Raw genomic sequence first — 144,179 nt, 5'->3', positions numbered from 1 at the left:
TGACTGTATCTTTGCTCTGTATATTAGAGCTTTAAATAAATACTTGATACTATAATTCTGTAGGCAATTCACACCAGATTACATTCGAAAAGGGCGAAGTTAAGCTGACCTACACATTGGAAAGGCGCAATATGTCTTAAGACCTTTGAATACTATACCTTATGAAAATTTACGCGAGGGGAGAATTTACGCTAAATACACGAAGGCCGCGAAAATCTGACATGCGTATTATTCTGAATGAAATGTTTATGGAACAGATGCAAAGGAAACATTTGCGGAAATAAACCCCATGCGTATCATTTACCGATCGAAATCGCGAAAATAAGACCCCGCGGAAATAGTCACAATTACAGAGCTAAAAAACAATATTGCTAACAACCCTCGAATTTTTTTATATAGAATATTTTATATATCCTTTCTCCAAGGGGATTTTATAGAAGAAACAAAGGATAACAAAATAAACTGGGAGTTAAAGTGACGCCAAACTGAATAAAACGGCACGCTGCATGTCTTTCTAGAACTGTCAGTCAAAACTAGGTTTCATTTCTCAATGCACATGTATTTGTATTTACACGTAACATTTGGATGATTTGCAAACACATATAAACTGATGCCATATATTAAAAAGTATAGAAATTAGCAATAATTATGTTACTGTATGTGTGTGTATTAATAGGAGAAATAATTACAAAGCTATGCGGAAAATGATAATCATATTTCCACATCAGAATGCAAATATAACTTGAGAAAAGTGATAAAAACTATAAGAACACAGTCTAGTAATGGTTATCCTAGCAATTTATTATTTTGATAAGTGATTGCCATTTGGTGCAGTGATTCATTTTTTCTTATGCCTACATTATAGCAGTGCGATATTTTAACACTGATATTTATTGGTGAACTTGTACTGGGTCTGAGTATATATATTTACCATGCTAACATGATGACAGGAAAGACATACTTAAACAATAATTAGTCAATTACTGACGTGGGGATGAGAAACGAGAGACATACTGGCTCTCTCAACACCAACTCTGTTCACGATTTCACTAGTATATTTATTTTCTAACCTTTATAGAGAGACGATAGTAGACTGTTGTATTTGAAACATCTGCAATAATTGAATTACAAGTTCATATAACGACCTAAATGTCGTGCTATGATTGTTAAGTATACGTCATACAAGCCCAACTGTATTCATGTCGTCAAATGGTCGGTCCAAAACAGTTTAAATGGTCAAGGGCTGGAGCACGTAACAATTTATTTCAATGTCGGTTTCATGACTGGAGAGTTCAGAGTCGTAGCTGATAATTGGATTGTTATTCTTCGAAAATGATCTAGCCGATATCAGTTGTCAGCGCGTGAAGAGAATGTCGATGAATACATACGTAAAATTCAGGATATTTTGCCTGTCCATACAATAGTGCCCTTTCCTAATACCCAATAAAGACCGTTCCATACATTGTAACACGTGTCTGTGATTCGATTTGACAGCATTTTTCCATTTTAAATCCAATGCTTCATAATTATATCTTAACAAAACACTCTTCTGGATGACGCACACGTAATATTTTAAACTAAACTTAACCCAATAGTGCCAAGATTAACAATTAATAACAGTTAAAGAAACAACAGCACAATTATTCAGTTTTTTTTTCGCCCTAAATGTTAATGTTGACGACATATATATAATTGTAGTAAAGTACAATCGAGATAAAGTATTGATAGTCTTTTGGGAAATGTTTATGAAATAGAACACCACACTTTTTATCGTAAATGATAAGAATGCTCTGTAAAGAACATTGTATGAAAATGAACTTGAATCGTTCTGCTCGAACTGTTATTAATTCATTATGGATCTTTGCTTTTTGATAAATATTACCGTTTTGGCTCTAAATTAAGCCTGCCCGTTCGCTGACTTCACCTTACATGGATGTAATACATATACACTGCATTCATTTATGAAGATAATTAAAGCGGTATATGTAAAATAGAATTATACATTGCGAATGCCATTAATGAGTATATCACCGATATTTGATCACTGACCCCACATTATCGGACTCCCGATAACGTACAATTTTGAGTGCGCGCAAGATGTTATTACACCTGGTCAGGTGAAGTTATCTTACAACACTTTACCTATTGACCTTTTCCTCACCTGGCTAGTGCCTTCATTTCATGACGCATTTGTCCATGTTATTGGATAACCAGACTCATTTGAAGTTTGATATGTATTTGCCCACACAGTTGCTGCAACTACTTGTCAGTAGGGAAATAAATACCAGCTTCTGTACTCATCGAATTATTTAAGATTTATTGACATAAGAACATGATTGATAATCTACTTTAACGAAACCTTGGAGACTTCAACTCCGTAGATGATATATATATCCACAGAAAAGACTATGCCTGCGTATATATTAACATTAGGATAAACGAAACACTATTCGAGATGGAAATTCATCTGTATTTATTGGAGACCATTTAAAGTATAATATTAACATTCCCACAGCACGGTACCCATATGTTACAACTAACCCTAATGTAGGATATATCCTAGTGTTGACAGCAATTAGGCTGCCGCGTAGAAATACATTGATCAGGGTTCAAGAGGTCACAGCAAGCATTTTGGAAAGATATTATCAAATATTAAACTTTAGATAAATCAGATAAATATTGGAATTAAAGTATTTGAAGTTAGTAACAATGTTGAACTTATCTTTGTATATGAAGTTAATCAGTGGGACTATTTTGTTGTCTCTCAATGTTAAGTCGGTTGCTATGACAATAGCTTGATTTCCGCGAAATCAAAAGGTGTTCGATCAAAGGAGATATATTTCAATACATGCTAACGTACACTACTGGATATGCTAGAATGTCCAATGTATGTTATACCCAGATGCATGTCATAAATACGACAAACAATGCTTCAACATTTAGTAAGCTATGGAAGCTTAGGTGTAGGCCTGTCAAAGAGATAATGATTAAATAATTGAGTTAGAAAAGAAATTGTACAAAAGGCGTACAAAACCTTTTTTATACAGGTTAATAGTTAAAAACAGCTTAGCATTAAACTGCCCACCAATTTATACTCGACAATACATAATATCAAGGTTCAAGGTCTCGAATTATTAGCGGACTATCGAGATAGTTTAACATTTAACATTTTTGGACAAACCGTACAGATAAAAAAAATCCGTCATACAAGCTGCTAGGTCGCTCATCTCATGCTAGCGTCCATGGTAAAGACAATACAGACCATGACTGTCACAGGCGGCAGATACGACTTGATATTGAACCGGAAATAAAATACTGGATAGTTAATGTTATTTTTCAATGACAATAATGACAGTATCGAACTGTTTACTCTGTCGGAACACTTTGTCTTATTCTCCTTGTACTTTTCCAGGGGTGTGCGTGCATGCTGTTCATTTATTATGTTATTTTACCCTCGATTTTGAGTTCGAATTACGATTTCTTTTCTGTTGATTTTGTTTGAACAGACAGAATATTAATACCTCAAAAAAAAGTCGAATGAATCGGATCAACCGCTGAAACAGCCATAATATAATATCACAATTGTTTGTTTTAGAAATTTGTCCTTTAGCAACTATTTGGTACTAAATTCGGAGCGGTAAGATCTATTTTCGAACTGACTAGGCAATGGCATACGGCTAAGTTCGGTAATTAATCCAATTTTGCACAAGGCTATACAGAATGTATCCATTTGAAAAAACCACGTCACACAAAGCGTGCGCTGAAATACAATACTACCATTTAAAGGCTGATCAGTGCTTGGAATGCTTTAGGTGACTATCAAATTACTCGCCATTTGAAACAATACTACAGACTAGCAAATGTGTGGGTTGTTAGGGGGATCAACTACCTCCTATGGCCTTTTTGTGCCAAGTTGCATTAGCTTAATTCCTTAATTAAAACGCCTCAATCATTTATTTCGTGAAATCTGGCTCTAATATAACAAGCATAATACTTTGTTAGGATTAATCTCTGAGGCTTAATCTATATTTAACTTTCCGAATATTTTGTAGGACAATTAGCTACGCCATTAGTTAAATAATATAAAATGTATAAAATCAGCCCCTAACATACAGATTATATGGAATAAAAGTTTTCATTGCTAAAGTACAAAAAAAATCGTGTTATTGTATATTTTAGAGAGTTGGTTGATACTTATACCAAGTTTGTACCATACCATGTGTGATAAGTATATTGTTTGACATTTCTTAATCGTACAAGTCAAAAGATAAACAATGAAAAATGTAAACCTTTCCATATGGCCATTTTATGAACTAATGACCGCTTTTTAATAAAAAATTAACAAACAGACCAGTCTTTGTTTTGAAAAGTGTTATAAACAACTATCAATGCAATAAGACAGTAGCAGTTTGACATAATCATAATTCGAACTTTTAACTTGAGGTGACATATTGAAGAAAAAACAAAACAAACAAAAACAGATATTTCGGCAGGATAAGAGTTTTGTACCTCATCAATGACAAAGGTCGTTTTCACTAGTTTCTGGATTTTTACAAAATTGCCATGAATCTAATAAGTTAAATGGCTTTATAAGGGGATAGAAATTGACATCACTTAGAAAGACAGATTGAGGTCATTGGTAATATGCATTCTGGCATCGTAGTAAATATATGCATTCTGGCAACGAAGTAAATGTCGATTGAAATACTTAACGTAATAATTTCAGGAATAAAACAATTTCGGCTGTTTTTATGGACTTTTTTTTTTGTTTAAACAGACGGTTAAGAAGAAAAAATGAATAAGTTACTGTACGTTTGTAATTGCTTTGGATATGATGAATCGAGATTTAGTCAACGAATACTTGACAAAAATCATTTTAGTTTTTTAAATTTCTACATAGTATTAGTCGGTTACAATGTAAGAGACATCATCTATCTGCACAGTTTGAACTGTTCAAATTAACGTGTTAAGAGTTCCATTAAATTTGAATTCATGAGTTTGATACAGAGGTGTTCAAACATGTCTATCTATCGTTACGTCATTGTTTACCATTGTTTCACTTTATTAGGCGTATCTCTTCACTGCCGTACTACAAAAGCATACCTGGACAGTTATACTCGTTGATGTAGATTTTAGCCAGATCTTGTGCTTTGGAGATAACGCATAGCGATCAATAGACTGGTAAACGCGGAATAACAATGGCGAGACTGCCATTACTTGTGGGAATACCCCGCTATGCTTCTCTTTGATGTCTGGGCTTGTTAAGGGGAAAAACATGATGTATCCTTCATTCAGAAATATGTACTGCTAATTTCTTTTGTATGTCAAACTATTGACATTTTAACTCAAAGTGAATCAAAAAAAACTGTTCGGTCTTTTTGTGGTTTATAATTGAAAGAGGAAAATTCCTTTAATGGTATATATTCGAAAACATATAACAATTAATTAATAAAGAATTATTTCGAAATCAAATACTTTTGCACCAATCAACCACCAATTCTGTCTGATGATAATGGAATTGTTTAATGTCGTTGCAGATTAGATAAACAGCCGTCGGTGGCGCCACTGATTGGTCGGTGACCTGAGACTTAGGAACCTGACGCATGCGTAGATCTATCCTGGTTTGCGTCGGAGATAATATTAGTACTTAATTTGAAGTAAATAGATAAGATAATTTCATTTTACTGGAATCCCTAAAATAAATTTCCTGATTTGCGTCGTCGATAGTGTCAGCTCTTTATTGGGTGTTAATAAAACAATGAATTACATTTTACCTAAATCGCTTAAATAAATGTTCCTTACACTTCAAGATACAGCCAAAGATACATATAAACATATTACAGTGGATCTATATTGATGAAATTTATATGAGATTTTATGAAACGAGTCTGAGAAGTTTAATTTGTTGCGAGCTTTGGCGAGGCAAACCTAAAACCTCGAGACGAATTTCTAAAAAATCTCATATGAAATGAAAGTTAATCTAAGATACTTCTTATAACATGACTCTAAAAACTTTGACAGGGTTTTAAACCAAAATATAGAGGACCTTATTATACAGAGACTTTCATTAAGTTGAGCCATTTACAATTCATGGCGCCACGTCATTGCCTATATAATGACGTCACAATCGTTTTCCTACTGGCACAGATAATAAAAAATGCTCAAAAATTATATTACACTATTGACATATGCAAAAATATTACATCGGCGAATTCCCTGAAAAACTGACAAAATTGTCTGGCTTTCTGAATTTCTGAATTTTGTGGCGTACTATTTCCACGAGAATATATGTAAATACATCTTTTTTATGAAAAGCATCATATGCAGATTTTGCAGAATATCATTTTAATATGCCCTGTAGTTCTGTGGTTTATTTGTTTTTATCATGCATGTTTTAAGTAATAACAAGAGTTGTCAGCTCTCCGAGTGGGTACAAATTAGGGAATTAATTCTTTCAAAAAATGTCAAAAAGTCACGGTCAAGGTCCGCAGGTCCGGAAATGTGGTACCAATGAACACACAGGTCAAATATGGAATCCATATCTCATAGGGTTAACATTCTGTTGGCAGGGTTAAACATTGTTAAGCCGATCAAAAGTCACGGTCAAGGTCAAAAGACCCGAAAATATGGCAGTACCAACGGATAGGTCTTGTCACATGAAACGCACGTCAAATACCAAAGCGGTATTGACACAATTCTGTTTTATAAAAAACTTAACATAACTGTCTACGGGCGACGCCGACGCCGATGCCGGGGATTTAGGAACAGCTCCAATAGACCTCGAGCTTAGAACGACACTTAGGTGGAATAATGATGTGAACTAAGGATAATACGTTATCAAACATTTAAACGGTAACTATATTCGGAACAATATTTTGTCAGTTCCTCTATAACACACATACAAGGATAGACAGAAAAAGCTCTAATCAAATAGGGGTTATGATAACTTTAATTATGTAAAGCTTAAAATGAATTGTCACAGTTCAAAGATGTAATAATTTGTGTTATTTGAAAAAGTACTGTCAATTGGGATATTCTGGTGTTAGGAGTAGGGACATTTTGATTTTTGACCGTCAAAATGCTGTGTTAATTTTTATGCGTTCATGCCTCACGCCAAATAAACCAAAATCTAGCCATAGCCAAGATATCGCAATATCATCATCACCTGCAAGACGTTAAGACGGTGTGCATATATATATGCATGTACAAGTATAATATGAGCCGTTTAAAGAGGTCTTGTATTTACTATCAAGCTTTCACACTTTTGTGATATCAATATCATGAACAACATGTGGTATATCTATATTTATTTAGTAAATGTTTCACATATTCACATAGTGTGAAATCACAAGCTGAATCGCTTTGTTATATAACAACATGACTTCTTTTATATTTAACATTAAAGACTAAAACACAGGTTAAATGTATTGAATGCAGTTTTTACAGTGCATTGTCATTTGTTTATGAAATTATTACCATATCTAGTCATTTGTGAATAGAAATTATCTTATTTGAATAAACCATTCCCACAATGTACCACACAAGAGCATATTCGGCGATTTTGTTTAAAATATTCTATTTACTTTTAAAATTCTTGGAACTCATTCAATATGGATCAAGCTTAAAAATCTTAGATTTTCTTGCATACGTAATACTGAAATATCCCGTCCCATTCCGGGTCACCGCCGACACATTGCACTATCTCGAAATGTCCCGACATTTTAAAGTCGGCAGCACAAACTAAAACTGGCGTATGTCCGAGAGTAACCATGTATCCCCCAGTTTTTAGGGGTTTTAACAATGGTTCGATCATAATCCGAGCGTCTCTGGTTTTCAATACCTCTGAGTTTATGAACCTCACAAATTCAACATCGGCTGAACCGTCTGGCACCTGAGGGTGTAGTGCATTTGCACACCTGACTTCGTCCACACGGTTTTTGGCGTAATTTACCATGCATGGGCTGAGGTCTTGTCCAAATGTGAAACTGTTAGGAAGCCCAGCTTTCATCGTTGCTAGAAACTGGCCGGTAGAACACGCAGGGTCAAAAAGAAATAAATCATCACGTTGAAGAGATTTCAAAAACTTGACTGAGAATTGTCTAAGAAAGACCTCACCTTCCCCAAGTTGTAATGCAAGTTTTTCGTCAATTTCCCAACCTTCGTCTGGGCAGTGGATCTCCGTCTTCATAGGAGTCTGAAGAGGTGGATATGGAAACACGATCTCTATATCACAGAGACGATTGCTGACAACATCGTGCATATAATATCTTTTCTCTTCTGCCGTCAGAGGATAGTGATATACCAGCACCCCATCCTCCTGAACGCGAAGATCTATGAGAATTCCTAGCAGCATTCCGGCTCTAACATGACTGCAATGGAGCTCTCTGATTTTGTTTGCTATCCATTGATGCGACAGCAGACGACGTCCTACCAAGACGTTCTCTGTTTTGCGCCAGTTCTTCACCGTAAAAATACTCTGAGGCAATTCATCAAATTTTTCGAAGTACACTTCCGGTTTACGCTCACAAACGTCTTGCCAGTTAATACCAGAAGCTACCGGACTTGTCACATCGATGTTGAATTTCTGATACCGATCTATTTCCCGAAGCACCAACTCCAGGTTTCGCCGATCGTGTCCTTCTTGAAGACTTCCAATAGTTTCCTTCAAAATAGTCTCGGCCTTTGTCCACTCTCCGTCTTTGACGCATTCCTGTGCGGAGTACAATTTCACGCGTGTGTTTTTATTGTTTACGTCACGAAATACACCGTCGAAATTGAATGTGTCGTCACCGTCAGTAGCGGTCTGTAAACTCCCTCTCCGTTCCTCATTCATTTTGAGTTTCAAAATAAAACAGTTCGGATTTTTACGTAAATATTATTATGTTGATAACACTCAGTTTTCCATGGAAAGTTTTTTAGAATTGTAAAACCTGCATATAGAATAGAGACACTTGCACGTGGTGAACTTGCACATTGGGAAAGTAGAATGGACTGCTAAGTCACTGAGAATCATTCAGTCGTTATCGGACATTGTGTCATTGGATTGTATTATCTCTTGCATGACTTTGGAGATTGTAACTAGTCTTATATAACTAACAGTGATAGTGTCGATAACGTAAAGTAGGCTATCTAGAACCTATATATTGAAAGGTACAAATGACAACACCAGGTTAAGGGTTACATGACTCGAGACAAACGAAAAGTTGGAAATAGTAACGACACAGTTTTTCAATGTACTTGTTTTCTTTATTTCTTGCGTCCTTTTTGAAAAATAAAAGTCAATACATTTTACGTGATTTGAGAAGGAAAACATAAATTGAAGATATAACGGATATTACTTGCTTATACTATTTATTTGCGTTAATTATCCTAATTGTTCATGAAAGATCAAGTTTGTGTTATGAAAACATTTTGATCAGCGACATGCATATGAAGAAGAAACCATTTTATTGTGTTTTCTAACTTATTATGAAGCACATTAGTCGATTAAAGCAATACATGAATGAAATATCAATCAGCATGGAAACATTGACATATGTCACGATAGCCGTGGCGATGAGAACTTCGGCCCTGGATATCAAACTAAATGGGGCGAACAGGTAATAGCCGTCGGTAGGAGAAGGGATGTTACTGTCCAGAAATGGAAAAATTCCCCGTCTTTTTTTTTTTTTTTGGGGTTTTTTTTTAAATTTTTGTATCGACCATATTTCAGTTTATTTCGATGCATCCTACTGTAGGTATCAGCAAGTTATGTCCTTGGCACCATTGACGAGTCCCATAAGGACGAAACAGCTTTTTATTCCCCATTTCCATTTCTCCATTTGTATCGAAAGTTCAGACTGTCAGTACCTTATGAACACAGTACGAAGACCTTGACCTATTTAGCGCACAGAGTTCATATTGCCATATCGAGATAATGTCAGGGATAAGATTTCGGCTTCTATATCAGTGACTTTAAGCTCCGCTGTAGTAATAGCGACCTCGTCCCAGCTTCATGGAGAGCTGAGTGTGGGTCAATACACTGCTCCCTAGAAACCTTTTTGAGTGCAAATCAATAGAACCAGTCTTTCATGGGAATTCATGATGGTACAGAAAAGTACTGTGATTAAACATTATAAAACTGGAAATCTCTGAAGCGGGTGACAAGTTTATGTTCCACGGTTGAATTAGAAGTAAAATGATATATGTATTGGAGTAGCATGCATAACTAATTGAATAATTATCCGCTGTGGCCGATATAAAAAGAGTGTACTGATGTATGTTATCTCCGTTCACATAACACGTCATTAACTCCTTTTCTCTAGTGTTTATGTATTTTCGTCTGTCTCTGACATTATCACTGAAATATCACTTTCACTGCTAAATCGTTCTAGCACAAAAATACAGACATATACTTCTTTTTTGGAAAAAGTACTTTTCTATCTCCGGCCTGAAGAATTATGATTTATTGGATATTTCGTAAGCGATCCAGGATAAAATATATTTCCATATGCATGGCCATAAACACCTCATTTGCATCGATACAAGCAATCCTAGGTCATAGATATGCCTGTATTTTGTCCTGTGTACTCTAGTACAGTTATCATTGTTATCGGCTCAGAAGGAAAGTGAGCAGGAAACCGTAAATTGGAGTGCACAGAGGAAACCTACATACTGCAGTTAGGCAATTAATACCTTTTCATATTCGATCATGAATCGAACCCCTGCCGACTATTTTGAAAATCCATTGCGCTATCCACTACGCCACGTCATAGCAAATCTTAAATTTTGTCGATTAGTATATATTTTATGAAGTAGAAAAGGAGCGATGTTATATAGCATACATTGACAATATTTGAAATAACTGATAATATGTATGGCGATTTTTATTTAAACATTGTTTTCGGGTTGAAAGGAGAATATATTCCGATAAGTTTTCGTATATCATGATCAATTATGAATCAGTGTTGGCGTTTGGGTGACTAAACTGTTTATCCCCATTGAATTAATAGCCAGTGAAGCGTAAGTGCAGTGAAATGTGATATTGCAGGAAATTGAAATTGTAATGAATGTCTTTTCGATATTATAAGTATGTGTACACTTATCCACGTAAGACATTTCGACTATGCTTTGACAAAGCAATATAGATCTACATATAATTGAAGTGGAAAATGTAAAATTTCAAGAAATGAACTCGGGCTGCCTTACTATGCCATCGAGCCACCATTCCAAATTAATAGACATGCATCGAAATTTGATATCTAAAGGAACTTTGGATGCTTCATAAGTTTTAAGCTCATATTGTACAAAATTACAACAAATATTGATGAAGAAAGTCTCCCTGACTAGGAACAAAATTGTACCAATCCTACCTTTATTCCAGAGATGTTGCATTAGCGATGAAAAGAATTGGATGCCCCAGACAAATATCTGGTATGCAGGGTTATGCTTGGGGATGCATCGGTTACCAAATTCAGCTGATGACTGTGAACAGTCATATGAATTGATTGTCTCGTTTCATATGTAATTGTACGGCCAACTTCATCTCTCTGTCGCCTTTCTTCCTTTACGACTGTCTGATATCTTCTCTTCGCTCGTTTATATGCTTTCATTTGCTATATACAACAGACAAATACATCCAATTGGCAGGTGTAATATTAGCTAGCATAATATTGCTTTCTCTGGGAAACTTTGGTATGACCCCAAACAGTTGTATTTATCCTTGTGTTACGGAGTACTCAAATATTCATACATTGGTTTAAAGCGCATTATCTGCCGAACTGATAGCCCAAGGGGAAAAGTACTTCTCGGAGATAGACAAATTGCTGCCGAACTGTGTACATATCAACAACGTGAATACAATGTGGCTGTTGTTGATGACACATACGTCGCGGAGATTCACCTATGACTTCCTCTAAGGTACATTAACGTATACAATGAGATGACTTCATGGTTTTGCTTCATATGCGTGGCTTTTTAAAATGCCCTTGATAGCCTTTTTTCCAATGTCCCTGGAACAGTTTTAGTTGAACTCAATTAAAGATAAATAGAAACTGCTGGTACAGATGGGAAGTACTTTTTTAGGCCTCCTGAGACCGATATGTTTGTTGTTTTCATACGAGGATGATTATATTGAAGAGCTTTTCAGAACGGGTAACAGAGACCTTACAAATTCCTTAAATTTCACCAGCAGTTATATTGACTATGAGTCATCTTTAACTAACAAAAACAAATTCTAATGGATATACCCTGTGTAGATATTGTATACTTGAACATCAGTTGCTTACTTCGATCTTTACTTACATCGTAACAAGCAGGGGTAGTTTACAACTACGCTGCATGGAAGGAATTTAAATTCTTAATCTTCCCTTTCTAGATAGTAACATACCTGCTTCCCTTACCAACGGTGTGGACATACCCCAGTTAGTTCGATATTCAAGGAATAATCCCTTATCACAATCTCCTTGATATATGTCGACTACTGACGGAGAAATTAGGAACACAATGTTTTGGGAGATGAAGGTTGTTGAAGGTCATGGGAAAGTATTCTGGTCGACATCAATTTATGCAGCCTTTTTGAGACAGCCTAGATCAGAATTATATTACGTCTCAAAATTTAACCAAATTAGTAAAAATAAAAGTGAACTAACTTTTCCTTTACACAAAAATAAACAGAATTATTAGTCAATGAAATTATTGAATTTAGCCATAAATCCCTATTGAACATAAAATAAATACATGTACATCATCTCCTACTTAATAGACCCATCAAATAAGCACATAAGGACATGTATCTAATAAAAAAAAAGGACTTCTCTCTTTCTTTGTGGAGGGAACCTGATAAAAACGTGTACTACGCCTGCACAAACTAATGACGTCATATCGAACACGTCCAATCAAAATCAATTTGTGATACATTGTAGTTCTATGCTTTATTTCATGTCGGGAGATCACAATTTCAAAAACTAAATATGTTAACAGTTTTAAGTAAAATATATGACGTCATCAAATAGACAAATAGACATTATTATGAAATGGAGATCTTTTTTCTTCTTTTTTTTCTCAAATGGGCACTGTATCATATTTGAGTTAAAATCGATATAAACCTTCATGTCAGAAGAACCGTAGTGTTAATGTTACAGGTTATACGGCTGACAACCGGGGTTCTGAATCGTATGACCCCGCTTGTAATTCACTTTGTTAAATATCACCGCCATTAGTGCTAGTGGAAGGGTGATGTGTAAACATTTACACGCTGTGGGCATTGCCGCCTGCGCTGTGGTTAATTAGATGACGTCAGTAACATATATCTATTGTCTTTATTATATGTAATCACCTACAGAATCTAACGGATCAATATTGTATAAAAAGGATGGACAAATTATTATCCCACCGGTTTTTACAAAAGGTATAATGTCTTCTACGTGCTTTCATCAAATGTTTTTGCTATTGAAAATAAATATTGAACTGTAAAAAATGTTCGCTGTTCTCAGATTAATGCCCCAACATACGTATAATTTCCGAGAAAAAAATCCAGTTGATGATTATATAAAGTCAACATATTTAAGTTGATAAGTATCTATTAAGATATACATGTACTTGGAGTGAACATCGATAGAAATTAAATTAAACCGATATCTACATGAAGCTCCGAAGGCCGTCCCGAAAATAAAACACGTGACTAATCTGCATACCCAGCGTAAACAAAAAAAAACATAACTAACTGTTGAAGAAATCAAAAGAAGAATGGAACCGTAAACAATTCTCGGACAGCCCAAAATAAGAAACAGGGTTGATGGACAGAGATGAATGGTATTTTATGTGTAAATGATATTGAAATCGGACGCGAAAATGAATTTTGTTCTAAAGGGAGTCTGCTATGTGAGAGAAATTGTGTTAGACTCAGCATGCAAGTTCAGCATACATGCCTCGTCTCTTTAACAGAAGCTTGTGACTTACAGCATATACACTGTACAATACTACGATACAATACTCGTTAGTCAGCTGTACAAACCCGACCTCACGGAAACATTTAAAGGATTTTCTTCTTTCGGTTTGGAGGAATGCTTCATACCAATACTAACGCACAGTATCGTCTTGAATATACCCAAGATAAATTAATGTTTACTGTATCTATATAAATTGATTTTTTTTTTCTCTCCACAATTCCTTTAGAGAAAACTGCGTATATTGGAGTTTCGATAGTTTGTGTATCAATGGCAATATATCTAGCGTCATGCAGGTTTGAGATATACATGTAGTCGCAGGATGAAACAAATGATTGTACCAAACACATACAAAAGTTTAACACATTCGAATACAAATTGAAAGTTAGATACAGTAGAGCCCAATTTAAATTAAATTTATTATACAGCAGTTTCGTCACTCTAGAACTCGTCAGTGATGCTAAGGACCTAAGTGAAGAAAACAGGTTGAAAGAAATGTTAGAATCGAGATGTGGCGATCAATAGCCCCAGATTCCAACAAGTTTCATTATTTTCAATTTTAGATTTCAAAGGAAAGTCAAGTAGATGTGTATGACTCTGAACCATGTAACTATTCAAATGAATAAAAACGTAATATGCAGGTCACGACAAACCATGTCGACTAAAATCCGCCGACGGTGTCAGAGGTGACAAAATGAAAAGCCAGACAAACATCGCTATGGATCTTTATTATATATGTTTTATACATATCATTTATAAGTGTTTCGTTCACAATTTGTCTTCTTTTCTGTGAGTATTTGTTGGTATTACGGTTTGGTTCGTATATTAGTATTCACTTGTAGTCAAAACAACAGAGAATAACGACATGCAAACAAAACCACAATAATAATTCAAATTTAAAAAGGGGGAAATACAAACAAAATATATAAATTTGCTTGAGGATAATTGAAAAAGTACAAAGGTAACAGGACCATGTGTTTTGAAAAGTAAGCGTCTTTTCCAGCGAGGACACCACCTAGGTCAAATCCATAGTAAGTCAGGTCCTCAAAATGAGAAGTAGGGCAGTGACAGTGACAGCGGAACCACTAAGCGTTATCAACAAGGATTGAACACATATGACTTCATATTGCACAAGGTAATAGAATACCTGGTATTTTCCGATGATAGAGTGATGTTGACCATACAGCTTTCCTATTGTCTTCATCATTATACATCTCCCGAAACCCTGTAGAGTTAATTCTTTCCTATCAGCATTTGACATCTGTCGCGGAATTCGTGATAATGGATAATGAGTCACCTGGGACAGGTACACACGTAGGTACTACATTGTTGTAATTTGATTAGGTCACAATAGGTAATGTTACTGTTACAAATCCCAGGACTCCGTTTCATAGTAGCACGACTCTTTGAACTTTCAATTTACATTCATACTGAACGTCAGTAATTTTTCTTTTCTTTTCCTTTTTTTCTTCTCTTTTATTTTTATTTTTATTCTAATGCAAGGCATGCATGCTAAAGTAAGTATACTTATGTACACGTAGAATTGGCAAAGTTGAATTTTGAATTTTTGCGAGTATAACATTTCGCGGACTTCGATACATGTGTATACAAAATATTGCCTGGTTATTAATTTTCGAGCTAGATATAAATAAAATGACTATAGCGACATTAAATCAACTAGGCATTAAATACTCCTTAACGCAATTCATGTCATTTAGTTACTTATATAAAACTCTTTCTGCCTTTACCACATATGCATTACACGAGCGAATTTCTAAGATTACGACATGCAATTATCACGTGAAAACATCAGACATAACGCCAGTTAATAGTTCTGAGAGTGTTTTCTGAGCAGCCATGTACTTTAAGTGTATTTTATTGTACATAAGTACACCCTAGCATTTAAGCGTCGTGTTGAGAAGGATTTGATGGAGAAGGAGCGGTTAAAGAGAAATTTAAATTAGATAAATCGCTGGTCACAAGTTCACGTAAACAGTACTAGTCCTCAGCTCCAACACAGTGTCATGATTTGTTATCTTAGAGTATGCGGTAGTGCAGTGTTGTCCAAACCTCCAAATCTCAATCATCCATACATCTTATTCTCTCTTTTTTTTAACTGATACACCAATATCTGTATTCTCGGTCATTGTCTTACCATTGATCATGCTAGTAGTTAAATTAGAGATAAAACTAAGTTGTTGTTTTTTTTGTTCTGTATTTCTACTAATTAAAATTACAAATACTTATACATTATGTATTATTTAGTTTTCATTTTCCTTTCACTTGTATTTGATACAGTAATGTTGGTTTGGGTGTTTTTTTTGGTTTTTTCAATGTACATATATTTTCCAGATAGTAGTTTTATGTATCATTATGTATTAGGGGCCACGGTGGCCGAGTGGTTAAGGTGTACCGACACTTTATCACTAGCCCTCCAACACTGGGTTGCGAGTTCGAAACCTACTTGGGGCAGTTGCCAGGCACTGACCGTAGGCCGGTGGTTTTTTTCTCCGGGTACTCCGGCTTTCCTCCACTTCCAAAACCTGGCACGTCCTTAAATGACCCTGGCTGTTAATAGGACGTTAAACAAAAAACAAACAAAGTATCATTATGTACATCTATAGGTAAATGGTTCCCTCAACTTTGCCTTTTTAAAAGTTTGATATACATGTAGACATAGTTGCACATGCACCATAGTTCTCTAAACGCAAGGATATCATATAGTTGTATGTATGACCTGGCCTGATTGGTCCGCAGTTGCCCTTTTACAAATTAAACGTTTCCTATCATTAACACATAAAAATGTAATTGTATCAGGGAGGTAATGTGATCACATAACCTATGATTAGCTTTTCGCAGTATAATAAAGCCTACCTGAATATTCCCATTGAAAGAATCCATTATAACTGTTTAAAAAGAGATGACAAGGATTGAATTGTTTACTGCGATCTGATTGGTCAATTATTTTTTTTCTGTGTGCAGAATCATTAAAAAGTCACGATAAAGATATAACAACATCGCGTGCGACCAGTCGTTCAAGTCACGGCCCCAGTGTCTATCTAGGATCAGTACCAGGAACAGACGGGTACACTAATAAGGTTAATTAAGTAATGATAGAAATAACGGATTTCACTGACGTGGAAAATATCAATGACGTCATCCGTAAGATTTGAAGATTTTTTTTTTCGATTGAAGACAGTGAGATGTAGCTCTCTTAAATGCTAATATAACTGTTGATTTCGTTTCTTCTGGTCAAAATGGTTCGAACTTACTTTTTCTTCATTCATTTTCATTCTCAGGATATCATTAGGAAATATCTTCTTGGCCTGTATTTACCACTACCATATCATTACCGTGAAAGTATTGCATTGACAAATTGTTCATTTTGAAATGAGCAAGTAATGTTTATAAAACGAACGTTTGTACTCGCCTCTTTCACCATTTTGATTTAGTGGGGAACCCCTTTCTAACGATAGGCTGTGATAATCCTCTAGACTTATCTGTTTACTACTCTCTATCGATTTTCTTAAGTAATTTATAGATGAATGAAATTGATAGATAATGAAGTTCAATCAGGGCTGTAAAAAGGGCGGTTAATACCAATTCCATTTGCGTCGAAGTTTCTCAACAGGGAGGACTAAACATGTCTAAAAACATGTATGTTTTTGTTTCAGAACAAAAGAAAAAACACCTGTACGTGGGCCTAATCCATCTCAATATTACCATTCTATAAAAACGCCATACCTATGTCCGACTGCCGTCTGTGGGAGTGACATTGATACTTCTTATTGCTGTCGCCGTCTGCCCCATTCGTTTCACTTCAAAAGAATACATACCCAATCCCCTGGTCAATTCAATAGGCCGGAAACACCATGTCGGACTTGTTCTGCTAAAACCTTCCACACGTCATTTCCGGTTAGGGTCAGTCCCTAATTATCCTCCATAGAGTCCGTTAACCGCGTGCAACCTAATCATGTTACATCTAAAAGAAAATCAATCACCCTAGCTAATCCGGAAAATCGGCGTCAGTCACAAAAATCACGCATGAATTCAGTATCGCTTTAATTAAGTGATGAGAGTCCCCTTTTTTCTTTTGTCTCATTTAAACCGGATGTACGCAACAGCGGCTTAGAATATGTTTCTACATCAAAATTTCCGCCAATATAATGGCGCCGCAGTGTTTTTCTTATATTCGCAAGACTTTATAAGAAGTTTATGCTGGCTTCCAGTGGCAACCCTCCGCATCATCTGATATACAGTAAAAAGGATGAAGTCCGCCAGTACACCTAATCAGTTAAATGAACTAGATGCATATCGATTGTCTGGGTATAGCTGTCTGCATTACAAGAATTTTTATTTTTGGTGTTTATCAATGAAGACATAGGCCATGGATATCATATAGCTACCAGACAGTGTTAGAATGAAGAAGGTCGAACCTGCACACCATAAGATGCACATAGATGCACACGAATATATGTTTGTAAAAAATAAACGCTACTCCTAACACGCGTTTTATGTCATTTAACTCTCATATCTTGGACGTTCATGTCGATTTTAACCCGAATCGGAAAGCAATTTAAGGTTTAAATGAACTACTTTGCAATTCATTAGAACAGCAGTCAGGTATATTGTCATTTGCCTTGACCTTGGTCAGTATCCGAGTACAACTCCTGCTTCTATTTTACCAGCTAGTCTTCCATATGTGTGAGAGATCACGTCTTTCGTGTCCAATAAGCATTATAGTCATTTTGGTTAAAACTGACTGGACATTACACAAACCGGACACTGCCATTAGAAGGCATTAACTACAGCCGTAACCGAAACCTCAAGGAGGCGTAGCCAACATTGATTCGGCAATCCGCTGACGACAGGTTTTATACAACTGAAACTTTAAATGTTTCTTAAGTTTAGAGATTAAAATCAACAGAAAATACCGACAGTAAAACGATACTGTAATTGCCTAACACAAAACCGACAACAACGAGGGCAAAATACGAGATAGATGATTTGCGCAAGGGGATCCTTGAAAAATAAAGAACGTAATAATACCAGGTGTTCCGGAAGAGAAAGCGTCTTCTGCTTCATCGACGACATCCGCCATACAAATCTAGGTCACGACGACGATACCCGACATACACATTTAGGTCACGACGACGAAACCCGACATACAAATCTAGGTCACGACGACACCCGCCATATAAATCTAGGTCACGACGACGATACCGACGTACAAATTTAGGTCACGACGACGATACCCGACATACAAATGTAGGTCACGGCGACACCCGCCATACAAATGTAGATCACGGGGACACCCGCCATACAAATCTAGATCACGGCGACACACGCCATACAAATCTAGGTCACGACGACACCCGCCATACAAATCTAGGTCACTACGTCACCCGCCATACAAATCTAGGCCACGACGACACCCGCCATACAAATATAGGTCAAATCCGGGTTAAGTCGCATTACCTAAATAAGAACTAGGTTAACGACAACAGATCCACTAGACATATCGATAAACTAATTGTTATATTAACTTTAGATGAAGATAATTCGTCAATGATTTTTTTTTAAACGAAATGAATCGTTCGACGTCGTTTATCCTATCATAAATATGTTTCCGTTGTCAATGTCGTTACAAGACGTTATCAAGTTATAGATATAAAACCATGTCACGTTATGCAACAGCTTTAATTAATCCACGACAAGTAATGTTTGTCAATAAATAAAGATAGATCATGTACACTAGCAGGATATCATATTACCCGAAATAATCAGATATTTACAGTATAGGAGGACTCGAGAATATAATGGACATACATGTTTGTTTTTGTTTAACGTCCTATTAACAGCCAGGGTCATTTAAGGACGTGCCAGGTTTTGGAGGTGGAGGAAAGCCGGAGTACCCGGAGAAAAACCACCGGCCTACGGTCAGTACCTGGCAACTGCCCCACGTAGGTTTCGAACTCGCAACCCAGAGGTGGAGGGCTAGTGATAAAGTGTCGGGACACCTTAACCACTCGGCCACCGCGGCCCCTATGGACATACAAACCGAAATAATCAGATATTTACAGTATAGGAGGACTCGAGAATATAATGGACATATTAACCGAACTAATCAGATAACTATGCGGTAAAAACACAAAATATATTTAAAGGTTAAATATGGATATCTTATTTTGAATTTCACATTCACATTTATTCATGTTAAAACATTTCATTTTATTTCATTTTTTCCATTTTTTTTCAGTTTTTTTAAAACTATTTTTCAGCAGACTTGAACTTTACCACATGTGTATGTGACGGTTACATTGTATACGGAGCTTCCGTCTGCTTAAGTGTTTACCGGAAGTAGTTTGCAAACGGTTAACGGCGGAAGTCCATTGAACATTAAGAGGAGACGTGAAGCCGGAACTGTTTCAGCCTAATTACACATTGTAATGAAACATTCGCCTCCAAACATTCAGATTATTTCTTACAATCGACTGACTCCTAAATTACTTCACTCCTTTCGAGTGTTTGTGAGATTTAGCATTGTGCCAGTAATATTTGATTAAAATATGCGTTAAAAGAGTGTTTGCTATAATAAAACAAATATATTTTAGGTCTTTTCTTTCACAGTAGTTTAAACAATTGCAAAAGAAAATCGTCAAAAATATAATCGGAATCGAATTTTTTTTTCAATTGGTTTAATAAAAATTGGCAGTGATATTTTCTTTATATGTTAATTCATTCATATGGAAAATTAAACGACTAGCTTGAAATGCAAAATGACATCCTATCAAAGTTGATAAAGTAATTTCCTTCGATTCGCTTGTTTCGTGTCATATTCAGTGGGGCTTAATCTAAAGATGACAGGACAATCTGATATTTATTTCTAAAAAAAATGTCAAAACAGAACAAAGGAATACAAAATGTGAACATTAACTTAAATACACATTACAAAGATAGGTGCGGGGAAATATTTATACGGCATTGATAGGGTCGGGAAAGACCTTGTCAATCTGTCATAATGCTTTACAATTGTAGACATATTTGTACTGAAGTGGAATTGTCGATTAGTGAAATGACATCATTCATTACCACATATATATCCTGCATATTGACGTAACGAGAGAACCCGGAAGCCAACGGCGGTGATAAAACCGGAAACGAGGACATCAATGACTGCAAAGCATGCGTAAATTACGCCATTTGCATGAAATGTGACAACTTTTAACTTCCGGTAATTGCGCGTAATTACACGCACTGTTTGCTAAACCAATTTATGTGTTATATCGCGTTCCATGTGACTAGTATAACTATTTATACATTCAGCTCTGAAGACTCAGATCATATCTAAACACATGTCCTGTCTACTTTCTTTAAATGGAATCACTGATGTAAGTTGATATCGATTGCCCCCACAATTGGCCCTGTTATAAAGGTATGGAAAAAGTTGGCACTAAACAGTTGTGTCACTCTTTGGTTAAATAATCTTTCAATTGCATATCAGTTAAGAGTTTGACGAGAAATTGATATGATGATTTGGTTTGCAAAATGAAATAATTTGGTATTTCTATCTAGATGGGAGAGACGGATGAAAAGAGGTTTTGACACTTTTTGTTAGTTTTCTTCCCATTCACAAGGAATGTCTTGCAATGCAAGGAAATATCCACATGATTCTGTGACATGGTAATCACATTGAATATTGTAATGAGGCCTTTGTATTGGGTGTTTGTTTAATCAACCCAGTGACGTATGGTAATTACGTAAGAGAATAATGTCAACAACGTAAAACAATTAGTTCCCATGAAACTCCAGATGTGATTTGTGTGACATGGGGATTGCTAGCTTGATAAATGACAGACCATCCCACAGGAAGTTGTTCTTAATGAAGAGGAGATAGGAAACTTCAGAACTTCCTTAGAAAAGATAGGAAGGAATGCGGCCGTGTGATTACCAGTAGCGTCTTCCCTCACTAAATTATGAAATGTTGTGCTGAAAATATGTAATGCTTTCGCTATATTCGCGATTATTAAACATCGCGATGTGAAAATAAATACCCGCGAATATCAACAAATGTACAGAAGTGTTAACTATGGAATGTTTACAAGGCCTGACTGATCCCACAAAAATGAATACCCGACGAATATAAACAAATATTTACATTCCGTGTTGTATTTGCCTATATGTCGTTAGTAAACCAAATTGTATTCATGAGACTGTATACTACAATTTACAGTGATTCGGTCAGAGTAGGATACAACCCCAGGTGTTGCTGGTCAAAACAATGGCCGCCAGTTACTTTCGGCCAGGAGAGATTTCAAATGCCAGCATTTATTATCCACTGATGAACACAAAAAATAAAACTTCACAAGTTATGAGAGTAATATTTTATAATTAAAACAAAATGTAGTCAACACAAAATAACTATAAGCGCCATTCTTGATCTAAGAATTATCAAATTGTCAATGTCGTCACACTCACAGGGACTCGTTTCCGAATTTTCAGAAATGTAAGACACGACAACATTAAAAGTCCAGTATTTATTAAAAAATTTTTTTTTTAAATTAACAATCTTGTGAAAAATCAGGAGCATCGACATGGTTTCCGGTTGTGTATGTATATTGGATCTTAGTTTTGTGGTTATTCACTGATGTTAAATGCCTACTGTACTTACAAAATCGAGCCCCTGCGAAGTTGAAAATCGTCTGCTAAGATGCGACTGGTTAGACTTGAATCTGTTTCGAACGAAATATCTTTGGAATCGTTTTCACCTGCTGTCAAGACGACTTCATTTAGAATTAAGAACTGATATTCTTCTGAAAATAAGGTAAATCCAGTCGATAGAAACTGAAGTATTTCCGAGGAATCGAGTCTGTCTTGTACAATACCCGTTCAAAGACGCATCACTTCTAAATGTTAACCGTAAAGCATTGCGCCGAAAAACGGCTTGGATTTTAAACAATCAGAAATTATGCAAATGTGGATAATTTGACGATATCTACAAACGCATATGAAATAGAAAATAAAGCCAAATTTGTGTAAAACCATTATATGTGTTTGCTATTAATAACGACATGGGGGACTATATCATTCCGTCTGGAAGTTTCGGCTGTTCCGGTATTTGAACCTGATGAAGTCAGTGATAGGGGGAGCGGCAAATTTGAACGCGTCTTATGCTACAGTAAATAAAAAAAAATTATGAATGTAAATATAAGCATTGAACTGTTACCAAATGGTAGTATACAGTCGATATGAATACAATTTGGGTGGCAGATAAATATTTCATGATTCTATTTATCTGTCACCCAAATTGTATTCATATCGACTGTATACTAACTACCATTTGGTAACAGTTCAATGCTTAAATGTACAGAAGTGTTAACTATGGAATGTTTACAAGGCCTGATCCCACAAAAAGTAATACCCGCGATCAAAGTCCGAATAGGACATCCGCGAAATATTAGTCCGCCAAATTTAGCAATTATGTAGTAAGTTAATTTAAAATGAACTACCTAAATGAAATCTTGTCTTACTTCACCTACAGCCATTTTCTTTTATATTGTGTTTAATGACAGTATCCCGATGTAAAAATGTCAGAAAGACATTCACTTAATGTGCTGTAGTTACATGTAAGTATTTCGGATAATTACACTGGTGAAACAAGAATTACGCGCAGCTATATGTCTCGTCCTTCCCGATATGATGGTATTGTAAGTTTCAAACTCCATACTTCAATAAACAGTTTGCATTTTCCCCAAAAACATCCAAACAACACGTTAAAATAGTGATAGTATGGAAGCACCTTGTATATGTTATAGACATAAGGATGTAAATAGTGATGTATCGCAAAGCAAATTCATTTCTCAAAAGTATTCATTCTTAAAATTCATCTGAAAGGGAGAAAATAATCTGATCAAAGGCTTGTTCCAATTCGACTATAAATTAATTTATATGTCGTTATGAAAATTATTGAAGATGCCCTCAATTTTTTTTGAATCCAAACAAACATACACACACAAATATAAATATGGTTCACGTAATCTTTAGTCTGTGTGTGTGTGTGTGTGGGGGGGGGGGGGGGGGGGGGGGGGGGGGGGGTATATAGTACAATGCAACTATACTCGGTTGGGATAAAACTGATACCTTTTGATAAACTGAGCTGAGCACTCCATTTTAAAGTCCAGATGCCCTACATTCTTAATTTCCAAAGTTATTCTACAATAAATTCTTCTGGTCAATATCCCAGATATGAAGGCTGTGTTGCGATGTCCACTATGTGTTCTAACTAGATCACCTCTATACACCAAGTTTGATTAAAGTTGGTCTTATTCTTTTGAAACTCTTGGTCTAATCAAACCTCAACGTGAAACGGTGACATCACACGAGACTATATTTTCGAAGTTATTAACGTAGCTTTATTAAATGTAGATAAGATGATATCAAGTTGATGTCTACTTAGGAATAATGCACAAGATGTGCATCTTGAACGGACGAAAAATATGGCAGCAAAATCTGATTATTACACATAGATTGTGTGCTGTCTGTTACTGTGACAATTAACTGCTAGACAACTAGACCCGCTCCATTCCCTGTGTTTATAAATGATGACCAAGCAAATTTCTTCCCTTATTAGTTAAAAGTATAAAATATTCCCTGTTTATATTGCGAGCCCATTGTTAACTTTAAACAAAATATTATGTAACAACCTTTAAATAATTCAACTACTACACACACATATATATAGCAGGGTTATTGAGGATATGACTTTAAAGCGGTCTGATACATCATGTTTCTTGAATTTCAGCTTTCCTCTCTATTTTGCAATGTGCGTGAAATGTGTCTGTATCAGATATGGGTATGTATCCATTAATTACACCCCATCCGGACAGAACAAATATATCTATCTTATATTTTTTTTTTTTAAACATGACAATAAAAAGGATGTCTAGCTATTAAGACATTGTGTTCACCAATGATACAGGATTGGTGTAGGACGGTGCGATCGCTAGCCGAACTCGTCACCAGCTCTCTTCTAATCTTATATACCCTATCCTTGGTCGACGGGACCTGAGCATTGGGAGTCTGGATAGCAGGTCAAGCCTGGGACATAATGGATAGTCATACGGAAACTCAAGGAAGTGTGTTCGCCAAGGACTAGACGTCTACAATAATCAGCCCCGCGTAAAAGCATTACTTACTATTATGAATTGTTTTGGTGATATGTTGTAAGATTTTGACCTTTAAGACAGCAAATGATATTGTTCGACATATGGCTTTTAAAACATCCCAAAATTGGTTACAAATGAATAGAGTCGATACTGAGCTCTAGGAATCTCAGACACGGAGACAGACAGAGATAAATATTGTGTTTATTATATAACGACAAAGGCATTTCTTTTGGAACAGGCACCATATTTATCACGCATCGCCTAAACATTGAAAGGCGCGTCAGGACAGCTCAATGACACTGTCACGCATGCAAGGGCATGCTTGTGTTTTGTAGCAAGGCACTAGATCTCTAAACGCAGGGAAGGGCATGGCCGTGTGGTACAGTAAGGTACTAAAGTTCTGTATTCGCAATAGAACATGGCCATATGGTACAGTAACGCTCTAGAGCTCTGTACTCACAATAGAACATGGCCGTGTGGTACAGTAAGGTATTAGAACTATGTACACACAGAAGATCATGGCCGTGTGGTACAGTAAGGTATTAGAACTATGTACACACAGAAGATCATGGCCGTGTGGTACAGTAAGGTATTAGAGTTCTGTACTTACAATAGAACAGGGCCGTGTGGTACAATAAGGTATTAGAACTCTGTACTCACATAAGAACATGGCCGTGTGGTACAGTAAGGTACTAGAACTCTATACTCGCAATAGAACATGGCCATGTGGTACAGTAACGCTCTAGAGCTCTGTACTCACAATAGAACATGGCCGTGTGGTACAGTAATGTATTAGATCTCTGTACTCACCGAAGATCATGGTCTTGTGGTACAGTAAGGTACTTAAGTTCTGTACTCACAATAGAACATGGCCGTGTGGTACAGTAAGGTACTAAAGTTCAGGGGCCGGTTGTTCGAACGTTCATTAAAAGATAATGATGGATTAAACCTTCATTAAACCTTCATTAAATGTCATGACTTCATTGGCAAAATTATGACGTTGTACAAACGCTCATTAACGCTAATCAATCATTAGCGACTCATTAAAGCTCACTTAAATCACCGATATTTAAAGATGGTTGGGAGCATCATTAAACCATTATTACTGAAAATGGCGATGGATATTATGTTTGATGTACATAGAAGACAGCAGAGTCAGCTATCCCATCGAGATTTTTCCATGTCGGATGATTATACCGAAAACCAAGTCCGAGCGAGATACCGGTTTTGTCCAGAAAAGATCGTTTTTAACCGTAGATTTAGTAAGAGATAAACTGGAAAGAGCTATGAATAGGAGAAAAATATAGGTAACAACACAATAGTGGTAACTGTGTTTTACTTATGTAGTACTCACAGAAGATAATGGCCGTGTGGTACAGTAAGGTACTAAAGTTCTGTACTCGCAATATAACATGGCCGTGTGGTATAGTAAGGTATTAGATCTCTGTACTCACAATAGAACATGGCCGTGTGGTACAGTAACACCGGGTGATACCGGAAGTTACGAATCCGACGGGGAGTATATACAAATCCGACGGGGAGTATCTACCCGAAGGGTGTAAGGACATGGCTGGGGCATGTTTTATAGTGATACGTGGCATTTTGACATACTATCGGAAATATGATGATACCCACGGAATTCTACGCTATTTCCTTTATACATATCAGTAATTCGTTAATCTCATAAACTTGCCGTGTTTGATTGATGCTCAATATTATCCGACTGCCCTACTGTCAAACGACGAATTTGATATGATTTTTGTCAAAAATACCCTATAATCGCGATCAAAACACGATGGACAGAGTTTTGGCATTAAACATTGACTACAATAAACTATTATTAATCAACAATTCGTTGTGATTACAGCTATAAAGTACCTTAATTGGCAAATTATTATGGCACACAAAACTCCGACGGGGAAAATCTCTTTCCAATATCTGAATCCGACGGGGAATATCAGTACACAAAGTCGCGACTGTGTGATACTTAAGCATTGAGCTTCTTTCATTTCGAAGTTAAGGGCTGATGAATGCCAACAGGACAAAGGCAAATTTAATGAAGCGCGCTAGCGCTTCATGTTGAATTTGCCTTTGTTCAGTTGGCATTCAACATTCATCAACCCATAACTTCCAAATGAAAGCAGTTCAATGCATATACTTACATTTGACAACGATTTTTTAAGACTATATCCAGGAATTTTGCTCCTACGATGAATGAACAAATTATTATTGTCAAAGACGGAACCACCTTTTCAACAGCCATCTTTCGTTATCGCTGACGTGGCAATTATGACGTCACTATAGTAATGACGTTATGGACTCGTAACCTTCAAATGAGTTTGGTAAAGTTATATAGTGGGGCGGCAGTGTAAATGTAAATATAGACATGTACAAGTATGTCAAGCATCGTACAGTGTGTGTATTGCGCTACACGCGTGTTCAGGGCTCAGTTATCAAAATGTAATAAGTCTAACTGAAAACTGTATGGGTCCAGTTGCTTTCGATCTTATGAAGCTAAATTCCACTTATGATATTGTTCAGAATTAGCGAAACTGCCAACAAACTAAAAAAAACAACTGTCTACAACAATTTGATGAATAAAGCTCCATGGAGCATGCGCATCTAACAGGAAATGTTTCTAACCTCCTCAGAAAGCCAAGTAAAATCATTTAAATCTGCAATTGTGCCCATCAATTACTCCATACGTTAGATACACCTCTGAGAAGCCAGAATTTTCCTGTATTAAACTTGTTTTCTCGTATCTATTTTTGGAAATTGGGTGTCATGCCATAGCAAAAAATGGTGAGAAATCATATGTCGATGAGCTATTGTTGATCAAATATAGAATATCAATTTATGTAACCCCTTACCAATGAAGTTTGAAGTAGAGACTTTAATAACGTCAACACTTATTTCCTTTAATTTTCAGGATAATGCCAACACGTAAAAAGAGTTCGTTGTGGCTTCACGCGCCAAAAAAGGGTTAAATCTAATTTCGTTAACTCCAAAACTTAAACGTTTTATTACGCCTACAAAAATACGCATAAACGTCAACGGGTAAGAAGTCCCTGGATCAAATGTAAAACACCAGAATCTTCCGATAACTGGGTAAATCTAGAATTATCTGGAAATAAATGAAATCATGTGTCATATTGATTACAAATATTTGATATCTGAATAAAAATCAAATGAAAGCCTGTGCACTGATATTCCCCGTCGGATTCAGATATCGAAGAGAGATTTTCCCCGTCGGAATTTTTTCCTGTCATTATAATTAGCCAATTAAGGTACTTTATAGCTGTAATCCAAACAAATTTTTGATTAGTAATAGTTTATTGTAGTCCATGTTTAATGCCAAAACTCTGTCCATCGTGTTTTGATCGCGATTATTGGGTATTTTTTACAAAAATCATATCAAATTCGTCGTTTGACAGTAGGACAGCCGGATAATATTGAGCATCAATCAAACACGACAAGTTGATGAGATCAACGAATTACTGATATGTATAAAGGAAATAGCGTAGAATTCCGTGGGTATCATCATATTTCCGATAGTATGTTAAAATGCCACGTATCACTATAAAACATGCCCCAGCCATGTCCTTACGCCCTTCGGGTAGATACTCCCCGTCGAATGTGTATATACTCCCCGTCGGATTCGTAACTTCCGGTATCACCCGGTGAGTAAGGTATTAGAACTCTGTACTCACAATAGAGCATGGCCGTGTGGTACAGTAAGGTACTACAGTTATGAACTCGCAATATAACATGGCCGTGTGGTATAGTAAGGTATTAGATCTCTGTACTCACAATAGAACATGGCCGTGTGGTACAGTAAGGTACTAAAGTTCTGTACTCACAATAGAATATGCCCGTGTGGTACAGTAAGGTACTAAAGTTCTATACTCACAGAAGATAATGGCCGTGTGGTACAGTAAGGTACTAAAGTTCTATACTCACAATAGAACATGGCCGTGTGGTACAGTAAGGTACTAAAGTTCTGTACTCGCAATATAACATGGCCGTGTGGTACAATAAGGTATTAGATCTCTGTACTCACAATAGAACATGGCCGTGTGGTACAGTAAGGTATTAGAACTCTGTACTCACAATAGAACATGGACGTGTGGTACAGTAAGGTACTAAAGTTCTGTACTCACATAAGAACATGGCCGTGTGGTACAGTAAGGTACTAAAGCTCTATACTCACAGAAGAACATGGCCGTGTGGTACAGTAAGGTATTAGAACTCTGTACTCACAATAGAACATGGCCGTGTGGTACAGTAAGGTATTAGAACTCTGTACTCACAATAGAACATGGCCGTGTGGTACAGTAAGGTACTAGAACTCTGTACACACGGAAGGAGGGCTGTGTGATACAGGAAGACATTTGAGCTCTATCAGAATAGTACCTGCTGTCCGCAGCAGCAACTTTATTCCTTGTAATGTCTCCCCTGACACTGCCTCACTTTTTTACTTAAAGTTGAGCGTTCGCCCTCTAAGGAAGGGTTTCAGTTTTGTGCCTTGACCGAGACGTACCAGAGTATATAAAAGAGTAGCTGTTGCTCCTGCTCAAGGGTCAGCAATTTAGGGAGTTGGATGACGGGTTTGCTCGTTGTCACTATAAAGTGTGACCGGATGAGTTGTCCTGTTGGATGTCCTTGACAGTATGCCGCCAAAAAAATCGACATGAGTTTCGCGCTATCACAAGGAGACAAACACCAACATGCCACAACCTCCCAAAACACATATACACAGCACGCACGCATATCGCCCACAAGGGATGTCGTCCTTATATTTTTTTTATAATATCCGCCATATTGTGTTTTTACGGATATCAGCCTCTCTGTCTCTCCGTCGCCTTGGCTGTAGGAGTCAGTGACGCTATATTGTATAAAATCATTTGGTCGAAGAATTACACAAATAATGTTGCCTCTTATCACTATTACAAAGCCAAGTTAATAAATGCAATTAACCGTGACGAATCGTCGGCAAGCCTCGTGCAGACCAGCCAAACTCTTACACACGTGTTGATATATCCCTCTCCATGGGACAGCCCGATGTAGTATCATATCAATCCAACATGGGATAAAGACATCTGTCACGCTCTATGACGGAACAATAACGTTTTGATGACGTGACGTCACTGTATTGTTTCCATGACGTTACACAATTGTAAAATAGGAATAATTGCAACTAAACATGTGAGTTTTTGGTTTTGGAGACGATTTAGACCGATGTTTATTCCGACTGGAACTTGTACATTTGTAGCTTTCTGAAAGAAATAATCAAACATGTTTAAGTTTCGTTGATATTATAACCCACTCCTCGCGTAAGAGTTTGCCTGGCCAATACAAGGATTGTTCCCACCGTAAATTTCATTTTGAGGATATAACTTCACCAGGATTCGACCTAGATTTTTATGATGAATGTCGTCGGTGATGCAAAGACGCCATGCATCTCCCTCGAAACACATGGTCGTTTTCTCCTTGTACTTTTTCAAAACAATTAAAGTATTGTTTTTTCTTTATTTTCAGTACTTGCATACAAGTGTATTTACATTGGTATAACTATACATATCTTACATGGTGCGGGTCAATCCTTACATATACACTTGGTAGCCTCGGAATTTCTTAAACCGTTCAAAACCAATTACCTAATACACATAATTTCCACAGCTGTTAATTTAATATAGCAGCCTCAAGACACAAGACGTCGCTGCTGTAGGTGTTAATGACGAAAGCAGTAAGCAAAAATAGTTCGAGGAGAAATTAGTTACAAAAAAAAAGATTTTATTCATTTTTGCTCATATATAAAATGTAAGTTGTGTTTTTCATTATTACTATTATTTATTTATTTTCTACTATTTTTTTTTTTTCATATTTATTTTATTAGATTTTTTTATTTCTTTATCTATCTATCGATTCATTTACATTGTTTATTTATTTATTTCAATTTTGTATACTGTCTGCATAGAAGTTTATCATAATTGCATATTCGAGGGTGCATCAGCACCGCACAGCTACTCTCTGACGTAACGAGTAAAAGTAATGAGGGGACCGGACGTTGGAGTCTCGGGAGGTCACATATCGTCCGACTCTAATAACGCCCTTTCAATCAGTGAAACCCTCAATATTTCCAATACAAGGTTCCGGTTCAGCCCAGCTGACGTAGAAAATTCCGAAAGAATCGGAAGCAGCTGCATTCATGACGTCAATAAAGATTGCAGACGACAACATTCTTATTACAGGTCTGCTACGAACAAGGTCGTTTTTGTTTTTACTTTTATTTCATTTTCATTTTTGACAGAATGATGTATTACCATTTTCTTAATTTGGATACTCTTTTACATGTTTAAGTGATGCATCTTGTAATTTATTTTTTAAAGTGCTGGAAATGTTTAGACAAGTAAATCTGTCATTGGTATTCTTGCGCAAGTCTAATCACCACGCGTTAACATCCATAATTGCATACATTGGGTGAGGTTTAGCTTCATCAAGAGACAGTGGAACACCAGTGTAAATATGTAGTTAAAAGTTCCTAATTAACATGTCAGTCTATCTGTAAGAACCGTCAAATTATACAATATACAGTAAATATTAAAGTTCATGTCAAGAGCGAGGTCACACGGGCCTTAGTAATTATTGTCTCACAAGTTTATAAACCGTGTATAGTAAATGCAAACATGTGTACCCCCATATATAAGGGATATAAGGTATGTATGTAAGGGATAATGCCAGTCCCTTTTCCCCCATATACATGTTCAATGGAGAAAAGTGCACGTGTTAAAAATAATTTCTTAATTTACTTCAATACTTCAGGTATTTCCGGAATTAAGTAACTTTATTTGAAACTACAGATTCCAACGAAAATTACTGGTATGTGATGATTAATGTTATTTTCATATCATTATTGTATAAAGGACTTTAAAATTACCAGGCTTGTATACTTGTTAAACCTTAAGGTCAGTATTCTCTGTTGATTCCTCGTTGATTTGGAGATACCCCTGCCAACGGCAGACCGTGTAGGATTCAATCGCTCCCCATCACATAGTAAAGTATGGTTCATTCCAGTACGGATTCCTCCAGCTCATTCACAATGAACACAAAATCGACCACAACGATGCCTCCCTACAACAATTATTTACCCTGTTGACACTCCTATCTTACTCAGGATCGTAGGGATCAGAATGTTAAAATTCGCGCGTGACCAAACATATACGTGTAACATTTATAGGATTAACGGCCAGGTTAAGACAGTACAGTCGGATCTGTCCGGATGAGTTGTAGGGACACATTAGGAACATGGTGGAATCGCCACAGTTAGTGCTAGAGCACCTCACAATTCTAAATTTACAGCCAATACCAGTGTAAAAATTGTCGTGGGTGGTGTCAAGTGCTTTATCGAATTTTTAATATAACAGCTACATTATCTTTTATTAATGCCCGCTGTTTTATTTTCATTTTTGTTTTTATTGTTATTTTTTTCCTCTCACTATTATCTTGTTATTGATTTTTTTCCTTTTATTGTTCTGTCTGTTTCATTTTCATTTATGTTTTTATTGTTATTTTTTTCCCTCTCATTGTCATTAATTTTTTTATTGATTTCTTTTCTATTATTGTTCTGTCCGTGTCATATGGCGTAAAATTCTTCACAATGATCGCTACAGATACTGTATTACGTTCTAAGTAGTTTTTTTCTTATTGTGCAATCAGCCTAACTTACTGCAGTAATAGTATATATAACACTATGATGTCTTCGTAAATGTCGAATAAACCAAAAATACTGTTTTGCCTTATACATCATAATACAACACAACTGAATGTGTAAAATGAGTGTCTCATTCGAGAATACCCTAAACATACAAAACAATATTTGGTGCGATGGTAAATTCGACAGATGTGAGAAAAGGGAACAGAACAATGTATGTAGGCTATAAAATAGATAGCATGAACATACAACATCTTGGATGCTTAGTGGTTCCGTTGTCAGCATCCTATTTTTCATTTTGAGAATGTGATTTAACCTAGATTTGACCTGTTTGTGTATGGCGAATGTCGATGACGCAGACTTGGTCTTGTACTTGTTCAAGGTTCTACAAGCAAATCTATATTTTTTGGCATAGCCGTATGATAGTCTTTTGTCCCCGGAAATGACACGACAGGTGGCGTTACTGGTCAATTATGTACATATTATGTACATCATATGCTGTTGATGAAAATGCTTTAAAAATAAAAAAAATACAAAAAAAAAATATCTAAATAGCACACAAAACTTAGTTTTGATATCCAACGGTTTACACAAAATATGGGGAAAATGAAAATAAATCCAAATAATTTCAAAATTAGTTGTCAAATAAAAAAGATACCAGATATATATACTAATATAGACTTAAAAACTTGATATAGACTTAAAAGTGTTTCGATAAGTTTAAAATGAGATTTGATACAAAAACGTTAAGTCCTAAACATAGGAAATTTAAATTAAAAGAAAAAAATAGAATCAGTCAATAATATTTTTTGTAACTTTGCTCTACTAAATGATTATTAACTTGATTCCGGTTTGGCGTCCTCCACCTCTCTTGTCTTGATCAATCAGTCTATTTGGTACTGTACCTTCAAAATAGAGCAAATTATTTTCTAAATTCTCCTAATTTTCTTCTGTTTATCTCTACTACCATTCCCTTTTACAATACATATTTATTTTATACAATTCAGATTATCTTTTTTATACTAAACAGATTATATTTTTAAATATGTCTCAAGTACACGTATTTGCTTTTTTGCAGTTAGACGTACATGTAAAACCATTTTAGGTAAAAGTAGATTTCAATTGATTCCACGAGGAAAAGGGGTTCTGAAAGCTCTTTTACACATGTCAGACAATCTAACAGCTATATTCAGATACGTGCTGAATGTAAACTATATAGCATTGTTAGATCTCCTATCCCTTAAAATAAGATAAAGAGGCTTACCCGCAGACGGACCGGTAAACGGCACATCTCCGATCACTAAATAAACTTCAGTACACGTTTCTATGTGACAAAATTAGAGGCTTTCCGACTTTATTTCTTGAAAACAATTACAGAATATGTATTTAAAAGACGTTTTAAAACTCAACCTGAGAGGGAAATGTATGGAATATAACGGCAAATCTTCTTTGTAAATCGCCGCTGCCTTTGAAGTTATCACTGTGCGGCACTGTGCACGTGCTTGTTTCTTTGATGTGTCAATCAAATTAGACTTATTGCGGGTTGCGATTAAATAAATAATATTTAAAAATGAGGTTTTAATATCACTTTACAGCGTTTTATAAGGAAAATAAAATGAAAAACTCAACAATTCCAACAATCTGTCATGTGTAAAAAATCCTTTTTCTATTAGCCAATTTTTCTGATCTCTCTGCGGGCCAGCCTCTTTAAGATATGTTATCACGATAATATGCCGAAACACAATACAACATAGAATTGTAATTTAACTCATTCTATTATAACAATTATACACAACGAGAAAAACTTTTTTTTCAAATATGTGTGTGTGTATTTCGGCACAAATTGCATGAAACTTGCAGAAACAATAATCTGATACTTTCTCGATTAAGGAAAGTAATATAAGCACCTATATCATCTATTGTTAAACGTACATGTAGTGAATGAGCGAATAGTGAAAATTGGAGATAATATCTCATTTACATATTTAAATTGCTCATTTAAATATGATTTAAAATTTGGGCATAGTAACATTTAAATTTTTTCTGGGGTCTGATCTAGCCCACCATCTTCTCTTTGGTGCGTTTCCTATAAAGGACTACTTACAACCGGAAACCAGGGTGAAGTCTGATTTACATATTTGTTACTGTTAATTCTAAAATGAATTATAAAACATTAACCAAAAGAACAGGTCCGGAGTTATATATGCGCATAGAGTACAAAATTCACAATTGGAATTTTCCTCACTACAAGACAGTTGGTAAGATGCAGAAATGAATCAATACTTTTAAGGAAATCGTTTGCTTTCAAACGTTAGGTGAACGTTACTATACGTATGCTTAGGAATGTTATTGAATATAATGAAACACAGATTTCTGAACGCAGATGGACACAGAAATTTAATTTTCAAATGTACAGATTTTGATATTATATATGTACCCTTTGTCTGATCTTCAATGGAATTAGTAAATTAATGTATTATTAAATCTTAAGGTTTGCACACCAACGCTGTCACGAATGTTTTGCCTTATATATCAAGGCTGCTGTGGGGTTAACGTCTCCAAGCAGCGGGTTGTCACTTACCTGATTCTTCTTCTGTGACGAATTCCAAGGGCATATTAGATGCTTTTCGCGATTTTTATTTAAAACTCTTTACAGAGGAAGACATAGATTTAGATTTAGCAGATACTTTTTGTGAAGGCCTTCCTAAGTTATCACAACTCGATAATTTGATGTGTGAGGGTCCTATAAGGAAAGACGAAATTCTTTTCGCTATTAAGCATGTGTCCAATAATAAGTCACCAGGTTGCGATGGTCTTACTAAGGAGTTTTATTTTACATTTTTTTATTTAATTAGTGATCATGTAGTTTCTTCGTATAGTTCTATTTTTGAGAAGGGTGAACTCTCTGACTCTCAGAAGTTATCCTATATCTCTTTATTGTGTAAGGATAAAAATAATTCCTCTAATATGAAAAACTGGCGGCCAATTTCTCTACATTATTGGTATTAAACTTCCGGGTTCCGCTGAGTCTGCAAAAATTTCCCTTTATGCTGACGATAGTACTGGCATTTGCTGCACCCATTCATCTATTCAAAAACTATTCTTCTGGTGTGATTTGTACGGCAAGGCGTCAGGGGCTAAATTGAATAGGCTAAAATCGAAGGGAATTTGGTTGGGGAAGTGGAAATCTCGTTCCGACCATCCTTTTGGCATAAGCTGGATAGAGAAGCATAAAATTTGTGGGGTTTTGGTAGGTAATAATATTACCCCTGACGAGATTTGGCAGCCGGTTTTTAAGAAATTTTCAAGGACCTTAGATTAATGGAAAAAATCAATTACTATAAAGGTCCTGGCGTGCAGTAAAATTTGGTATGTTGGTACTATTGTCACAATGCCTAGGCATTATTTGGCACTTTATCAGAGAACGCTGTTTAGATTTCTGTGGAATTCCAAGGCGGAGCCACTTGCGCGCTCCGTAGCTTATGGTTATCCTGCTAGTGGTGGACTCTCTATTGTTAATATTAATGTAAAACTACAAGCTATTCGGCTGAGGCACTGTCAAAAATTTGTCTGTGGACAGTCTGAAGCCAAGTGGAGATTTTTTACTATGTATTGGCTCTCTATTCAGTTTCGTGATTTTTATTCTTTTGATAATAATTTCCCTCATAGTGAGTGGTGTCCCCCTTTTAATACTTGTATGTATGAACTGTTCAAAAAGTATAAAACGGATTTTCCGGATAGTAATTTTGAGTTATCGTCGACTAAAGATTTTTATTTACAAATATTGTCTGGCATTGTTAAGGCACCACGTGTTATTAGACTTTTTCCATTAGTTGACTTCAAGTCTGTTTTTCTGAATGTATGCAACAAGTTGTTGGATACCCGCTCTAGGGATGTAGTTTTTAAAATTGTTCATGAAATATTACCTGTTAATTTTCGCATGTACAAATAAGGTGTCGATGCGTCGAAAATTGTACATTTTGTGATGGTTTTGAAACCATTTCGCACTTATTTTATGAATGCTCCTTTATTCAACCTTAAGTTGCATTAGTTAATTCTTGGGTACACCAGATTTCAGATGGAAAGGTCCCTACTGATTCAGAGCTTTGGCGTTTTCATGCCCCTGTGGGTCTCACTCTAAAAGTAAAGTCTCTTGTTCTGTATTTAATGGCAGAAACCCTATCATCGATTTGGTTTATCCGTTGTTCCAAGAAATTGTACCAACTTCTAATTCTCTTGTCTGCCATTTTCTTAACAACATCTGTATGCGTATGCAATCAGATTTTCCCGTTTTCTGGTGTACTACAAATATATTTTGCTCCATCCAAGAGGGTAAACTGGTATCCGATCTGTTTCTTTTATAATTACATCGATGGTTTTGTGCTTTATTTATTTATTTAAAATGGGTTTTTTTTAAAGGAGTTATGTATTGATAATAATTACAATGTTGATTCCATATTACTTTTCAATTATTGAATGGCGTTTTTATCTGTAAATATTGAATAAAATTTTATGAAACTTAAAAGCCTGGGTTGTCACATGAACACAGTTCCCTGGTAGTTAAGCTTCTGAACTCTGACCCCTATATGAGGGAGTGTCCTAGGCGGCTCGCCTATAACCGGAACAAGGACATTAATCCTCGTCAATCAACCCCTATCTGAGTATAATGATAATCGTTATAATTCCAACTTTTAACTTAACTCTAGAACACATGTCGTCCTATGTTATGGCCACCGGTACAGTTGAAAGATTCATTAATATTAAATTCAATTCGACTTTACTGGAACTTTTATAAATACAACTGTATTTTTATATATAAATGTATTTTACCTACGCATACCGTCATGAAAACATCACCCATTATCGCAATGATCATCCCAAAACGTCGTGTTACGGTAACGCGACTTAAATACAAGGTTGATCTCAGGTTTTTGGTCTTGATTTCTTTCTTTTACAGCTCTTCCCACAGGAAAGGTATTGCTTTGCCCAATTGACTATGGTTATGTATGTATGACTATTTAACACATATTTGGACATTATATAAACGTGTTCCAACCGTGCAAAATAAGGTAAAGTCAACACAAATCATCATTCTAAATGCTGTACAAGGCTCGTCGCTTCAAGAAAACAGGACAACGTAACTATTCGGACATCGTTAAATGACGGACTTAAATTGTCCAAACACTTAACTGTATATCATAATACGGTACTCGTTCACCCGTCATTTCATTTCTCTGCATACACATACAGAACATACGCGCATTGTATTATCACCAAAATGATTCAAACTGATATCATGTTGTTATCTGTGCTGAAACACATTAGTTCGTTCATTTATTTCACCAGCAGATTTATATTATAAACACCAGCATTTAAACTATACCGTTTATCTTTTTTAAAGATATTTCTTGTTTGTAAATATTTTGCCCGTGTGGTATCGATGTTGATTTAGAATTTCGTTTTTCGTTAATATGTCGGTATGTTTTGTTGTTGTTCTGTAATAAATTAGAGGCGTCTGATAAAAGCCAAGAAACAAATAAAGGTCAATCAAATATGGTTCATGTATATTTGTTTGTTTTATATAATTTCTCTTGTCTATTCAATGTATGTTCACTTTTTCGGCTTAAGCGTAATGAAAGGGGATGTAGCAGCATCAATATTACAAATTACGGTATCAGAGTCGCCGGGAAATAGAGGATGGGAGTCTTTGGATGAAGAAAAATGAACTAAGATTTGTCTCTGTGTTAGCTCTTTAATCCACATATCAAATCAGATGTATGCAAGTGTATCACAGGATCAGCTTCAATCATATACACACAAAAACAAATTATAAGCAATAATTAATAATTATGATAATTTGATGTTCTATCACAGCTAGCCGTCTCCAGTAGGTTCATCTTTCCAGCATGGCCTTAGCACATACTTTACAGCCAAGTCGACTGGCACACAACAGGCTAAGTATCTTATTCCAGCATACCACACAGTGCACGTGCCAGGATTCGAACTAGCGACCCTTCCAGTCACGTGGTCCTGCATCACATTACTAGACCACAATGTCTCAGACATCTTCTACACACTAGAAATAAAATCTATACCATACCGTCAACTTTTAGGCCCGGAATTCACATCACATTTATGTATATATGATACATATAAACTTATATATAAAAGAAACACCACATATTAAGTAAGATTAAGTACATACATACACCACAACGCCAAGGTTTAAACTCAAATATATACCAAATTGTAAATATCTATAGTCTTAGACATATACCACGGCGTCAATAAATATTACCTCAAAATATACATCACAGCGGTAATACATTTTAACTCAAAATATACACAACGGCCTCAATACATATAAACTCAATAGCTCAAAATATTTACCACAGCTTCAGTACATATCAATTGTAATTATATGCCACGACGTCAAAATATATATCACAACTTTAATACATATTGACTCTAAATAAGAGGGCTTATTGATAAGTTGTGAGCCTCGTATTGAAGAGGGTACTCAAGAATGTCCTATTATTCTCTGACTACTAAGTATATAGGGCCATGTACCCAAGGACTGGTCTCATTTCGTTAGTTTATATCGACGAGGCAGCAATCCAAAGTAAGCAAGACAATTAAGCGGCTTTTGCAAAATGGACAAAATCGGTTAGGGTAAGGGTTAGGGTAAAAGAGTCTGTCATTGCCATGGCTGCCATTCACAATTGTGACTTTAAATTGATTGAGCATCTGCCTTATTCACCTGATCTCGCTCGATCAGACTTTCATCTATCCGAAAACTGAAAACAGCGTTTTCAGGTACCTAAACCCTGACCCCTAACATGCAGTGGATGACTTTCTGAACAACCAAGGAAAGGAGTTCTATAAATGTGGCATCGAGGCCCTTAATCACCGCTGGCAAACGTGTTTAGATACTGAAGGGGATTCAGTTGAAAAGTAATATAATTTATCCGGCAAAACTCAAATCCTTCAATACGAGACTCACAACTTATCAATCAGCCCTCATACATACCACAGGGTCAATATATATTACCTCAAAATATATACCACATCTTCAGTACATCTTAACTCAAATCCTATACCTATTAATACACTGTATATACTTCCTGTGTTGCAAGAGTTGTTTTCTTTGTCCTTTGCTGCTCTAGGTTTAACGATATAGCTTATTATTATGTAAATCCTGAAAATGCAATTTATCATATATGTTTACCGACGTTACATTTGCACGCAAGTACCATGGATACATTTCAAGGATATAAGGATAAAAGTTCTGTTTAAATTAACTTGATATGCTCAAAGTCAATTTAATTATTAAGCACACGTGGTGTCAGATATTGCACATGCAGTCTATAGATTGAGAACACAAACGTACGTACCCTGATTTACATAGCTCAGGGAACATGTACTTTAGTCCGTTTAATTGTAGGGACTTAAAGTTGTAACTATTGTCGTAAGGCCCATTATGACTGATAACTCATATCTTATTTATATATTATAACAAGAAATATTAGGATCTATCACTTATATTAATATTCCATTATAAAAACAAATAATATACTTAATACTATACGATATCAATATCAATACATCAATTACACCTTGACAGCCAAATTTTGATCACCTAGAAATAAAGCCGTTATACATCTTAAGACTAGTAATTGGAGCATGGCATGAGGTACATGAATTAGGAGGAAACAGTGGAGAAGTGCAATCGTAACAATGGCAAATGATTCATGCTTCTAGTGTCGCGCTTTCCTGATTTTAGTTCTATATTACAGTTTATCATATTTCATTTGATGGAGATAATGAAGCCAACAAGCGATATATCCAGCAGGAGTAGACACAGACAGAAGTTTTGTTTTTCTTTTCTTTTCTTTTTTTTTTTTTTTTTTTTTGCATTTATTTTGTCTCTGTTTGTTTGTTGTTGTTGTTTTCTTTCATTGTTTTTTTATGTTGATCACCAGTCTGAAAGGTATTTTCTAATATATCTAAGTAAGTAATCATATCACCTCCCTATTCAGTTTAGACTTTCCTTTATATCTTATTGAAGTTTTTTACCCATCGCTTCCTAGAAATCAATAATTTAGGCACTTTCTCTATGGACGATACAGTTGTGTGATGCAGGTTTTAACAAACAATACATTTTACTTATATCCTGTGTGTCTTTTATAAAATCCTTTGTGATTGCAGGTGGTAGACTTTATAGTCTCCGAGGTTCACCAAAACCTGCATGTCATGTTTAAATTCATTCGAAGAGTGACACGGTTCAGAATGTACATGTACACGTGTACTTTACATTCTTTTGAATCATACGTTTAAAATTCATTGAATTCCTGGCTTTGAGGCTATTATTAGGTTTCATTAATTCGTATCTAGGTATCAATGGTTTATTCCCTTGCCACTAACTAGTCCTTGAAGGACAAAAATATGTATGATGCAGTTGATTTTTTAGTACTCTATCTGACTCTTAATTCGTGATGATAGTACCTGGCCTTTGGAACATATACAAAGGGAAATAATCGCAATTAATTTACCAGACAAGAAATCTAACGACTTAATCTCCTTTCAGAAACCAAATCAAACGATTACTGCTTAGATAATACAACATATCTATCAATAATGCGTTAGAACTCTCATGATACAGTGTATCAAATACAAAGATAATAACAAATATGAAATTAATGACACCATACCGATGTCATTACTTGATGATAGGTTTAGCTGAATCGCATGATTTGGGACTAGAGCACATACTATAGATAAGATAGTATCTCAAAAAGGCAATGTTGCCTTGTTTCACGCTTCTGACCAAAAATTATGTTTTCAAATTGATATTAGCTAGTAGATATTTCCCTATATGAAAGCATTGTAAGGTTTATACAAATATAGAATATATACATTTGTCATTTGTGATGCCAACATTTTCTACTTAGTTCTGTATGTTATTGATAGTATTTTCACTATTAAGATACACTGCCAGACTCTAACTTTCACAAAGGCCCCATATGGATAGGCACATTACATGAGGCTTGATTTCATAAAATAATTTATCAGTATTGGTGATGAAATACAATATCATTATTAGTATTGTGATGAGATACATTATCAGTATTGGTGATGAAAAACATTATCAGTATTGGTGATGAAATACATTTTTAGTATTGGTGATGAAATATACATGTACATTATTAGTATTGGTGATGAAATACATTATAAGTATTGGTGATGAAATGCATTATTAGTATTGGTGATGAAATACATTATTAGTGTTGGTGATGAAATACATTATTAGTATTGGTGATGAAATACATTATTAGTATTGGTGATGAATTACATTATTAGTAATCAGTATTGGTGATGAAATGCATTGTTAGTATTGGTGATGAAATACATTATCAGTATTATTAATGAGATACATTATCAGTATTGGTGACGAAATACATTAGTATTGGTGATGAAATATATTATCAGTATTGGTGACGAAATACTTTAGTATTGGTGATGAAATACATTATCAGTATTGGTGATGAAATACATTCTTAGTATTGGTGATGAAATTCATTATAAGTATTGTTGATGAAATACAATATCATTATCAGTATTGGTGATGAAATACATTATCAGTATTGGTGATGAAATACATTATTAGTATTGGTGATGAAATACATTATCAGTATTGGTGATGAAATACATTATTAGTATTGGTGATGAAATACATTATCAGTATTGGTGATGAAATACATTATCAGTATTGGTGATGAAATACATTGTTAGTATTGGTGATGAAATACATTATTAGTATTGGTGACGAAATACATTATAAGTATTGGTGATGAAATACATTATTAGTATTGGTGATGAAATGCATTGTTAGTATTGGTGATGAAATACATTATCAGTATTGGTGATGAAATACATTATTAGTATTGGTGATGAAATGCATTGTTAGTATTGGTGATGAAATACATTCTTAGTATTGGTGATGAAATACATTATTAGTATTGGTGATGAAATACATTATTAGTATTGGTGACGAAATACATTATAAGTATTGGTGATGAAATACATTATCAGTATTGGTGATGAAATACATTATTAGTATTGGTGATGAAATACATTATTAGTAATTAGTATTGGTGATGAAATACATTATTAGTATTGGTGATGAAATACATTATCAGTATTGGTGATGAAATACATTGTTAGTATTGGTGATGAAATACATTATTAGTGTTGGTGATGAAATACATTATTAGTATTGGTGATGAAATACATTATTAGTGTTGGTGATGAAATACATTGTTAGTATTGGTGATGAAATACATTATTAGTATTGGTGATGAAATACATTATTAGTGTTGGTGATGAAATACATTGTTAGTATTGGTGATGAAATACATTATTAGTGTTGGTGATGAAATACATTATTAGTATTGGTGATGAAATACATTATTAGTGTTGGTGATGAAATACATTATCAGTATTGGTGATGAAATACATTATTAGTATTGGTGATGAAATACATTATTAGTATTGGTGATGAAATACATTATTAGTATTGGTGATGAAATACATTATTAGTATTAGTGATGAAATACATTGTTAGTGTTGGTGATGAAATACATTATCAGTATTGGTGATGAAATACATTCTTAGTATTGGTGATGAAATACATTATTAGTAATCAGTATTGGTGATGAAATACATTATTAGTATTGGTGATGAAATACATTGTTAGTAATGATATGGATGGGTGGATCAGCCTTCACAACTGTGTCCTTCCCTTTACGTCCAGATATTGTCTTAACAATTCAAAAGTATTTATGTCAAGATATCAGCAAAATTATGTTCTTAGTTGACCTTATGTTGTGTATGCAAATGTTTTAAAAAGAGTACAAAGCAAACCTGAATTTAACGTTTTATGTAAGTCTTTGTGTTAGTTGGAGTTGTATGGGTTTTCAACCCACATCTAAATGTTTTGACGTTTAGCCAGAGACTTGTATATCAGGGATATATACGTCTCTGGTTTAGCCATAGATTACTTTCAAACTTTAAACTTTATTTTATTTCTCTTCACAAAATTAGATGTACAAAGAAAAACATATTTACAACAATGTACAAACAAAGCAAAGTTGATGTGGAGGACAGATCATGAGACTTTCTGAAACATACTTTTTTTAAATCTGCATAAATTTCTTGACTTTTTTACATTTTTTGTGAGCATTATTTCTGGAAATTTAATAACATTTGGTAATTCGTATACATACTTATCTAGATATCGTTTTCTTTCTGTATTCAAATAAGGACATTTCAATAAATAGTGGAATTCATCTCCGATTTCATGTGTATTGCAATAATGGCAAATTCGAATTTTATATTCAATATTTTGCCATCTCTTTATTATCAAAAGTTCAGAATTTACACAATAGCCTTCGCTCATTGTCATTTGATAATTCTAAATATTTTTCAAAATCACAATTATTTTTATATATTCTATAACAAACAGATTTAGAGGAATTAACAACTTCACTGCTAAATTCTTGTAAAAACTGGTCATGTAATATTTGTTTTACAGCTAGTTTTACCCGATTTAGAAATACTACGTGTAGTGTTTACAAAGAAAGCAGACGTCAAAAGCTTCTTCGATTATATTCACCAACAATTTACTTTCCGATGAATGAGTTAGGTCAAAATGTGACGTATGGTACGGTTACGGTTAAAACAAGTGATGTATTCAGCTAGTACAGTTATTCGAAGAAGCAGAATCCATTCATGAAAGGACACCGTACATTGTTTTCATTCACAGGTAGAAATGCTTGATGGTACATGACAAATGAAAAGTATTATGATGAACGTTATTCAAATCTCCTTCACCTGTAAATACAAACTGTGATTGCATTGTGTTTAAGATTATCTATAGTAGACCCATTCAGCAGACGATAGACCGTCGTTTTCCTTGGTGAACGTATGTTTAACCAACCATGTCGGTAAGTGTAACGTTTGATAGAATTCTCCGTTTGGGGTACGGCCCATGGACTGAATAAAAACTGTATAGACATTTTACTTTGGAACTTTAAGAAACTACATAGCAGGTATCTGTCTGATATCGATAATTACGTTACAATGGTTAGTTTAAACACCATGGTATATGAATCTATGCTGATTATGACTTCTGTTCTGCAAAGATATTAACATCAACAAGTCTATATAGATGTATATGAAGCTCAAATTCGAATACAATAGAATGATCATAATATTTTGTTATTCTTGTATTGGAAATATTATTCACACGCTCACAGTTCAAGATTAATACACACATTATTATATTATTTTTATCACATCCAATTTTCAGCAAATGTCACAATCGGTATTGCAATCCTCAGGGATGGAAGGGAGGTAAGTGTGAATGACTTATTGTAGAAACTGGGAAGATTTCGGAGTTGTCTTTCTTATAAGTTCATGTTCCCAAAATACCATTGTTCAGTTCAAGATGTCATTATCAATTATGATAGTTAAGTTTGAAGCAATTAGAATACAATGTTACTTTATTCTGCTGAAGCAAGGTACAAGACGTTAAGATCCTTACATCAAAATGATACTTTGTCAAGAAAATAAAAATATACACATTGTATAATTGTATAGATACAATAAATTAATACAATAATACAATGTTTACATGTTCGAGTGTATAAGGCCTTCAAACTAGATGTGAGATATAAGGTTGTTTAAGTTGTTTTGTTGTTTTTTTACAGTGTATGGAATTTTGCATTTTGTTATCAGAGTCTTGGTTTCATTTTAGTATCATTCTATAAAACAAAAACAAAATGTGTTGTTATTTATTTGCTTGAATGATAATGGAGCAATGAATTACTGTGTGAGAGATTGGACAAAAGACACACAATATGTTGGTGCCTTTAGATATAAATTGGGAGTTATCAAGAGTAAATCAATTTAAGAAAATCAATGTATTTCATTCAGTCCACATCCAATGTTTTCTTTGGCATATATTTACGATTCGGAATATACATATTGGAACTTTAGAAATCCAATATAGAACATGAGTGACATATATTTAATGATGCTGCTGTTTTACAGTAACCTCCCTCCTCCAGATTCTGTCATGCATGTCTTTTGTTGTCATCTACAGTGTAGGTATCAGCACTTTGGGTCCTTATTATAACCACTTATTATAACTAACAAGTCTAGGAAGGACGAACAGCTGTATAATGCAATTTGTTTTTAGCTCTATTGATTAATAGGTGTCAGTATCTTTTAGTCTTTGGAAAATATTTCATTTTACAATACAAGATTACTTAAGGCTGAGCGAATGGCAAAGCAAGGTGTCCAATAAACTCCCATAACACATCTACAGATAACTTATATCAATGTAACACAACAATGTGTATAAGGGGAGAAATGAATACTTAATATATGTATGTATATATATATATTACCTATAGCTTCAGTTCATATACATTTATATATATCAATTGTATTCGATTACATTGTCCGTATCGTGACATGTACATCCTTGATTTCCCTATGTCACAGTGACAAAATGAAACTAAAACTGTGTATTTGTAAGTGCCTCATTCAGCTATGAAATGATAACACTTAACATTATACGTCTAATATTTTCCAGTAAACGCGCAGCATGAGTCAGCGATTTAGACGGAAAACATCTTATTTTTATTGTCGTTTATATAATGTACAAAGAAACACAATGCTTAGATATACTAGTATACAGTATATCATGGTGTAGAAATATTACATACGAAAGCCTTATGTATGGTGATAATTCCTTAGATATAAAATCTAACGAGGCTATTTGTAAACATGTAAACAACTTTATTGTTGATAGCGAAATATTTATTTTAAGTGTATAATTCAGTTAACATGTTAAATACTAATAATGTTACCTGTCTGCCCGTTATATTTTACAGTGTATTCTTATTTCACCTACAAGTATCCTTTTTTTCTCTTTCTCTTTCTCTTCCTCTATCTTTCCATTTCCTTTTCCTTTTCTTCTCTGTTTAAGATACTGTAATAAAATTATTTTATGCTGTTTAGCATTAGGCCATTGCTTAGTTTTGCATACATTTGTATGTATAAATGTATTACGGAGAGGACATTGATAAGTTGTGATAATTCGCGTCCAATCCTTTTGTGTATTGTTTGCAATAAAACTGATTAAAATTCAAGTTAGATTCACGATGTTTCTTACAACTGAAGAAAGTACTTAATATGACATTTTTTTTATTTTTCAAAATGCATACTCCCAGATTCCATAAAAAAAACACTCTATCGATGTGATCATTGTATTTTTCATTAATCATTCTGATTGGTCAATTCTGTACAGTGTAATTAAAACAATCTTGATAGCGTGAAACAGAACTTTTTTCTGACTTTGTAATCGGGTTTATTGCGCTAGTAAATAGTGTTCAACAATAGATAATTACGATAAAAAACTAACACTGTTAGATATTACAGATGTACTGAATTTAGAATACATTTTAAAGTATGTCGAAATAGAGTTATTAGAGAACAAGATACAGTTAAATAAAGTACAAATAATCATGTCATCAAATATAGAAAAAGGGATATCGCTTTCCACATCTGAAGGTGAGTTTCCGAACAAATAATACACACACGGAAAATATACACCGTATTTCCGAAAGAATACACAAAATGAAGCCTTACGGAAGTCAAAAAATGATAAAAGTATGTCCGTACTGGCCGCGGAACCTGTTACCAGTTAATCAGGAAATATGTATTTTATTTAAAATATCATTGAGGAAATATGTCATTTTAAATGATCCTTGTTTTGTAAAAAGGAAACGAAAATGTCATTCAACCATGAAATACAATAGGCTTAAAATATTTTTTTTAAATTCATAAATTCACATACAAAAAGAAAATATTTTCCTCAAATCGTTAATAACACTTTTATGTGTACTCGATTTCAATTGATAACGATATTAAGATTGTCCATATGGGTATAAGTGTACCTCTGATTCTGTAAATATAATCGGCTTCAATATGTCAGTGACATTCAAATAAAAAATTTAGTTTATACCTGCATTTCATTTATAGGTACTAGTCTGCGATCCTAAAATGGTAATTTATGATTTGTCTCAGAATTGTGTATATTCATAAAAAAAAGGTCTAATGTTAGTGAGAACGTCTTTTTTTAACCACATTTGTTTTATTTTTATTTGAATAACACCCTTGCTCCAGTTACTATATGTTTATAGGGTCGTTTTCAATGTTCAGATATCTTTTAAACCTGACCAACATCATGATCAGTTATGATTGATCATTTAGAAATATCTTTGTTTTATAATCAAACCACTTTAATGTTTACCTGTATGGTGTAACCTTCTTTGTGGTGAATTCTTTTACCTTTAATTATGATCACCTTATTACAACCCTACGCGACCCATACATATCTCATGCTGCAATCGTCTACGTGAGGTGACACCCAATATTTTTTGTCTTACTCACAACTTGAAAAAATCAAATTAAAATGTTATCAAATGTTTGCCATACCAAAGTATGCTTTAAGCGTTCGTGGTTACATTACTTTGTAAATACACTTGAATCAACGGCAATGATTGGATTTTTTTGTGGTGCATGCTTTAATCAGTTGGGTCTACGTGCGAAAGGACAGGTTCAACATAAAATATCTTCAGTACAAAAGTCCAGGTCACAATTTAATAGGATTTCACAGTTTTTCGCGATACCTCCACCACATAATACTTCTCTTGGCCTATAAATAGATAGTAAAATATAATTCATATACTTTTTAAAAACACGATCGCATTACTTTCATTTTTACTTAGTTGGAAATAAATTGACATAAACATTTCAGGAAAACACATTATTTAATTCTGTGTATCAGCGTAGAACATGTGGTTTTCCTTTCTACTAAGATCCTGTATCTGATGAAATTAGACTAGACGCTGGAAAATAGCGCTAAAGCTCTGAAAAATATCCGGAAATCCTGAAGCTATCCTCGGAACTGTGTGATTAAAAAGTAAACGATATAAGTGTGTGTCCTTTATATATAATCCCTCCGTCAAAGGTGTGACAGTTTGAAATGCGCATAATGCGCCCTAGAAAACAAATGATTCGGAGTTATGACAAAAACAGATAACATTTCTTTTCGACGTTGATACTGAAAACGATGTATCTAAACAACAAGACAAATACAGTGACCCCTATGAAGTCCATATGGGTTGAAACGACAAGATTTCTATACTATGAGTACATAAGTACTTATAACACATGACATAGTTCTTGTGTAGCTGTAGACATTTATATTTATCCTGAAGGGTAGATATCTAAACAAAGATATTGTGAACAAATCCCTAAGATCATGTGTTTTCATGAGAGGTTAGATTTAGACAAATACCTTTCGATTCACTTATAAATGGCTCTGATAACTCCGACATACTATATTGTTTGAAATCTTAACTGCAGGATTAAACAGTTATTGGAACATTGTCTTTGAAGTGAATTTGGTACATGCATTTCCTTAGGCACAAAATTCGATAATCTAAAGGTGAATAGTTTTTATGAGGAAACACTAAGCGATACAGTGTAGCTATTAATAATATCAATATCTTTATAAAATCACTCCCAACTACACTAAGTAGTAGTCGGGTTATATATAACGTATGTATCAGGGCATTGGTGATTTATACTCAATCACATGTAACGTCACATAAGTTCCCACTAAAATTAAATATGAAAAAGTACCTCTCATAGGAAAAAGAACATGTAGCAACTCTTATGAGAGGGCCTCAGAATATCCCGTCCTTTTATATCATATTTGAATTATCCTATCACCAATATCAGCAAATTTTAAAATCAAATTCATGAGCGTTGTGCATCTTTCTACTTCGTTTATATATTTTTTAACATTTGTTCCAGCCGATTTTCATTTTTTTGCATTTTCCACTGGGTTTCCACAATTTTAGTCCGTGTCAACCCTGGGAACAATAAGAATAAGTACAGTTTTAAAGATAAATGGTTATCCTGAACCTCTTTTTCATCCACCTCTCTGTAAAGACTCGATGAATTTGATGTACATTTATATGACGGAATATAGAAATTCCTATCAGGCAAGATAACCAAGTCGGTATATACATGTGCAAACAAGCTATGTGTGTAAAATGTAGGATATGAATTTAATCAGTTATATTGCTTGAAGTAGGCCTCCATCTTATCTAAAAATAAGGTACTTTACAAATATCTGAATATATATATATATGAAGGTCTGTTGACTTAAGCTATATTTGTCAAATAGAGACAACATCGGCCGGTCGTAGAGAAAGACCATGTAATAGTTGCGAAATATTGCTATTCCTGCCTTTTAGGTTAAAGATATCTTACGGTCGAGACCTATTCAACATGACACATTTTTGTACAGTGATGTCAGGAAGGTTATGTGAAGACTAGGATACAAATCTAGCTATATCAATTGTTTTTTCCTGTTTTGGCGTATAATGTAAGGTCAAGGACGTACATTTGCATTACTATTTTGCTTTTAAAATCGATATCCTATTATTAGAGTGAATTTAAAATGCCAAAGTACTTCATAACCATGACAATATGCACAGCGGATATTACAGTATGCTATACGTTCAATTTATCAAAATGCCAGATTTTTCAATATACATAAGGTAAGCATATGTGATAATGCATTAATATTATATTCAATAATAAGTTCAAGTTCTTTATTGACTTTGAGTCTTCCGACTCATCAGTATAATGATGTCATAATTCGGCACAAGTTTGTATTTAATTGCATAACATCCGGGAAAGAGAAACATCTTTATCTTAATTTAATTGGCTTGCTGTCAGAAATCATGGGCCTATCATCATAATACCTACAGAAAGAGTATATTTCAATGATGTAGCGCTCTTTCACAATCCTATTTCTTTCTTTTTTTCAAATTAATCCCCATAACAGATGAATAATGTGTAATGTCTCTCTGCCAAAACTTGAAATTTTGCCGACGTAACGCATTTCGTAATGTCAACAAATACCAGCCGGATACACAAACTGTTATCGTCCTGTGTAATTGACCTATGTGGACTGTACAAGGACTCCAATCCGAGATAATTCTGGTATAATATCACCAATGTTTGTCTTTTAGTAAATGTTATCGCAGATAGGAGTGTCATTGTTTGGTTTGTTGTCGTCTATGTTGTAACTAAGCCACACTGACGACTTAATCAGCACTGCTTATATCTATCTTAACGGCTAATCTAGGTAGCAAAATGTAACTAAAAACTCAATTGACAAGACGCCCACTTTTGTTTTATTTTTCACCATACGTCTTCCATTGTTTTACTTTCCCAAGACGTCCACTATTGTTTTACTTTAACCAAACGTCACTTAATGTTTTACTTAAACCAGACGTCCATTATTGTTTTACTTTAACCAGACGTCCACTATTGTTTTACTTTAACCAGACGTCCACTATTGTTTTACTTTCACCAGACGTCCACTATTGTTTTACTTTAACCAGATGTCCACTATTGTTTTACTTTCACCAGACGTCCACTATTGTTTTACTTTAACTAGACGTCTACTATTGTTTTACCTTAACCAGACGCCCACTATTGTTTTACTTTCACCAGACGTCCACTATTGTTTTACTTCAACCAGACGTCCACTATTGTTTTATATTAACCAGACGCCCACTATTGTTTTACTTTCACCAGACGTCCACTACTGTTTTACTTTCACCAGACCTCCACTATTGTTTTACTTTCACCAGACGTCCACTATTGTTTTACTTTCACCAGACGGCCACTATTGTTTTATTTTCACCAGACGTCCACTATTGTTTTATTTTAACCAGACGCCCACTATTGTTTTACTTTCACCAGACGTCCACTATTGTTTTACTTTCACCAGACGCCCACTATTGTTTACTTTCACCAGACGTCCACTATTGTTTTATATTAACCAGACGCCCACTATTGTTTTACTTTCACCAGACGTCCACTATTGTTTTACTTTAACCAGACGTCCACTATTGTTTTACTTTAACCAGACGTCCACTACTGTTTTATTTTAACCAGACGCCCACTATTGTTTTACTTTCACCAGACGTCCACTATTGTTTTACTTTAACCAGACGCCCACTATTGTTTTACTTTCACCAGACGTCCACTATTGTTTTGCTTTCACCAGACGTCCACTATTGTTTTACTTTCACCAGACGTCCACTACTGTTTTATTTTAACCAGACGCCCACTATTGTTTTACTTTCACCAGACGTCCACTATTGTTTTACTTTCACCAGACGCCCACTATTGTTTTACTTTCACCAGACGTCCACTATTGTTTCATTTTAACCAGACGCCCACTATTGTTTTACTTTCACCAGACGTCCACTATTGTTTTACTTTCACCAGACCTCCACTATTGTTTTACTTTCACCAGACGTCCATTATTGTTTTATTTTAACCAGACGCCCACTATTGTTTTACTTTCACCAGACGTCCACTATTGTTTTACTTTCACCAGACGTCCACTATTGTTTTACTTTAACTAGACGTCTACTATTGTTTTACCTTAACCAGACGCCCACTATTGTTTTACTTTCACCAGACGTCCACTATTGTTTTACTTTCACCAGACGTCCACTATTGTTTTACTTAAACCAAACGCACATTGATTTTCTCTTGTAAATTCATCATATCTGTTTTACTACATTATGTACTTTACTTAATCAAACGAATACCTCTGAAATTTCGGCTTAAATCCCGTTTTGTTTTACCTGAAGAAGACGTCCGCCATTAGAGATAGAGTTGGCATGTACTTTGTGCTATATGTAGGTATACGACATTCACAGTTAGATTAGAAAGTCACGATAACTATAATAATGGTGTGGTACACAGTCGAGAGGGCGGTTTTAATGGTGTGGTACACAGTCGAGATGGCGGTTTTCCTATGAAATAAGTTATATGTTGCCACGTCCTAAGAACCCGTAACAAACATCGCCCGACCAGTTTACAATGTATTTATTTTGTTTTATAAGTTTTTTTATTGAGGATTTGTTTTGGTTTATTTTGTTCAACGCATGTAATTGAGGAAAAACCTACATTTGTACAAATAAACCATGTCTGTGTGCTTTTGAACGTGTATCTATTGTCTTCGGGACAGGGGATACAAACGTGAACGTTCACATTGTCTCAATGTATGTGTTTCACTACTCTGTACAGAATATTATACATTGCATTATGCTGTTGTAATTTTTGTTGGCATCTTGTCGCACATAATAGTGTGCCTGAGTGCTAATAAAGATCTCTCTCTCACACACATACACATACTTTCATGAGAAGGTACCAGTCATGTTGAACTGGTTATTTTGTGAAAAGAAAACGTCATTATATAATGATCATATGAGCAAAAAGTGACAATCATATCAGCGAAAAAAGACCATCCTAATTTGAATAATTGAAATATTTATCTTATTTAGATTGATTCTGGGTTAAGCATGATAATATGTTCCTCTCTATTTTGATGAGTTAGACTGTACGTTAACACCGGTGCATGTATTAAATGTGTATTGCATGTTTTAGAGATAATTAATAAAGTCTTGAGTATATATATTTTGTATATGTTTGTTTTCGTATCCCAGTCATATCACCGGCCATATATATGCATGTACCTACATGTGATATATATTACCCTTGACAAATATTTAAATAATTCTGCTGTAACTGTAAATGAAACAAGATTTTTTGGGGGCTAGTGTGTATAGTCGACAAACTGTAAAAATAATTCTGAGATCTGAGGAAAGTGATACAAATGCTAATGGAATTCTTGTTTAATTCGGTAATCGAAAGTAACATCAATCCGCGAATATTTTACTTCACGGGTCGGTGATTTGGAAAAAATACTAACAAATGACATCAGTAGGAAAACCTTTCCGGCTACACATAACAAAAACAACAATCAGAGGTATATTAACAAACACCTGTAGTAGGACGTGTTCAAATGTCTCATTCATAAACCATCAGAGGAATTTTGACACGTCATCCCCTAAGTAAATAGCTGTGGAATATAAAACGGCAGAAAATTTAACCTTGCTCTCAATAATTATATAATTATATATTTACATCTTAAGAAGATACGCTTCGCAATATATATATATATATAATACGTTTTCTAAATACATATAACTATATTTTGTTAATTAAAACTGGCTCGTGCATGCCTAAGTTCGTTTCTAGCGATCTTATTTTATTTCTTCATGCATTGCATAACTTCAGGATAGTAAACTGGTGTAGTCATTTCACACCTGATTGGGAATTGTACAATAGAGAAGGCGAAGTTTAATAGTCCGCTAGCTCGATGTGATTTGATATTAATGTTAAAGTCAGAATGATTGGATTTTGGGCTAAATTGACAAAAAATAATCAAAATAAGTTGAGCAACAAACTCTTAACGATTATGTCATATTATAACTCGTCTTGGTTGAGACATGTGAAAAATATATTTGTAGAATGTAGATTATTAGATATATTTAACAGCCAAGAGTTTTCAAGTATAAATTGGCTGAAGAGTACAATATTTTATAAACTTAAGGCAATTTTTTTAGCAAACTGGAGAAATGAAATTTTTACTTCCACGAAAGGTATCAATTATAGAATTTACAAGACCGAACTTTGTTTAGAGAATTATTTATTAGAACTCCCTCCCAAATTAGCCAAAGCGTACTGTAAATTTAGAGTAGGTAATACAAAAATTCCAATTGAAAGTGGTATATGGACTAATATACCACGGGAACATAGAATATGTACTTTATGTAATTTAAGAGAAATAGGCGACCAATTCCATTATTTATTTAACTGTGATCAGCAATTTATAATCAATAGCAGACGGAAATATATGTCTAGATATTATTACGAAAGACCAAATACATTTAAATTTCATACATTATTCAATTACGTAACTAAAAATGAACTTATTTCATTGGCTAAATTTATTATTGATATAATTATAATTAATTCACAATCCTGATGTCCATCCTGTTTTACCATGTTTTATTATTATCCATTTGTCTGTATTATTATTCTCTACACTGTACTGTTTACGAGAATAAACAAATTGTCAAAAAATTGTCATTGTGTAGTAGGCCTAAAACTAGGACGTTTGTTTAATTAAAGGGCACAACCTAAATCCAGCACAGAGCCGAAGACAATTCAATTCAATTCAATTTATTTCTCTTTAACCATACATAACAGTACAGAGAAAACATATTTACACAATACAAAAGTTATATACAGTTGTTCAGCCAGTGTATAAAGTATGCACACGCAGACTGTATCAATTAGTTTATCAAAACATCTGATATTTAACCATATCGTTACGCATGATACCATTTTATATAATTTCAAAAAAAAAAAAAAAAAAAAAAAAAAAAAAAAATCAAGTCAAGATGAACATGATGTGTAACATCATGCTATGGAGGACACATTGCTAAAGATAATACTAATGAATTTACAGAGTTTTTTCAATGTATTTACGTGGTTTGAGTTCATAAGATCTCTAAATTTTAATATGTTCGGCCTTGTATAATAATATTTATTTAGATATAATTTTCTATGCGCAGCTAATGACTGGCATTCTAGCAGATAATGGAATTCATCTCCTATTTGTTGACTATTACAAAAAGTACATATTCTTTCGTGGCGTTCAATATTATTCCACCTTCCAGTTTCAATAATCAGTCTATGATTTGTAGTTCTGAACTTACAAAAAGTATTTCTTTCTTTATCTGTAAGAACGTCTAGATAGCATTCAAAACCAAATTTGTTTTTAAAAATTCTGTAACAACCAGACTTAGAAGAATTAAATACATCATTATCCCACTGCTGTATAAACTGATCATGGAGTGTTTGTTTTACATATGACTTTATCCAAGAAGTATCTAATTCCTGGATATACTGGATATTCCACACATAGCTAATACCACATTCATCTAATAATTGTTGTATATAACGTATATAGGGAACATTATTGTTACGGTATTGGTTTAGACATAACAGTTTATAAGTTATTACATTTAGTTTGTTTTCTTTTGAATTAATCAATTGAGACCAATAGGTCAACATTCTCGTCTTAACTGAGATATTCAAAGGATAAGCTCCAAGTTCACCATAAACCATAGACGTTGGTGTACTTCGTTTGACCCCTAATAATAACTTACAAAACTTTAAGTGCGCTCTCTCAATGACTTGTAGATTTGTAAAACCCCAAATCTCACATCCGTATAACAATATAGGTTTTACAATTTTATCATACAGATCATATATACACTGAACAGATAGGTTATATAACCTTCCTTTCTTTAAAACATCATACATAGCAATTGTTGCTTTTTTAACATTGTAATTTTTAGCTTCATTAAAAGAACCTGTGCGTGAAAAAACAGTGCCCAGGTATGAAAAACTTTGGACAATTTCTATGTCTTCAGTATCAAATTTGAATTGTAATCTGTTATTTAGACGACCTTTACTGAATATCATACATTTTGTTTTCTCACTGTTAACTTTCAGTCTCCATATTTTACAATATTCACTAAAAACATTTAGCTGCATTTGCAGGTCTTCTGGGGTGTCAGAAAATAAGATTGTATCGTCAGCATACAACAAAATAAATAGTTTAATATACATATGTAAATCAACTTCAAGTTGGTTTGTCAGGCACTGTAAACCGGTAACATTATTTCTAGTCATAAACTCCTCAAGGTCATTCAAATATAAACTAAATAAAAAAGGAGACAAGTTTTCCCCTTGCCTCAATCCATTATTGCATGCGAAGAATGCAGAATTCTGACCATTAAATGATATGTTAGATTTAATACCTTGATACATATTGTAAATAATTGTATACATTTTGCCATTTATATGATTTAACAACATTTTGTTCCACAGACCATTTCTCCAAACTTTGTCAAAGGCCTTTTCAAAATCAATGAAAATACAGTACAGCTTCTTTTTCATCATATTAGTAAGACTAATTAGGGAATACAGCACAAAAATATTATCTATAGTTGAATACTTCTTGCGAAATCCAGCTTGGTTTTCACATATTAGATTAACTTCGTCGGAATACTTTAATAGTCTTGCATTTAAAATACTTGTGAATAGTTTGCCGATGCAACTTACAATAGTAATCGGCCTATAATTTTTAGGGTCTGAGGGAGAACCCTTATTTTTATAAATAGGTACAATAGAGCCTCGAAGCCAGCTTTCAGGGATTTTCCCTGTGCTAAAAATAACATCAAATAATATAACATAGAGATCAATCATTTTAGAGGACGAATATTTAATATATTCATTAATGATGAGATCATCCGAGCAAGCCTTATTGTTTTTCAGTAGCTTAATAGCATGTTCCACCTCCTCTCTGGTTATATTACTATTTAATACATTATTTACAGGACCCATATCAATATCATTATTATCAAACATGTTATCATCTACTCCAACATTTAAGGTTTTAAAGAAATTAAAAAGCGTGTCAATCGATATGTTACCTTTTTTGTTTTTATGTGTACTATTAGAACTTTTAAGTAGTTTCCAGTAATCCCGTGCATTACTACTTTTCATATCTTTCAACTTACGACGGAGGTCTCTTCTGAATTTATTAATACTTTTATCCATTGTATGTTTGTAAGATTTTTCTGATTCTTTATATTTATTGAAGAAATAATCATTTTTGTGACGTCTGTACATACCTTTATGGCGTCGGAATAACTTCCTGGCCGCCTTACATTCACCGTCAAACCAGGGTTTAGAATTTGATTTTGGCTTTTTACATATATTAGTATGGTTATATTTGTATATACCAAAAGTTGACTTAGCAGCACTTACAAGCACATCACTACAGTCTGCCATAAGTGTATTGACATCTAGGTCGTTCGTATTACTGCATTGGTTAATTGTATCAATAATATTCTGAATTTTGTCATCGTTTATATTCTCAATAAAATGTTGGATTTTCTCAGTCTCCCAGTTTTTAATACGTTCAGTATAATCTGTTGTATCATGTGTATTAATGTTATCATTGGTAACTGTATTGGCCATACCACCTATAGTAAGAGTTAGGGGACAATGTGCATCTGACATAAGAGGGCTAAAATCTAAAACATCAAAGTCACGTATGCGTTTTAGGAGCTCAGAGGAACATATGACATAATCGACAACGCTAGAACTTTTACAGGTGCACTTACCTATATCTCTATCACGACCAACTCTACCATTACAGATAAAAATGTCATTATATTTACAAAAATCCAATAGTCGATTCCCAAAATTATTTTTGTGTAAGTCCTGACTTTTTCTGTTCTTAGCAAAACCGGAATTTTCAAATACATTCATGTATGTAGCTTCATTTAGGATTTCAGTTGTTAATTGATCTCTATCGTCTATTTCATTGTAATCAATAAAATCTACAGAGCTCGCAGTTCTTGCATTAAAATCTCCTAACAAACACACATTTTTGTAATTAGCTGATAACCTCAAGTATTCAGTTTCAATTTCCAAATATGGATCACCAATACAGTATGTAGAATTCTCGGGTGGGACATAAACCATTCCAAATAAAAAATCATCATCACTTTGTAACTTCGCGCCATCTAACCTAAACCAGCTTACGTATTGACTATCACTTTGTACTTCATAGACATAATCTTCCAAGTCATATTTATATGCTATAACTATACCACCCGACTTCACTTTTTTAAACTTTGCCCTATTTTTCATTACAGTTTTAAAACATGGCAAATCAATGACATCTAAATCATCAGTTTTGGATTCACAGAGACATAAAATATCAAAACTATTTACAAATTCACGAAACTCAGGATATTGAGCTTTTCTCACTAAGCCACAAACATTTAACGACAGTATTTGTATTGTACATGCATTATAGTTACTTTTTCCACCACCACCATATGTATTAATCGGCTCGTTTGAAACCAAACTAGTGTCTATATTTTGCCCTCCGGCGCGTCCCTATTCATGCTGATTTGAAATCACCCGTCTACGTTTCGAGCGCGGTTGTTGAGTGGGCGTATGCTGACTGGCCATGGGCTGAACATCCGGGCCCTTATATAGTACACCATCTATGTACAGCTGATCTCTGTTCAACACAGTTTTTTTCCCGTTTTTCCTAGCTTCTTTCGCTACCGGATATAAAATTTTCCTTTTGTCTTCAATTTTCTTTGGAAACTGTTCGTTTATACCAAAATGTGACCCTTTTAGTTCTTTAGCACTCCGCTTGACTCTCAGTAAATCCTTGTAGTAAATAAACTTTGCTATGATTGATCTTGGCCGTGTACCGGTACGCCTGTCGCGTTGGCCGATTCTATGGACGTTGGCCATAGCAATGTCATGGGCGTTTACAATTTTGAGTTTACTTTCAATGAAATTTTTCAATGTTATTTCATCATCATCTAGACTCTGATTTTGGTCCCAAATTTTCTCTGGAATACCTGAAAATATCAGATTATACTTCATGCTCCTGCACTGTGCATCAGTAGCCCTATCTTTCATTTCCTCTATCATTTCGTGCAATTCATCAACTTCATCTAGGACTTCATTTTCATTTTTTTCCAATTTGTCAATGCTTTTCTTCATGTTTGTAACGTTTCTGCCGACTGTATCATTTGCAGCCTTTACCCGATCCATGATATCACTGTTACCCTGTATGTCACTTTCCATGTCCCTTATCTTATTTTTCATACAACTGATATCTGTTTCTGATCTTTCTACCCTCACAGTTAGGTTGCTGAGTTTTGTGTTAATCTCCTCGAGAGTGCTGGTATTTTCCTCAATTTTAGACAGTCTTGATTTCACTTCAGTAAACATTTCAAAAATAGAATTGAAGACAAGAACAAGGACGCGTGAATTAAAACTGTCACTGACGGGCCGGGGCACGCCGACCTACAGTCGTACATAATACGGCTTAACGGGTCGACTCCTTAAATTATACAACGAAAATTATATAACTTTTTTTCTGACTTAAGTCCATTCTATTACTATTATGAAGAACTCTGTATTCATCATTAAGATTTTCAAAGTTCCCATCTTCCTAAAGAATATCCAAGACGGAAGTTTTATCTGAAGGTATTTAGCGAACAAATCATCAATGATAAACGGATCTAGGTATAAAAGTAACTATTAGCATTTTACGTAAGCGTTTTGGGGCCCGACGTACGTACAACATGTACATTGCTAGGCCAATTATGTATGCACCTTCGGCAATTAATGATCAGTTACTATCATAAAAAAGGCAGAAACATAATTAAGACTAATCTAGATCAATCGCAGCTATCCTGGCGTATTTCACTGAACAATCAAAAACCAATCATTTTTTCAGTGTTAAATGTTAAATACCTTGATCAACTAACCAAGATCTAGCTTAATTGAATACATGTTAAATTAATCAACAGTCAATCAGAACTGTTTACGGAGCATTAACAATAATTAAACTGTTGTGTTTAACCTGTGTATACTACATGCCATTGTTAAAACAAATTACGATGTTCTACTAATATCTCAATCATCACGTTCATCGATATCCTAGGAGTATGATATAGACTAGTATATGTGTATTATATTGATGAAACTAAAATTCGACAAAATAATTATTTCTACTCAGCTGTATACATATGTTTGTTGAACACTTCATAAAGTTCATTTTGAGATCAATATTGTACAAACAATTCTAAAGTTTATTTAACCCGTTTAAATACTATTTGCATAGAACCCATACGTAGTATGTGTATAATTGGTAGATTTGTGTGGTATGAGGCATATTCGATCTTACCTGAAAATTTCGCAGGTATTTAGTTTTATATTACATATATTTACCTTTATATTGGAATCGTTTAATTATTAACATAATAAAGTTGGATTTAATTCTTAAATGATTATATGTGTAGTCTTCAAAACGACAAAATATCTTCATAACATAAAATGTAATGGCTAAAATATATAGGTCGCAGAATCTCTTGTCTATTAAAATACGTGACCAGGCGGTACGAGACAGGCTCAGACAAACACTATTAATGGACATCTTCCATAACGAAAAGATCGAGTCAGTTTCTTTGAATACACAAACATATGTAAACAAACACTAGCCCTGCCAACCCATACAAAAGAGATTAACGCCACTGACATTTAACCGTTCTATTATTAACGGTGAATGCGACCGGTTACTCAGGCAGAGGAAAATGTGAACCTGTATTGATTGAATAGCGGTATTTCCAACAGTCAATGGCGGGCTCCTTTCGAGTGCACAGCGTATGACATGTATTAACAACAAGTTATAGACCAGTTACGGCAAGCTCTAGGAAGTGGATTAGTCGGGACCCTATGCCATTCTACGCCGATACACATACCCACTCAAACAGTGTATATTTATAGTCGCCAGAGTGAAATTGGATTTCAATATATTGTAAGTACACCGGCACGTGAGAGACAGCGTGGTGTATTTTGAACCGGTGTGGAGGTGTACGTTATGAGGCAGTAGTTTAAAGTTTAATTATTTATTACAGTCAATTAATCGATACTATTTCGTTTAGATACAGATACATACGTGCTTCCATATTAGTTTATGTAATCATACATCACAATGCATTTAAAAACTGTTTTGTCCGGAGTGCTGCTGTCCGTGTTGGTGATAGCCGTATCGGCTAGTGTAACGGAAAAGCTGCTGCGAGTGCCGCTGTTCGAAGTTGGAGAACTCTGGTACCGGTCAGTTAGTACCTTAACGGGACGAATTATATCCTTATTAACCACTTGGCCGGATTTTTACGCAGTGACCACCTATGTGATTGTAGCACTGCTAAGTATTGGCCTTTACTACCTCTATATATTAATGTTTGTTCCGTTAAACCGGATTCGGATTCTTGGAGATCTTGGATACCGTGTGGAGGGTAAATTCACGATGAAGGATATAGCTAATTCTGTACGGAAAAGGAGAAATGTTGGAAATGTACCAGCGGTTTACCCTAATGGGTGGTTCGGTATTATGGAATCCCATACACTTCAGAAAGGCAACTCGGCATACGTATCAATTTTGGGTAAGTACTACTGAACAAATTCAATAATTACTAATTTACTATTAAAAATTACTATTTAAATTAACAATTATGAATTATAAAGATATAACAGTAAAACAAATGACGAAGGGAGACAATTTTATGAGTCGTGTCCTGAGTGGGCCTCGAACTCATGATCCACGGCATCTCATTGCCTAGCTCATCTGGTCCACACCCTTATTGTTATCCTCACCCCCCGCACCCCTGAACGCCCTTAGGTTTCCCTTTTTGGTTTCACACCTTCCACCTTCCTCATCCTTCCCCCAGTTTTACAGCTATTTTGTTCGTGGGCGATTGACTTCCCCAGTTAATGAATCTGATGTATCATCGCACTCATCTGACTGGATAAGATTGTGTACTCGCGTGACCCTATCGGCATAATCCCCTCTATGATAAAGTTACATTATATATATATAATTATATATGCTTTAGAGTATTAACGTAGCTAGAATCTAGTCTGCTTGTTCACAGCCGAATTAAACTCCAAGGCGAATCACCAAATGCAAATACATGTATATATGTGTAAAGGGTTCTTTGTTTTAATATGTATACATGCTGTCGTTGTTACCAAATTCTTTCTCATCGTGATGAAGCACGAAACATTGGGCTGGTAATGTTTCTGCGGAAGTGCCCAGGCGGAACCATGTCTACCTACCTACCCGGGCCGACAGGGGTTGAATTGTTCATACATATATTTCTCATCGATCCGGGGGGAACGGCAGCATCTGAAGCCAGAAACCTTCCTTTTACATACCAAATCAATACGTATAAACAAAGCTAACTCCTGCTACACTTTCTAGTCATATCGACAGGACTTTTCACTATCGAACGGACGCACCGATTGATAGATTCATACTTATTAAATTAATATTTGATTGAAATACTACATGTATGTTCATGTATGAAATAAGCATTCAATAGGGGGAAAATCAATTATTGTAGTAATAAAACGATTTCTCGTGTAACCCAGTGTGCCTGTGGAGTCTGAGAGAGCGTTTTATCCTCTGACGAAGTCCCATATACATGTAATACATATATATATTACATGATTGACAGCACGTTATGGCGTTCATCGTCCCGTAAATACATAAATCCGTGTAGGTTGCCGTGTTGAATTTGCCAAAGATTCTATAAAACAGCCATCCTTGACTCGAGAAGGCACACGTTTAATTAATCAATTTATATCCGAGACGAGTTAGTAGCCTATTGGAGACCCATAGATTCCAGAATAAAGATCATTCATAGGACTGTAAATGCCATACATAGAGTGCCCGGTATATGACGTTCTTACTATGGTGACGTCGACAGTTCGCAATCAAGGTGGCTGTCCAATCTTTTGGAGTCAAAATCAAAACAAATATCGTCACCCGTTGAGATTCAGTACATAATGACACAATATGTATCATTGAGTTGACAATATGACTTGTCTATTTAAGTTGTCTTGTAGCCATAAACAAAGATACATACATGTTTTAATCACATAACTGCATTATATATAATATACATAAAATGTTATTGTTATTTGTTTTGTCGTCGTAGCCTTGCGACACGGGTCAAGGTAAACGTTCAGTAAGGTACACAGATTGACAAATCCAGACCCTCTCGGGGTACAAGGAACCCTGGTGGAGATTATGATACTCGGTGACTACAAGGAATCGTTTTATTGAACAGATTTAGTTTTTGATGCCAAAAGCCATATTTTTGTCATGACCTGATTCTCATTAAATAGGACTTCAACTTGATTTATTGAACTCTCTTTTCAAAAATATGATGAACAGAGAAAATGAGGAAGGCTTTACTTAGAAAAAAAAGACAGAAACAAAAACTGTTTTAATCATTTTACAATTGTTATGTACAGAAAATATTACTGAATTGTGTGAACCCTTGAGGGAATTGTGTGTAAAGCCTTCGTTATTAGATCACATCCAAAGTCATTTAATTTATGTCTTAGACTATGCAATCACGTGACCTTGTCCTGACTTGACTATATGTTATAATTATATCTAAAGAAATCTGAAGCTTTCTCCTGTCGAAATTTCTAGATCTGCATACAGAGTCGAGTCCCAATGTCGCCAGATACTACACAATATCACAAAAACCTGGCCATAATTACAACATACAGGACCTTTAGCGTAAGCTGGTGTTACGTACACATGTATTCAATCCCAAATTTCACAATTCAAATATTTACTTTACAGCAATTTCGAAATAAGTGATATTATATTACTGATGTCGGCCCGGTAAGTAGCGCACAAGGGGCTCGGGAGATTCCAACGTGGTCAGACAGATGAACCCCATACCTGTTCACGTGCGACCGCGCGGAAAATGAAGCCCCGGTCCTCTAGCTAAGAAAAGACGAGTTTTATACCACAATCATCATTGTTTATTTAATACGTAACACCATTTATAAAAGTAATGTAATATCATTGAAATGTGATGTGTATGTGCGGTATGCAACGTTGTACACCATGTATGTTTTTTGTTTGTACATCTTTTGTATATTGTAATGTTTAGCGATAAGTTGTATAAATAACTTAAGCTAATAAGGAAACTGAAACTGCGCCGACCGACCACCCACTAAAAACTGTGACGATAAAACTTTCATCTAACATTATGGTTACCAAGGAACTTAAAAATCTTTATTTGGATAGATACTCTTAAACAAAGCAATTTACACTGTAAATATTCCCTACCGTCACCTCGACCTAATCTTGCTGACCAATTTTCTATGGTCGACTGTACCTGTGGGTTTATGACGAAGATATTTAATCCATTTACCCTCTTAAATCGACAACGAAAGGTCAATACCCCACCAACCTCGGGTAATATGACATTCAATAATTACAGGTGTATTATGTATATTTTAATACAAATGTACTGAAGTGACCTATCGTTATTGATAAGACATTTTAATGTATCAGCAAATTTATTTTATAATTTTCTTCACATATTGTGATTAAATTACCCACAAATTATTAGAAATCTTATTCTAAGACAACACTTTACAATAAATATACCATCATAAAATGAGATTGTAAGCGTTTCAATGCAGCAGAAGGTGCTTCTTTTAAAAGTTATCGAGCCTTTAAGTTAACTATATGTTACTGTTAAAATGTTAGTCATTTCCGCGCATTCCTGTTCACCTGATTACACGCTCTGCTTCACAACAAACAAAATACCAGGTAAGCATTGTACGTGTATGTGTATCGTAAACAAGTATTCTGTACTTTTACAGGTATGACGTAGATACAGATACGTGCATGTACAGGTGTGCAGCAGAAAATTTTAGGCATAAAAGTAAATGTTCAGCTGTACTCCCGCAAGGCATGTCATCTCACCAAAACACATCCGCTATATGTCATAGGATAGACTTTCCCTCTCCCTCCCCCTCTCCTCCCCCAGGTGTTGCGTCATACAAAGTATACATTGCCGCACGATTGACCTTTTCAGATACCGTCGTCCGATTAAGGACATACCATTTGGTTATTGTGCAATGTTTTAGTATTCTGATGTAATGGACGACTATTAAATCAGTATTAACCTGTAGAGCGTAACTACGATACACAGGCACCTGTCACAATTTATTACGTTGTATAATTACGTGAGATGGCTGTTATAAGCATTAATTAGCTATCTATGATAGGTATCTTATTGTAATTTGTGACAGACACCTGTGCATAAGTTCATGAAAAGCCACTTCGCACGATTGGAACTCTCAATATGTTGGGAGGGAGTGTTTATAATTGAGACTTTTCCACGAAATCGGAATTAAGATACATGTATAATGTGCCATTATTCGAATCAAATTTGACCAGATGGGTTTTTAAATCTTACCGATTATGGTGTTAAACTGACGCGTTTTGGCACGTCCTGAATAATCAGGTCAGTGAAGAATAGGTCAATTAATTTTGAAAACCATCTACCTCAGTACATGACCTCACAGTCAGTTATCTGATATACAAACAAACAGAATTACACATTGTATAGACAGACCCCATGACAAGTATGAACTGATATAGGGAGTAATTTATCTTTTGGAGTCGAACCATTGAATTGTGAAATCGCTTTGCTTGTGTAACTCGCCTAAGGCTCTCGTTAAAAACAACACTCGGTTTGTGATATATATGGTATACACATGTACATGATAAATACCAATATCAACAGTTTGTGTATTGTCACAATTGTGTTTATCTATCAGCGAACAATATCCGTTACCTTAGAGCTATTTTAAGACTGGCCCCCTCCAAAGTAACTTGTGTCTGGTAATTAACACCCAGAGTTAAACGTATCCTTAATATGTACTGTACTATACTATAACACCTCAACTCTGGATGTTAATTACTAGACAAAGGTGGCTTTGTCTCCTTAAGTAGTAGCTGGTGGTGACCTCAAAGATCAACATACGAGAACAAGCTCAATAGGAGGAAAAGTATTGATCTCGCCAATAAAAACGACGTCACACACTACGGTCACGATCTGAGCTACCCGAGTAATGCCAATAGCCCCTATTAGGGATCGAACCACACGCCACTGATCTCAGTCACGGAAGGTCTGCTGGTCCCGTTTTCTATCGGCAGAGTTACCGTGGTCTTTTAAATCAACTGGATAATTCATATGCCGATGAATGAGATTAATCTGTAATTTCTTGGCTTAATACGATGAACATTTTTTTATCGATGATAAATGATTAAAAGTGCTGTAGGCTGGTATTTAATGGGGCGCGTGCCTAATCTCGATTCCGGAGGACTGTTTATATATTAATGAACGGAAAGGTCGAATGATCAATCGTATTCGGTTATTGATTCCGAGAACTTATTAATTTGTTTTGAGAGAAAGTTCCGGTTTTCATTCGAAAACACGAAAACAGGAAGATCAGTGAGACATAACGTGCTTGAACATCAACAGCTTTTTATGTGCATGTTTTCGTTTTGTAGGATTGACTTGTGCATGGCTGTGAATTGATTTTTAAATTTTAGAATTCTAATTACAAGAATATTTCACAGAAGACATCCGACGAGTTCTGGTTTGATAAGACTTAAATATAATATCAACATAATTCATTCTGAAGTATTTTTCTACAGAATTTAATACTGCTCTTTACACATCTATACAAGTATAAACAGCGTAGATTTTTGCACCGCGAACTGTAGTTAAACTGTGGTGTCCGGATATTTCATAATACATTAACCAGGTAATTATTACAATAATTATTAAAAACAAGAAATATCCTTAAAAAAGATAAATGGCATAGTTTTAATGCTGGTGGTTTTATAATGTAAAACTGCTGGTAAAAAAAAATAACGAACTAATTAATAAATGCGTTTTAGCCCGGATAACAAAATTATGTCAGTTTGAACTATTTTTGGTGATAGTAAGACTGCATTTGAATCAGGAATATAATTTCATTAATATGTCATTTAAATAGATACATCCACTTATTCAGTTTGCATTCAATCTTAACTTTGTTTCGTCTTTAACTGCATATCTACATTTTGCATTTACCTCTACGTTGACCAATCACATACTTCATATTGACCAGTAACGCCACCTTCCGCGTCATATCCGGGGCCAAAAGAAAATTATACGGCTATGCCGAAAAACATCATGATTAAAACAGTGTTCGTGCATTTCAGTTTTCCGAAACACCATATGCCGAACTATATGGTACAATAAAGCTACACATCTATAATCCACCATTATAGTATATCAGACTGTGACTCGGCAACAAAATCACTGGAAATACTAAAAATAAAATCATGATTTGAAGTTTTTTATGGTTGTGGCGACACATGATCGTTGATAATGAAGTATGCCGATAGGTTTACTAGAGACACACAAACGCCTATTTGAGGAGCCATTCAAAATCACTCTTTTGGTAATTTGAACAAATATGGACAGCGTCAGCCAAGGTCATTATACTTTCTTTATACAGGGACAACTCATAAAAGTAATGAATCACTCCTTACTGTCATAACACTGACACTGTCTTTTTGTTTGCTTTGGTTGGGATCTTTTTTTTTTGGGGGGGGGGGGGGGGGGGGGGGGGGGGGGGTCTTTATTTTCGACAAACCGAAGGTTAGAGATTGTCAAAATACTGATCAGGTCAATTTGCGGACTGCTCTTCTCAATTGCTCCAATGATATTATGTTCAATACTTTGCTGAACATAACAACGAAACGTTTGAATTGATGGGCAAAGAACCGAAGATTGCCGGCCGCTAAGGACGGTCTTTGGTCAAAATTTAGATTAATGAATCATTAATCCGAAGGTTTCTGGAGTTTACTTGATCTTTAAAAACTCCTGCCGTTGTGAAAAGGGGTTAAAAATCCGACCTAGGGGGGTATAGGAACTTCGTCGTATACTTAAACTTATACATGCTCACATTTCGATCAAAGCTAGTATGTATATTTATATTACGATATTTCGTCAATTAAGAGCAACGCTGAAACCTGATTTAGCACCATTCCCTACGCCAAGGTAGAACGGCTTTCGATTTGTGGAAATACGTATTGTGTTCTGGCAAACTCCTATGTGTCTTTACTATTGATATACGGACAACCTGTTGCTATATATTGCATTTGTATTGGCAGACGTATTTTTACGTGAGGTACTTACGTGATGTTTGTCAGACACTGAAAGGTTCCAGCAATATTGTCCTCGTCTGTCTCGCGTTCAACGTCTCTAGATCTGTCGGCGAATTACGACGGATATACGGGCCGTGTCCCGAGTGTACCATCCACTCCTATTTTAGAGTAACATGTCTTATTCATTTAGACGTTTGTCGATATAGCTGTCGATACTTTGGGATGAAAATTGGGATGAAAATGGGGGGGGGGGGGGGGGGGGGGGGGGGGGGGGGGGGGTGCATGGTGATAAGCTAATTTTTGAAATCGAATACATATCATTTTTTGACATATACCTTTTTATTTGCTTTCTGTGTTTTCCTTAAACATCCTAAATGAATTATCTAATTTATGTGGATTATGAAATCTAGTTTTAATAGTCTCTACAGAGCCCCAGTGCACCGTAAGGCGTTTATAAATACATCGAGACTGTAAAGACGGATTAGATTCATACCAAGGTCTCCATACAGCCTTGCATTACTCCAGAACTCATTCATTTTTTTATTTTTCACACGCACATCAGACTCTGATACGGAAAGACTGACGAGCCCCTGTCAGATTGGCTCGTGGTAGGAAGTGTAATATTTTCGAATGATATATAAGGTTTAATAATTGAATTGGAGCAAGGAACCAATAACAACGAAACAACATAGTTTTGTTTTTATTTTTAAACTCTTAATTGCTGCCAGTGGACATTCTCTGTAACTCGAAGCCAACTTGTCATTTATAACAAAAACGATCTGATGTACTCTAATCAAATGCAACCGACATGTATTTTATTTGTAAACTTCGTATGATAATCAAAACACAAGTAACAATTCGGCTAATTCCGTATTATTAATAAATTCCGGAATTAGTCGAAGTTAGTCGACACACAGCAATCGGAAAATTACTCGGGCCTTTCCGTTAAATAAGGCACGAGTGTTTTTCAGTTGTTACAGTAAAATGCTTTCTCGTGATAGTGCACCTATGCACAGCTTCTGACAAAGTCTGTAAGCGACTTGGTGTTGTATTACTGTCATACCACTGATGGCGGACCTCTCTACGTTATGTTGGCATTCTCTTAAACGTTGTTAAATATCACTACCCCTGTCAGACAATTTTTTCCCCTACACATGGTAAACATTTCCGTGAAAACAGTTTGCATAGTTATGAAAAAATAAAGATCTGATATACTGTAATTAAAATGCAATCGACATGTAATTTATTTGTAAATTATATATAATAAACACTACTAGCAAGTATCACCCAGAACAGATTCTTGGATAGCGAGATCAATAGAGTTCCGTGAAAACAGTTTGCATAGTCTACGCTGCAATATTAAAGCGAATTTATTTTTGTTAGCTTGTTGTTTGACAGAATTATATTACAAAATCATTTTCTCGTGTTCGACATTATGTAATCGTCACTATGACAACAGACGAGCACCTTTATGTACAGAATCAAGAGCCGGGTCGAGAAATGTTTGCGCAATGAAAACAGGAAAGAGCACAGGTAGCGTTTGCGTCAGTTCTCAGGATCACGTGTGCGCTTGTCATCTTTGCCGTTAGTATAATTTACTCTATGTTTGATTATGTCACGTGATTATATCGGAAATTGAAACAATGTCAATATTGGCTGTTGCGTCGACTGATGTTTCAACACTTGAAATGGTGTAACTAGATCAGGGAGGCTCGAGAGTTTATCCAAATGATGTTCATTTTATTCTGATGACGTATTCAGAACACATGTCAGTATCGATCTTCGCTGAGAGCACTGCGGCAGGTCACTCAATAAATGAAACAGACTACTAGTTACACCTATTAAATCATAATATGGAGATAAGCACACAATACATGTCAATAATCATAAAACTAAATAAACTGCTTTAACAAATGAAATATCACATATCATATAAACGTGTTTTTTTGTTTGTTTTTTTTTTAACTTTTTTTAAAACTTTTTTTATTATTATTAAATAACCTACATGCAGTATATCCGGCAATATTTTCAGTGTTACGTTCTTCCGTAAATTTCCATTTCGTTGCTGGTTTTGTGTGCTGTACTTCCGGTGGGGGGAAAAGGGATTTCAAAATTTTCCGTTGGAGTCCTGTAATGTATGGTGTATTAGCAACTTCTGCGTCTATCTTACTAATTCAAACCACAGTAGATGGTATTTTCTCTAGGTCTACGTATAAAACCACATACAGTTCGTGTCCGGATTTAAAATAAAGTCAAGAGTAGAAAACAAGTGCCCAACATACTCCATTTATAGCCAAGAGGTTCCAGGACCCAAAAGACATAATACTGATGAGATCGTAACGGACATATTGGTCCGCCCTGCGGTACTCCATTGTTATTGATAAACAATGGTGTCTTTGATTAATATTTATTATTTGTATGAAAACAAGAGAATTAATTAATAAAGTATTTAAAGGGAATACATGAAAGTGAAAGCAATACAAGATGAAAACAAGACTTGTTGCGAGGTTACGTTCTGTTAGAGAAATGAACACCCGGACTCTTACAGTCCTGGTAATTCTACAGTAATGGTAGAGATAATTCAACCACAAAGATGATGAAATATTAAACAATGCACTCTTATTGAGTATCTTTCCTACAGTCATTGTTGTAAATTTGTATAGAATTGCTATACGATTTTGATTTGCCGGCAGTAACAAGGCAAGTGTACAAAATGTACTGTTGTATGAGGTTAATGCTCTCTTGAGTTTAATAGCTGGGTAAGTAGCACACCCTTGCGTGTTATCGCGTGATGTCTTATCAGCAGCTTTTGATGTGACAAAACGCGGATCAAGGTAAAATACAACACCACGACTGGGAATGTTTTCTTGATTTAAACTGGGGTACTTTAAGGTTTGGGTGCGTCAAGGTTTTGTGATGAATCTTATCTTTTTATTTATATTTTCTCGCATATTCCAAATTAATAATCATGTTAACAGAAATTTCAAAATATAGACATGAATGCCACCCGGAAGTATATCTGTACGGTGATATACGCTGGGAGACAAATGATACCCATTACAACTCCTCTTTATGGTTTATCATTTGAACGAGTTAGATAAGTTGGGCCTGAACGTCACCTTTCGGTGACGGAGAGTAAACAAGGAGGGGCACAGTAGGCGTAACATGTAGTTATATTATTAGCCAAAAGGTTATCAAATGTAGTACGATGCACTACCGGTCCAGCTACCCGATATCTATTTAAAACAGTTTCCTATTCCTCGGCCTTGTGATTATATCGGGAAGCTGTGCTGTCGTGGTTGTGTCCTTGGGCCAAACACTTTACCGTAATTGTTGTGGATGGCATTCGACGGGCCTCCCGCATGTTGTTCAGTGAAGTAGTCACCAACTACTACAAGGAGAACCGCCTCAAAATGAGTCTGTCTGTTCATGGGGCGATACACCCAGCAACAAATAAACAAAGCAACGAATTGATATTGTATGATATCAAATCATACTTGTATGTAGAGAGCGATGTCAAGTCTTATTTAGAATTAAACAGTTTAGAGGAACTTAAGTTGGCCATCGCACACATTTTATTAATAATAGGGGAAAACATCTGTGTGATTTATATTATTGCCATTGAATCTCGCTGCTATAAAAAAGGCAGAAAAGTGCAATGCATGCTTAAAACTAAATCAGCCCACATTTTGTAATTTATATAGATATTATATGCTCCACCCTCCATGCCAGTTTCGTTTCATTGCCTTTGGGTTAAAGGTAGTCCCAAAGGTATTGGCGGGATTTTGATAATTAGGTTTATAATGGAGGTAAAATTATAAGAAAATAAAAATGATAGCAAAGTCAATGTTGATATCACTAGATAGGAATGTCATTGTTGATGTCACTAGATAGCAATGTCAATGTTGATATCACTAGATAGGAATGTCATTGTTGATGTCACTAGATAACAATGTCAATGTTGATATCACTTGATAGGAATGTCAATGTTGATATCACTAGATGTCAATGTCAATGTTGATATCACTAGATAGGAATGTCAGTGTTGATATCACTAGATAGCAATGTCAATGTTGATATCACTAGATAGCAATGTCATTGTTGATATCACTAGATAGCAATGTCAATGTTGATATCACTAGATAGGAATGTCAATGTTGATATCACTAGATAGCAATGTCAATGTTGATATCACTAGATAGGAATGTCATTGTTGATATCACTAGATAGCAATGTCAATGTTGATATCACTAGATAGCAATGTCATTGTTGATATCACCTAGTATGAATGTCAATGTTGATATCACTAGATAGCAATGTCAATGTTGATGTCACTAGATCGCAATGTCAATGTTGATATCACTTGATAGGAATGTCAATGTTGATATCACTTGATAGGAATGACATTGTTCATATTACCAAACTATATACTATTACTTGTACAATGTAATTGTAATTTATGACACTTCTCAGTAGATAAAAGGTCAAAGTTGATGTGAGTTACAGATAAAAGGGTCAAAGTTGATGGCACTAGGTCATAGTCAATGTTTATGTCCGTACATGTAGGTGAAAGGTCAAAGTTGATGCCAATACAAATCTGATTGAAAACATTACATGTAAGCTTTATTCTTCAAAACTGTTTTAACACAACAGCAAAATAAATGAACGCTCATGACTTCCAAGTCTGGTGCATATGTACGCATGTGAAGGCGCTTTATTGTTGACGTTGGAAATTAATATACCTCAAAGTCATTTTCGCTGCTCATATTATACCGAGGGCGATATACAGGACGGAAATATAAAGAGTATCAGTTTGAGAACAACACAATAGGCGTGCACCAATATACAGACTATAGGTAGAATATATGTAACTATAGACAAAAGTGAGGTGTCAGTAAACAGTCGTGTAATTCGTAGTATGTAATCAATATCGAACGCGACTCAAAGCGTTGACACGTTAAGTATGGGATTTTATCAAAGCCTAGCGAGTTATTTAATATACTGGTTTTGGTGTTACATGTTAGTAAGATTGCAAAACTGTCGATATATATATTTTTGAATTGGTTTATAACTTAAGACAACTATTTCAAACACTACTACATTGTATATATATACATTTTCAGCTTTGAATTTAGTTTTTGGTATTGTACTTTTGTACAATATACATCAACACTGTAACTCGTACAAATGTTACAACTGAGTTTCCGCTATGTCATGATGAGACCGATAATTAAAGACAAACGGGGTCTGGTTTACAGTTAACGATTTCAAAATCTATTTATGGATACATAGCCCCAATTGTAGCATTCTGATTGAGCTTTTCTTGAAAACCATTTATCTATCGACTATCAAACTTGTACATGTATGATTTCATTTTGTATATATTCGCAAACATTCTGTTGGGTTTAGAAAGATAACTATTTTTGTAACATGTTGCTAAAAATCCAAACTGAATAAAACTTTCGGAAAACGCGGACCTTAAAAAAATTGAGAAGTGGTAAAAACAAGCGGATAACAGATTATTTATCATTATAAAGAAAAGTGAGAAAAAAAAAAAAATAAATGTGTTAGGTTAGTTTCTAAATGAACCAGTCTTGTACATCCACGAGTTTCATTCAAATCAAAACATCGCTTCTTTAAAGTTTTTGTTGTTGATTTTGTGCACTGATAGCATAAGATTATATTCAACAAAGCTTATACAACAGCAGAAACTAATTGATATAGAGCTATACGATATATAGATCTAGAGCTACTGAATGGCTGTACTTTAGACGCTTATGTGTAATGTAATTCAAAAAGAAGTAACTTAAACATTTATCGCGAAACGATCAACATGATCAAACGGCTTTAAACAAGATAAATCCGGTGAACATGTTTACGATTACGATCGGCTACAGCCAAGGAGAGGCAGTGAAGCTTCTTGAGCAGTGGATGTAGTCGAGACGTTCGATAATAATCGTTCTCATCACAAAGCATGCAGACATTGTAGCCCTTTGCTCTCTCTGTTCCGCATATTTATTGAATTAAGCACGCGTACTTTTTTATACATGTATATGTATTTGCCACCTGATCCGGATGCAAAGGTTGGCATCCGACCCAGCTGTTGGTGTAACCTTAATATATATCAGACACGAGCTGATTGATTAGAATATCGACAATTCGCATTTTCAGGTCAATAAAGAGATTTAATTGGTTTTGAAATCTCGACTGTTCATGACAGGTTTTCTGTTGTTATGCAGTAACAAGTGATGACATCTTTACAGATGTATTCGATTTTCGATCTCGTGTTTGAGTAGTTAACAAGTCAATTGACGGGTATAGCCCGGAGGCTGATGCTATAGGAAGCCATGGTAAACAGGCCAGCGCTGGTCAATATATGTGTTATTGTTTTACATCCAGTCGATAAAACGATATCGATCGAGGTCCACACCGGGTCGTAAGTTTCTACAGTAATGTATCTACTGTCTGGAGGAGACCATACCCAACCGCTGTACTTTACGTGATACATGTGCTCTTTGAAAACTATGTACTGTAGTATATTTTTCTCATTTGGACGCCCTCACCAGCCCGTATGAAAATATCTGATTTGTTTTTGTAAGATACCAATTACATTGTGGTCCAAAACAGAAATATGTTCTAGTTGAAGAGATAAATGACTTTGTGTTTTTTTTTAAGTTACATAATAGTAGTGTAGAGACAATGAAGCATGCAATGTTCACTTATCTAGATATCGCTCCGCGTTACCACATTATCAGCTAGCCCGAGTTTCCTCTGGCCCTGACACCATGTCTGGTGTAGGTGTCAGGGTCAGAGGAAACTCGGGCTAATTATTAGCTAGGGTCTTGCATGTAAACTTATAAGAAAGCAAAATGGAAATAAATAAACGACATTGTGAATCAGATCAACAAATTAAGTACCGAGGTACGTAATCATAAATATAGGAAATGTATCTGTATTTATTTTTTTCACAATGAAAGCATGATAAACAGTAGCTTTGTGCACGGGTGGATTCATACCCGGCCGCAATGTTTGTTTTCATTTTACCATGGCAGCCACGAAAATGTCAGTGACATGTAACAGACAAGCATGCAAGCTGATTGTTATCAGGTAATCAGCAGCCAGGTTCGGAATAGCTAACACGGATATCAAAACAACCTGTGTCAACCACACCATGTGTTATAAACACTGAAGGTAGCACATTTTAATGTATATCGGTTACATGGATGGGTTACGATAAAATGTCTTACATTTCTATCCTGCCAGCAGTAGGCTTATCGGAATATAAACGGATGCAATAATTATATCGTACGCTGTGTTGCAATATGATCCCTTTTGTTATTTTGTTGTTTGCATAATTTCATATTTTTTGCATATTTTCATATTCTTTGGCAGAAAACATTAGTAAACCGACTATTTACTATCGCCTTCTTGTCGAAACACATTAAATGGTACATCAAAGTTATTAAACTTCGAAGTTCCCTTCAGTATCTAATGTGTTTTAAAGTATAATCTTACCCTTTTTTCGCCCAAAGCCAGTGATGGAAAAACTGAATACATGCTGTGAGTTATGAAATTATATCATGTTCAGGTGTATAAGATTTTGATCGGACGAATAAATAATTATTTGAGTGATGGATCCCTAAGATTCTTCGAATTGCTTAATATTACCTGCTCAGTATAATTCAAAATGTTTTATAGTAATTGCTAAACCCAGTATCGTTGATTACATATAAAACTCTATTCACATACTTTATACTTACCTAAAGAATTATTTTCATCATATAAGTATATATTTATATTCGCATTTTACAAGTCCGTATAAAAACTATATAAAAAAGAACTTTCGTTCCATCTTATATTTAACATACTAAGTCTGTATTATTTGTACATCTAACTTGCCAAGAGAGATCAAATCATTTTTATGAATGCTGGCGAATTAATAAATGTTTTCAGTACGTGTGGTGAAGTGGACAATGTATTGACGTACAGTTCGTAACCCTGTACCTAGATATATATGTGGCCCAACATACCGTTCTGTCTGTATGTTTATCTATAATCTCAGTCTTTTCATCACTCTACACACAAGAGTGCCGTATTTCAATGCCATTTCACTCTTTAAAAAAGTCAACGTTGTTTATATCGTTCAATGCGTTTTCAATAATGTTCTGCGGTGCGTAACGGAGACCAAACTTGTTATAACTACCTAGCGACGGACAGGTCTCCAAAATAAATAAGGTGGTAACATAGACTGGTCCATAATTATAAATCATGAGGACTCCGTAATACCGCAATATAATCACAAATTGAAAGGCTTTCAGAGTTTTTCTTTTAAAGGGAACATAAAACATTTTGAAAGCATTTTGTTTAAAAATAACTTGCACATGAATAAGGCAGGTGATGTGGTCAGTGAATTTGAACATGTAAATATCATTAATGCATGCAGTTAGTGTGTTCAATGATAATATACAAGTCAACACTTTAATTGCGGGGGGGGGGGGGGGGGGGTCGGTACAATGGTCTCGCATTTCATGAATTAGTTTAAGCATTTGAACTCGCACTTCATCTTCAATGAAAATCAGAGCGATATTATGCCTTTTTACAACCCCGTTTCAGTAGCTTCAGAACAATTGCAGATAAAATATTTTTATCATCTATATTAAAAATATCTAAAATCTTTACGTTTTACGATAGAACATTTCATGACATATACATGTGAATACCAATATACTTCAGGGTATTATTTTATGACAATGTTATTATATTCTAATATGTAACATTATTTTATACAATACAGATAATCACGTGTTATTGCTTAATGCATTCAAGTATTAAGGACAGGATAAATTTTAACTCAAAATTAAAAAAAAACAACTTAAGATTTGCATGTAGACTCTTGAAAAAGTACAAAGAGCATTAGTGTTCCAGGTCGGTCATCAACGACACCCACCATACAAATCTAGGTCATATCTCACAATAGGAGATGACAACGGTACCATTGGGTATCTGTCTACGAGAATCAGACACGTCGGACTTGATTTCGCGCAAGCAAATATCATATTTTCCAATGAGATCATGATGTCAGCCATGAAACTGTCCAATGGTCTTCATCAACCTGCATCTCTCGAAACCGTGCCTTGTTATTTAATCCTTCTGTTAGTAGTCAACATCTGCTACGGAAATCGTGAAAACGGAAATAACTCATTGGATAGCGAATCAACTAGGACAGGTAAACAGCATAGGTAGGAGAAGCAGGAATGCTACTAACTTGAAATGGAAAATTAACAATTGGGAAATTGAAATTATTACACTCCAAGCTTAGTTGTAAGCTGTCTCTGCTGGTAAAGCAAAGATCGAGGTAAGCCGCTGATGTTGAAGAGTCTGAAGTTTCTTCGATCTCAAGTTCTACATGGTATATCTGACCAACACGACCAATAAAGGTTTTGGTATTACATCGTTAATACACATATAGGTGAAATTGAAGGACTTTGCAAGGTCTCAACACATCGTTAATACACATATAGTTGAAATTGAAGGACTTTGCAAGGTCTCTGATACCTGCTGTGATAAAAGTAAACCAAATGGGCTAAACAGAGGCGCACAACCTGTCCCCATGGATATGTCACTAGTCTGTTGTCGGTCAGAAATTCAATCATCTTCAGTGTCTTTTATATTGGCAATAGTACGTTTTTCACAGTTTGTATCTTCACCTTACCACAAACGATAGTACCACAAACGATAGTTTTTTTAGAAACATTTTCCATTGTAACAAGGCACATTTTTGATGGATTTGGATTGGGTATTGTATGATGTATATAGTATAGAATACTCTAGAATGTTATGACAATGACAGAAATACCATCAGTTATTTTGTAACCGGGTCGAACAATAATGGCAATGAACATTCTGGTTTGATCCTATCAAAATGACCATTGTGGGCATTTAGTGGACTATGTATATACCAAATGGTGTTTTTTGAGTGACACATGATAAGTTTTATTATACTAAATAAGGATTTTGTTTCCCAGTTAAAATATCCTTTGTTTCCTACATTGAGACGAATTTAAAACAAAATTAATAAAAGTGTTGATACAAGTAAGAAAACTAGGTCATCAAAATGCTTTGATATACATGGACATGTATGTCATTATGCATGTAAATATACTTTATGTGTGGATAATGTATACAGGTATATCCGTTTGTATAAAATATCATAACACGGAAAACAGATTCAAGTCAGAGTACGTGACAAACGTCGCTGACTTGTCTAAAATTAAATCAGATTGCTGTTGTGAAATCTAGGTCGATCTGTACCAAATATTTTTCTTGTTGCTACTAGAGACCTCAGTTGGGTTGACCGTGACTGGCATTGTGTACCTCGGTAATTTACATACCTGGCTTACGTAAGAAAACTCTCTTGACATTGAAGCAACTTGTGAATGAGCTATATATAGTTGATGTTTTAACCTGTGTGTTGTTTACGTGTTTATATTAACCGAAAATAGACAGGAGTGGCGACGGGTGGATTGTTTCGAAGTGCCTGGGCCGTCGTCTGAGTCGTAACAATCATTTTCTGAACTGGAATTATTTGTGTTATATTATTCATTCATTTATTTTTTTACAAAATGAATCAGAATTAAAAAGGAAGAATTATCAACTTCCATCCGGAGTTGTAGATTAATATGGTTGGTTGCCTACGTACATTTTCTACATTTTCTGCATGTTATACATGTAGTTTTTATTCTGTTTTATGTTATTATGTCACAATACATGCTTTTATCTAACTGTATCAGATATTGCTTTTGTTTTCTTTATCAACTGTTAAATAAATTTCATATGATATAGCCACGAGTGTAAGAATCTATTTATCACATAACTATTTATGAGAATATAAGCAAACAAAAACTTTCAATTTTCGTTTCTATATAAGACAGGCGAAATCCGGCTCGGATGGGATGTTTCCGCCTACCCTGATAATCATGCGACGTCACATATGTTTTATGACGTCACAATATTGTTATTACATAAATGTCTCACGATATTTATTAAATGGCCGTATAACACGACAAAACGGGCCAGTTATGTGATAAATGTTCTTATAAAGTTTCTACGTTATCTACTTCAGCAATGAACAGTGGTTTTAATATAGTTATAGTCGATACGGAAGCAAGATGTATGGTGGGCAAATGTAGCATGGGAACCCTAACGGGTACCAATGTCATTTGCCCACCATACATATTGCTTCCATATCGACTATAACAACATTAAAACCACTATTCAATACTTATATTTACATTGTCTTATCATTTTCGTCAACTTTGAAAATAACTAAACCAAAACAAAAAAAAATCCCGCCTTTTTTAATGTCACATGACCCACTGGGTGTTATAGCCTGAGGCACTGGGTGTTATAGGCGTATGGTGGCAACTGCCTCTTAGCATTGTGTCAATGGGGGAAATGGGGAGCAAATGTAAATATTATTTAATGACGACAGCGATGCTTTAACGTATCGCAGATCAATGATACATATCGACAACAAACATGACACAGTATTTCTATTCTGTACGCCGATTTGTTATTCGTTACTTGAGATTGCCGATCAGCTATTACTCAGATTTTAAGTCGATGGTGTCATATAAAATCGCAAATTTCCTCAAATTCTGATTTGTCAATCTGAGATATTAATACTGACACACCTTTCACTCCAGTTTCGAGGAAATATCTTACCTACGTAGGAAGGTATGTATCTTATTCGTAAACATAATTCATACCTTACGTAAAATGATGGAAGAAGCTCCCTCTCCCACACCTAATAGATAACCTTACTAATTAATAAAGGTTGATGACTCAATGTAAATGTTCCCGGATATGTACATTTAATATTCATGAGGCAGGTAGAAAATGTACAGGTGACTGCCTGTTCTTAGGATGTTTACATGGATGTTTACATGGAAGTACATGTCATTAACCATACTAATAATTCATAAGAGACGTAATGGGTTTAAAAGTCTTAAAATAAATGAGAAAAATCGAACACTTTAAAGCGTTATCTTTATAAATGAATTATTATCGGTAACACTATCATTACATTCAATGTACTTTATCTTTTTATATTTGAGTCTATATATATATCTGATAGATATTGCATAATGAACAGGGTCACTGTACAAGAAAGCGCAAAAGGAAACAAGTAAATAAAATCTTCTACGAGGTACAACCGGCGTTGTTATTTGTGAATTGTTGTGACGACAGCCCGTCTAGTTTGTCAACACACAAGCAGACAAATATATGTAGAAAAAACATTAAACACAATAGTGCATACAATTATATGTAGAAAACAATTAAACACAATGGTCATTGCTCCTATAAATAGATTCGCATACCCGAAACATCGTGTTACAAAGTGTTAACATCGTCTTAACATCATGGTAACATTGTGTTAACAGCATAACATCATGTTAACACTGGTCGTTGATCAAAGAAAAAAAGATAGTATTACTACAAGTGTCATTTTAGAATGCATCAACCTTACACGGAGAGAATAGACGTTTAAAACGCTAGCAGATAAGCAGAAAAAAAAAACCTGGCAAATTATCGCAAGCATAGCGATATATATGAAATTGATGTATTGTTTTGCCTTTGACGAAACGACAGTTGAATAAACGTAATTCTGTATATGACGGGGCTACAATGTAAAATAAACCGACATTATTTTAGTATAAATGTTTTAGATAACAATGCCGTATACTTATATCGAAATACCATGTCAGTGTTTATGTGTTTATAATGGGTTTGTCATTTTATAAAATCCATTCATCTTAAATAAACGCATGTTTTGCATGTATGCCACTATGCGCGTCAATAACGAAATTATTATGCAATGTCGCTTTTTCCGATTAGGCTGCCGACTCCCATTAGCGCCATCCGTACTGTAAATGGACTCTGACATATATATTTGTTTGGTTGGTTGTCTACGGACTTCGTCTAGTAACTAGTAAACATATAATTGCACAATGACACCCCTTAGTTTTCGTATTTTAACATTTTTGCGAAATATTCTTTTCATATAACAACAGAAAACGATGGGTTCTCGTTTTGCTTAGCGTAGATACAGATTTTTTCTACTTTCCTTTGTTTTAAATAAATACTAAATAAACAGTTTTACAGTTAACCGTTGAATATCTTATTAAGAGTCTCACTCTTAAATAGATGTATAGCGATATTTATGTTTTTCGTGTAATAGGAAGATAGTAAATGATTCGACAACATTGCTTATTTAATCTTCATCAACAACAGCTAACTTTATCTTATATTTTGTCCTCAATTTTTCAGGTCTAAATTTAGCAGTATTTCGTGGAGAAGATGGTGAGAGTCACGTGCTTGATGCCTACTGTCCCCATATGGGAGCCAACCTGGGAATTGGCAGTAGGGTGGTCGGAAACTGTATTGAATGTCCCTTCCATGGCTGGCAGTTCCGCGGGAAAGACGGAAAGGCAACTAAAATCCCATACGCTGACAAAGGTAAGGTTTCGAAACTGTGACATAACATTAAATCATCATTTCTTAGAAATAACGTGTGAAAATAATAAGAATTCCATGACATGAAATGATCGATAATCAGTACTTTTCCTACAATTCCGGTGAAACTGTATACAATGTATATATTTACGATATATACAAAGATAAAGTTTAAGGATATATGAATAAGTGTATTTACCATTATGTACAAAGTTTGTACCTGGCGTTTTTAACTTAACATTTATAAGTTACATTTCATGCATTTTCATTGTAAACAAAACAAAATCTCCAAATGGGGGATATAAAGATTGATGTATATGTAACCTCTTGTTCCACACAAAGTGTGGTTAGCTGAGTGAAATAAAATCATTGAAAATCACTGGCATTGTGGTATTAAGAAGTCTATCAGCTAAATGATTTAACTCATTTCCGGGACTGATAGCCTTCAGAGTTTACAATGTACACTTGGTTTACAGAGAAACAATCACTAAAAACTAGAATGAAAGAAGCATTTAATCTGTATCTTTGATAATGTATCCCACCTTTATCACAACCTATAATCAATATCGACAATTTATTTTATTAACTCGCGAGAAATGACGTTTTTTCTCTAGCCTCGAGATTACTGGACTCGGCTTATGTCAATTATTGGTAATCATGGTGACACCACTTCTCTTTGCGTATTTTGTTACATTTTTATAAAGTACTCTTGTAAACGTCAAAAACTTAGAAGTGTCAAACATGTCTTCCAAATGAAATATTAATATTCAGCTTTCGACACACCTCGTTTTTATTGCATAACGTAACAGATTGTCATGAAATGTTGAAACTTGTTAAAATCCTATTATCCGTTGACGGTTCGGAATTTCCTTAACTACAATATTTAAATCTCTTTATGTCATGCGAAACAGATACTCGAACAAATGATTAGTACATGTATAATGAACATTTAAATCGGGTTAAGTATCCGTGCAATGGTATTATTAGGTATTATGTATGTATATTTAAATCTGATTAAGTAAGTAAAAGTCCCTTGTACGATATCCAGTCCAATATGGTTCAATATGTCCACTGATTGATAAAATCACACCCTAATAAAGTCTTATTCAAAGCGAATAGTTACTGCTCTTAACTGAATTTTTATAAACCATTTGACGTATATTACTATTATATAAACACCGCCATTCATTGTGTCACCGCTTAATCTGTTTAAATGCTACATTTGACCTTAGTCTTCATTTGTGGTCAGGTCAAAAAGTGGTTGCATATAACATGACATTGTGTACTTTAATACATTTCATTAAATAATCATGTTATTGATAAAAGAACTGAAGACTGTACTTGTTTCTGAATCCGATCATTTTCATTTATGTTGCTGTACTACATGTTGTATCGAATCACAAATAAAATACAATTTAAACTAAAGAACTGAAATTAATTACACCAGTAGCTGTTTTAATGCTTATTAAACTTTCACATTTTTATAAGCAGTTATGTTATCAATAGTTCAGAACGCGTTCAGATTTTTTTTTTTTTTTTTAACATATTAAAATTTTTTGTTTTCTTACTTTAGTATTTTGCTCAGAAATTCGAAAATAAAAACTAGGAAATATATGGGTTTCAACAACTTTGAAGTGTCAAGTATTCAACGATCCGTATTGATCTTAATACCGATCAGGCGCAATATATATTTCTAAGGAAAACAAACATGTGAAGTCAATATTACATTTATTCATAACGATGTACATGTCTACATTTGCGGCGCCCTGGGCAGGTTAACTGTATGTAGCTGATATTGAATATACATCAAAATAACCGTGGGCTTAAGATCAGGTGCCAAGAGACCTAACGTCAGCAACTCAATTATTGGTCAAGCACAAGTCGGCTGGCTATAGACGAGATCAGAAGTGGAATTGGTTCAGAAAATACCTCGTAAGATGGTTCGGCGAAAAGAGGAAATATAAATAAAACAGCTAGGTGCTGATTGTCTTTTACCGATACGAACTGATACGATGTGTTTGGATAAAAAGGGGTTTAATCAAACAATGATAATGTTGAGATTTGGAGATATTTTTGTCTTTTATCACAATTTTGGGCATTGGCGACATATACAGTTGTATGAGGTTGATGAAGACTTAACGTTTCAACAAAGTACATTGTATATTTGTATTCTGTAAAAAAAGACCTGACTTAAAAGCTAACTAGTAAAATATTTATAAACCACTTTTGAATAATTGCTACTACCAAGGAAAGAAAACATAATGATGTAGTCGTTACATTTGTGGTATTTTAATTGAAAAGTATTTCCATAGAATTACATGACAAAGATATGTAAATAAGTATACCAATTTGCCAAAAACAAAAAACAAAAACAAGAAACTGCGGTAATATGCATGCGAATTTATGTAGGAGAACTAAGAGGCAATTGATTCTCAAAACGTGTCCAAGGGGTTGTTTACTACTACATTAGAGAATTTATTTAGGCCATTACTCAAATATGCTTTGTATTATTTCAGCTTCGTAAATTATAGACGTATTTTGGCAGCATGCGATGTGTTAGCGACCTTTGTTAGTGATGTCTGCATATACACCCAAAAATGTTAAATGCTTGTGTCTATTCAATGTCACAAATCCCACATGCATTGTGCAAGTTGTACATGGGAGTTACGAGGTCGAAATCAGTGATCATGATGTTCAGTCCCTTCGGATACGCCACGAAGGTCGTTTCCAGACGCAACAGGGAAACAAACAAACGAAATATCGGTGTATAAGTTTGTCAATGAAAAGGTTAAACCTACGTCGGTAATAAAACCCAATCAACTTTGTCCCGATATGATAATAGGTCTAAATCATGATTTGCAATCGCTAGATATTTCTAAAGACCGGTGATTATTAGGTGTTAAACCGATAAAAACCTGAGATCCTATTCATAGCAAATTCGAGAAAGTTAAATCTACTTTACTGTCAATAAAAAGATTGGTCAAATATTATAATCACCAATTCTAAAGAGATTTTGTTTTATTTTCCCAATCAGGAATATTACCTACTGAACTTAGTAAGTTATATGTTATCAGAAACATTTAAATGTATATTTTTTACTGATTTGTTGGCGCTCTAAGATCTATTTATAGATATTTAGTTTATAATTCACGTGGGCCTTTTCAAATGGAAGCTTCCTTTATTAATAAGATAATTGTACTGTCTTTTCCAAATAATGTACAATTAAAATGTTTATCGAACCAAACAAAAACAATTCGTACCAAAACAAAACGTCATTTAAGCACATAGACATTTTTTTGTACTTTTATAAGTTATCCCTTAAAACAATAACTGACATTTTTCGTTGAACTGCTTTAGAACAAAACATGTAAGGATCGGACATGGAGTGATATTGTGTTGATGAAAAATGATTCTGGTACGATACCTCGAACTGCCAGCGTGATTCATTTATAAAGGAGCGGTCCGTTAGTAATACAGGACCTTGTTTGAATTGATGAGTGGACGTCTTTGACTACATTTATCGTAGATATAGATGATGATACAGAGACAATCTTACAGACATCTTAGACGTCTGCAGCCTTTAGCTAGCGTTGGTCTTTGATGGCGTACGAAGTCTCAGGTGCGTCAGAAGATAGGCTTAGCCCCGACCTTCCCTTCCCGATGGGCGGCGTGAACATCTAATCTCCTTTGCTAGCCGTATTATCAAGTCGACGTGGAGACTTGTGTTCTTAAGTCTCTTTTGTATTGTATAACAGTCTGCTCTGTACAAAACATCTAATAAGTACGTCCACCTTCTGTCAAACTGACTATGCGCTAAACTGTGTAATTTCACCAACTTTTAGTCAACAAAGTTACACAAAATGAAACAATTGCGGCATTGTTGTTTTTTTTAATGTTTTTCATCTTATCTTATCGACATATAACAGAAAACCGATTATTCGTACTAAATGCTCCTTTTCTTAAAACACCACGCACACTGCGAGGAAGCACGTCACAGACATACAAATGTACACCTCACACGAGGCGCGTGGCGTTAACAACGGTTCAGTAGGTTTAGTTTTAAGTAGGATCAGCATTTATAGCTTAAAACATGCAGAGCACAGGGATATTTATCATAAGTGCAGATGTGAACAATTAAAAATGTATTGTTTTCTGACATAAAAATAATTACAGAAGAATTGTATAACTTAGGCATTTTAAATTTGTAAAACATGTCCTACTGTTAAGTTTTTTGTTTTTGTTTTTTATTGCTGTTTCTCGTTTAGAATCTTTTTAGAACGAGCTTCAGCCGAAATTTGAGTCTTACATACAGTTTTGTGATTTTCATTTTAATTTCTAATTATTGTGAAATTACAACGGGCAAAGTCTGCTCCCGCTTTCATAAGGACACTTCAAACTTCTCTTGTAAATAACCGCTCCTCTCCGTCCTTCATTTCTTTTTCACATTTATTGTATAGAGCACCTATGAATTAAAATCATGATATTATGAATATTTTCTGCACAACTTATACAGGATATGCTCCTTACAAATGGTGGACATCACAGAATTTCAATTTCTCCACATTAAAGTGTTTTAGATCAAGAACTAACAATAGAAAATAATTCCATACACTCTTTTCGGATGTCATTTTTTTAAGAAAGTGCACAAAAGATGAAACCCTTGGCAAGGGGAGCTAACTCTTAGTTAAAAAACAACTTTTCATGATTATTTTTTTATTGCGAGTTACATGTTTAGAATATACTTGTTGATACTTGTTATAGTGCCAGATTTCATCAAAGTGAAGTCGTATGTATCCAAGGAAATAAACGGCTGGATCTACCTGTGGCACCACGCGGAAAAGGAGCACAAGGATGTACCGGAGTGGGAGATCCCGTGTCTGGAGGAGGTCAACAGTGGCAAGTGGACCTACCGGGGACGATCAGAGCACCATGTCAACGCCCACATAGAGGTACGTAAACAATCTGATAGCACGTGTGAGTGTAGTCCGAGTTTCCTCTGGCCCTGACACCATGTCTTCTACACCAGACATGGTGTCAGGGCCAGAGGAAAGTCTGGCTAGCGTAAGTGATGAGCTTGATGGCCCTTTGAGCTCTGTCCTGGTTTCATCAATGTTTTCCGAGCTGGAAGAAATTACGTAACTTTATACTTCTCCCCCTCTGGCTATAAGGGAAGCAATCTTTGTTACGATACTTTCCTTTATTCCGATATGCTTACCTACGGAGAATTTTAAGTAAATGGATTTGTTTAAACTAAGGAATACTGCTGAAACTTAAGCCCGGTTTACATCTTGGAAACAATTGTAGTACCATGTCTGGTTCTGATCTCGAACTCCAATCACTTTGATTAGTTAAACAGTAACATTCGTGAAAGCTGCATATTATTTTCACGCACATGATACACAATATTACACTGTTTTATTATAATATATCATATATATTTCTCCGTGGTGAAAAAAAAACATTTTCTATTTTTCAGGAAATTCCTGAGAATGGTGCGGACGTGTCACACTTGGCTCAGGTTCATGGTCCCATGCTAACTGCAGGTGTAGATCTGAAGGAAATGTGGAACACATTCTGGTCATTTGGACATCACAAATGGACCGCCGCGTGGGAGCAGAACCCAGCTCCGGAGAAACACATCGGCACCCTTCACCTAACGCATAGCCTCAACCTGTTCGGCAAACACCTGCCACTGATTGATATGGATGTCAAAGCACGACAGGTATGTCAAGTCACAGGGACCTGCTTCTGGTAAGAATTAATAGACAAACTATTTTACCCTACTTATACTCTAGTAGGAGTATGGCTAATATTTTTTCTTCTGCTATTAATAGTAACCAGAAGTAGACCCTGTGGTCAAATCACGATATGATTTTGTAAGGTCTATAATAACACAGAATACAGACTTCAATCAAAACCGGAAGTTGTTCTCAAAATTGATAAAATGAGGAATAATACGAAAAAAATGATAAAATTTCATGGAGATATTTGTAAAAGAACACTTAGTATATGACCAGGTGTTTCTGAAGAATAAGCTTATGATTCTAAACCACGTTGTGGTTGATGGGCTAAACATAATAATGTGATTTGCTCATAGCAAGTTTCTTGTGTGTTATTGATACTTTCCGTTTACGATACTGGTACCTTGATTAAATAATTATGTTATGATAACTGCAAACTTTTGTTATCGATTTCAGATTGGTCCAGCGATTGTGTATTTAGAGTTTTCCTCGCCAATTGGAAATGGTGTATTTATACAGTCGCTCACTCCTATCGAACCTATGGTGCAGAAGTTGGTTCACAATATCTACATGGACAGAAAAATACCAACAGTAATTGCCAAATTTTTTATGCTTGGAGAAGCACTCCAGGTAAGTTTGAACACTTTGGTATATATATACATTATACCTAGCTATACTGTATAGCTGTTAAGCTTCGTGGGCATATATTTTGCGGTTGTTCCATTAGAAGTTCAATTTCGCGCAACATCCCTTCGTTAACATTCTGCAGTGAACAGACAAAGACAGCTGTACACGTCTGAGTGAGTGTGTGTGTGTGTGTGCTTACAATATATATATATAGAATCTATGGTGCATTGTATAAATATTCGCTGAGTACTTACCTTCGCACTATACGTAATGAACGTGAAAAAGGGAATAATATCCCCCATGAATATTACCAATTAATGTCAAAGCAAAATAGGGAGGTTTATTTGATAAACAGTTTGGCTTCTGGTGGCGATAGTGTTATTTACCAATAACAAGCATCAATTCTAATGTTCTTGTTCCACGAAGCGTTGACTCAGTAACGTATCCTATCGATGCGAGCGAGCGATAAATATTGTACTAGAACACATCCCCTCTTATCAAGTCAATGTTACATTAAAATTAAATGCAACTGGAAATGGAACCTGATGGAATTTGACTTCAGATATATTGACTTTTTCATTTTCTACCACTAAGGCAAATGGTGTGATAGTATGTTTCTAGTTTTTGTATGTTTCAGTATGTTTCTAGTTTAAGCATGTTTCAGTATGTTTCTAGTTTTAGTATGTTTCTAGTTTTAGTATGTTTCTAGTTTTAGTATGTTTCTAGTTTTAGTATGTTTCTAGTTTTAGTATGTTTCTAGTTTTAGTATGTTTCTAGTTTTAGTATGTTTCTAGTTTTAGTATGTTTCTAGTTTTAGTATGTTTCTAGTTTTAGTATGTTTCTAGTTTTAGTATGTTTCTAGTTTTAGCATGTTTCTAGTTTTAGCATGTTTCTAGTTTTAGCATGTTTCTAGTTTTAGTATGTTTCTAGTTTTAGTATGTTTCTAGTTTTAGTATGTTTCTAGTTTTAGTATGTTTCTAGTTTTAGTATGTTTCTAGTTTTAGTATGTTTCTAGTTTTAGCATGTTTCTAGTTTTAGCATGTTTCTAGTTTTAATATGTTTCTAGTTTAAGTGTGTTTCTAGTTTTAGCGTGTTTCTAGTTTTAGTATGTTCCTAGTTTTAGTATGTTTCTAGTATTAGTACGTGTATGTTTCTAGTTTTAGCATATTTCTAGGTTTAGCATGTTTCTAGGTTTAGTATGTTTCTAGTTTTAGTATATTTCTAGTTTTAGTATGTTTCTAATATTTTCAACTCTACTTCTTTCAGGTGGAACGGGATGTTATGATATGGAACAATAAGACATATGCAGGCAAGCCAGCGTTCGTTAAATCGAAAGAGGATGCTTTAATTGCCAAACACAGGCGGTGGTATTCACAATTTTATTCAGAAAACAGTCCAAAACTAACATTTCAGAAAGAATCACTGGAGTGGTGAGTTGAAGGCCGACAGGAATATAAAAAAGATGAGTTGCTCAAAGACATTTTCCGATAAAGTCCAAATTAGTATAACATAACTTGGCCGTTGTGCTCATGTGAATTGAAAATGTGAAACACACTGTTAGTAGATATTTAAAGAGAATGCGACGATAACAACATCTGATTATATTTATGCGACTCCTCAAGTCACCTGTTTAGTATGTATACTGATAATGTCGTTGATTTTTATCAACGTGAAACAAATGCCATAATAAGCCATATAAAGTTTTGGTCTGTTTTTAAACTTCAACGACTTGCAATATACAAAGGAGACGTGACACTCGATATAACGAAAGAGAGGAGACAATGTTAGGACAAGAGTAGGACAATATATAAAGAGACATGACATTGTTAGGACAAGAGTAGGACAATATATAAAGAGACGATACTTTTTAGGACAAGAGTAGGATAACATATAGAGAGACGAGACATTGTTAGGACAAGAGAATGTCAATATATTAAGAAAGGAGACACAGTAAGAACAAGAGTAGGACAATATATAAATAGACTAGACATTGTTAGGACAAGAGTAGGACAATATATAAATACAGGACATTGTTAGGACAAGAGTAGGACAATATATAGATACAGGACATTGTTAGGACAAGAGTAGGAGAATATATAAAAAGACGAGATATTGTTAGGACAAGAGTAGGACAATATATAAAGAGACGAGATATTGCTACGACAAGAGTAGGACAATATTTAAAGAGAGGAGGCATTGCTAGGACAAGAGTAGGACAATATGTAAAGAGATGGGACATTGTAAGGACAGGATTAGGACAATATTTAAAGAGAGGATACATTGTTAGGACAAGAGATAAAATCTACACCAAAAAGGAGACGATATTCCCACCACTGCTAGATGCAAGCGAACTGTGATGTGTAAAATGTATGGGAGAAATTATATTGCATAATTGAAATAAAAGGAAGGATGATGCTCAAATGTGATAAGCAAATTAATGACAATGAATAAAAAATGTATATAAACATTTAATATTTTAATCCACAATGTAGTGATTGTAATTATATATTGTAGATATACATTGAACAAGTTCATGCATATGTCTTTGTAATCATTATGACTTAGGTAGAATATCGTTAACGATTTAATTATTTTAATTGGTTATAAATAATTTTAAGTAATATCGTATAAACACGAACCTTACCTCTGTGAAAAATGGCGTGATGTACTATGTTGTTGGTGTGTGCCAGATATATATCATCGTGGTATATTTACATTCCCACGGGGCTGCGTCTGAATAAATTTCAAATTGAGGCAAATACAACAATTATAAGTGAATGGTTTTTCATATTAGAAACGTTTAAATGGTGTAATAGAGTTGTAATGTTAAATCAGAACTTCCAAAGAAAATTCTGAAAAACAGATTTTTGGTTATCCTGGCGGAGGAAAACAGTAACTATGGAAAAACATTCTTGCTTCTTCAAAATGGCTATGCTACCATACAAGCAATTAGCATATTGAAATTGTATCGTGGACCAAAAAACTGTTACTGTTGTGGTATTGACGAAGACGAAGAAAATGGCTGATGTTCCAGTCCCTCCTGTGGTGAAATACCGGGGGTATTCAGTTGAATATTGAAATTATCAAAGTAAAATAGAATTATTGTGATTAACAAAAAAATGTTGCCTTCTTATGTGGGTACAATGGTGTGATACTGTTGTCTCGAGATGAAATAGGCCTATTACCCTCGCCTCTGACACGGGTACTATGTCATCCCTCGACAACGCTATAAGACCAGTACCCTCAAAAGAAAAAATGATGTATAAATGTTCATTATCTACCACATTAAACCCATATACGGTTTATTTAATTATATGTTCGTTAATTATAAGAAATGTACGTAAATCATCATATGTAGACGAATACCATTGTTGTGAACACAACAACTACCAGAACATTCACTGTATGTACATGTATTATGTAGAAACCTTGTGGGACCAGCATCGTAGTGCTTTTTTGAAATGTAAAACAAGTAGCAGTATCGTGTATGGCTTTGTGAAAACGTGTCGAATCTTTTTTTAATCTAAATATGAAAATTGCAAAAATAAAGAAAAATATCAATAGTGATTTAAATAACAGAAAGAAACAAAATAAATGTTGATTTCAAAATTCTGATTCACTTTGAACTAAGATATACATCGTGATGGCTGTATTGAACCTCGTGCCGAGGTCCTTCTAGAGTCTAATTTTAGCTACTTGTTTGCCAAAAACTGCCTACGAAAATATAGGAAATCCCTTTATGCTGGTTCAGTGACATGCAGTCTCGTGCGGTATTCTATCGTTACCATTTTACGTATTTAAAGCAAAAATCATTGCTGTCCCTCTGTCTTCCATCAATATACTAACAAACTAATCAGGATAATGTTTGATGCAGTGTAACAACCTCGCATTTACCTCATACCATTATCAAACTACCTTGTACAACTTAACGACTTCATCCAGGTTGATAAATTACCAACAGAAAATAATTGTGAATTCATAACCAGTTTCAACGCTTCTGAAGGAAATCAGTAATTATTTTAGTAAATAAGTAAATTCATAAGTTCATCAGTAAATTCTTAATTAAATAAGTACATTCTGAAGTAAATAAGAAAATTCTTATCAGTAGGTGTGATCTACGTCACGAAATATGTACATATGCATGTACATGCACGTGTGTATGGATGTCGCACTGAAACACTGTTGGTACTGTTATAAATCGACAAAAGGTATAGTGATAAAACAGAGGAAAATTAGCCGTATAACCGTTAGGATAGGTTCATATTGAAGTTTAACAAACACAGAAGTGTACATTTTGTATCCAATTTATTGTGCTCTCATTATAGGATATGAAATTAATGACTTTTAAATATATATTTACTTATGAAAAGTATACATTCCTAATGATTAGTGTAATTCACAATTATGATTTTGGTTTATTTATGTATGCACTTTGCATCATATATCATTTTCATTCTTTCACCATCTGAACTGTATTCCCTTGCTTTTCACTTATATAACAAACCCCCAGTCTTTCAGTTGATGTTTAAATTCTATTTTTATACGATTTCAGTCTTAATCGTCCATATACAGTATTATCTAAACCACCATTTCTGTTACCTATGCTCCAATATTCTATATAACTTTACGTAGTTCATCACTAGGACGCCACTTGGTAGCAAATTTCTGAAGTATTTTGTTCACATATGCTTGTGCCTATAGGATACCAGAACGCCAAATGTTTCACCTAAATGATTGTGTTTTTTCAACGTGTTTTAATCAATGTAATATATATCCTATATAATACACCTTGTATAAAACGAAAAAGCTATTACGGAAATATATCTTAAAAGTAACAATCATAGTTGGAAATTTGAAAACAAATATTAGAATAATATCTTTAGAAGATTTCATAGCGGGAAAATAAATAGTATGGTCCCTCATACAGCGACAGTACCTGCCAATTCAGAGACAATTGACAATCTGCTGCTTCCTTTTTGGTATTTTTAAATCAATGAATAAACGCATCCAAAGATATCAATGCTTACCTTTCAGACAGATTTTAGACCGTCCTTTTAAATGTATAACAATATATATTATATACATATACCTATCATTCCCCGTGAATGTAATATGCTGTGTTTATTCAATCTCCTTTTTGGATCTCAGTGCTATTAAAACCAGATCCAAATTAAATTTCCCTTGCATTTATGTCGAAAGTGTAACCGAATACAATATACAATGTAATGTATTTGCAGCGCAATAGAGAATATGAGCAGATTAATTAATATATTGTATTACAAACTAGTGTAATTGTATCAATAGTCAATCGAGTGTTTGTATTTATTGTTATGAAAAGTGTATGTGCAAAACAATATGCTTTGTAAATAAACAAAGGATGACTTGTTATAACTTGTTTAAAGGAATATATATTTTTCTCGAAATATAATGTCGTTTTTAGGGCATTATGGTATATCTAAATAAACATAAGTGATTTATAAAGTTGAAAGTTAAATAGATATGTTGTGTTTAAATAAATCAATGTAGTTTTCGTATATGCCCACTTTTAATGATTTTTATTTAATTGTAAACTATGAGCGATATCCTGATCGTAACCAATGTACATGGGTTGCAAACTAATAAATGTATTTTTTTGTATGTGCTTTAGAGAATATGTAATTAACACAGAGTGCGTTCTGACTTACTGTATACAATACAATATGTGTGTCTTTTGTACATCCTTTGCGATTGCATGTGGTAAACACTGCTGGTGGACATTCCAGTTCCCGAGGTTTACCATTACCTAATTGTCATGTTTTCATTCATTTGAATAAAGACAGAATAAAGAATATACACATCCATGTATGCTTAACGCTATTTTGAAATCTGAAAATTACGAAATAATTGAATTATGGGTCACTTGCACATCCGCATACAGATTTTAACATTTCTGCAGACCTTACTTGAGCTTTTGGTGTCCTTCCAAGACATCAAGACATCAGATATTTAGCATCACCTAGATGAACGAAACAGTTGTATGATGCAGTATAATTCATTATTTATTTATTTTCTCTATTTAATTATTCATTTATTTTCTCTTTATTTATTTAATTATTTATTCTCTCTATTTATTTATTTATTTTCTCTATTCTAGCTAACTCTATTTCTATTGAAAGGTGCTAAAATCTTGTATTTCTTGTGTACACTCCTTGTTCAACATGTAGAACAATATGGTTGATAACATCACCATCCTGTCAACTGTTCGGTCATAATGTAACTGTGTACATTTAAGCGGTAATATTATTTTTGCGGTTTTAATGCTGCACGCATTCCGCTTAATTGTAATTGCGCCAATGACACTATATATATAACTGTTATTTCACAGCAAATGATGTGTGTACGCCAATTCATCATTGTGCTAACCTATGAATAGGATGAATTGTGTATGTACAGTATGTATACAAGATATGTTGATAGTTGTATACGTATGTAAATAAACTGTGATACATCGTTGAGAAGGTTGCATACTAATGATCCGCACTTAAGTTTTCGAAGGAGTGTACTTCAGACATACCTATCTAGCATGAATATAGCATCCTTAAGTATTTATTGATATGTGTTTGAATTATGGCTATATTGAGTAAGAAATAAAACGTTTTAGCTTTTCACAGGCTATCTGATGTAAATCACCAAAGCAGTAATTAATACTTATTAGCTGTCCAGTCGGTCGAATAGCCGGTAATCTAAAAGTTACTTTTACGGAATATTGTGTATTGGGCGAAAAAAAAAATCACGGAATTGGTAAAATCAGTGCATTGTTGTCAATATTTGAGGTCATTTTTAATACCCCATGCTAACCTCTGTCTGCCTTTAAATCAGCGATCTCACTGGACAAAGCCGAGTTACTCTCGAAATATATAATTAGTTTTCACTTGTGTTAATGTGTAACGATATGTTGGGAGTTCATCTATATATGAACAAAACGTTTAACATTTTGATAAAGAATATTTTCACGTAAATACAAGTTGTTGTTTTTTTGCACGACAATGCAATGATACAGGTAGTACATGCGTTACTCTTGGTGTGCTTGTGTAAATAACGTGTTCATAAATCTCTTTTAGTCCCGTACGTTTTAATAGCTACTAGAATGCCCTCGACTGTTTTGTTATTTCATTTATATGTAGAGCAGATGTGACTTTGTAGATGTAGCAAGATATAGCTTATCTTTAACATTTCATTTTGCATGTATTATCAAGCTTTGTTTCCTACGTTTGTCTGTTGTTTTCGTTTGTTTGCAGACATCTGTTTTTCCAATAAACGGATATAGTAACGAACGCTTGTTATTTGTTGTATGTTATAGATTAAGTACACTTAGCGAAGCTACATCATTAGAAGACATTTCAATAAAGACAGATACAGATAAAAGTTTCTACGAAACTTATATTTGTTATTATTGATTAAAATTAAATCATTTTTTAGTTTTCATTTGGGTATGAAAAACCGTAGGCCGGTGGTTTTTCTCCGGGTACTCCGGCTTTCCCCACCTCCAAACCTGGCACGTCCTTAAATGACCCTGGCTGTTAATAGGACGTTAAACAAAAACAAAACAAAATTGTTTGCAAACTTTTGTAAGAATCCGCGGATTCATACAGTTTGCAAGCAAAATTTTGCTTCATACCCCAATGAAAAATGACATCAACACTTGATTAAATACAAACAATTGAAAACGGTTTGCACTCTTTGCTTGACAAAAGAAAACGACATTTTTCAATCGCTGTTTGTGTGTCATACATGTTTCCGAACCGATCCTGGTGAATCTCATTCCGAACAACACGGTTGTCCTGTCATTGATTGAGAAGGATATAAAATCTAGTTTATATTGACTAGAACTTATTCTAGTTAAAATGCAATACACATACCAAACGAAACCTCATATACAAATGGAATCCCTATATACAAATATTGACTTTGCTATTCCACGCCAAGTAAGTTAACTATTGCTCTGGATCATCACACTTTTAACTCTGGCATATACTATAGCAAGTGGTATATCTAAATTTGTCAATGATTAAATAAAATGATACCGTGCAACCCTTTTGTTTATGGTACTTCATCGACACAATGATACGTGTACAATGTGAACACCTTGACACTATAAGTTAACACCGTGTTGTGAAGGTCAAGTTTCTTGTTTGCCCTAGATTGATCCATGAAGACATTCACTTTGCGAAACAATCCTGATGCATTAATTATTTTTGGCTCAGCTGTATCTAACTCAATTGTTTTTAATTTTCAATTTTGTATTGACTTTCAATACGTCAAATGGATATCGAGCGAAGCCTGTAAGTCCTTTCAGTTTGTGCTAATATCTTGTGTGACTTGTTTAATCCCATTGGACATCTGCACTTAAGTTCCGTCTCCAAAAGACATTTTTACGTTATTAAATGAAAAAGCAGTGACATAGATGTTGTTTGAAATTTAGAGATCCCTACTAAAACAATATACCGAGGATTTACATTGTTGTAACTTTATAGTGTTATTCTGACAAACATTTTATCGATGAAGTACCATAAACAAAATTGATTTCTGGCAATGAAAAAACAACATTGTTAAATATGAACATATTTTATGTTTGGAAACAACTTAAGAAAATATTTTATGATAACGTCCCAGCTTGCGCGGTATTATAAAAGACTTTACCAAAGAGGATGGTTAAATCACAGGTCCTGGCCTCGTCTGTCAATACATCCGATTATATATTGGATGTATTGACAGACGAGGCCAGGACCTGTGGTTAAATTTATAACTTTAGAGTACCAAGATACAGGATCATCAATAGCTATCGTCTGGGCCCAGTTGTTCAAGGGGTGATTAGGCTAATTACAGTTTAACAACAATCTAAAATCCCGATAAAATAATTTCTGGTAAAAGGAGCTTGACAATTGTTTACGAAACTATAGCACTTGTCAGTCTCTTCATATTTGCCCATTTTAAGGAATACACACACTCAGGTTTTAAAGTAAAGGAGAAATGAGATTTTCACTAATCAAGTGATTAAGCTAATCACCTTTGGAAAAACTGGGCCCTGAAAACCGCTTTCTACCACAATACCCTGTGTTATTCAACTCTCAGACCATCAGTTTAGCATTACAGCTGTTGATTAACAATCCGTTTATATCACACGTGGTATAAACTCTGTACGCATTTCGATTGGCTAACACGGTGAACTTTGACCCAAGCTGCAATTGTTATTGACGTCATCAATAATCTAATGACGTCACATCACCGGGTCCCGGACGTCACCGGTACACTTTATTTGCATACGCGAAATTATACTTGGCCACGTTTCCCTTTGATTCAAGCCGATATTATTGTGGTAGAAACAGGTCACACGACTCGAAATTGTTGGATATGGAATTTATTTCACACTCGTAAGTTATTTTTTAAAAGTTGCAAAAGACACTCGCTAAAGCTCGTGTCTTTTGTAACTTTAAAAAAAATTACTTACTCGTGTGAAATAAATTCCATATCCAACAACCAGTCGTTGTGTAACCTCTATTTATCTACTATCTTACCTTATATCTAGTCATAAAGCTAGTCATAAATAAATCACGAATTGTGAGGTAATAAAGTATCTTTATGTGGAAGACTTTGTTTAAACATTGAGCAACTATAAACACAATATCACTTTAAGAAGCGTATTCAGCAATTTACCACATTCTGACATTGCTTTATAAAAATACCATTTCTGAGAATACTTTTTTATTTTACACTCGACCTAAAAACAGCAAACCCCACTAGTGTTGTTCCACTACTGAAATTCAACATAATAATATGAAATTGGATTCCAAAGAATGAATTTGTTTCACGTTGTAAAAAGGTAAAATGCAACCCTTACCTCCAAAGAATGTATTATCAAAATTCACCTAAAAAAAATGACAATAGCGAATAGACACCTCACTATCCAACAGTCACTTTAATTACCAGTGCCAATCGTTAGATCACCTGGTGAAGGAATCTATTCTAGAATTGTTATCTACCTACACGATACAATAGCCACCTTACCACCAATACATTGTATAACGATAGTACAATTCCCTTTCTGTAGTGGTAACAATTGCAAGTCTTGCCACTGCTGATGGAATTTATAATGGTCACAGTTCAGAGCCTGTCTCAGTATCTTCATTTTCTATGTACATGTATATGTATGCATCCTATCGGTCACCAACCACAAAAAAGACGATATCTTTAGGTTTTTTAAAGATTTTTTTTCAAATAAAATATCAAAACATCGAGCTGTTTCCGAATTTAGTATAATGGAATGCAAGACTGCAGATTCTTTCTTATTTGTTTGTAAAACACACATAACTATCGCCAGGTTTTCTATGTGGTAAATCAATTCGGTTGATCATGAACTGTCAAAATTTCAAGATGTTCTTGACTTGATGGGAAGTCAGATAAGAGTGCTACATTTGATGCAGGTAATGCCGTTTTCAAATTTGATCCATGGCTTTAATATTTGTTCAGTCTGAGTCAGTACACTGGTATAAAATTAAATATAAATATTGACGGCCTTGAATTTATTGCTTCTTGATATCTTAGCTTCTTTTATTTGTGTAAATTAACTTTCTGATCAGATTTCGCCCTCTACCAATGTTTTTGTGTCCTAATGAGACAGTATCCTTAGCTTTTTCTAGGTCAATAAAACGGTATCTTTGTCATCAAATGTAAAATTGTCTCTATCCTCAAATGTAAAATTGTCTCTCATCAAATGTAAAATTGTGTCTATCATCAAATGTAAAATTGTGTCTTTGTCATCAAATGTAAAATTGTGTCTATCATCAAATGTAAAATTATTTCTGTCATCAAATATAAAATTGTGTTCATCATCAAATGTAAAATTGTGTCTCTCATCAAATATAAAATTGTGTCTTTGTCATCAAATGTAAAATTGTGTCTATCATCAAATGTAAAATTGAGTCTATCATCAAATGTAAAATTGTATCTTTGTCATCATATGTAAAATTGTGTCTATCATCAAATGAAAAATTGTCTATCATCAAATATAGAATTGTCTCCGTCATCAAATCAAAAATAGTCTGTCATCAAATTTAAAATTGTATCCGTCATCAAATTTAAAATTCTCTATCCTCAAATGTAAAATTGTCTCTGTCATCAAATGTAAAATTGTGTCTATCATCAAATGTAAAATTATTTCTGTCATCAAATGTAAAATTGTTATCAAATGTAAAATTGTGTATCATCAAATGTAAAATTGTCTACCATCAAATGCAAAATTGTCTACAATCAAATGTAAAATTGTCTATCATCAATTATAAAATTGTCTCTGCTATCAAATGTAAAATTGTCTCTTATCAAATGTAAAATTGTCTCTGTCATCAAATGTAAAATTGTCTATATCCTCAAATGTAACATTGTCTCTGTCATCAAATGTAAAATTGTATCTCTGTCATCAAATGTAAAATTGTGTCTATCATCAAATGTAAAATTGTATCTTTGTCATCAAATGTAAAATTGTGTCCATCATCAAATGTAAAATCATTTCTGTCATCAAATGTAAAATTGTCTGTCATCAAATGTAAAATTGTCTGTCATCAAATGTAAAATTGTCTCTGTCATCAAATGTAAAATTGTATCTCTACCACCCAATGTAAAATTGTGTCCATCATCAAATCGTGTGAAGAGCAAACTTCCAATAGGTGACAGAAAATAACAGAAACATGATGTATTTCTTTATTTTTTTTGTTTAATTTATATGTAATTTCCTCACAGGAAATCAGGGCTCAAACAATGTGAGGTCTTTCATTGTCTGTGACAAATCTACATCATCGTCTTTGTCCTTGGAATTTATTATGTTATTCAGATACTGACAGTTTGAGGTGACTGTCTCTAAAGTTTGTCTATCACCGCTGAGTGCATATACAACAGTGTAAGATGTGTCCTCAATGTCTGTTGAATACACTTTAGGGAAACAGCTTGAAAGTTTCTGTAGCAATGATTTCTTTGTCTCCTCTTGACTACACTGACATTTACATACTAAGACACCTGCAATAAAAAGAAAGTATTATAATGAATAGCAAAAAATAAAAATTGGACCACTTTATCAATGAACAACTGCAGCAAAGGCGCCATTAGTGTGCCAAATATTACAGATTATACAGAGACAAAATTAATTTTTTTGGCCAAGCTGAATTCTAACACCAGCTTGAAATATGAGCTGGCATTTTATTTATACCAGAATATTTTCTAGGGAGATATATTAAAATCTAAGATGCATGTAGTCACTGATAACCACATTGATATTTAAAATGAAGCTCAAAAGCATCAAAACCACAGCAAGCAAGGAAGAATAAAGCATAATATGAAAGTTCATAGATTTAAGAGACAAAATTTTATCATGCTGAAGCTCATCATTTTATTGCTAATGTGAAGGAAAAACTTCAATATTGATAAATTCCCTACATAAGAATTCAGTTTTCTATACATACCATTAGGTGAAAGTAGCTTCTTGATGTCTGATAAAAACGATTCTTGAAGGAAGTTCTCAATTGTAAGAGACAACTTCAGGTAGTCAAGATCAATAACAACAGCATCCATCAGTAAACCTGGAAATAACACAAACAATGAAACTTACTCAACCAGTCACACGAACAATGAAAATCACTTACCCAGTCACACAAACAATGAAACTTACTTACCCAGTCACACAAACAATGAAACTTACTTAACCAGTCACACAAACAATGAAACTTACTTAACCAGTCACACAAACAATGAAACTTACTTAACCAGTCACACAAACAATAAAACTTCCTTAACCAGTCACACAAACAATGAAACTTACTTAACCATTCACACAAACAATGAAACTTACTTAACCATTCACACAAACAATAAAACTTCCTTAACCAGTCACACAAACAATGAAACTTACTTAACCAGTCACACAAACAATGAAACTTAATTCACCAGTCACTGACAATGAAACTTACTTAACCATTCACACAAACAATGAAACTTACTTAACCAGTCACACAAACAATGAAACTTACTTAACCAGTCACAAAAACAATAAAACTTACTTAACCAGTCACACAAACAATAAAACTTACTTAACCAGTCACACAAACAATGAAACTTAATTCCCCAGTCACTGACAATGAAACTTACTTAACCATTCACACAAACAATGAAACTTACTTAACCAGTCACACAAATAATGAAACTTACTTAACCTGTCACAAAAACAATAAAACTTACTTAACCAGTCACACAAACAAAGAAACTTACTTAACCAGTCACACAAACAATAAAACATACTTAACCAGTCACACAAACAATGAAACTTACTTAACCAGTCACACAAACAATAAAACATACTTAACCAGTCACACAAACAAAGAAACTTACTTAACCAGTCACACAAACAATGAAACTTACTTAACCAGTCACACAAACAATAAAACTTACTTAACCAGTCACACAAACAATGAAACTTACTTACCCAGTCACACAAACAATAAAACATACTTAACCAGTCACACAAACAATGAAACTTACTTAACCAGTCACACAAACAATGAAACTTACTTAACCTGTCACAAAAACAATAAAACTTACTTAACCAGTCACACAAACAATGAAACTTACTTAACCAGTCACACAAACAATGAAACTTACTTAACCAGTCACACAAACAATAAAACATACTTAACCAGTCACACAAACAATAAAACTTACTTAACCAGTCACACAAACAATAAAACTTACTTAACTTGTCACACAAACAATGAAACTCACTTAACCAGTCACACAAACAATGAAACTTACTTACCCAGTCACACAAACAATGAAACTTACTTAACCAGTCACACAAACAATGAAAATCACTTACCCAGTCACACAAACAATGAAACTTACTTAACCAGTCACACAAACAATAAAACTTCCTTAACCAGTCACACAAACAATAAAACTTCCTTAACCAGTCACACAAACAACGAAACTAACTTAACCAGTCACACAAACAATGAAACTTACTTAACCAGTCACACAAACAATGAAAATCACTTAACCAGTCACACAAACAATGAAACATACTTAACCAGTCACACAAACAATGAAACTTAATTCACCAGTCACTGACAATGAAACTTACTTAACCATTCACACAAACAATAAAACTTACTTAACCAGTCACACAAACAATAAAACTTACTTAACCAGTCACACAAACAATAAAACTTCCTTAACCAGTCACACAAACAATGAAACTAACTTAACCAGTCACACAAACAATGAAACTTACTTAACCAGTCACACAAACAATGAAACTTACTTAACCAGTCACACAAACAACGAAACTTACTTAACCAGTCACACAAACAATGAAACTTACTTAACCAGTCACACAAACAATGAAACTTACTTAACCAGTCACACAAACAATAAAACTTCCTTAACCAGTCACACAAACAATGAAACTTACTTAACCAGTCACACAAACAATAAAACTTCCTTAACCAGTCACACAAACAATGAAACTTACTTAACCAGTCACACAAACAATGAAACTTAATTCACCAGTCACTGACAATGAAACTTACTTAACCATTCACACAAACAATGAAACTTACTTAACCAGTCACACAAACAATGAAACTTACTTAACCAGTCACAAAAACAATAAAACTTACTTAACCAGTCACACAAACAATAAAACTTACTTAACCAGTCACTGACAATGAAACTTAATTCCCCAGTCACTGACAATGAAACTTACTTAACCATTCACACAAACAATGAAACTTACTTAACCAGTCACACAAATAATGAAACTTACTTAACCTGTCACAAAAACAATAAAACTTACTTAACCAGTCACACAAACAAAGAAACTTACTTAACCAGTCACACAAACAATAAAACATACTTAACCAGTCACACAAACAATGAAACTTACTTAACCAGTCACACAAACAATAAAACTTACTTAACTTGTCACACAAACAATGAAACTTACTTAACTTGTCACACAAACAATGAAACTTACTTAACCAGTCACACAAACAATAAAACTTACTTAACCAGTCACACAAACAATGAAACTTACTTAACCAGTCACACAAACAATGAAACTTACTTAACCAGTCACACAAACAATAAAACTTACTTAACCAGTCACACAAACAATGAAACTTACTTAACTTGTCACACAAACAATGAAACTTACTTGTCACACAAACAATGAAACTTACTTAACCAGTCACACAAACAATGAAACTTACTTAACTTGTCACACAAACAATGAAACTTACTTAACCAGTCACACAAACAATAAAACTTACTTAACTTGTCACACAAACAATGAAACTTACTTAACCAGTCACACAAACAATAAAACTTACTTAACTTGTCACACAAACAATAAAACTTACTTAACCAGTCACACAAACAATGAAACTTACTTAACCAGTCACACAAACAATAAAACATACTTAACCAGTCAACTTAACAATAAAACTTTCTCATGATCAACCAGTCACACAAACAATGAAACTTACTTAACCAGTCACACAAACAATGAAACTTACTTAACCAGTCACACAAACAATGAAACTTACTTAACCAGTCACACAAACAATGAAACTTACTTAACCAGTCACACAAACAATGAAACTTACTTAACCAGTCACACAAACAATGAAACTTACTTAACCAGTCACACAAACAATGAAACTTACTTAACCAGTCACACAAACAATGAAACTTACTTAACCAGTCACACAAACAATGAAACTTACTTAACCAGTCATACAAACAATGAAACTTAATTCACCGGTCACTGACAAACAATGAAACTTACTTACCCAGTCACACAAACAATGAAACTTACCTAATTAAGCAGTCACCTTTTATAATGATCATGATTCACAAAGGATGATTTTCAATGAATACACTGTCTTAATGATTTATTGAACAAGAGGCCCATGGGCCTTAACGGTCATCTGACAAACACTTACACTTACAGCAGGGACACACCCCTCAATCCAGCATTATTACCATAAATCATTTATCGCAGCCAGTTATGTTTTAGATCAAATTTGGTTTTTATCCATTTAGCTTGTCCAGGAAGAGCAGCATCATAAAGCAAAATTTTAGCCAAGTTCCCATTTTTGGGGCATGCCCCTCTGTGTCCCAATGGGTCAGACAAGACTCATTTATATCAATTAGGATTGCCTTTCCCCAATGATGTTTCATGCTAAATATAGTTGTAATCAATTAAGGCATTAAGGAGGAATTGCATTTTAAAGAAATGTTTAACCTAAGCGCTCCTTTTGCCCCATCTTTTTTTCCCCAGGGGTCAAACCTGTCTCATTAAAAAATATGATTGCCGTCACCTTATATTTCACATCAAATTAGGTTGTAATCCACCAAAAGGTTAGGGAGGATTAGGATTTAACAGAAAATATTCACCAAAGTTCCCCTTTTGGGGCCCTGCCCCTAAGGCCCCAGGGGTCTCACTAGCCTCGTTTATATAAAATATGACCACCCTTCCCAAAGGATGTTTCACACCATATTTCGTATTAATCCACCCAAGGGTTAGAGAGAAGTAGGATTTATAGCAAAAATTCACCAAAGTTCCCCTTTTGGGGCCCCGCCCCTCTGGCCCTAGGGGTCAAACCAGCCTCATTTATATAAAATATGATTGTCCTCCTCCAATGATGTTTCACACCAAATTTGGTAATAATTCACTATGGGGGTTAGGAGGAGTAATATTGTAAAGCAAAATTTCATCAAAGTTCCCCTTTTGGGGCCCTGCCCTTCTGGCCCCAGGGGCCACACCAGCCTAATTTATATAAAATATGACCACCCTCCCCCAATGATGTTTCACACAATATCTGGTTGAAATCCACCAAAGGGTTAAGGAGGAGTAGGATTTTATAGCAAAATTTCATAAAAGTTCCCCTTTTGGGGCCCCACCCCTCAGGCCCCAGGGGCCACACCAGCCTCATTTATATAAAATATGACCACCCTCCCCCAATGATGTTTCACACAATATCTGGTTGAAATCCACCAAAGGGTTAAGGAGGAGTAGGATTTTATAGCAAAATTTCATCAAAGTTCCCCATTTGGGGCCCCGCCCCTCAGGCCCCAGGGGTCACACTAGCCTCATTTATATAAAATATGACCGCCCTCCCCAAATGATGTTTCACAACATATCTGGTTGAAATCCACTAAAGGGTTAAGGAGGAGTAGGATTTTATAGCAAAATTTCATCAAAGTTCCCCATTTGGGGCCCCGCCCCTCAGGCCCTAGGGGTCACACCAGCCTCATTTAAATAAAATATGATCACCCTCCCCAAATGATGTTTCACACAATATCTGGTTGAAATCCACCAAAGGGTTAAGGAGGAGTAGGATTTTATAGCAAAATTTCATCAAAGTTCCCCTTTTGGGGCCCCGCCCCTCAGGCCCCAGGGGTCACACCAACTTCATTTATATAAAATATGACCGCCCTCCCCCAATGATGTTTCCAACCAAATTTAGTTGTAATCCACCCAAGGGTAAAGGAGGAGTAGGATTTTATAGCAATATTCACCTAAGTTCCCTTTTCGGCGCCCCGCCCTTCTGGCCCCAGGGGTCAGACCAGCCTCATTTATATAAAATATGATTGCCCTCCACCAATGATGCTTCAAACCAAATTTGGAAGTAATCCACCCAAGCGTTAAGGAGGAGTAGCGTTTTGAAAGAAAAAGTTTACGGACGGCGCACGGCGCACGGCGGACGGCGCACGGCGGACGACGACGGACGAAGCACGATGACTATAGGTCATCCTGACCCTTTGGGTCAGATGACCTAATAAAACACAACAAGAATATCTAATCAGCTTAGATACATGTAGTGGACTAATCTGGACAAATATTGTCTGTTGAAATCTGACTGATAATAAAGAGTTATCTCCCTTCGTGAATTACAGTACATCTTCAAAATGTTCCTTTTAATTTGTAAATCAAACAAAGCTATATAATCTCTGGTAAAAAATGATGTCTTAATCATGGGTATATGTAAATTGGAAACAAAATGGATACTCTTCCACTGCAAAGGCACATTGAACTGAGAGAATTAATACCTTGCTTTGCACTGCTGCTAACAAATGGGGCGGGGTCATCACAGTGACCTTTCATATTGGTGTCTGGTACAAAACTGAACCAATCAGTGGCTACCTGCTGCATCACTGCATCTGGAAACAGCACAGTCAAGACCATCTGTAAATACCAACATCGATACACTTAATCAAAATCATTTACATTTACAACCACCAACATTAATACACTTGATTAAAACTATCATCATTTACAACCACCAATAGAAGTTGATTGATAAGGTGCTGTTTTTTGTAGTTCAAACTGTTGTAATTATAACAAGTGTTTGATACAAAACAAAAGACACCTTTTGTGGAAATTGTGAAACAGACTATAATTTGGTCTTTAGTTTTCTTTATTTTTTTCTTCAAAAGCATCAATTTTGCATGATATCATTCTCTTTCCCAAAAAACTTTAAAAAAAAACAAAAAAAAAACATAAAGTAATCAAAACCACCTTTACAGTACGTAACAAACTAAGATGTAACTTGATGTGTATCGTGTTACAGTATACGTAGTTGACACCGTACCTGTGGGAAGTGGTGGTGTAACAGTGTAGGAAGGCCTCCATTCCTCCCCTCTATCACCAACACTTTACAGTCTGATAAGTTACACTCTGGAAGAAAAAACATGACAACATGACAGTAAAAAATTACTTTCATGTACATGTATTTAATAGTAATAAAAGTTTGTTTTTTGTTGCAATCAAGTATTTGTATTTTAAGTTTCTTATTTGTCCTCCAGTAAACGGTTTACCTCCTTATCATGTGACAAAAAAAAGGCTAAAGGAGGGGGCTGACCTGTGACAAACGGAAGGCTACAGTTGGGGATGGAGCTGACCTGTGACAAACGGAAGGCTCTAGTTGGGGAGGGGGCTGACCTGTGACAAACGGAAGGCTCTAGTTGGGGATGGAGCTGACCTGTGACAAATGGAAGGCTAAAGTTGGGGAGGGGGCTGACCTGTGACAAATGGAAGGCTACAGTTGGGGAGGGGGCTGACCTGTGACAAACGGAAGGCTACAGTTGGGAGGGGGCTGACCTGTGACAAATGGAAGGCTACAGTTGGGAGGGGGCTGACCTGTGACAAATGATGGCTACAGTTGGGGAGGGGGCTGACCTGTGACAAACGGAAGGCTCTAGTTGGGGAGGGGGCTGACCTGTGACAAACGGAAGGCTCTAGTTGGAGAGGGGGCTGACCTGTGACAAACGGAAGGCTCTAGTTGGGGATGGAGCTGACCTGTGACAAATGGAAGGCTACAGTTGGGGAGGGGGCTGACCTGTGACAAACGGAAGGCTACAGTTGGGAGGGGGCTGACCTGTGACAAACGGAAGGCTACAGTTGGGGAGGGGGCTGACCTGTGACAAACGGAAGGCTCTAGTTGGGGATGGAGCTGACCTGTGACAAACGGAAGGCTACAGTTGGGGAGGGGGCTGGCCTGTGACAAATGGAAGGCTACAGTTGGGGAGGGGGCTGACCTGTGACAAATGGAAGACTCTAGTTGGGGAGGGGGCTGATCGACCTGTGACAAATGGAAGACTACAGTTGGGGAGGGGGCTGACCTGTGACAAATGGAAGGCTACAGTTGGGGAGGGGGCTGATCGACCTGTGACAAATGGAAGGCTACAGTTGGGGAGGGGGCTGACCTGTGACAAATGGAAGGCTACAGTTGGGGAGGGGGCTGACCTGTGACAAATGGAAGACTCTAGTTGGGGAGGGGGCTGACCTGTGACAAATGATGGCTACAGTTGGGGAGGGGGCTGACCTGTGACAAATGGAAGGCTACAGTTGGGGAGGGGGCTGACCTGTGACAAATGAAGGCTACAGTTGGGGAGGGGGCTGACCTGTGACAAATGGAAGGCTACAGTTGGGAGGGGGCTGACCTGTGACAAACGGAAGGCTACAGTTGGGAGGGGGCTGACCTGTGATAAACGGAAGGCTACAGTTGGGAGGGGGCTGACCTGTGACAAATGGAAGGCTACAGTTGGGAGGGGGCTGACCTGTGACAAATGATGGCTACAGTTGGGGAGGGGGCTGACCTGTGACAAACGGAAGGCTCTAGTTGGGGAGGGGGCTGACCTGTGACAAACGGAAGGCTCTAGTTGGGGAGGGGGCTGACCTGTGACAAACGGAAGGCTCTAGTTGGGGATGGAGCTGACCTGTGACAAATGGAAGGCTACAGTTGGGGAGGGGGCTGACCTGTGACAAACGGAAGGCTACAGTTGGGAGGGGGCTGACCTGTGACAAACGGAAGGCTCTAGTTGGGGATGGAGCTGACCTGTGACAAACGGAAGGCTACAGTTGGGGAGGGGGCTGGCCTGTGACAAATGGAAGGCTACAGTTGGGGAGGGGGCTGACCTGTGACAAATGGAAGACTCTAGTTGGGGAGGGGGCTGATCGACCTGTGACAAATGGAAGACTACAGTTGGGGAGGGGGCTGACCTGTGACAAATGGAAGGCTACAGTTGGGGAGGGGGCTGATCGACCTGTGACAAATGGAAGACTCTAGTTGGGGAGGGGGCTGACCTGTGACAAATGATGGCTACAGTTGGGGAGGGGGCTGACCTGTGACAAATGGAAGGCTCTAGTTGGGGAGGGGGCTGACCTGTGACAAATGGAAGACTCTAGTTGGGGAGGGGGCTGACCTGTGACAAACGGAAGGCTACAGTTGGGGAGGGGGCTGACCTGTGACAAATGAAGGCTACAGTTGGGGAGGGGGCTGACCTGTGACAAATGATGGCTACAGTTGGGAGGGGGCTGACCTGTGACAAATGGAAGGCTACAGTTGGGAGGGGGCTGACCTGTGACAAATGAAGGCTACAGTTGGGAGGGGGCTGACCTGTGACAAATGGAAGGCTACAGTTGGGGAGGGGGCTGACCTGTGACAAATGAAGGCTACAGTTGGGGAGGGGGCTGACCTGTGACAAATGGAAGGCTACAGTTGGGAGGGGGCTGACCTGTGACAAACGGAAGGCTACAGTTGGGAGGGGGCTGACCTGTGATAAATGATGGCTACAGTTGGGAGGGGGCTGACCTGTGACAAATGATGGCTACAGTTGGGAGGGGGCTGACCTGTGATAAATGATGGCTACAGTTGGGAGGGGGCTGACCTGTGACAAATGATGGCTACAGTTGGGAGGGGGCTGACCTGTGATAAATGATGGCTACAGTTGGGGATGGGGCTGACCTGTGACAAATGATGGCTACAGTTGGGAGGGGGCTGACCTGTGACAAATGGAAGGCTCTAGTTGGGGAGGGGGCTGACCTGTGACAAATGATGGCTACAGTTGGGAGGGGGCTGACCTGTGACAAATGATGGCTACAGTTGGGAGGGGGCTGACCCGTGACAAAATGATGGCTAAAGTTGGGGAGGGGCCTTACCTTCATATTTATATTGCTATAAGCAAAGACCTCCATTTGTCACAAAAGTAGGCCTAAATTGCAGAGGGATCTTACTCGCTATTTTGAGAATCACTGAAATTAGTTTCAAGTTTCTGATACATGTCAAAAAACTACAGGGGGCCTATATATAAGAGGGATGTTTTTGTGGATAAATGTAGTAGGAACACTTGAATCAATTGCATTACTGATACACACTATCAGATACCTTACCTTTAGCTTGATCAGTCTTTCCTGTTACAAATGATAGGCCAGCCACCATGGCTCTCAGATAATCACAATCCAAATATGATTTGTCCAAAATTAACTTCCCAGTCTCTTTTGTCTTATGTTTCCCTTTTCTCTGCTTCTTTTCTAAAACAAAAACATGTTGTCAACAATAATAGAAAGATTTGATAGAATTATGAAAACCCACAGGAAAAATAAAGCAAAGCTGTCATATCCAGACATAACCTTGCTGCCAGTTTCAATGCCCTTGTGACTGACGCTTTAACTCATTGCAATGATAGATATTGTCTTTTGAATATATCTCAAGTATTTAGATTATGAATTCATTACATGACAAAACAGTTGGAATAGTAGGGTTTTTTTAGAATCTATTTCATGAGATGGGTTAATGACATTACATTGATAACTCAAATTTTGTAGTAAGTAAATCTTAGTTAGACGGATTCAAATATCCTATAATTTAAAAGATGAATAATAACTCCCTTCTTTAAGAATGATAAACCTTGTACTATTTTCATTGAAACCTACAATATTTCAGTTCAAGCCAATGTGCATGTGACACCTAATTCAGCAAATAAATCTGAATTTTTTGTGAAAGTCAAATTATTTCAAGAATGATCAAACTTATACTACATTCAATAAAACCTTCAATGGTTCAGTTAAGGCCAATGAGACACCTTATTCAACCGATAAATTTGAAAGTGTTTGAATGTGTGAAAGGCCGATATCATGCAAAATGATTTAAGTATGTAACTATAGCATGATTTATGTATGTAAGTATAGCATACACTATCATCTGCTATAAATGGTATTCATTATTAATAAGTACAAATTATACCTGGTTTGAGAGTAGCCTCACAGTATGGAAGATTGTCAGTGAAAATGAGTCTCCGTCTGTATTGGCCTGGATCGGTGACGACATCCTCGACAACAAGCTCCCCGAGGGTAGGACTGTTACCTTGAAACCTGACTGTCCTGTTGCCTTTGTGGTCTCCAAGTGACAAGTAAGGCACCTGGAACAGATTGGTGCATTAGTGTAAGTATACAAGCAAATGAAAATTAATTCAAAAGAGAACATTTTTGATAGTAGAGTAATATACAAGGCAGTGTAGAATGGCTGGCCACAGTTTCATGAACATTATTTAACTTGAATTTTTCTATCGGAAAGCATTACGGAATTAAAGGAAAGTTCCTAAACTAAGATTTTCCCTATTAGTACAATAATGCTTTCCTATGGAAAAATGTATTACAGGATTTTCTGAAGTTAAGAAATGTGAAATGAAATCAGGCCTGGTAAGGTAATGCTACAATTTTCACAAATACATCAGGTTTTTTTGGTTTTTTTTTTCATTTTCCTCGAGAGATCTCTTACAGATTTGATTATATTCACAATCTTAATTGATTACTGAGTAAATTCCTTTTCATATTTGTACTGATACTTGTAGCTGATAAATTTTATACATGTGGCAGAATAGTTATGAACTTTCCTTTTCGGGTCATTTTCTTTGAACCTGGATTAAGAGACCACCTGTCATATGTGACCTTTTTTATTGCCTCCCTTGGAAGGTCACATATGATAGGTTTGACTGTATAATATTATCATATTATAACAGATTATAATGTACCAAACATTAAAGCGATGTAAAGAATATGGTTCTTCAATAATTTCTTCAACTCATGAAATTTTCAGTTGAATTGATTGATTATTATTTAAGATATCTTAATCTATGTCAGGCATACAAAAAGAATCTGATGGATGATCACAAACATTCAGAAATCCTCATCAAACTTACCTGTGATCCTGACTTGAAGTTGGGTGGTGCCAGCTCAAGGACATGGGGAGATAACTCTGACTTGATTGTATCCAATGTTTCGTAAGTGTGGGAACGGTTGAGAGTGACCACCACTAGTCTACAAAACCCAGCAGACTGAGAGAGTTTCTGTCTGCCTTCCTCCGTACTAAACATCCACTCAGTCTCCCTGTTAATGAACACATTTTTCAACAGCGATTTCATATCATTTACATACTGTATATTTCCTGAGTTTTTTCTGTATTTGAAAAATTTTCCAAAATTGATAATCCGGTTTAATCAATTGTCCATTACTTTAAGAAAGTTTCTCAACTTAAAACTCTTCATAGGAAACCATTCTTGGTAAAGAATTTAAGGAAAACATGTAGATTCCTGGTACAAAGGTATATCAAAATAAGAGGCCAGAAGTGCCTCCAAAATAGGAGGAAAATTTTGAGTAAAACAGAAACCAATGTGCTATAGAAACTTACCTGCCCTCGGGTACAATGAATATCCCAAATTTGTTTGTAAATTTTTGGTCAGCACTGTCTACTATGAAGAGGGTGTAGCGTGGGGCGATGGACACTTCACTATAGAGACTTAAAGAAACCTGCTCTCCAACCATCTCCCTATACAAAACAAAGTGTAGTTCATGATCATATACAAAATATGTACATATCATAGAAATCACCTGTCAAAACACTGCTGCTTATGTTTAAGTTTTCATTGTATCTGAATTTCTTCAACCTGTTTCACCAATTAATTTGGCTTTATTTTCACAATTTTTTTTGCAAGTAATTACAGTACAAGCTTAGATTTGGTAATGGAGTACATGTATCAATTGACAGATAATATGCAGATACAAATATAATCAATTTTTAATAAAATCCCTGGACTAGTCCCAATCCACAAAAACAGAAATGTTAGAATTATGCACAGATATTAAATAATCCTTGATTTAATTCAGAAAGCAATTATCTGTGCAGGTTGCTTATAAGGTCAGTATATTTGACAATAATTGGGCAAGGTAAACATCATGTCTTTGCCAGATCAATTTACCTTTTCTTGATCTGCTGTCTCATGATAGCATAATACTGCATCTCTTTTAAGACTGTATGCATCTTCTCCGTGGAATCCATCCGCTCCACCTTGTCATCGCTGGCACCCACCTCCAGGATCTGAAGACAAAGCATCACGTTTTTGTTATGTTAAAGGGACAATTTAGTCGAGCATGCTTTTTATAATTCAAACAGAATCGATAAAACATATATCCAGGCAGATAAAAGAACCTGTGGCCAATATTTATCTGCTACACAACCAATGTCCAGTATGGTCAGTTTAAGTTTGGTGGAAGTCCATGCCAAATATAGCGATACTCCAAATATAGTGCAACATGTTGCGTCCCCACGCGATCGAAGCATGTAGTGTGAAGAGACAGTAGATCTGATTTCACATACACTTATTTCTTTTGATTTTGATTTAACAACACGTGTGGAAAACAATTGTTATACATGTATGTATCATAAACAATGTATCATAAATAATGTATCATAAATAAAGGATTTAATGATGAAATATTGTGTGGATGATTTAAATCGACCAAACACAAGCTTATTCACAGTTTGCACACAAAGGGGCACCAAAGGGGAATTCATATTCATGAAATTGTGTACACGCATGTACACGGCTGGTATGTCTTTGCTCCAATTGATGCAGAAACTATGATTATTATGAAAAGATATGGGTACCAACCACAGTGGAAGGGGATATTAACATTCTACCAGACTATTTGATATCTGCTGCTAACACAAACTGTTTAAGAAATATAATCTGGAAAAAATTGGAAAAACCAAGGCCTACAGTATTTGTTATTTTAAGAGCTAAACAATTAATTTGACTATTAATATAACTTTTAAGTCTATATATTATTTATATCACATGTACATTTTATCCACATTACTAGTATTGTGAACTAATGCGTTGTATATTTCTGAGTTCGGTGAAGAAGATTGGGTAAATCCTGTACTTGAATAAACTCAACAAAACTTGTAATATTCTAATAAGCCCATCCAGGACTTAGCTCATAGTCCTGCCCTTGCATTAGTGAATGACTGGATATTGCGGAAAATCCGAAATGGGTGCATATCTAACTTCTTCACGAGGTAAGCTAACAACAAATGGCTGAAGCGTACAGTTCCTAGAGAACATTTGACCATATGTATATTATCTTAGCAACCACGGCTGCCATAGTTACCAACATTGCAACACTTCCTGCATTTTATTTTCTTCGTACTGTATTTTAACGATTTGTGTCATGATGTAAATATAAGGATTGTACCTCAATTTGATTGCGTATATGGGAGTATGCCCACAGTTGGCAATGACAAAACATACCCTATGGAGCGGTAACAAGCTAACCATAGGAAATGTTCGTTGCCAACTGCGGTCATACCATATAGCGGGAAATTTTAGCGGTCATAAAATTTGGCAATTTGGTCATGAAAACTGGAAGTTAAATTTTGGCGAGTTAAAATTTAGCGATTTCCATTAAATCTAGAGTTTTAATTTGGCGTTGAGCATATATATTACCTACCGGTATATATAGATAATTATATTATGCCCATACATTCTATCCATGCTGATGAAGTGTGTTGTCAAATTAGTGTTTATATGAGTATGTGTACAAGCAACAGACAAAGAGAATTTTATCAACCGTATGCTATCGACGTGGTCATCTATTGTATGATGTGTATACGTACAGGTATGTTAAACAATGAGTCTACAGTTAAAGTGTTAACATCAGTCCATTGAATGGTAAGGGTAGATGGCTTTGTTTTCACAAAAAATAATTATGATGCGATATATGTCATACTTGTATTGTTATACATGTATCGTGAGTAGTTGTTCACTAGCTATAGCTATTCATACCTATCGGCATTTTGGCCGACAGGTGCAAGGCAACAACCAACATTACGCACCAGTCGTTACTCTCGGGAGTTATCAAAGGTAAATGGTGATCGGAACGGAAACTAATGGCAAAAATTGAAATTTTCGCGTCTTTTTAATTGGCGGTGTTAAAATTTGACGGGTTAAATTTTGGCAATCTACATACGGACCCGCCAAATCGCCAAATTAAAGCCCGCTAAAATTTCCCGCTATACGGTACTACGGTATATGCAGTAAAAATGAGGTACAATCCTTAAGTAAAACACACATGCTTGTAAACCTTATCCTACAGACCAGCACAAAGCACTAAACTATTAATCACATACTTAGGTCATCTTAGCACAACTGTTAAATACAATACCATACAACACCATAACTCAACACAAATAAAGATAAGGGGTTCTGAAGAAACATGTCCAAGTTATCAATACCAAAACTGTACATTCTTTCAACTTCACTTACACACTATATATGATAAAATGTAAAATACCATATGTTTATCTCAACTTAGAAATATAACATAGCTTTTAAGACAACAGTATGCAGAGTAGACATAGATATAAAAACACCATCAGAATGTATGTGGACATAGAAATACGTTTCAAAAAACTTCATATATTGCCTGCCATGATATACATGTGACAAACATACTAAAGTAATACTATTTCATAATAGTATATAGCTTATCACAGACCAAAACTATTGCCATAAAGACTGTTACACAGTGGTAAAATCATAAACTTAAAATATATTTAGCAAAACATTAGCTTAAAAACCAATCTTATTTTTAGACTCTAGAAATTATTTGAGCAACAATCCAAGGAAACATCTCGAGTCAAGTTTATATGTCTGGACATGTACACCAATTAAATGTTTAATCCCTAGTCACTGAATGTGATGAGGGGTCTCTTAATTAAGGAAAGTTCAGGGTTGTAGGAAACACAGGTAGACTTTGAGGATTTAAGCACTACAGGGGATGGCTTGTATGTGTAGCAGGTATCGTTACTGTTCAGACGACAAGTAAGGAGGGCACACAGAGTTGACTGGCCCAATAGTGAGCGATGATCTGTTTGGATCTTCCTCAACAGTGAAAAAACTCGCTCACAGTCAGCGTTGCTGTTTGGCAGACTACAGAGGGCAGATGATAGTTTGCAGAGCTGGGAGAATCTGGCACTATGGGTAACCGTTGTTTTCAGGTCTCCTACACCTCCTCAGAATCTGTCCAGGCATGTCTTCCCAACTTCCTATTTTGGCAGGTCCTCATCACTGCAGAGTTGGAATTCCCTGAATTCCTCCTCAAGGGTATCCAGCTCATCAGGGGAGATAACACTTGGAAATCGCCGATCCCATCCTTGAAACAGCTGACGGGTTGAATATTGTCTGTCTTTGCAGGAATCAGGAATTCTAGTCCATTCACAACAGGGTCATGGAAGGGGAACTTCCTCACCGTCTTGTCAACAGCAGCCATGTAAATCCTCTGACTATGTCGGGAACCTTGATGCTGCTGTTGGCTCAACATCATCCTCGTGCTGACTGAGGTATGCCCTTGTGGAGAGGCCTATGGCTAGGAAGGAATCATCCTAGATGTACAGCTGGGTCCTTGAAAGGAATCTGTGATATCCTTTGTCTCCTTAATGACTTTGGCTTAGGACCAACTTTCCTAGAAGTTTCCTCATAAGGGAGTCGGATTTCCTGTCCTAGGTAAGGCAAGCGAGTCCATCAGCTTGAAACATGGTGTTGAACTCCATCAGGAATGGAAGGATGAATCAAAGAATGTGAAAGTACATTGAGCATCTCAGGGTTGGAGAGGAGGTCTGTGAATCTTTTCACTCGTCCAGACTTATAGACATCTTCATGGGAGACAAAGTAGGACTTCAGAGCTGGCCAGTGATGAAGAAGTTGAACCACTGCTCTAAGGAGACTCAGCCATCTGGTGGCACAGTGTTTCAGGATCTAGGAAGGATCAACGTCCAGAAAGTCCATGAACTCCTAATACTGCTCCTTTCGTTTAGCACTGTGGTTGAAGTGGTAATGAAAATCTATCAGAAGATCCTCAACTGGCAGTGGAAGACTCTTAACCACAGCAATAGTGTACAAAGGTTGGCGAGGTGACAAATACATCCCAAGTCAAAAATATTTGGCTGTACCTCACGGAAATCTGGCTGACTACAGAATTGTTGCATCCAGTCACAACACTGCAGTTGTCCAACATGAAACTTATACAGTTCTTCCATGGAATCTCATTCTTGATGAAGATCTCATTTAGATGTTTGAAAATGTTTTCCCCTGTTCCGATGTTGCAAATGGGCATGGACCAAGAATCTGGTGTTTGTTTCTGTGATGAAGTATCTCACAAGAACTGCTCTAAACTCTCCATGGGTGTCATTGCTCTCATCACAAATGAGGGAAAATGGCTTACTCTTAAGATGGGCAACAACATCTTTATGCAGGTCTGGAGCCAGACACTTTTTCACAATCTGTGTTGTCTTAGTCCGTCCAAAATTTCCAAACTTCCGGGCAAACTTGCTGCCCAGGAACATCAGCTTACACAGCTTGTTGAAGTGGTCTGCAGTGTTGAAGGCAATGTTGTGCTCACATATGAAGTTTGCAAAAAGGCATTCAGCAGGGATGACGTCATCATCAGCCTGTGTCTTGAAGAATGGCGTTACAGGTGTAGACATTGACTCTTATCTTCATGTTGGCCTGATGGAGGGGTGTTGTGGCATGCTTTTGTGGCATCCTTCTCCCCTCCATGACTGATGCTGAAGCTTCTCCCATGCAGATAAGTACTGTACTTGCATTCATATTTCGGTCATTGAGGAGTGGGTTTTGGAGGAGTAAGTACCATTGTCAAAAGCAAAAATCTGATATGGAGTATAATTTGATATCGTGGGTGAAGCCCTACCTCTTCTAGCAGTCCAGCAGTAAATATTGTCCTGTGCGTTGATTGGTCAAAATTCATCTAATTTTAGCGGGTTTATGGCAATTCCCGAAATCGGGAGATTTACCTGGTTTTGGTCAATATGATCAGGAAATGGGGAAGGGAGGCTAGAATTAGGAAACTCCCAACTGAATTGGGAAATAACTCAAAAATGCATGGAAAATGTTAACTTGTATCAATATATGGCCAAGAATAGTTCGTGCTGAAGTAGACTTTCATGAAATAATTTGTGAAATGATAAAGAAGTTAAAAGAAAAATGTTTGCCTTTAACAGTGTTTACTGCCGAAGGTAAATACAAACACTCGTGTCTAAACATTAAACAAAAGGAAATACATGTAAATTTTTTTGTACTACACGTATATGGTAGGTATTGTAAGGAACGTAAACAATTCACACCGTAATCTATCAAATATACCTGTTTCATATTTGGTAGTTTCTTGAATTTTGTTAGGATCACAGCAAATACAGGCATGTTGAATTCCTTGTCTTTGTTCTCGGAGTCCTCTGTGTTGACTTTGTGTATCCGTATTGGCCATCCTCTAAAATGAAAGAAATTAATTGTGCTTTATCTTTTTATTACATCATGCGTTTGATTTTTCTTAACTCTAAGCATAAGGTATATTTTTAACTATTGCATGGCTAAAATGACTATTGCATGGTCACGTGTAAACTATTGAACACCTATAATGTTTCAGAATTAAGTCCTACACTTTCAAGCATCTAAGTCACTCAGATATGTCAACACTGCAAGATGACCATCATGGCAACTTCTAGGCCTACAGGACAGTCGAGATGTCAGTGATTCTAAGTGTGTTTTAGTGATTATGTAATAAAACAAGTATATCATGGGTGTCTGTGCAACAGTCCAGAATATTTTACCCTTAGTACTGGTAATCGACCGATGTTCCATTGCCGAGTTGGACTATTGCACAGACATGTACACCAATGATATATTTGTATGCATAGTTTGTTAGCCAGACGGATGCATTGAGGCGCAGGTCAGCTCAATTCTCTAGCTTTCTCTATTTTCATGTAGAACTTCTATACCGTAGGCTATTTTATAGTTAGTTTATATTCTGTAGAACCGGAGATAGGTGGTCTGTCACGCATACACACTGTCCTTCAGTAGACGAAGCGATATATATGTTTCATGTATAGTAGCTATTGTATAGGGCAGTTTGGTTAGGTTTACTCATTTAGAAGTTGTTGTTTCTTTATTTGTAACAGCTGTTTAACTCACTGAATACCCAGGGGGTATAATATATATGTGTCATTAAATGTTTATTTGCCTTTCGTACTTTATATACTGGTACGGAACCCAGAGTACCGAACCTGGATACATTATGTAGATGTATGGCTGTTCACGACTAGACAGGTGGAAATCCCTCCTGTTACACAATATCAATTATTCTTTCCACAAATCTGGGCATGTCTAACCAAGCTGTCTTCTTATTCTAAAGTATTTAAGATATATTATGTAAACTACACATGATATCATAAAATTTTGTATATACATAGCTAGATATTAAAGACATAGGGTCTACAATATACATGTAAAACATACATGTCTAGTTTTTAAGGAAATGTCTCTCAAGTTAATTATACCTTACTATGTTAAGTTTTCACTGTCATAATCGTAATTAAGTGTGAAATTGACGTCTGTTTTCCGCCAATTCATTATTATCGTACCAACAATAATTGCTTTAATACCAATTTCTAACATACAAAAATTATATTTCATGCATACTAATATTAAAGGTGGAAGGTGCCTTAATATGTTTTTTTAATTACACATCATATAAAAGTTTTATCAGTTAAAATAGACACTGATTTTGTGAAGAGATAGCTTTGATCCTATACAATTAACCAAAAAAAATCTGTTTTTATCATTGATGCTAAAAACTTTAATTCAAAGATGAAGTGAGATATTTGTTGCTTTTCCTTTAATTTCTTTCTGCTATGTATCGTTAATTTTCAATGCATTTGTTAGAATAAGTATTTAATACTAATCCAATACTAACATGTCGGGGAAGAATTTAAGGACTTTGTTCATGATGTGGTCCTGTAGAAGAGAAATACAGATGTATCGTCCTCCTTGTTTTAGAACTCGCCCAATTTCTGTAAACATGGCATCAATATCAGCCACCACTTCGGTGCTGTCGTCCACCATCAGAGCGTCCAGTGTTCCTTTGTCTAACACCACCCCAAATTCACCATCTGCAAAATCTGTCTATAAAAGAGAAACCATTGTATTGTTACTGAGTTTGTATTATTAATGAGTTGTCATCATAGTCAGAAGAAATTAAATCACAACATAGGTTGAACTCTTTAAATATGTGTACACTGTATGACTATTTTAATCTCAATACACTGTACTATAAATACACACGTTTTGTTCTACCACAGCTACTGCATTTGTTGCAAAGACTACAAAACTCATATGATTGAGATTCCTTCAAGTCAAGTAATTAGCTGTTTTCCAACACAAATGATAGATTCCCATGAGAGGGGCAAATAGTAAATTGATAAAATCCAATCAAGATCAAGGTACAGTACAGTACATGTACACATACATGTAAAGAAGCCAAGAACAGTTCAAAGATCAAGCAGGTATAATAATGTTTAACATATCTTAACTGAAGCATCAAATGTATATCTATAGGTGTCTAGTTGTTAGTATCTTTACCTATTTACCTTTTTGACATCCATTTTGAGAAACTTCATATCTGGACGACTCTTCTTATTCTTATCCGTCATCTGACGGATGACGGTATCACTGATGTCAATGTTGATGATGTTGTGGTAGCCGACATCGTAGAGATTTTCACTGAGCTGTGAGTTACCACAACCAACCATGAGTAGTTTATCTGTGGGTTTGATGTACTTGTGAAGAATTCCACACAACTCTGGGTACTCGCCATACCTATAGAACACAATCAAACAATCGGTCAATATGAAAGGAAATTGCATTGTAACCAGAAAATAACATTAAGCAGATCTTTCACCACATAACACAAAGTTATCAATAAAAATCAATATTTTGAATATGACAATATACATGTACGGTATATAATTATTTGTTTTAATCATTGTCTTTGTTAATATCAATTCCAAGATATTCCAATTCCTGATTTACTATTTCAAGCAGGAGTTATACCTTATACATCAACCAATCTGATAAATAACACATCTCAACTTTACTCTATACAGATCTACTGTATTTCATTGAGGAAGTAAAGTATACGTAGTGTGCCTATTCTGAATAAAAATTAGATCTGGTTTTAATCAGATTCCAGTATTCCTAAGTAAAATTATTTTTTTGTGGTAAAGGTAATTATAATACATATACTTAATAACTGATGGCATGAGACAGTAAACAAACAAAATCACATACATAAAATGTACAAATATATATCAATACACTGATGATTAAAATAATTGTCAAAATATTTATCTAATCTGGGGGAGAAAAATGAGTTATCTCCCTTCATTGTCTCTATATACAGCACATGTAGACCTGTATAAACAAAGTATCAAACCATTCAAAGGCTTTAGTTCCTCGTTTCTGGAAAAATTGATCCCAGTATTGTGGCGAGTGGAATTCACTGTGGTTCCTTGGTAGGAGATCCATTCTGTGCAGGTCACTGACTGAACCTGTGTTATCCCTCAGGTCGACACATCAAGACACACCATACTGAAAACATGCAATCAAGTGAAAATAAATACTGTGATTTTTTGCAAATTGGTAGCTTGTTTTTTTTCTGAATCTCTCATAAATCTTGTGGCAAGATATCTGACTGGTCTCTTTGTTGATATTTATAAGAAATCACATATCTAAACATGCAATGAATATATCTTTAAAAAGGTTAGAATTATAAACTGCTTATAATATCTATCATGAATTGGAAAGGAATAGTAAAATGTGAACATGTTAGATAAATAATGTAAATCAAGTCATGGTTGACTATGTACATATGTATTTCATTAAAAATTATACTGCAAGGGAGCCGAGGTAATGCCTGTTGTACATTAGAACAATATTTTCTGCAATCTTTGTTTCACTAATAAGGAAAAGACAAAATTACCGAAACACTGAACTAGTTACTTGCCAACAAGCCGGATTGACAGTGTTGTTTTTAAATTTGATACACAAAAATTGTGACACTGAGGACCTAGCTAATTCTATGTGGTTAATAATTAATTTTCTGACATTTTATAATTTCAAATCAAAATCTTCAAAATGAAAAGAAAAAAATGCAACTTTTTATTGCCCAATTCAAATATTATTTGAGTTCAGTATCAGGTATCAAAGACTCAATAAATATTATTTTTACTTATATATCAATAGAACCTGGCAAAAGTAAATTGATCTAAATCTGTATCTGTATATCATTATGGCCCGTGTGTTTAACATCAGCTAAACACAATATCAAGAGGTCTGATTGCACATTTGAAAGATATTACCGTACATGCATATGAGATGCAAAGATAGCAGTCAAGGCTGAAAGGGGGTGATATTCGATGCAAAGCCAAAACTAGAAAACTATCAACAAAGTTTCTTTTCTATCTGTACCAAAATAACCTCCACTACTGCTACAATATTTGTGTCAGGCTGTAACGAATGGTAATTCACAGGCTAATAACGACTACGGTAGAAGTTTTCCTAAATCCGACCTTCGTGGCGATTAAATACATTTTTTTTACCTGGAAAGAAAACACAATATTCTTACCATATTCATATTATAAACAAACCACGTGCAAGCTGTGCGGTTCAAGCATTCAAAAGACGATGTTTTTCTCAGGCGCGTTCGATGCAATAACAAAATCAACATTTACATCAAAAACGTGATTTTGCGTTTTATTTTGCTTCAAAATGCTAAATTAAAAATGCAATTATTTTTATTGAATTCTTCACTAAATCAGCTAAAAGCTGCTCGTTTTTTAAACATCAATATATTATATAAATGAAATGAATCCGGAACTTAATCTCAATACTTATTAACATCCACCTATCATATCCGGTTTATGAAGTAATACCACGTGTTTTTGAGAAAAATTGTAAACATTTAATTAATTTTTCCAGATTTCTTTGAAGATGGGTAGCTCTAGTAAAGTAAGTCATTCTAACACGAGATATAAATTTGATAATTTTCTCCATCAACTATTTACTGTTGCAAACGGTGTGTAAATAAACAGATACAGGTACACCCTGTCTAGCAGTAGTTGTCTAGGTCGGGTTGCCAGTACTACTGAAAACAGTAGCCCGTGTTTCCTATATATGGCCCTGACACCAGACTAAGCTAGACATTCTGACAGATAGAGATCTACACTAGATATATATCTGTCAGAATGTCTAAATCTGATGTGACATCATCATGTCAGGACCATATAGGAATTCACTCACAAATACACGTCAAATGTTTTGGGTGGGGATTTCAAATATAAATCAACAAGTTAAAAACGTAAAAAAAGGAATAAGAACAAAGCTTTCCTAAAAAAACGTGCCTCATATTATTACTAATATAAAACTGATTAAATGATACCAGGCAGATGGATTTAATCTTGTTAGATTTCTATAAAAAAAATCCACCAATGTACTAATTTAATTGATTATGGAATATTGATCAAAGAATACTGTTTGATTTTTTATTTGGTACATTATAATGTATGCAAATAAAAGTTATTGGCGTAGTGGAACTGGACTGGGTTGAACACGAGTGACCAGGTAGCTCAAATGGTTAAGAGTGTCAGTCTGGAGTTTGGAGGTCTCTTGGTTCAAGTCCTGGTCTAGCTGCTTGTTGCATTTTCCTTCTCCTGTTACATTTGGCCCCAAACTAAATACTGACAGGTATTAGGCATGATAGGGGTTCTCACATGTGTGCCTTCGGGATCGAAGACTTTTAAGGAGGAATTAGAAGGAATGTAGGGGAACTGGACTAGGTTGATTGCTTGTGGCCAGCTGGTAAAGGTTAGAGTGTCAGTGCATGTCTAGAGTTTAATTTGGAGGTCCTGGGTTCGAGTCCTGGTCTGGCCGTTGGATTCCTCTCCTGTTACATGGGTTATAATTGCATTTGTACATGTGCATTGAAATATAGTCACATTTTATCTTCATGATTTGGAGGATTTCTATTTGCTGTGATATGCGGAGCTTATAATTGTTATTATAATTAAAGAGGTTGGCTGGTTTATTTATCTGACAATATTGTGTGCCACAGTGCTTGTCAAAAGTTCCTGCTGTGGTGAAGTTGCTACAATGTAGAGTGGCCACAGATTCTACCCCCAGTGACTAGACACACCAATGTTTTCTGTATTATACTATAGAAAAATGCTGATGCAAACACTATGTACATTTTTTGTATATGATATAACCAGTACATGTTCTTGCTGCCAACATATATGTTGACACTTCCAATTGGGTTAGTGTTCTTTTATGAAAATTTGAAAGTAAGAAAGTTTTGACTTTGTACCTATTGATTAGGATGCAATATATTTTTTATTTGTTTATTTCATTATTGACATGTTTTCTTTTTGTTTATCAATTTAGGAGAAAAAGAGAAGGAAGAGGCAGAAGGTTAAAACTGCAGAAAAAAAGAAAAATCTCCAGAAGAAACTGGCAAGGATAGACAATGTTGAAATGTTAACTAAAGATCAAGTTAAGAACATTCTGTGAGTGTGAATCGAAAGCAAGATTGAAATAATACACAATTCATACATGTTAATGCATTGTATAATATTCTGGCTGTTGCAGAGTTTCAAACTTTTCACATTTCAAACTTCTTCTCAAGTTTCAAAAGTGGGATTGAGCTGAAACTTGCCAGAAACGATCCTGAAATGGTCCTGACCAAGTGTTGTTATTTCTCGGGCCGATTAAAAATCCGAGATGGCCCCCATAGCTACCATCTTGAAAAACACATTTTAAACTTCCTCTCAAGTTCCACCAGTGCTATTGACCTGACTAGGTGTTGTTTTTTATTGAGTCGGTCAGAAATCCAAGATGGCCACCATAGCCAAAAGTGCCACTTTATACTTGCTACAGAGAATACATAATACAATAGTATGAGGGTCTTTAATTTAGAGTCAGATGACCTTTAAGACCCTTGGGCCTCTTGTTTGTTCATTGATGTGATCTGACCATGGGCCTCTTGTTTGTTCATTGAGGTGATCTGACCATGCCCCCAACCCTCCCTACGCCAGAACTGAGAGTGTCCCCACCCCACCCCAGGCCAGAACTGACTGTGCCTCCTCTCCACCCCGCCAAAAAAGAATTGACGGTGCCCTCACCCCACCCCCTGCCAAATTTTGGATTTTCTCCTGTGTCTACTAAACATCATATGTGACAGTTAAGATACCGACATTTCCTTTTAACTCTTTATTTCTGTGTCATTTTCATCTTTTGGTGTCAAACTACTAGATACTCATCCAGAATTATGCCTTTTACTTCCTGAATTATAACTCTACTTGTTTAGGCTGTTGTAAGTATACCCATCCTGAATAATGTCCCTAGCTTTTATAAGTATTTCATTATGCTTCTAGCTCCTGTTGTAAAGGTATTAACTCCTAATCAAACAGAAATCAAATTTTTGCCTTACAGGAACCCTTAGAAGTGAAGTACATGTGTATGTAAAAATATCAAGGGGAGTAACTCATATTAACACAGAAAAAGGTTTCTTTGTCTTCTAAAAGAAAGATTTTAGAAAGTAAAAATGATGAATAAATCAAATAATGAAGTAATGAGAATATAAGAGAACAAACTTTAAACCTGTTAATATTGGTGTTTCTTTATAGCATACACACCACTTGTGCTTCCAAAGTGACGGGGAAAAGGAAACGAAGAGTAACAAAGCGACTGAAACATCTCGCAAAGAAATCAACTGAATTACAAGATGGTAGGTTTATTTATTGTCACAGTCATCCCGCCAGTGCTCATATAAAAGATGACATCACTTTGAGCTGTTGTTTGTCACCTGAAATTTCTTCAGTCATCAGTTAAATTAACTTTTTTTTTTTTTTTTTTTTGCAAACTATTTTCAGGTTTAATGTATGGGCAACTTTCTTCAAAGGCCTATACACTTCAGTTGAAAAATGCTACAGTTCAATTTCTTTGTGCTGTTGTTCTTGTGAAGTTTATTAAGAACAATTTGAATTCAGTTTGTGGAAATAATTTTCTGAGATTAGGGTTAACTGGACAGGTGTATCAGGCATGTGGGTACCATGCTTGGGTGTATATATGATATATTAATGTACATACTGACAGTTGACTGATTTTGGGGAGTACTCGTTCAATGGGTCTGGGCCTTCTCTTCATGGAGGCACACCACTATTAGCTTACATCTATGTACCAGTGGTCTGCAAACCAATTGCTGTACCTTGGTCATTGTCTTTTTTGCTTCTCTTTATATATACATGTACATGTATATGTTAATCTACTTCTGTCAGTCTGGAGTAAGAGTTATGATGACTACAATTGCACAAAAGCTGATTAGCTTAATCAGTTAATTGGTGAAAATTTCATTTCTTCTTTACTTCAAAACCTTTGTATACATATCATATTCCTTTAAATAGGTAGGTAGGAAGAGACTGGGGAGTGTTTCATTAAATTTTGTCAAGGCAGTCTTGCCAGAAATGATTTAATTAGGATATAAAAAATGTTATACTGTGATTAGCCCAAATCACCTTTTTGAATAACTGGACCAAGGTTTTTAAGTGTGATTTATGAGAGGTACATGTACTTAACTGGGCAGTCTTTTTAATGTATGACAGTGACATCCCCCTACAATTTAAGAACTTTAAAGGGGCATTCCTTCGTTTGAATAAAGTTTAGGTCATCAAAATTAAACTTACTGGAAAATATGTATTTTTTTCCAAAAATAAAAGTTATAATCTTTATATTAATATATATGGCAGTCTTACTCTCAAGATAAACCAAAGTTCTTTGCACATTTTGTCCTGCAAATTCTTAATTTGACCCATGCAAAGTATTACTAATTACCGCAAGGACATAAGTATTTGTATACAATACTCCTTTTTCCTGTACATTTTGGCATTAATTTCAATACATGTAGGTACAAACACTCATATAATCATCGTTCAGACATAGATTTCATCAAAAAAAATTGTCAATGTTTCTGATGTCTGAATGAAAGAATGCCCCTTTAAAATCAAAATACTGTCTGTAGCCATACAGGTAATTGATGAAATATTAACAATTGCTTATGTGAATCTTTCGCAGTTGAAATGGAAACAGTCCGTGAAAAGAAACAGAAAGAAAAGAAAGAGAAACCCACAAAGACAACCCCGGCTAATGAAGATATGGATACAGATGAGGAGTTGTGACTTTTGTGAAGCAGTGTTTTCAGACTCCTCATAGTCTCTGTGAAGTGAAGAATTTCAGATGAATGGCTAAACAATTAGATCCTTTCTGATGATCACTCAACATGTGATATTTATATCTTGACAATAATATCCGAGTGTAATGCATCTTCTTAACTTTGTATCAATTATCAATGCCATTATACTTATAGGCTGAAATTATTTTGAAATTAATTTGGAATAAAAACAAGAAAGATTTTTTTTATGTCAGATGTAGGATCACAACAAAATGAACTGAGGTTATTTTTTAAGTAAATTCCTGTGGATTACCAACAGGTGGTCTCTTCATGTTGGTAACAATATCCTGCATTTTGTGAAAATGTACGACGTAAATAATGTAACTTGTTGAAATACAAATGCATACCTTTCCCAATATATCCACAATGTAACTTAAACATTGTTATTAGATTGTATGTTTATAATTGTTTTAAATAAAGATCATGTAATTACATGATTGTATACAGTATAAAGTGTATGTATTTTTTCTTGTCTTTTTTTTTTCTTTTTTCTTTTTCTTTTTTACAGTGTAAATGCCTTTTTGCTAGACAGTATAATAAAATACCTCAGTTACATCATCTTTAATTATATTATTTTAATTAAATGACTTACTTTCAAGAAACACACTGAATGGAATTATTAAAATCATTGAAAGAGGACCTTTGTCAAATGAATGAGCCCAATCCACTTTCAAGATCAGAGGTCAAAAGAGACCATGCCGCAAACCGTTATTTCTCCTGAATAGCCAAACGATCCTTGGATTCATGATCTTTCACTACAGTAAATGTAGGAATTTAATGTAAAATGAATTGCCTAACTCGCCTAATATCCAATGTCGCATTTTAAAACTATGATGAAATAGATGAAGTTTATATTTTTATGAGTAACACTATTTACAAAGTAATATAAATGAGTATTTTTAAGATCAATTGGGTCAAATATGTAGATATCTGAAGAAAAAAGTTTTTAATACACATGTATCTATGACCTTCAGATGCCCTATAGTTACTAAATTTCAAAAGGCTGATATAAATATTTCACATTTGTCCCAATTGGAAACAAGTTCACTGACGTTAAGATTTCATGTAACACTACCTTATAAACATTCTGCAGTGAACACTTCTATACATTTGTGTGTAATATAAGATACTCATTTGGTTTGGTTTGTGAATGTCCTATGGACGTCAGGATGGCTGACTAATACCCCCGCAATCTGCACGAGTCAATGGTGAATTGGAACTGTTAATTAGAGGCTAACTAAGATAACCCAGTAATATAGTGACCAGTTGCCATAGCAACCATAATTTTGAGGGAAAAAAAAGAAAGTGGCATGCACATCTACATATGGTCCTCTATATTTGTGTGAAGTTTCATTGAAATTGGCCATTTAGTTTAGGAGTTGTCCGGACAAACAAAGTTATGGTTCTTATCGGAAAACCTGTTTATAGTGACCAGTTGCCATAGCAACCATAATTTTGAGAAAAATAAAGTGGCATGCACATCTACACATGGTCATCTATATGACATTGTGTGTGAAGTTTCATTGAAATCGGCCCTTCGGTTTAGGAGGAGTTGTCTGGACAAACTTATTTATGGTTCTTATAGGAAAACCTGTTTATAGTGACCAGTTGCCATAGAAACCATAATTTTGAGAAAAAGAAAGTGGCATGCACATCTACACATGGTCCTCTATATTTGTGTGAAGTTTCATTGAAATCGGCCCTTCGGTTTAGGAGGAGTTGTCCGGACAAACTTAAAGTTATGGTTCTTATCAGAAAACCTGTTTATAGTGACCAGTTGCCATAGCAACCATAATTTTAAAAGAAAAGAAAGTGACATGCACATCTACACATGGTCCTCTATATTTGTGTGAAGTTGCATTGAAATTGGCCATTTAGTTTAGGAGTTGTCCGGACAAACTTATTTATGGTTCTTATAGGAAAACCTGTTTATAGTGACCAGTTGCCATGGCAACCATAATTTTGAGAAAAAGAAAAAGGCATGCACATCTACACATGGTCCTCTATATTTGTGTGAAGTTTCATTGAAATTGGCCATTTAGTTGAGGAGGAGTTGTCCGGACAAACAAAGTTATGGTTTTTAAAGAGGCATGCACATCTACACATGATCATTAATATTTGTGTGAAGTTTCATCGGAATTGGCCCATCGGTTTAGGAGGAGTTGTCCGGACAATATGCGTCTACAGACAGACGGACGGACGGACAACCTGATTCCAGTATACCCCCCCTTACTTTGTTGCGGGGGTATACTTAAATACTCCTTAAATATCAAGTACAGAGCACCCTGTTTATTTGCATAGCCCTTTTTCCATGACAAAATATGCAAATAACCGGAGTATTCATATAGGCGGAGTTGGGTTTTGGCCCCTCTTATACACATGTAGATCGTCAGGTAGGTACTCAAAATGGGCGCTATATGATTGTTTATGTTATTTGCATTAAAATAAATTTAAAAAAAAAAATTAAATTTAAAATAAAAGAGTAAATACGAAATACATGGGTTGTTATTCTTTGTGAATGTACAAATAAAAATATTCGCATACACTTCATTGTTTACTCTGGGTCCGATATCGGCCATACACGGGTGGGTTGGCACTACAATGTACAATGTCATCGTTTAAATTAACATTAATTATCGTCTCGAGATGCGTTGTGTTCCTGCTATGAGTATTTTAGTTGTTTGATCATAGATGATGAACTGCTGAAGCAATAGACTGTCTTGAATGACCACGACATGTGTATTGTTGTTTGGGTTTGTTTAGGAAAATGGCATGGCGCACACACACAAAGAGTTGTCGTTCATTACACATATGCCCCCACAATGCAACACGCCTAGTAAATAATCATAATGTATAATGTATAAAGTATTATGCAAAGGTCACATTAATATCCAATAACATGTTTGTAGACTAACTGATCCTAGCTCAACTATAGAAAGTGGCATAAATAAAGTGTATTAAAATAAATCTTCCTAATAAGTCTTCATAAGATGTATGTGTAGGTTTCGTCTCCGTCCATCTTGTATGTATGTACGTAATTCTAAAGTTGTCAATACTCTAGCAGCTTCATTCCTACAGAGATTTTGATCAAACTTCACGCAATGATGAAAGACCATAATATCTCGGACAAGTTCGAGTTCCAGGGTTTCTGGGTCAATGTCACTTACTACTTTCAGCAGGGGCTGGTAGAGACAAATATTCCTTTGTGTATTACATAAACAATACCCATTATACATCTTTTCTATATTTCATGGCATATTACTTCAATGCTAATTACAATATATAATCAAATCCCTGGGAGAAATGGATGTATTCATGCGGAAAAGCCTTAATTCACGTTGTGTAAAATGTACATTTGTATATGCATTTTGAAAAGGGAAAAATTTACTGTAGTATGTTCAAATTTTACTTTGTTTTCTCACACCTTTGCATATATGTAAGATACCTTTTTCCCATGTGGAACACCCATGTGGGACATCTATCCACATATGTGCAACGAGTGACATCAGGTCCAGGACTACTTTTTATGTACAATAATGGAGAAATAATATTTTACAGAGAAAGACTTGATAATTTCCGATGTGCAAAAAAGCATGAGCGGAGGAATATGACCTGATGTCAAGCATCAGTCGGCAGATTATTTTTCATGGTATACATTGCAAGTCACTGAGAAAAAATACAAAGTTTCTATATGGTTTCCCCATGTTGAATCGATTTCCTCATGCATTTCACAAAAAAGGCGTGAGAAAAATAGTCCATCATATATAAGGTTTGTGGGATAGGGAAATTCCACACCCTCGGATAGAATTTCCCTATCCAACATACCTACATATGATTGACTCTATTAGTAATCTAATTAATTGACAGTCAACATTAAAATGTTTCCATACTCGAAAGTGAAACCATTTGATACCTATTTATTTTTATATTAAAATGTACTTATTCATTGTTTGGTTACATAGGGAACACACAATTTCAACATATGGATCGTTGGGACACCTGGAAAGAAAAATCTGACAGAGAATCATTGAAAACAGAACATGATAAGAGTGTTGAAAAAACATATTTAGAGGCCCCACAGTATACATACCAGTAAATTACTGTTCATCTGTGAATGAACTGGTGACATTTCACCCAAAGTTAATATTACACAAAGATCAATTAAAAGCCAAAGTTTTTAATTATAATTACATACCTTTCATTTACAAAGAAGGCTAACAATAATAGGGTAACAACCAGATCGTTAATTGATTCTAAAACCTGTACATGCTCTGGCCTTTTTTTTCTCTCTTTTCTATCATTAAAATGTTATTGGTTGTATCATGGAAACAGTCTTCACTGAAGTCATTGTAATGAGTCCTTCAGCATCACTGAAGTCATTGTAATGAGTCCTTCAGCATCACTGAAGTCATTGTAATGAGTCCTTCAGCATCACTGAAGTCATGATAAAAATGATCATTGTAATAGGTCCTTCAGAACTAAGTATTTCAATAGAATTATGTTAAAAGGTCTGAACTAAATGCACTTATTCGACCACGATAACACAAAAGTCAGTTCAGTGTTCTGTTGGGTAAAAAATGCCCCTCTTATATGCCTTGGTTTTGTCACCAAGACCAATTTATTAGATTAAAGGAACAAGCTGACGGCATCAAAACCCTGCTACAACTCTTCCCTTTTTCTTAGCTCTTTTTAATTTTTTGTCTTTCTTTTGCTGTTTTCTCTCCTGAATATTCTGTGTACGTTTGTCATTCTTCGCATCCATCCTCTTTTTCACCTGTTCTTCTCTCTGAGACCACTTGGTTTGCTTACTCTTTTTCATTTTTTCTTTCATTTTCATGGCTTTCCTCACCAGAACAGGGTCATCTTTAACCTTTTGACCTTGGGCTCTATGCAGGGCAGCTTCCCAAGCCATTTTCGTCTCCATCTCTTTTCCTTTTTCTGCATCATTTTCTTTCACTTTTTCAACACGTTCCTGACGTTTTTCTATCTTTTCAAGCAGTCTCTTATAGTCTTTTCCTATCAGGTCACTCTTACCCCTATCTTTGCCACCAGCTTCTGTAAAGTCAAATTTGCTAAACACAAGTTTTCCTTCCTTATTGTAGACCGGTTTGACTGGCTTAGAGTTCGGACTCCCTACGACTCCATTAACTACTTCCTCCTTTTTAACTGCTAGGTTTCCTTTGTTTTTATTCTGTTTTTCAAATTTCTTTCTCAGTTTAGTTTTTAAGAGACTTTCTTTCCTTTTTAATTTCTTTTTCTCCTTCTGCTCATCAACACTTAGTCCTCTTTTACCTGAAAAACATATTAGTATAACAATACACAACTTGAAGGTATAAGATAAAATCAAATTTTACAAGTTCTGAAGAATAGTTTGATACTCAGAAACCAGATGTTGTTCAAAGTTATGATTTCATCAACAATGTTAACACGAACACCAAATATAATAAATTATGCTACAATACTGCCCGTCTTCCCTTTACTGTGTACTGCATAATAATGTCTACTTTGGTTTGGTTTATTTTGTTTAACATTTTATTAAAAGCCAGAGACATTTAAGGACATGTCAGGTTTTGGACGTGGAGTAAAGTCACTGACCTATATGGTCAGTACCTGACAACTGCCCCACATGGGTTTCAAACCCACAACTCAGAGGTGGAGGGCTTGTGATAAAGTGTTTGGACACCTTAACCACTTGACCACCTACTGTCTACTGTATACATTTCTCTGATTTTGCAGTGAACTCTTTGTGCTAAAATATCATTGTGTTAATTAGTTTCTATATTATTTCTACAGCAACTAATATGTGTGTGTCAAATCATCATTGTGTTATAATCTGTCAAAACTTAATGTGCTAGAATTGGTGATACAAAATTAAGTATATCTTAGGGGGAAAAATCTACCATAATTTTTGTTGCATCAAATATTTAATGAAAAATTATGTCGACTTTTTGCAACGCAGCCAAAAACCCTAAAAACTTCCAACGACCAGAATTGTCTCATTTGGAACAAGCCATCCATATTACAATTTCGAGGAAGAAACTCTGTTGTTTGTAATTTTCAGGAATTCTATTCAAACTACAAAAAAATGTATACAGAAGTGTCCCATTTAATCTGAAAAGGACCCTGTTTATAAATTGCCCAGAACCATTACCCTGAATTTGACCATTAAGACCACTTTATTAAAGGACCTGCCTGTACACCAACCACGTACCTTGCAGTTCCTCTATCCTAGCCCGGAGTTTCTGTTGCAGCTGTTCCTGACGAGGAGTGATTACGTTGATTAGGCGGGCATCGGTTTTCAGCTTTCTCTGCTTACTCATCTTGGACTTTTTATGTTTATGTTTTTCTTTGAGTTTGCTATCTGTTAATAAAAGAAATATATCGTCAATTTCATTTGATGAAAGTCTGACACATGATCATAATATTTTCACATGGGCATAATTATCTGTACTTATTTTCATTACATTTTTTCCAACATACACTAAGTACATATAATACATGTATTAATTCATCACATAATCAGCCTGTTATCCAAAGAATTCACCCTTAAAATCTTTCTACATGTCACTAGTGATAAAAAGTATCTGATACTTGTTTTCATTCCATGTGAGACTTAATGAAATTCGTCTAGAAATCGCAAAAATGAAAAACTTGAGACATGTTATATAAAATCTCATGAAATGAAAACACATCTAAATCCCCATATATGGTACAAAACTTATTGCATGTTAAGTAATTTCCGTGGTAAATGTTGACGAATATCAAATGAAAACATGATCGACTGCCACTTTCCAATTAAAACCATTACCTGATACAAACACATTTGATCCCACAAATTTTCACAAGTTTTTGTTCACATTATTATGCTTTGTTTTATTTGGCCTAACAAATGAAGATAAGATCTTTGACCATCATATTCTCAAATAAATAAACAACTTGAGGAAAAAAGTGATTTGGTGTAGCAGTATCAGTAATCAAAGGTAAAAGTGAACAGAACAGGAAAATTAATACTACATGTAGAGGATATATAATGAGTGGTTGTTTGATTTCTTTTTTTCAGTTATTATAATTGAATTTTAAAGTTAACAAAAGACAAGCTTTAGCTTTAACTTTTGTAAAATATGTCAATAAAGATTGATCTTTTGTTTACCTTCATGAGGATTTTAAAATTGATCTTGATGTGTTTTTACAGCACTTTTAGGCAAGAACAGTTCAAATGAAAAAAAGTTTGACCTGATCAAGTTGAACATGTCCGTAAACACAAATTTGTATCTGGACCACTTATCTTCATCACGCATTGAAATCCAATTAGACCATTAAGCAGCATCTGGATGATGTTACACAATTAGCAAATTACTTCCAGTGTGGCAGAGCGCCGAATGGTAAACTGACCACCACAAACGTTGTTTACTGCATAGGATTACTTCCCCTTAATTTGAAAATCAAAATAGACTATCCTAAAGACCAAAATTATCAAGCTCAAATTTCTTCATAACTTTGATATTCTAGAGACAGGGACCTGTCTATCTAAATGGCAATTACCGTATTTTTTTCCTTCGAAAAGTCTAGAGCCTGTGTTAAAACATGGCTAGTTTGGCTAGAAGTACATTCACCAGGGTATGGTAACAAGAAATATCACTTGATGTCCTTTCTAATAAACTAACAAGTATACTGTCAAAAAGTTGGTATCTAGTACATAGAGAATACCTTTCTCCTACAATCTCCGTTCGTGCCTAATGCCAGAAAACACACAAACACTTGAATAAATTCCAAATGGGGTGACCGACCCACATACTGGTTTATTAATCAACTTGAAATACATACATTTCACAATAGAACCTTTTTCCACTATAGATGAACACAGCCAAGACAAATTATATTATTTCCATCAAAACACCCCTGCAAGAAATACCATGACCATGAAAGCAATCAACATCACACCGACTGTCGGTAGGCAGTATATATATATATTAATATGTACACTACCTATACAGTATACACAAAAAATGTATTTCTGAAGACTACAAACTTTTACGGTGAACTGTCACACCCGAGACGTTATGTGCTAATCCAGTAAAACCTTTCCGCAATAGAAACAGATTTAGCAACAAAAAACAAAAGAATATTTTAACAAAAACTGACCGTGTCTACGTGTCAAAGGTCGTCGTCTGAATGACACAACCGCGAACATGCACGTGATTCGCAGGTAGCATATTGCGCCACCTAGCGGCCCGCTTTACTATAGGAGAAATTATTTTTGTTCTTATTCCGTCTAGTCAAATGAAAGAAATTACATAAAAGTGTCTTCAGTAATAACAAAATATTAGACGCACAAGTGACATATATTTGGTATTGCTGAGGATACTGTTAGATATTCTGTTTATTAAATTTCTTTAGCAAAATATACTGGGTCAGTTTTTAATTTTCCCAACTGTCATTTGTAAGGAGTGTTTTGATTGGTCAAATAAGAATAAATGAAAATTTTCCCTAGTGAAAAATATCACTTTTATAGAATGAATAATTTTCTATATTTCACTGGTAAAATTGTAATAAATATCAATTTATCTGATGCATTTTAACTTAATGACAGGCAACCAACCTTATGTAATATATTATCAATCAATCTTGATTACTTACAAGGCTCTTCATGTTCCTCTTCTAGATCCATTTGTCTATTTGATGATTCTGTATTAAACTTGTCTCCTCCATCTAAATACATAAACCCATGATCAGTTTTTGAAAAGCATAATAATTAAACCAAATACCATTCTTATATTCAATTTTCTGACAGATATTTCCTTGTTACATGTAATTATTACTCATGATCATTGTATTTGTATACCAGGTACAATATGAATATTTTTAAAAAGAAAATTCAGGCTGTAAAAACTAAAGCATTCAGCCAATCTGTGATATCTGGCAATTTCAAATTCAAATTCCAAGAAGTTACAGATGTAGCTGCCAGCATTTTTTTTGTCAACACAGGATTTAATTGTACAAACAAGTCTTCACAACACTTTCTAGAATAAGATAAGATGAAATATTGTATTAGAGTACCTTGTTTTCTACTGCTGGGTTTAACTTGGTCATCGTCCGTTGAATCAGAATCTTGAAGATCTTTTGAACCTGTACTGAACACTGAACTGTCAATTGTAGCCAACTGTGCTTTAAAAAAGCTGAGATCATTTTTTATAGAGGAATGTTCATCAACATTATCAGCTGCCATGTCTTCCATTTTCATCTGCATGTTAAAATGGTCACTGTAGGATGAATGTATCATACACAAGGAATTTAAATTTCTCCTTCCAATCTGCAAATATATACCAGAATTTTGTTACCTTATATGTGACATGCACATTAAAAGAATTAGATTAATCTCTAAGTCTGTGGTAATGGTAATACGCATGTATCAATATAATTAAACTTTGATAATCATCATTCTCTCTCTAACCTTCAATTAATCATAAATACATGTACAGTATATAAATGTTACTGAAAATTTGATATGCAATATGGAAGAACCAATTTGTGAAGTGATCATGAGTAAATCCTATTGGTGCCATTTCTTAGTCTTACAAAGTGTAAATAATCTAACATAAGGCACTTCATAATTGAAGGACGTGGTGTGAGCTACAATAATTTAACATATAATTATGAGCATCATGAGTATACGCAAGTACCGTGTGACATGTACATCTGTATGTATATATATGATTATTGAGGCTGTAAAAGAGAACAACAACCAGGTAAACAGTTACCTGGTTTTAAGGACATGCCATACTCAGATAGGCTAAAAAGGTTTGGATTACTGACAATGGCCTTCAGTAGAGTCAGGGGAAACATGACAGCAGTATTAGTGTAACAGAGCACATGATTATTTAAATTTAAATCACTGCCTTTGCTAGGGCTCGAACCCGGGACCTCTAGCTAGCTTGCTAGTCTTTCGCTTAACAGATCAAGCTAAAAAGATCTGTATAGCCGAGCAGTATATTGCGGCTAGTATTTACCAGGTTTACATATATTCCCCCCTTAGGCCTTTCAGGAAAGAACTCTATCCTAAAGTTCTTTTTTGGGTAACAGCAATTAATGCTTGTGGAGCAATCCGAGTAATTTCCCAGTCCCTACATTGGTGCCAATGTAATAGAGTGCATGATTAATTAATTCAAATCACTGCCTCTGCTAGGGATTGAACCAGGGATCTGGCTTACTAGTCTAACGCTCAACCGATCAAGTTAAGTGAAGATTTCTCTAGACGAGCGGTATATTGTGGCTAGTATTTACCAGGGTAACATTATGATAACTAACTGTCAGAAACTTCTACTCTCACTGGTAACTCTTTCAAAAAAGTATATTGGATATGTATTGGGCAGACCACAGACTTTGATATATTTAAGTCGAATATAGTCGGTAAGCAGACCAAGAACTTTTAAATATAAGTAAGAAATCCTGTAGAAATTGGAACTGTGGCCACAATGGATTTATTGTATCATTGTTATAATTGTATATATGATTTCAGTGTAAAGGATCTTCATTGATCATGTACTGGGAATAAACATAACATATGGGCCGGGTGAATGGCTGCAGCATTTGTACAATACGTACATAGCTATACAACCGGTTCAGTTTCTTCTTACAATTAGGACTTATTGTATAGTTTATGTACTCAAGCAAAAGCTGATATGTATATCGTATCTTGTGACAAGAAGTTAATTTTTCAAATGGATGCTTACCCGTATTATACTGGAGTAAATTGTTGGAGTTATCAAGTACCCATTTCGTTGATTGTGCTACTCTTATTGAGATTTCTTGAAACAGATTTCACGTGTGTTGTAAAACTTCACTTCCGGTATACTAATAATGAGACCGGAAAAACGGAAACCAAAATACGGACGGCTCCAAAAATTATGAGACGATGTCTTTAATTTAAGAATAATATTCTGGTATAAGAACGAAAATATGATATCGTGGTATAGAATAAGATCATTTTATAAATAAAATGATTCGACCCCAATACATATACGTAGACCCTTCCATCCAAACAATAGGATCGATAAGAATGAATCATACACAATAATGTACAGTACGTATACTCAATGCTTTGTTATTTAAGCATTGATGTCATTTTTTTTCGGCATAGCCGTATAATTTTCTTTTGGCCCCGGATATGACGCGAAAGGTGGCGTTACTGGTCAAGATGAAGTATGTGATTGGTCAATGTAGCGGTAAATGCAAAATGCAGTTAAAAACGGAACAAAGTTAAGATTGAATGCAAGCTGAATAAGTGGATGCATCTTTTCAAATGACGCATTAATAAAATCATATTCCTGATTCAAATGCAGTCTTATTATCACCAAAATGATTCAAACTGATATAATTTTGTTATCCGTGTGGAAACTGCGCATTTATTAATTAGTTCGTTAAGCAGTAGAGTAGGGTAATATATCTTGTGGGTATAAAACTGCTGAAAGTTTGCAGTGTTGCGTAGTCTAACGATTTTTAAGAGTAGGGTTTTTGCAAGTATTACCATCGATATTTTGAGTTCAATCTGAGTATAAAACAGATAATCATACATGTAGCGTGTTATAATGATGTTCTATATTTTAATCAGATTTTTTAGTGGTAATAACGACAGATATGTCAAGAATTTAGTGTATACATGTAGTGTATACAAGTAGTGTATACATGTAGTGTATACATGTAGTGTATACGTGTAGTGTACATGTAGTGTATACAAGTAGTGTATACATGTAGTGTATACAAGTAGTGTATACATGTAGTGTATACATGTAGTGTATACAAGTAGTGTACATGTAGTGTATACAAGTAGTGTATACATGTAGTGTATACAAGTAGTGTATACATGTAGTGTATACATGTAGTGTATACGTGTAGTGTACATGTAGTGTATACAAGTAGTGTATACATGTAGTGTATACATGTAGTGTATACAAGTAGTGTATACATGTAGTGTATACATGTAGTGTATACAAGTAGTGTACATGTAGTGTATACAAGTAGTGTATACATGTAGTGTATACATGTAGTGTATACATGTAGTGTATACAGGTAGTGTATACCTGTAGTGTATACAAGTAGTGTACATGTAGTGTATACATGTAGTGTATACATGTAGTGTACATGTAGTGTATACATGTAGTGTATACATGTAGTGTATACATGTAGTGTATACAAGTAGTGTATACATGTAGTGTATACATGTAGTGTATACAAGTAGTGTACATGTAGTGTATACATGTAGTGTATACATGTAGTGTATACAAGTAGTGTACATGTAGTGTATACATGTAGTGTATACATGTAGTGTATACATGTAGTGTATACATGTAGTGTATACAAGTAGTGTATACATGTAGTGTATACAAGTAGTGTATACAAGTAGTGTATACAAGTAGTGTATACATGTAGTGTATACAAGTAGTGTACATGTAGTGTATACAAGTAGTGTATACATGTAGTGTATACATGTAGTGTATACAAGTAGTGTATACATGTAGTGTATACAAGTAGTGTATACATGTAGTGTATACAAGTAGTGTATACATGTAGTGTATACAAGTAGTGTACACATGTAGTGTATACAAGTAGTGTATACAAGTAGTGTATACATGTAGTGTATACAAGTAGTGTATACATGTAGTATATACATGTAGTGTATACAAGTAGTGTATACATGTAGTGTATACATGTAGTGTATACATGTCGTGTATACAAGTAGTGTATACAAGTAGTGTATACATGTAGTGTATACAAGTAGTGTATACATGAAGTGTATACAAGTAGTGTACATGTAGTGTATACAAGTAGTGTATACATGTAGTGTATACAAGTAGTGTATACATGTAGTGTATACGTGTAGTGTATACGTGTAGTGTACACATGTAGTGTATACAAGTAGTGTATACATGAAGTGTATACAAGTAGTGTACATGTAGTGTATACAAGTAGTGTATACATGTAGTGTATACAAGTAGTGTATACAAGTAGTGTATACATGTAGTGTACACGTGTAGTGTATACAAGTAGTGTATACATGTAGTGTATACATGTAGTGTATACAAGTAGTGTATACAAGCAGTGTATACATGTAGTGTATACATGTAGTGTATACAAGTAGTGTACATGTAGTGTATACATGGTATACATGTAGTGTATACAAGTAGTGTACATGTAGTGTATACGTGTAGTGTATACATGTAGTGTATACAAGTAGTGTATACATGTAGTGTATACATGTAGTGTATACAAGTAGTGTATACATGTAGTGTATACAAGTAGTGTATACAAGTAGTGTATACATGTAGTGTATACAAGTAGTGTATACATGTAGTGTATACATGTAGTGTATACAAGTAGTGTATACATGTAGTGTATACATGTAGTGTATACATGTAGTGTATACAAGTAGTGTATACAAGTAGTGTATACATGTAGTGTATACAAGTAGTGTATACATGAAGTGTATACAAGTAGTGTACATGTAGTGTATACAAGTAGTGTATACATGTAGTGTATACAAGTAGTGTATACATGTAGTGTATACATGTAGTGTATACATGTAGTGTATACAGGTAGTGTATACCTGTAGTGTATACAAGTAGTGTACATGTAGTGTATACATGTAGTGTATACATGTAGTGTACATGTAGTGTATACATGTAGTGTATACATGTAGTGTATACATGTAGTGTATACAAGTAGTGTATACATGTAGTGTATACATGTAGTGTATACAAGTAGTGTACATGTAGTGTATACATGTAGTGTATACATGTAGTGTATACAAGTAGTGTACATGTAGTGTATACATGTAGTGTATACATGTAGTGTATACATGTAGTGTATACATGTAGTGTATACAAGTAGTGTATACATGTAGTGTATACAAGTAGTGTATACAAGTAGTGTATACAAGTAGTGTATACATGTAGTGTATACAAGTAGTGTACATGTAGTGTATACAAGTAGTGTATACATGTAGTGTATACATGTAGTGTATACAAGTAGTGTATACATGTAGTGTATACAAGTAGTGTATACATGTAGTGTATACAAGTAGTGTATACATGTAGTGTATACAAGTAGTGTATACATGTAGTGTATACAAGTAGTGTATACAAGTAGTGTATACATGTAGTGTATACAAGTAGTGTATACATGTAGTGTATACATGTAGTGTATACAAGTAGTGTATACATGTAGTGTATACATGTAGTGTATACATGTCGTGTATACAAGTAGTGTATACAAGTAGTGTATACATGTAGTGTATACAAGTAGTGTATACATGAAGTGTATACAAGTAGTGTACATGTAGTGTATACAAGTAGTGTATACATGTAGTGTATACAAGTAGTGTATACATGTAGTGTATACGTGTAGTGTATACGTGTAGTGTACACATGTAGTGTATACAAGTAGTGTATACATGAAGTGTATACAAGTAGTGTACATGTAGTGTATACAAGTAGTGTATACATGTAGTGTATACAAGTAGTGTATACAAGTAGTGTATACATGTAGTGTACACGTGTAGTGTATACAAGTAGTGTATACATGTAGTGTATACATGTAGTGTATACAAGTAGTGTATACAAGCAGTGTATACATGTAGTGTATACATGTAGTGTATACAAGTAGTGTACATGTAGTGTATACATGGTATACATGTAGTGTATACAAGTAGTGTACATGTAGTGTATACGTGTAGTGTATACATGTAGTGTATACAAGTAGTGTATACATGTAGTGTATACATGTAGTGTATACAAGTAGTGTACACATGTAGTGTATACAAGTAGTGTATACAAGTAGTGTATACATGTAGTGTATACAAGTAGTGTATACATGTAGTGTATACATGTAGTGTATACAAGTAGTGTATACATGTAGTGTATACATGTAGTGTATACATGTAGTGTATACAAGTAGTGTATACAAGTAGTGTATACATGTAGTGTATACAAGTAGTGTATACATGAAGTGTATACAAGTAGTGTACATGTAGTGTATACAAGTAGTGTATACATGTAGTGTATACAAGTAGTGTATACATGTAGTGTATACGTGTAGTGTATACGTGTAGTGTACACATGTAGTGTATACAAGTAGTGTATACATGTAGTGTATACAAGTAGTGTATACATGAAGTGTATACAAGTAGTGTACATGTAGTGTATACAAGTAGTGTATACATGTAGTGTATACAAGTAGTGTATACAAGTAGTGTATACATGTAGTGTACACGTGTAGTGTATACAAGTAGTGTATACATGTAGTGTATACATGTAGTGTATACAAGTAGTGTATACAAGCAGTGTATACATGTAGTGTATACATGTAGTGTATACAAGTAGTGTACATGTAGTGTATACATGGTATACATGTAGTGTATACAAGTAGTGTACATGTAGTGTATACGTGTAGTGTATACATGTAGTGTATACAAGTAGTGTATACATGTAGTGTATACATGTAGTGTACATGTAGTGTATACATGTAGTGTATACATGTAGTGTATACAAGTAGTGTATACAAGTAGTGTATACAAGTAGTGTATACATGTAGTGTATACAAGTAGTGTACATGTAGTGTATACATGTAGTGTATACATGTAGTGTACATGTAGTGTATACATGTAGTGTATACATGTAGTGTATACATGTAGTGTATACATGTACTGTATACAAGTAGTGTATACATGTAGTGTATACAAGTAGTGTATACAGGTAGTGTATACATGTAGTGTATACAAGTAGTGTATACATGTAGTGTATACAAGTAGTGTATACAAGTAGTGTATACATGTAGTGTATACAAGTAGTGTACACATGTAGTGTATACAAGTAGTGTATACATGTAGTGTATACAAGTAGTGTACACATGTAGTGTATACAAGTAGTGTATACAAGTAGTGTATACATGTAGTGTATACAAGTAGTGTATACATGTAGTGTATACATGTAGTGTATACATGTAGTGTATACAAGTAGTGTATACATGTAGTGTATACATGTAGTGTGTACATGTAGTGTACATGTAGTGTATACAAGTAGTGTACATGTAGTGTATACAAGTAGTGTACATGTAGTGTATACAAGTAGTGTATACATGGTATACATGGTATACATGTAGTGTATACAAGTAGTGTATACAAGTAGTGTATACATGTAGTGTATAAAAGTAGTGTATACATGTAGTGTATAAAAGTAGTGTATACATGTAGTGTATACATGTAGTGTATACATGTAGTGTATACATGTAGTGTATACAAGTAGTGTATACAAGTAGTGTATACATGTAGTGTAGTGGATACATGTAGTGTATACAAGTAGTGTATACATGTAGTGTATACAAGTAGTGTATGCAAGTAGTGTATACATGGTATACATGTAGTGTATACAAGTAGTGTACACATGTAGTGTATACAAGTAGTGTATACAAATAGTGTATACAAGTAGTGTATACATGTAGTGTATACATGTAGTGTATACATGTAGTGTGTACATGTAGTGTACATGTAGTGTATACAAGTAGTGTACATGTAGTGTATACAAGTAGTGTACATGTAGTGTATACAAGTAGTGTATACATGGTATACATGGTATACATGTAGTGTATACAAGTAGTGTATACATGTAGTGTATACAAGTAGTGTATACAAGTAGTGTATACATGTAGTGTATACAAGTAGTGTATACATGTAGTGTATACATGTAGTGTACATGTAGTGTGTACGTGTAGTGTATACGTGTAATGTATACGTGTAGTGTATACAAGTAGTGTATACAAGTAGTGTATACATGTAGTGTATACAAGTAGTGTACAAGTAGTGTGTACGTGTAGTGTATACGTGTAATGTATACATGTAGTGTATACAAGTAGTGTATACAAGTAGTATA

General features: G+C 35.0%; 5 protein-coding genes across 5 annotated transcripts; 2 read left to right on the top strand and 3 right to left on the bottom strand.

The window, feature by feature from the left end:
* Nucleotides 1-58,868: 58,868 nt before the first annotated feature.
* Nucleotides 58,869-59,723, bottom strand: LOC117342774. The gene has a single exon (XM_033905025.1). It carries the CDS (start codon nucleotides 59,721-59,723, stop codon nucleotides 58,869-58,871), a length of 855 nt encoding a protein of 284 aa, XP_033760916.1.
* Nucleotides 59,724-61,116: 1,393 nt separating this feature from the next.
* LOC117321955 (cholesterol 7-desaturase-like) lies at nucleotides 61,117-95,740 on the top strand. Its single transcript, XM_033876592.1, has 6 exons — nucleotides 61,117-61,942; nucleotides 81,874-82,062; nucleotides 86,821-87,008; nucleotides 87,536-87,781; nucleotides 88,257-88,430; nucleotides 89,694-95,740. The coding sequence occupies exons 1-6, from the start codon at nucleotides 61,492-61,494 to the stop codon at nucleotides 89,859-89,861; spliced, it is 1,416 nt and encodes a 471-aa protein (XP_033732483.1). The 5' UTR covers nucleotides 61,117-61,491; the 3' UTR covers nucleotides 89,862-95,740.
* A 4,402-nt stretch (nucleotides 95,741-100,142) lies between these two features.
* LOC117321954 (eEF1A lysine and N-terminal methyltransferase-like) lies at nucleotides 100,143-122,633 on the bottom strand. The gene is made up of 14 exons (XM_033876591.1): nucleotides 122,605-122,633; nucleotides 121,414-121,568; nucleotides 120,569-120,797; nucleotides 119,896-120,104; nucleotides 118,290-118,413; nucleotides 113,046-113,164; nucleotides 112,478-112,615; nucleotides 111,990-112,176; nucleotides 111,035-111,209; nucleotides 110,182-110,322; nucleotides 107,102-107,187; nucleotides 106,560-106,695; nucleotides 100,916-101,032; nucleotides 100,143-100,472 (listed from the first exon to the last, which is right to left on the bottom strand). The coding sequence occupies exons 2-14, from the start codon at nucleotides 121,503-121,505 to the stop codon at nucleotides 100,204-100,206; spliced, it is 2,022 nt and encodes a 673-aa protein (XP_033732482.1). The 5' UTR covers nucleotides 121,506-121,568; nucleotides 122,605-122,633; the 3' UTR covers nucleotides 100,143-100,203.
* A 243-nt stretch (nucleotides 122,634-122,876) lies between these two features.
* Nucleotides 122,877-127,718, top strand: LOC117321953. The gene is made up of 4 exons (XM_033876590.1): nucleotides 122,877-122,987; nucleotides 124,419-124,540; nucleotides 125,660-125,760; nucleotides 127,104-127,718. The coding sequence occupies exons 1-4, from the start codon at nucleotides 122,970-122,972 to the stop codon at nucleotides 127,205-127,207; spliced, it is 345 nt and encodes a 114-aa protein (XP_033732481.1). The 5' UTR covers nucleotides 122,877-122,969; the 3' UTR covers nucleotides 127,208-127,718.
* Nucleotides 127,719-131,307: 3,589 nt separating this feature from the next.
* Nucleotides 131,308-138,117, bottom strand: LOC117321952 (surfeit locus protein 6 homolog). The gene is made up of 5 exons (XM_033876589.1): nucleotides 137,991-138,117; nucleotides 136,318-136,570; nucleotides 135,898-135,969; nucleotides 133,472-133,621; nucleotides 131,308-132,552 (listed from the first exon to the last, which is right to left on the bottom strand). Exons 2-5 carry the CDS (start codon nucleotides 136,538-136,540, stop codon nucleotides 131,909-131,911), a joined length of 1,089 nt encoding a protein of 362 aa, XP_033732480.1. The 5' UTR covers nucleotides 136,541-136,570; nucleotides 137,991-138,117; the 3' UTR covers nucleotides 131,308-131,908.
* Between the last annotated feature and the right edge of the window lie 6,062 nt (nucleotides 138,118-144,179).

Source organism: Pecten maximus, chromosome 2, assembly GCF_902652985.1.
Source record: "Pecten maximus chromosome 2, xPecMax1.1, whole genome shotgun sequence".
NCBI lineage: Eukaryota > Metazoa > Mollusca > Bivalvia > Pectinida > Pectinidae > Pecten > Pecten maximus.
Note: the sequence above shows the minus strand (reverse complement) of the source record. Positions and strands in the feature narration are given on the sequence as shown.

Coding starts and splice junctions, on each gene's coding strand:
- LOC117342774 (XM_033905025.1), bottom strand. CDS start 59,723: ATGTTTACTGAAGTGAAATCAAGACTGTCTAAAATTGAGGAAAATACC.
- LOC117321955 (XM_033876592.1), top strand. CDS start 61,492: ATGCATTTAAAAACTGTTTTGTCCGGAGTGCTGCTGTCCGTGTTGGTG. Junction 87,009..87,535: donor ATGTCAACGCCCACATAGAG/GTACGTAAACAA, acceptor TCTATTTTTCAG/GAAATTCCTGAGAATGGTGC. Junction 88,431..89,693: donor TGCTTGGAGAAGCACTCCAG/GTAAGTTTGAAC, acceptor TACTTCTTTCAG/GTGGAACGGGATGTTATGAT.
- LOC117321952 (XM_033876589.1), bottom strand. CDS start 136,540: ATGATACATTCATCCTACAGTGACCATTTTAACATGCAGATGAAAATG. Junction 135,970..136,317: donor ACCCAGCAGTAGAAAACAAG/GTACTCTAATAC, acceptor TTATGTATTTAG/ATGGAGGAGACAAGTTTAAT. Junction 133,622..135,897: donor AGAGGAACATGAAGAGCCTT/GTAAGTAATCAA, acceptor TTTTATTAACAG/ATAGCAAACTCAAAGAAAAA.
- LOC117321953 (XM_033876590.1), top strand. Junction 124,541..125,659: donor GATCAAGTTAAGAACATTCT/GTGAGTGTGAAT, acceptor GTTTCTTTATAG/CATACACACCACTTGTGCTT. Junction 125,761..127,103: donor ATCAACTGAATTACAAGATG/GTAGGTTTATTT, acceptor AATCTTTCGCAG/TTGAAATGGAAACAGTCCGT.
- LOC117321954 (XM_033876591.1), bottom strand. CDS start 121,505: ATGGATCTCCTACCAAGGAACCACAGTGAATTCCACTCGCCACAATAC. Junction 120,105..120,568: donor TCAAAATGGATGTCAAAAAG/GTAAATAGGTAA, acceptor TCTCTTTTATAG/ACAGATTTTGCAGATGGTGA. Junction 112,177..112,477: donor TTCATTGTACCCGAGGGCAG/GTAAGTTTCTAT, acceptor GTTCATTAACAG/GGAGACTGAGTGGATGTTTA.